The 123,572-nt window shown below is 43.6% G+C and overlaps 6 protein-coding genes across 9 annotated transcripts in view; 2 read left to right on the forward strand and 4 right to left on the reverse strand.

Moving 5' to 3' along the window:
* Positions 1-7,182, forward strand: part of kmt2d (lysine (K)-specific methyltransferase 2D) — a 26,816-nt gene extending 19,634 nt beyond the window's left edge. Inside the window, 9 exon segments of the mRNA XM_053424150.1 lie at positions 574-703; positions 949-1,067; positions 1,183-2,563; positions 2,664-2,800; positions 2,947-3,077; positions 3,403-3,688; positions 3,806-3,879; positions 3,984-4,092; positions 4,202-7,182. Of these exon segments, the coding sequence (XP_053280125.1) occupies positions 574-703; positions 949-1,067; positions 1,183-2,563; positions 2,664-2,800; positions 2,947-3,077; positions 3,403-3,688; positions 3,806-3,879; positions 3,984-4,092; positions 4,202-4,294 (2,460 nt within the window). The 3' untranslated portion in view covers positions 4,295-7,182.
* Positions 7,183-12,970: 5,788 nt separating this feature from the next.
* acvr1ba (activin A receptor type 1Ba) lies at positions 12,971-28,505 on the reverse strand. Its single transcript, XM_053425151.1, has 9 exons — positions 28,327-28,505; positions 18,936-19,172; positions 18,576-18,827; positions 18,060-18,290; positions 17,643-17,810; positions 17,319-17,475; positions 16,447-16,571; positions 16,208-16,338; positions 12,971-15,410 (listed from the first exon to the last, which is right to left on the reverse strand). Exons 1-9 carry the CDS (start codon positions 28,388-28,390, stop codon positions 15,285-15,287), a joined length of 1,491 nt encoding a protein of 496 aa, XP_053281126.1. The 5' UTR covers positions 28,391-28,505; the 3' UTR covers positions 12,971-15,284.
* Positions 28,506-32,611: 4,106 nt separating this feature from the next.
* acvrl1 (activin A receptor like type 1) lies at positions 32,612-43,603 on the reverse strand. The gene is made up of 10 exons (XM_053424188.1): positions 42,925-43,603; positions 38,198-38,269; positions 36,623-36,859; positions 36,094-36,302; positions 35,899-35,998; positions 35,672-35,818; positions 35,288-35,563; positions 34,905-35,102; positions 33,939-34,069; positions 32,612-33,646 (listed from the first exon to the last, which is right to left on the reverse strand). The coding sequence occupies exons 2-10, from the start codon at positions 38,265-38,267 to the stop codon at positions 33,500-33,502; spliced, it is 1,515 nt and encodes a 504-aa protein (XP_053280163.1). The 5' UTR covers positions 38,268-38,269; positions 42,925-43,603; the 3' UTR covers positions 32,612-33,499.
* A 4,355-nt stretch (positions 43,604-47,958) lies between these two features.
* ankrd33aa (ankyrin repeat domain 33Aa) lies at positions 47,959-50,324 on the reverse strand. Its single transcript, XM_053424193.1, has 4 exons — positions 50,046-50,324; positions 49,801-49,930; positions 49,566-49,706; positions 47,959-49,154 (listed from the first exon to the last, which is right to left on the reverse strand). The coding sequence occupies exons 1-4, from the start codon at positions 50,301-50,303 to the stop codon at positions 48,337-48,339; spliced, it is 1,347 nt and encodes a 448-aa protein (XP_053280168.1). The 5' UTR covers positions 50,304-50,324; the 3' UTR covers positions 47,959-48,336.
* Positions 50,325-58,428: 8,104 nt separating this feature from the next.
* Positions 58,429-103,826, forward strand: arhgef25a (Rho guanine nucleotide exchange factor (GEF) 25a). 4 transcript variants are annotated; one of them, XM_053424189.1, is made up of 17 exons: positions 58,429-59,257; positions 60,287-60,434; positions 89,453-89,757; positions 90,062-90,172; positions 93,461-93,585; positions 94,814-94,880; positions 95,327-95,430; positions 95,689-95,758; positions 97,245-97,334; positions 98,101-98,193; positions 98,617-98,667; positions 98,766-98,843; positions 98,965-99,156; positions 99,424-99,604; positions 100,333-100,562; positions 100,753-100,887; positions 101,818-103,826. In XM_053424189.1, the coding sequence occupies exons 1-17, from the start codon at positions 59,150-59,152 to the stop codon at positions 101,941-101,943; spliced, it is 2,214 nt and encodes a 737-aa protein (XP_053280164.1). In that variant the 5' UTR covers positions 58,429-59,149; the 3' UTR covers positions 101,944-103,826. The 4 variants fall into 4 exon arrangements, with proteins under 4 accessions (XP_053280164.1, XP_053280165.1, XP_053280166.1 ...); XM_053424190.1 differs by having other exon boundaries at positions 58,430-59,257; positions 101,821-103,826; XM_053424191.1 differs by lacking the exon at positions 58,429-59,257 and adding an exon at positions 60,037-60,197.
* A 1,700-nt stretch (positions 103,827-105,526) lies between these two features.
* Positions 105,527-106,978, reverse strand: sp5l (Sp5 transcription factor-like). The gene is made up of 2 exons (XM_053425409.1): positions 106,925-106,978; positions 105,527-106,570 (listed from the first exon to the last, which is right to left on the reverse strand). Exons 1-2 carry the CDS (start codon positions 106,976-106,978, stop codon positions 105,527-105,529), a joined length of 1,098 nt encoding a protein of 365 aa, XP_053281384.1.
* Positions 106,979-123,572: the final 16,594 nt, after the last annotated feature.

Here is a 123,572-nt window from a genome sequence, read left to right on the forward strand (position 1 = left end):
AATATTACAAATTAAGCTACACACACACACACACTCCCCCTCTCTCTCTCTGTCTCTCTCTTACTCACTTACACACACATACACACACATACACACACACACACACCTGGTGTGGAAATAAATTAAAAAAAATTCAAAGTTAAAAAAGAAAGTTATGTTGAGTATGAAAACACTTGTTATTACATTTCACTTCATAATTGCAACAGCATGTGTTGTATTCATTGTTACAAAACTTGTTCTGTAAATAGTTCGTTTGCTATTGTGATCAAAATCATTGATCTGAAGCTCAATGCTGATGCTGTCCTGTAATAGTTTTCTAATCAGCAATAAATATAACAATTTCTGATCAACCCATATCAATTGCATGCTTAAAATAACATACTGGTTAAAGCCCCGCCCATTTCAAGACAACCCGGCCCACTTCCGGGTTAAATCACACCCACTTCCGGGTTAGGCCCCGCCCACTCAGAGTACGGATACGGATACAGATAATTGATATGGTTAACAGATACAGATACAGATACAGATAATGCTGTACTCGCTCATCCCTACTTGGAACTGCTCTCCCTCCAGAAACTGAACCACGTGATGATGGCCATGGCCCAGTTGCTCAACATCCGGATGCCAGGTTCCTATGAGTTAACTTCACAAAACCCTGACATGCCTGAAGTGGATGGGTCAGGGAAAGGACCCGGTCAGTCAGGTATGAGACCATTTTGTGGATCTGGATTGTCCTGAAGTTTGTCATACAGGTCGGACCATCAGGTGTGAACCTGTGAACAATCTTTTGCTTGTGAGCTGATCAGAAAGGATGTTCAAACATGTTGGCACTGTAGTTGATGGCTCTGCTCTGGACACACTCACAAACTTGCATTTGTCACTGAGAGCAGAGTTTAAGTGTAATAATTGGTAAATTAAGATGGATTTTAAGATTGTGTTGTTTTCCAGGAGCTTTGTGTACAAAGGACAGTTCATCCAGTCAGGATGAGTGGCTCAGGCAATTTGACGTGTCTCTACCAGGCTGCACATTGAAGAAACAAGTGGACATTCTTGCACTTATTAAACAGGTCAGTCACTACAAGTTTTTTAAGAACTCTGAGATTTATTTCTTAATTTAGTCATAGTTTCGTGTTAAGTATTTATTGAAAGTCGTAGATTTAATGATTACAATTTTTCTCCCAGGAATTCTTAGAAAATGACGACAAACCACCCCAGCACTGTTACACAACCAAAGTGAATGATTTGGATGTGCGCCACCTTCCTATTATACCAGTGGAGGAGTCTCCACCCCCTTCACCATCTCCGCCACAACCTCCATCTGTCTCAGCTCCATCTACTGAAGCTGAACCTTCGAAAAAATCTGCTTGTCCCTCCCCTGCTCCTTTCAGTCCCTCCAGTGTAAAGATCAAGATCGAGCCTGACCTGGATGATGTTCCTCCAATCGATGCTGCTCAACCATCTGATGACACAAAGTCTCAACTTGCTGCTCCAGAGTCAATTAATGATGAAGCAGCTGCCTCTGAAGTTTCTGATCCCACTGCTCTTACTGAAGAGAAGCAAGATCTGAGTCTTACTACCAAGGAGGAGGAGGAGGACGCGACTGCCGATCCAGTTCATCCTCCTAAAGATTCTCCCAATGCCATGGAGTTTTCCCCTAAGGCTCTTAAGCAGCGCAGGCCTCTGTCCCCTGATGAGGAGGTGGTACATCCCAAATTAAAAAAATGGAAGGGGATTCGCTGGAAGCGTCTTCAGATTGTCATCACAATACGTAAGGGCGGGTCTAAGAAAGAGAGCAGCCGTGAGGTGTCTGAGCTGATGGAGCGCCTGCGCATCACTCTCCGACCGGACAAGCTGCCTCGGGATAAACGTAAATGCTGTTTCTGCCACGACGAAGGAGATGGATACACGGATGGACCGGCCCGTTTGCTTAACATCGATGTGGACCTGTGGGTGCACCTTAACTGCGCCCTGTGGTCCACAGAGGTGTATGAAACACAGGGTGGCGCCCTCATCAATGTGGAGGTGGCCTTGCGTCGTGGATTAGGGACTCTCTGCGCGTACTGCCAGAAAACGGGTGCCACCAACAGCTGCAACCGACTGCGCTGCCCGAACGTCTACCACTTCGCCTGCGCCACCAGGGCTCGCTGCATGTTCTTCAAGGACAAGACCATGTTGTGCACCCAGCACAAGCTGAAGGGCCCCAGTGAGGATGAACTAAGCACATTCGCCGTCTTGCGGCGGGTCTACATCGAGCGTGATGAGGTGAAGCAGATCGCAAGCATCTTACAGCGAGGCGACCGTATCCACCTGTTCCGTGTCGGCGGCCTCATCTTTCATGCTGTTGGCCAGCTGCTCCCCTCCCAAATGACCAACTTCCACTCGCCCACTGCGATCTTCCCGGTCGGCTATGAGGCAACACGCATCTACTGGAGCACACGTGTGCCCAACAAGCGCTGTCGATACCGCTGCCGCATCAGCGAGGACGAGGGTCAGCCTCTGTTCGAGGTGAGGGTTCTGGAGCACGGCATGGAGGATTTGCAGTACCGGGATTCTACTCCAGAAGGTTAGAGCGTAAACTGCTCCCAGCTTTATTATTATTATATGATATGATATCTCTGTGTTATACTTAACACCATTAACTGAATCTAATTCATTGTCCTCAGGGATCTGGGACCTAGTTGTTCAGCAGGTGGCTAAACTCCGAGATGAATCTTCCATGTTGAAGCTGTTCACCGAACATGTCAAAGGAGAGGAGATGTATGGCCTCACCGTTCACGCTGTCATGCGAATCACTGAGTCGGTAAGAAAATTCAGCAGGAGAGAATATCACTGTGTCCCGTTTATAAACACTTTCAACCCTTTTACTACAAGTCATGCTGTCCCCTAACGAGTCTACTGCACAGGAAAGCTCATTGGTCTTCTTGAATCTTGAATCCTGTGTTTAAGTTGCCTGGAGTGGAGAACTGCCAGAACTATCAGTTCCGATATGGTCGTCATCCTCTGATGGAGCTTCCCCTGATGATCAATCCCAGCGGCTCTGCTCGCTCTGAGGCCAAAGTCCCCACGCACTGCAAGAGGTGAGGCATCGTTACAGAACCAGACTCTGGACTTCACAGAGGGAAAACCAGTGTTGTTGCTCTCAAATCATTGCAGCACTTGTTGAAGAGCCTTGTCGACTTAAATATTCATCGATTTTGTGCTCCTACATTAGCAAACAATTATTGTATTTTGTTATCCTACACCAGACAACATATTCTGTTACATTAGAAAAAAGTGAGTTCCTTAGTAGAAACAATGACACAGCCTTAATGTTGAGGACCGAAGCTTTTTAAACTCATTATGGGATTTTTCTAGTTATTTTTTTGTCAAAGTTCATCACCCCTGTTTTCCTCCTGCTTGCAGGCCTCACACTCTGAACAGCACCAGCGTGTCAAAGGCCTACCAGAGCACGTTCACTGGGGAGCTCAACACACCATACAGCAAGCAGTTCGTCCACTCCAAGTCCTCCCAGTACCGACGCCTGAAGACCGAGTGGAAGAACAACGTGTATCTGGCTCGATCCCGCATCCAGGGCCTGGGCCTGTACGCTGCCAAGGATCTGGACCGGCACACCATGGTCATCGAGTACATCGGCACTGTCATACGCAACGAGGTGGCAAATAGCCGTGAGAAGATCTATGAGTCACAGGTACAATGATCCCAACGATTTCTCTGTTTCTTTAGTTGAGTGGAGGGCCCACATGTATTTTTTAACTGGACAACAAAGTCAACCTTTTAAAACGTCTTATTTTTTTCTCTTATTTAGAACCGTGGGATCTACATGTTCCGCATCAACAACGATCAGGTGATTGATGCCACTCTGACCGGCGGCCCGGCTCGGTAAGTGTCCGTCTGTTATTGTTTGTTTCGTTGTAATCCTTTGAGTCGGGTATGTTTTAAACTGACCCTTCTTTTTTTCTTCTCCTTTTCTTCTCCTTTTCCAGCTACGCCAACCATTCCTGTGCCCCCAACTGTGTTGCGGAAGTTGTAACCTTTGACAAAGAGGACAAGATTATTATCATCTCCAGCCGCCGGATCCCCAAGGGAGAGGAGGTGCAGTGCATTTAGAGAACTCCCCACCACTCAGTCGTAGTCTTACTGTCTTTTCTATGTGCTTTTGAAGCCTCAGCCGCTGTTAACCGTTTCCGTTTCTTCATTCCAGCTGACGTACGACTACCAGTTTGACTTTGAGGACGACCAGAACAAGATCCCTTGCCATTGTGGAGCCTGGAATTGCCGCAAGTGGATGAACTAACAGGAAGGACGGGAAAAAGTGGAGCGCTCCCGTCTCGCTGGCGCCAGAACACTCCTGCGCCAAAGCCTTTGAATCCTACATAGCCAGTGCATAAGCTGTTGTGAAAGACGTGGACGGAGGGAGGAGGTCTGGCCTCCGTCATTTGACAGATTTAAAATGGTGACACCTGTAGCCAAAGGTTTGAAGAGCATTAATCAATAAAAGCAAGCGGGCACCTTCGTCGGCAGCAGCTCGACCGTGGGACTGACTTTCATGTTTGGACTAGTGTGAAACCCCCTCTCCTCAGCCAAATCCCCCTCTCCCTTCTTCGACTGTTCTCTCAAGAAGCTCCCAGTGGCTGGAAAACAATCCTCAACGTCTACCAAATGATTCTGACCCTCTGATATCAATACTCGCAGTGCAGAGCTCGGCCGGAGCTCCGACAAAAAGCCATTTTTAAAGTACTAAGAATGAACTAATGATGCATTTTTTATGTTTTAAGTCGGACCTATTCCCTGTCCCACCTAACCACGACCCCCCCTTCCCTTCGATACCTCCCAGAAAAGGCACTTTCCCATCAAGTCATCAATGAAGACAACACAGATATTGGCTAGCTAGACAATCCTCATGTGGCTCTGTGTAAAGAACTACATATGATCGATGGAGAAGGAGAAGAAAGTTTAAAAAAAAAAAAAAAAGAAGATGTAAGTTAATATAAAATTTGAGATGCTATAGCTCTGTGGCTCCCGAGGCACCAGATGTCGTGGCTGTGCAGAGCCCCACGGTGGGTTAGTTGGACCCAGTCTACCTCATTGATTTTAGCGGGAAGTGACTGCTTTGTATGAAAACTGTTAACTGCTACTGTGGAACCGGGGGGGAAAGGGGGGAATGTTTTTATGGGCTTAGCCTTCTCGGACAAGCAGGGAATCTTAAGCAGCAGGTTTGCTCTCAATCTACTCTATGCTGATGGTAATTTACACACACAAAAGAAAATGAGCCAACCTAATTATTATTCATGAATTATTTATACAGAGGAACTATATGACAGTTTTGATAAGACATTGCATTAAAATCACAATCATGATAAATGCCACCAAATCATCCTGGACATTGATGTAGCTCTATTCCTCTTTTTCTGTCTTTTTTTTTTTTTTTTTTGTACTCTTATTTAATGCGTCTGAAAACCATGCGATCAGCTGTGTGAAAGCACAATGACATCCACCTTCTTCAGCCGCTCCAGACAGCGACGCCTCCAGGATCCAAACATTAAACCACATTTGCCCGTCGCTCCGTACGCTGAAGGTGCGCTTGTTGGACACCAGCCGGTGGATGCATGACTACTGTCCCATGTAATGCTTTTTTATTCCTTGAATCATGCCTCTTCCTCTCTTCGATTCTTTAGTGGACTGTTGTTAAACTTTACTGTAGTAAGTCTTCCTCTGCCTGAGTACAGCCTGCAGTGTTTCTACTTCCCCTGTAGTGTGCTTTTTTTTTTTTTCTTCTTCGAGTGCTGGTACTGTCCTCTCGAGGCTGAACCGATGGCAGGGAAAGACTTGTTGGAAAAAAGGGCATTTGTTTTCATTTCTATGTAAGATGAATGAAAAAGTCTTTAAAGGGAGCTTTACTGAAACTCCACCTTCCCGTACTACTTTGTTTCCTCCTTCCCCCGAACCTAAGACCTCACATGATTTTAAAAATGCAAAAGTTGTACAAACTGTATATATAGTATATGCATTAGGGGACAGCAACTCTTTATCCAGCCCCTTTGTAATCAATAAAGTCAAAAAGTGTAGAGAAATAAAATTGAAAAAAAACAAACATCAACCACTGGATATCATTTTAACAAAGATAAAGCTGTATATAAATATAAATATATGTAAAATGGCAAACTAATATCTTTATGTATATGAACCAGAGTGTTTTGCATTTACCTGTTTTTTCTATTAGTGTTTTTTGCTATAAGCTCTCAGAGACAAGTTTGTTAAAAATAGGTGTGAGGCCGTGTCTGGTCTTCTCCAATCAGTGATGACGAGAAGCCCAGGTCATCAGCGAGCCGCTCGGGTTCCCGCGGAGAGTCGCTAGTCGAGACATGAAAATCACTTCTTGCATAAAAGCAGTACAATGGTGCATAGCATTTGTATTTATGTAATATTGTCCGTGTTTATTTTTCCAATTTATTTATGCTACTGCTTGTTGATTACCAAAACCTCTCCCTCAATCGGTCACAATTGGATTCGTATACCCTTGAATGGAAAATCTTGAAGTCCAGAGAATATTGTTGTGTTTTGCTTTTTTATATCTTCCCTATAGAAGTGAATGTGTTGGTAAACCTTGTGAAATGTTTACTTGGCCTCATGTATGTTATGATGTAATACTCAAAAGTTAATCCCATACTTAACCTGGTAATGAATTGCACTCTCATAGTATAACGGAGAACTTCTCTAAAGTGGTAGATATTGATCGAGTATCCGAAGCAGTGATATATATATTTTTTGGTATGTTTCTATTTCAAGGGAAGACAATGATGAGACATTATGCCGCTCACTGGATTTTAGAATGAATAATTTTTAACATCTCTGAATCTTAATTTAAGTTCTCTGCATATCTTATAATTTAATAAAGTTTGCTCAAATTGAAGGTTTTTTTTAACCTCACCTACTTTTTAAAAAGAAAAGACGTCGCATCTGTACAGCAGAGATACTTTTAGGGAATATGAATAAATATAATGATCATTTTTATTGTATGTGGCATGTTTTGTATGGATATTATTTTGAATTGTACATATTTTTTTCAGGACGCCAGAGGTTGCATCTCTTTATATACAGCTTTCCCACGCCCTCTCCCCTCCATCTTATTTCTTTGTCTGCTTTTGTTTCTTGTAAAGGAAAATAAAATGCATTTTAAATATGTGCTCATTTCTCAGGTTATTTTGACCTCTTGAAAAATATATTACCAAAACATTATCCTCTACATTGAGTTAAGAATTCTCTTGAAAAGCTTTAACATCTTTCCTCCTGATTAAGATGACTGATGTCTAATTTCACTATCTTGGATCATAAATCAGGCGTTGACCCTCAGCAGGTGGACAAAATAATAACCCATGAAAACATACAATTTAAGACCAAACACTACAGCCTCATAAATACAACAAATAATTCAACAAATCGACTTGTGCTTTATGATGGGATGTCTTAAACAAAGAAAAGGTATTAATGGTGCTGAGGGGGAGATGTACAGGTTTAAAACTTTTGAAAAACGAAAATTTGGTGGTGCGGAGTTAGAAAGAAGTGATCGTACCAGATGTGTCTCAGTCAGTGTTGTGCAAGTTCACTACTCTCATGAACTAGTTCAAAGTTCAGTTCATACAAGTAAACATGAATAGTTCACGTTCATAGTTCACCATTTAAATTCTGAACTAGTTCATATTTCAGTTCATTTCATAGTTTTAAGGTGGAAAGTGAGAATGAAAGACTTAACTTGTTAAAGAAAACCTTATCCATCACTACCCCTTGCCTTCACTGTCGGAATGTTTATCAGACAGTGTGTAAAAATCCCTCAGATAATAATAAGGTGCATCGGATCTCGGATGTAGTTGCTGAGTCTGCGTCTCTGTTTTCTCTTGCCATCTGTATATGAGACCGAGAGCTGTTGTGTTGCAGGTATGGCCTGCCCCTTTAAGAAAGTTTGTAGTGTGTGACGTAGTGCACCTGGGTATTGTGGGAAAAGACGCTAAAAGTGTGTTTATAAGGAGAAGTGACGGAGCACCTAGAGGTGATGCGAGTGTCGCTCCTGCTGTATATCAGAGAAATAAAGTGGCCGCATTCCAAGTAAAGAAACATCTCCTCCTCCTTCTTCACGGAGCGGTACGGACGGCTGGTTACCGGCCAGACAGCGAGCCAAGATAACCAGTGACAGGGGCGGCTCCTGGTACAGGCGACATAGGAGACTGATTTATCATGACGTGACACAATGTAAAACAATACATTAACGTCACACCATCATCCTCTAACCCCGGGACGCACCGGAGGTAGAAGCGCTGGGAAAAGCGCTCCGCCTCCTTTCCTCGCCCATGTTAAATACTTGGGCTGTTCGCACCGGCAGCGTAGTGCCGGGAAGAACCAGGAAGCGCCGCGGCCACACACACGTATGGAGGACCATACATGACTTAAGTAAAATAAATAAATAAATAAATGTATACATAAATACATAAATAAATAAATAAAAAAGGAAATTAATTAATTAATACAGAAATAAATTAAAAAAAATACCTTAATAACAACAGAAATGTAAAAATAAATGACTTAAATATATTTGCACATTTATTTATTCCCTGATACATTTCCTTTTCATTTGCAGTGTCCTTATGCTAATGAGAAAGGCGGGCCTAACCGCAGTCTCATGCAGGATTGGTCACAGGAGTGTAATGATCCAGCCCTACTGCCTCTCAATGCTGACTGGTGTTCCAAACTCAGTCTCGAGCAGGATTGGTCAACTGAGCTACACACACACAGCCCCTGCGCTCCGTCACACACTCGCTCAGAGACACGGGCAGTGACTGAGACTTGAGCTTTTCACCGTGAAACAGCCGCTCAGTGACTTTGTAGAACAGTGGAAACACAGAGCTTCTCTGGTCACATCTGCTCAGAGATCAGCGGCTTCATGATCAGAGCAGAAGCTGCAGGTGGTTTGTACCGAGCTGGAGTTTCTGTTTCCTCCTTCTCCTCTCGGCTCGCTCCTTGTGCTCAGTAGAACACGTGACGCTCACAGTCAGGACTACCGCCACCTAAATCATCCCAATAAAAAATAACCTTAACTAACCCTCTGAACTTGAACTAGTTCATTTTAAGTGTGAACTGGCTCAACGCTGCAAACAGCTACTGGACACCAGTCAGCATTGAGAGGCAGAAGTAGTAGGGCTGGATCATTACACTCCTGTGACCAATCCTGCATGAGACTGCGGTTAGGCCCGCCTTTCTCATTAGCATAAGGACACTGCAAATGAAAAGGAAATGTATTAGGGAATAAATAAATGTGCAAATATATTTAAGACATTTATTTTGACATTTCTGTTATTAACGTATTTATTTATTTATTTCTGTATTAATTAATTAATTTCCTTTTTTATTTATTTATTTCTGTATTTATTTATACATTTATTTATTTTTACTAGGGATGCACCGATATGGAAATTCTTGGCCAATACCGATACCGATATTTAAAATAACAATCTGGCTGATAGCCGATACCGATATTTGTTTATTTTCTTTTTGTTGTTATTCATTCACCCTTTTGTGCCAAAAAAAGTATTAAATAATTATTTAAAAAGCACTATTTAAAAAAATGTCATCCCTTTTATCTTTTAATGAGCACAAATTGATCAGATTTATTCATCATAACTTTATTTAACAGAGACATATTAGGCCCATTTTACCGCAAGTTGAAATGGTTCCTTGGGATCTTAATGAAATGTCTGTAACATATTTTGGTCAAAATACCACAAGGATAATTTAAAACAGCACCTTTTTACCCTGTCTAAAACAGCCCTGTTAAAGTATCATTATAGAAAACGCTCTTCTCATTGATTTACGGTAGCAGTATTGCCCGTTTATTAGATGTGTTACGGCTTCTGTGCGTATGACGTATGTTGTCAATTCCCTTGTTACCTGTGCATGAGACGGATGAATAGAGCCGGTGCACATGAGAATAAAGTACTTAAACAGACGCTACGTTCATACTTTTTACGCCAAGTTACACTGCGTGAGTCAAGATAACTTAACAAGCCCTCCTCAGTTTGACCTGTTTTGAGTGTCGGGCAGAAATCACATCGCGTCAACACCCACCGTGGCCCTTCGCGATGCTTGTTTTAATTAAACAGTCGGATTCCCCTGGTCCGCACCAGTTCTCAGTCAGCTGCTAGGCGCCAGCCGCGCGAACAGAGGGTTCCCCCAGCGGTCGCCGTAGCTGAGGTGATCCGCGAGAAGGGCCCGACACGCGTCCAGAGTGGCCGCCGCTGACCGCGTACCCGGTCCCCTCCAACGGCCCGCCTTCCGCGCCGGCGATGGACACCGCCCCGCGTACCAAGAGAAAGAAAGCCCCCCCCACCAGTGACGCCGTGAGGTGCCACCGGATGAGGACCTCCCGGTGCCGCACACTGAGAGGAGGGCGACGGAGCGACTGCTCCCCCAGCCGCGGCACGTGCCCAGCGGTTTTACCACAAATATGAACATCGGCCAATGATATCGGTGAAAGTCAAGTTTATTACCGATAAGCCGATATCAGTAAACGAGGCGAATATCGGCTGCTACCGATGTTCGGCCGATAAATCGTTGCATCCCTAATTTTTACTTAAGTCATGTTTGGTCCTCCATACACACGCACATCCTGCGCAGAAGCCCATTGCGCACATCCTGCGCAGAACCGAACTGCGCACATCCTGTGCAGAAGCCCAATGCGGCACGCAGTTTTTTTTATTTACATTTTTCTTGTTTTTATATTTAATTAAATTAAATTTACAGAGTGTAACATATTTTGCAATTGATAGGAGAAATCTTGCCTATTTTAAGAATTCGGTTACTTGCAAGTTTAAAGATAGGAAAGAGTGGGGTTCTTACCCGGGTCTTCCGTGTTGGAGACCAAACAATTTACCGTATAGGCCACCGCGGCTGATGACTGACGTAAGGAACTAAGCACATTACGAAGATGGACAAATTATCGTGTGGTTGTGTCCTGTCATTTTATGCTGTATTTGATAAACACTTCAGAGAAAATATTTTCTACTGTACTACATATATTTGACAGCCTTACTTAAAAGTTACTTCTATATTTTTGGCTTTTAGATACTTGATGATTTAACATACTTTAAAAACCTACTGTTAGAGAATAACCCAGTACTTTACAACCTTGTCTTCGGACGCCTTACAAGAATCACAGTCTGCTGTGATGTCCCGAGGCTGCCCCCTGCTGGCTGCTGGGTTCCTCTGCTGCTCTAACTTGGTTTGTGCAGCTTGTGATTAACTAAAGTTGTCCATAAAAGCAAATCTTTAATATCCTTCAAGAGCAATTTGATGTACAACCAGCAATCAGTGCACCACAAAAATAAACCAATATATACAATGTGAATAAAACACAATATAAAAACCCTATAGACTAAGTAGCAGGGGGAAATTAGCTTTTAATAAATGAATTGATAAGTTGACCAACAGAAAATAGGGTTAGGGTCAACTATTTAGAAATCTCTAAACATTTCATTCTACTTTTAATTTCCTGTTGTGTTTCTAATAATTATTAATGTTGGTGATATTTCCTTGTTAAATGGGTGGAGGTTTTATTACCTCTGCTAAGGAGGTTATGTTTTCATGATTTGTCAGTCAACAGGTTTATGTAATAAACTACTGGACCAATAACCACACAACTTGGTAGAAGGAAGCTGCATGGATCAGAGATGAACCTATACGGCTCTGTTGAGCTCTACTGAGTGCCAGTCTAGTGAATGAATCTGGAATCTTCTCTCAAAAAACATTTCCCCCCCCCATAGGGTTTGTAGTGTGAAGCTAATGAGGTGTTTTATAAAGAAGTGATCGAAAACGTCAAACCAAGTGAATCCACTTTATTTCGGCATGAACAGAAAGAAAAAGAAGGGAGTTTCATTTCACTTCACAACAGTTCCTCATAGCAGCATGATGCATATAAAGAGATGTATAAAAACCTACTCATTTTGGCAGCATAGTAGGGACATTTGCTGATGTCACCACCCGTGGCTCTGTGGACAGGCAAGCCAGCATCTAAAACATCCTCCTGGATGGCTCCCTGTGGGAACAGTCAGGCGCACAGAATTTGCACTTCCGCCTCAGGTGTGTCCCTGAAGTACACGCTGTGGTGATAGACTGCGGTTGGAGTCAAAGATGAATCAACAAAGGATTAAATTATCAGGTGCACAATTCAGAAAGCACCGCAAAGTAGAGGAGGAGAAGAAATAACAATATAGAGGTAAGAATCATTCCGATTGTGGACATTAATGTTTGTTTGTGTTGACATGATATGCTGTCAGTACAGGATTCTTGATATATTTTATTATATATTTTTATAGCTTACAAATTTGTCTGCCTGTGTGTGCATCTGTTTACAGTCCAAGAGTTCTTGGGGATGCATGACAGTTTGCGTGTGTATGTTGGGGAGCGCTAATTTGAAATCTCGCCTAGGGCTCCAACATTGCCAGGGCCGGCCCTGACCAGTGAGCTGGGCTCCCAACTACAGTACGGAGCCGAGACACTGGCCAGAGAAGAAAACACTTTAATAAAGTTACACATAAAGAGAGTAGTGTCCTGTCGTCTATACGCGAGGACGCTACAATATGAACGTGTTCACCGTTCATATTCATTATTTGTCATTGAGTTGCGTTCAGTTCATCGTTCTCATAAAAGTGAACGTGTTCAATGAACGTGTTCTTTTGCGTTCGTTCATGCACAACACTGCTCTGCTTGAGGTTAACTGTGACTGACATGACACACCCCAATCTGACTTAACTGTTGAGATGCATTGTGGGAGAAGTTGGTGGTTGAGTTTTGAAGAAGTTTAAAAAGAGCCATCTCATTAAGCTTCATCTTTTTTTAAACTGTATTAAATCTTGAGGATGTAACATCTGTATTCACGTGACAGCTGCTGACAAAGAGCCTCTGCAATGACGAGCACAGTCCCAGGTAAGAAAAAGAGGAATTTATTGTATCTCATCTATTTACACTGTTGAACTCATTCTGAAAAGATTTTTGCACAACATGATTTTCGAATCTTGAAGAATCACACAATGAACAGGATGTCGGATGAACACATACCCATGGCAACAAACCAAACATGGACTGGAGTGTTTTTGACTGTTTTGGTTCAAGTGACGGAAGTCTCCCATTTCCCCCCCCCACCCTCCCCAGCTCTTCTCCTCCCCCTGCTACACTCTGCCTGCCGCACCTCTCCCCAGTTAACAGTAGCAGCAACATGTCGGGGTAAGAGCCAACAGCCTGAACACCATGAGGTCTTCATAAAGAAATAAACAACAGGCAGGAAGAGGGAAAGACTTCAAGAATTCATCCACCTTAGTGCAGAGGAGCCAGTGTTTGAGACAGCATGCAAAATGGATAACAACATGACACGGATTCTTGATCAAGAGATGACGTAATGAACATTAACTAAAGTCCATGTGGACGTAACAGTGCAGAGCCTGATGGTGACAGAACGTCAGTGTAATACTTTGATAGTCTCGCCTGCAGCCACTCGCAGCTGCAGGCGACAAGAGGACAATGAAAACGTGCGGTTTCACTTTACAGCAAGTCCGTCTTCCAAGTAAAACCTCTGAGCTGCTTTTCACATGTAACTGCGTGATCCCTGCGTGTGATCGGAAACCACCGGTGGCTAAAATCCCCGTTCAGGTTTTTTTTTTTTTTTTTTTTACACGATGCGCCGTAATATTCCAGTGTCAATGAGAAAGAGGTCTTATGTAGGAGCGGATCGGCATTACTGAGCTCTGACAAGAACTCGTAAAGTGATTCCAACAAATATACATTTGAAAACAAAAACAGAAGATGCAAGGAAAAACAAAGAAAAGAATCAACTGGGATCAGTAGTACCACCGAATTGCCATGAGAGGAGCAAGTGAAAAAATAACAAATTCCAGCAAATGACACAGGCTACTTCCTGGCACGGTTGGACACCATGCGGACAGATCACATACCAGACTTCTCAAAAGTACCATTCAAGCAAAAACATATCACACTGGTGCTTGTGGTATAAAAAGGAACAAATGCATGTTTTATATACAAATCATATGTACCCATCAGTAGTGTCAATGTCAAAAGAAAAAAAAACAAATAAAACCCCATCATGATATCTTGATATAAAACACAATATAATTTGAGGAAAAAAACCCAATAAACTGTAATTTCATACGCTTCTTATTCGCTCAGTGTGCACGATGTCATTGCCTTTTCTCTAAAGGGCGTCACAGCTACATCCAGATCTGAACCGAGTGTTTTATTAAAAGAATGCAACAACCCCTTCATCTTCTTCATCCTCCATCGTCTGGAAAATGGCGGTGAAAGCTCGACCTCAACGGCAGCGTTACATTTCACATCACGACTCTGGCTTGTCACATCTCAATCTCACAGTGTTCATCAAAATATGAAATAAAAAATATCAACAAATAAATTAAAAATTGAAACCCTCCCAAACATTATCCCTGCCACGTTTCACACTTAAACACCAGGACTGATTACGGGTTATACCTGAAGGTCTCACACATGATGAGGAAGCTACAGTTGAGTGCAACTAATTTCTGTCTGTAGGATTTAAAAAAAAAGAAGAAGAAAATACACATTCCAGCTGTTCATGCTAAAAATCAACAGAACGAATGGCCGACAACTGCTTCTGTCTAATGAGCTACAGCCGAGACCAGAGGACGCCCGAGTGTCTCGTGGTCCAGACGCACGGGACGCAGCTCTTCAGCCTCTTTGCTCACACAGCAGAGTGGGACGCTCCGACAGAACGGGGGGGGGGTGTTATAAAGGGTTATTTCTCTAAAACATCAAACCCACAACATGCTCGACTCGTCTGGACAAGGTTAGTCCGTCACGGGGAAGTTTCAGAGGTAAAAAAAGATGAAAGACAAAAACAAATCCCGTCGCTGTACAATAGTAATAATTCCTGCCATGGGAAATGAAAACAGAAAGGTTGAGTGGGATGGTATTAACAGTGGTAGTGTTGTGGCCCATGGAGAAGGGAGAGGGAGACGGGGGGGGGGGGGAGACACGAGGATGGAAGGGGAGATAAAAGTTAAGGACAAGGGAGAGAGGGGGGTTTCTCAGTAGTTTTGGCTAAAAAGGTGAGGTAGGCCTTGTCACAACTTGGAGTGTGGCTTTAAAACTGGCAGGGTTTTCATTTGCAGACTGTCTTTAGTGTTTCTTTCCTATTGGAGTGTTGTCTGGCTGCGTGGCTCCACGGCGTCAACTGTTCTGACGGCGCCTGATTCTCACATCTTGATGTCCTCCTCCACGCTGAGCTGGGACAGAGTCTTCTTGATGCGCAGGGCCGTCAGTCTGGCCGCGCCGTTGGCGTACCAGCACTCCCTCATGATCTTCCCCATGACGCGCAGTGACTGCACAGGAAAGAAAGGACACACGGGTTCAACTGACAGAAAACACGTCTAAGGCCTCGCCCGCGATACTGTTGATATTGTTTTAACAGATATTTGACCTTCGTATTACAAGATCACTTTATACAAACACTCAAACAAGAAGGCAGGGTGATAAAATCTACATCAACAATCCATCAATCCCAACGTAGACGGTTGTGTTCCAGGTAATATTGGGTGAGGTCGATGCTTGTGAATGCCAGTAATGTAATGTCAATTTAGCTGCCATGGTAAACCGAAGGTAAACAAACCGGTACATAACCGCCATTGTTGCGTTTGTCGTTTCTGTCTCATGCTCATAACTCCAATCAACATTGAGGATACGTGAGAAAGCAGCAACTAAGTTTAAGTTTCTTAACGTGTAGACGAGAGGCCCAGATGCAGGGGGAGAAGTTTGTTATGAAATATATCCTATTGGTGTGGACAGGAGGTTCGTGTAAAACATGTTTGAAGCACTGAACCCAATTTTGCTCCTAGTTTGGAAATGCAGATCAGCAAAAGAACATTATAAATGTATCATTATAAAAACACCAGCAAAGTTCTAAAGGGTCGGCTCTAAGAGAAAACTTTACAGCTTTCATTAAAGATTTGAGTAAATAAAAGAAGCTGTTTGGTCTTTTACAGGACACAAGTTCATCCAACATCACGGAAAAGCTAATTCCCTGAGCGGTCCGACTCCAAAAAACAGCCAGTAAATCTAATTTTAGAGACGCAGACCCAGTGCAGCTGCTGGTTTTCAGAGTATAAATAGTGTGAAATACCTCGTAGCTCTGCCACCAGTTGGGCACATTGGGCCTGAGCTTCTGGTCACACACCAGCTTCCTCATCTCCTCTATGGAGGGGTCAGAGGGGACGAGGTCGTAGTAGGGCAGCTGGTACTCCTCATGGATACCTGCAGGACACAATAGAAAGGACCAGTAAGTCTCAGGCTCCTGCTCCTCACATTGACTTGTTCCCAGTGAGAACCTTGAGGGTTCCTTCTTTCTCTAAAGAGTCTCACCTCCTGTGTTGCAGCGACGCGCAACTTCCCAGTACACCAGTCCCAGTGCATAGATGTCGGCACACTTGAAGGAATCAAAGTGTTTCATGTTGATGGTTTCGTCCAGAACCTCTGGAGCCATATACCTGGAGAGGACACACAGGGTACAAGTGAGTCACAGCCACAACGGAGGAGTTTAATCTGACTGAGTTTAACTTTTCAATGATGATATTTAGTATAGTTCAAGGTTCAAGGATAAAACATGTTTAATGTTTAGGGATAATGCATGTCACTGGTAAAAAGGTCCCATTTTTCATACAACAAAAACATCCATCAATGGGTTTTTGTGAAAGAGTCTAACTAAAATATATAAAAAAAGAAAAGCCAAAAATGTTTAAGCTATTTACATATTTCTGAGATTTGTTTATATTATTATTTCAAACTTTTCTGGCTTTTGGTAATACTCAAAAGAAAATGGAAACGAAAATAAAATAAAAATACACACAGATAAACACTCTATTTGTTTATTAATAGGGTTATATATTATTTACCAGAACAGCTGGGTGCTGCAATTTTTAACACACTCTTCTCAAACAGAACAAAGCAGTTTCTGGGTGTAACCTTAAACTGATGGACTTTAGAGTGTGTGGGATTTACTACAGTGACCATGTTCGTTGGACGTAAGCAACACGTCAGTTCACTGCTGTGGCTCATTGAAGTGTTTTTCATTTTCATGCAGGACTATGGCAGAGAGTAATTATCAGGATAATATTGGTTTTCACTGCTGCTTTGCTCCCACGTGTTTTGCTGACTCTATGAGAAGACCTGTAAAAATCCCTGATGCAAAACTACATTTGTGTCGTTAGGAATTAATGGAGGATGGAAACATTTACCTCTTGGTGCCCACGCGCTGGTTCGGTGCTATATCGATTGTGTCTGTGATGGACTCGTGGCGGACTGCCAGGCCGAGGTCAGCTATAGCACACATGCCGTTCTTCTTAACCAGGATATTTTTAGACTTGAGGTCACGGTGAGCAATACCAGGCTTACCTGCAGCGGAACAGATAACACATCATTACATATGCCTCGAGGGCTCAGCAGAAACAGCACACTCCAGCAGGATGTAAATAACTCATACGTGTGCTTTCATGTTCCCGCTGTGTTCCACTGTTCAAGCATCGTATTCGCTGCATTTTAACACGAGAGGTTTGTCTCACCCTGAGTGCCGAGGATCTCCATGTGGAGGTGAGCCAGGCCGCTGGCAGCGGACAGGGCGAGTTTGATCATGCCTTCGATGGTGACGGAGTAGCGGTTCAGGTAGTCGAACAGAGAGCCGTGCTCGTGATAGTCTGACACCAGCCAGAGCTGAGTCCAAGTGCCATTATCTGACAGAGAGCAAAACAACAACAGGGGTCAGAGATCACGTAATTCACTCGTAGTGAAACAACAAGTAGGACATTTCCTCAATTTGTAGGAATTGGGTTTAATCTGAAAAATGGCATTGATAAGATTAGGCTCTTTTTAATTTGATGAAAAGGACTTTCTCACAGTGTTGGTGTAGCTGGGAAATTATTAATTCTAAGTTTTGGATAAGTGTCTGAAATGTTCATGTGAACTCTCCACGTCTTCCTCACCTTTATTGTCAGCTGCAATGAATCCGAGGATGTTCTCGTGTCGCAGCATGATTGTTTGGTAGATCTCGGCTTCTCTGAACCAGGAGCGCTCCTCTCTGGATGAGAAGATCTTCACCGCCACATCTCCTCCTCGCCACTTGCCCCTCCACACTTCACCAAAACGACCCTTTCCTATTATCTCCTGCAGCACGATGGTCCTGGCCACCGTCCGCTGCACAAACAGGGGCAAACCTGAAGGGGGCAGCAGAGACAAACAGAAAATGAGCCATTGTTCCCTGTGGACTGGTTTTGTAGATGTGGGGTGGTGGAAATACCCTCAGCAGATTCTAGGTCAGGATCCTATTCGCTAGTGTTGCAGTTGAGTAACGGCTCATTTGTATATTTATAGAACGACACGAAATACTTTTCTGCAACTGCTTTAGCTGACAATACATTACACCTACTTATTAAAGACAGCATATTCTCCATAGCCAAACACATTGATTTCATTACATCAGATGCTCAGCAAGTACTGACCAGAGCCAGACCCGGAGGTGGACATGTCATAGATGAGGTCCTGCAGGGTCTTGTCCTTGGCCAAGTACAGATGGTCACAGGAGGGGTCCTCTACCTCCAGCCTCTGCCTGTGGCTGTAGGCTCTCTGGTGATACTGGAACAGGAACACTCCGACCATCAGCAGCACACATAGCAGAAACACCGGGCCTGCGATGACCGCCACCAACTCCACCGGCCCCCAGGGACCTCCTAATACCGACCTCGTTGTTGGGACTACGATGGCAAACAAACAAAGACAGATGAGCAGAGGCGATCAGTTCAAAATCCAATCGTTCCTGTTAAACTGAAAGAAATCTGATTATAATGATGATGGAGCCTCACCTGGAACTTTCAGGTCAATACTGTTGCAGTAATCTTCATAGCAGCAATGTGTGTTGAGCAGCCCTTCGGCACTCAGACAGTAGAAGGGCTGTCCAGGGGGGACCAGGTTGTCCCGGTTTATACAGATGCGTACATGTTGCTCGTTCCCCTCGATGTTGTATGTGGAGGCCATGCAGGCGCCATCTGTCTCACACTCGAAGCCCGTCTTCTCACAGTTGGTGCAGTTACAACGCAGAGCTGCGGAAAAGGACAGAGACACAGATAAGTAAATAACAGTTCATCAGATTGAGGCCACGACAAATCTATATCACTGCTCCATGTTGTCCAGCAGGAGGCGAGCTAACCCCGCAGATTCAACACAGGATGTAAAGCGTGTAGTGTCCCACTGAGCTGCAGGCATTTAGACTCCAGCAGACACAGAGCTGGGGGTTCAGCGGCAGCAGCCAGACAGCCTTGATGGCCCTGAAACCAGATCCTTCACTGCAGATGAACCCAAACACGCAGGGTGGAGATGGACCTGCCCAGTGGGACAGACAAAGTGAAACCCAACAAGGGGAGAGGTTTTTCTGCCAAATCCCCAATGCAGCATTCTGCTCCATGCCTCTCCCCTGCCTTGCTCACACCGACACAGAGAGCTGCCACTGTTTGAGCTAATGAGACAGGAGTTTTATTAAACACAGCACACTCCTGCGTGGGGACCTATTAAAGCTGACAGAATGGAACTCCAGCCGCCGCTGTAATAAAACTACGAAGGTCCACCCACACAGTCAATTGAGGGCAGTGCCAGAAAGTCCACAAAAAATCTGTCACTTCTAAAACAAAAACAGCAATCGTTGGGCGACCTGGAGAGAAACTGCAAACTGATTCGATTTGGAGTGAAATGTGATTTTCAGTCGCAGCACACATGCTTCTCATTTGGGATAAGGTCAGCACAAAAGGGCTTCTCCCAAGGTGTTCTTCTTCCAAACAGTCCAGGCAAGGTTACATGGTCGCTGGGTCTAGTTTTCACATGGGGAAAAAAGCATAGGGAAGCAGCTAAGCTCAACTGAAGCCCAGTAAGTGGTAAATGACATACTGTCTGACTGACAACGGCACCGTGAGTGAGGCGTGACAGGCCCAGAGCTGATCCTGGGTCAAAACAAAAGCTGGACCACTCAAGACTAATCGCTGTGGACTTAGCGAAGACAAGACCACCGCACCAACAACAACAGAGGAAAGGACACAATGCAGAGAGGAATTTCCATCCAAATTCCCCAACAAAAAAAGAGCCTCAGCATTGGTTGGACCATTGACAATGTCTGGCCCGGAGGAAAGAAAGGGTTTTAAGAGTGGCAAGCTTCCACTAATCCCCTGTGTCTTATCCTGAGGGTTTCTTTGAACAGGGGAGCTCACTGATCTTCCCTCAAAGTACCAAGGCTCTGTCAAAGAGGTGTCAGCAGATTTTAACACATTGTTGAACCAGAGTTGTCACATGATAAGGCTTTTATCCGGTATGGTTAACTTAAAAAAAAAATTCAAAAAAAAAAATCTAAGTGAGTAATGCAAAGATTGCACAATCAACATGTAACAAACCAAGTGGACAAAACCACAAAACCTGGTGTCATAGGAGTAGTTCTCCTCTGAACTCTGGGAGGTTGTATTCTGTGTGGGAGCATTTTTTGCATGTGGCGTGTATTCTGATGTGTCTATGCTTGTCCACTGATTGGTAACTGGAAATGTGGAACACACAGGGTTTCAGAAATATTTCTCATCTGTTTGGTGTTTGCGTGAGAGTGTGTGTTGCTCCACAGGAGGCGAGCGGGAAAGTGGCAGGAACTCCTGGCAGTGACTCTCCAAATTCGGTAAAAGTTCGCATGCAGATGGAATTTCCTGCAGATTACACAGAGGTGAAGCCGGCTGGGGTTGATAAAGACTGAAAAACAAGCCCTGTGTTGTGCCACATCACGCTAATCTGCAGCACCGATGGAGCAAATAGTTTAGATGAATTTAACAGATGATATAAGTAACACTGTTGTAGGTTGAAAGGCAAGACAACACTCAGTAACCATCTAATTCAGATGACTTGAAACCCCCCTTCAAACTGCTTTCTCTTTTGTAGGGCTGCTGTTCACTGGCGGTTGTTGAGCAAGCGTTTCTTCACAGCAAACATACATTACAGTCCTTATCTTTTCTCCCAAGAAGCAAAGTGAAGACTATATAAGAGTTAAAAGGAAACATACTGCATCAATTCGAGGCAATACATTATCATCAGTGAGCCGATTACAAAAGCAAGATGTGAAATGAACAGGCACATTCATCATGGAGACGCTGTGTGCGGTAAGACAGATGGTACACAGACATACAGACAGAAGCTCAGGAAGGAAACCAAACATGGCTGGAAACAAACACGTTCCCTTTTCGAGGCTGCCATGGCTGGTTTGTGGTCTACCGAGAGTTTGGTTTGTGCTAAGTCTTCTGAGACAGATTGATCCGGCAGAACTTTCCAGTTTTTCTCTCGCCCGCAATGAAACAGACATAACACGCATCACACGACTTGCCTTTTCTGTGTGGGACCACAGCGGAGTTTAAAAAAGGACGGGATTGCAGTCTTTTGCCAGCTGTATATGCTGTGGTAAGTGAAATTTGAGAGGGGGTAATATTGGTACCTTTCACACTTGGCATTAATCATCAATCTCAGGTGAGTCGATCACAAGTGTAAAGCTCCACATACAGGTTTGAATGCATTTGAGATTTAATACCCTATCACTCAGCCCATATCCTGAGGTGTTCTGGGCCACATATACCCACTTCCACAGATCGGATCACCCGAAACACATGTTAAAGACACATGTTCATGTCTGATATGAACAGGGCGGCTGTGTGTGTTCACCCCTGCTCTGGAAGAACCAAAACCTGCTATGATATCTCAATAGGCAGCTGACATCTTACAACTTACACCATCAAAACCTAGAACATGAAGCTGCCAACTTATGACAAGCCCAACCACGTCTCTGCCAGATTTCCATATGCTGTACATCCTGATCATTTTGCCCATTCTGAGGAGTCATGCACTGTTGGGGACGACCTACTGCTACGAAGAGTGCTTATCAAAACTGACTCAGTCTTTGCAAAGACTTTTGAGACATGAGCAAAACATCCGGAAATTAGGTCCAGACATTTTCCAGAGTTTGTCCAAGTCAGACGCATTCACAATAGAAAATGAATTCTGCTGCAGGAAGCAGAGTGTTTTTGCTTAGAGTGCTTCGTCACCACGTTGGCCTTTGTCACCAAAAACTTTCAAATGGACATTTACGTCGGCCTCTTCCATGTGTATGGCTCCTCTTTTTCATCAGAGACATTTCTGTTCTCCCAGGTTAGTGTCCGCCACGTATTAATCTGGATCAACACTCCCACCCACTTGGTATGAATTATTTGGATATTTTTCTGATGCATTTTCACATGGGCTCAACTCTGACACTTTCCTGATACTTTACGGAGGGGCTGGCAGGAAAAATTAGTCAAGAGGAATTGACTTGGACATTTGCATTCTCCCATACAGCCCCTCCGGAAAATGTCCAGACTTCAGTTCATGTCTGAAAGCAGCTTAACTAACCAAACCCAGAAAAAAGGCCGCTAATAGCATTAGCAGCGCAATGATCGGACTGTTGAGGTCTCTCTGAGGTTAAGCACTTTCAGCCACTGCATTAAACAGGTTAGTGTGACATATGTGTTCAATAATTTAGTCGGGACCAGACTATGTTATAAAGAATTGGATATAGTCAGTGATAGGAAAAAAGGCTCCCGACCCATGTGTTAAGGGCTTCCATGTGATTATACTGCATGTCAGCTGCCTCCATACAAGACAAGACGCCTCTGGGTGACCGATATGGAAAGTCCACAACAAAATATGTTATTATATATACTGAAACCCTGTAAACCCTCACAAGGAGCGGTACTAAAGGGATATCTCCAGAAAAATACACAAACATATACACACATACATAGTGTGAAATCGTGACCTCAAAAATAAAAAAGCTATATAACCACATCAGAAGAATCTGTGGCCCACTGGCATTTACCCAAGCACCATGTTGTTTGCTCTGCGTATCTCACTGGATTCAGAGCAGAAGTGTTACAAAGCTACACTGGGAATAATATCAAGTCTAAATATACAAGGATCTGAGTGCAGGCTGGGTGTACGGGGTTTTTGAGTGAACTCTGCTCTTGTATCCACATAATTGGTGGTCTTCACACTGGTCCTTTGTGTGGAGATTAAGACGACATGAGGAGGGATTGGACTGGCCCTGCGCGAACAAAGAGCAGAGTGGAGTGGGGGAGCACACTTCGGCGTGGAGCAATGAGGGGGATGGGTGGCGCGCAGGGGACAGACCAGGGTTAGCAGTAACAACCGCAATGTTTGGGGGGCTGCATTGGGCCAGACAGGAAGGGGGCTGGTCCCGTATTGAGCAGGACAATACAGAGAGGAGGGGGCAGGGAGGGTAACGAGGGGGACTTACAGAGCCCCCCAGCTGTGATTGAGGTCTACCCAAGTGACCAGCTGCGACCATCATTAAAACCCAGTCTAGACTTTGACTTGCGGAAGGGGGTAAATAGCAGGAAAAGGGAATCAGCAGAGGAGAAACAGGGAGAGCGCACCAAAAAAAAAAAAAAGTTACTCATTTGAGCTAGTGTGTGAAGTTCCTATCATTCCGTTCATGTTGAGACAGGAAATAGAAGACACACTGAGGAGAGGATTAATAGAACATTGTTGCCATAACCAGCATTGTCTTAACTTGGACGCAGCTGAAAACCACAGCATAGTCCCATTCCAAACAGCTTTACACATTCAACACGATGACTGTGTTTTGGTGCCAGCGTGGGTGTTGTTCAGACTTACTCGTGCGGAGCAGCCCTATCAAAACAGAGGTGAACTTTTGAGGGTGGCTCGATTCTGAAGACTGTGGTAAACACTTTAAGAGGGCTAAGCGCAGGGCGGTGGGGCTACATGAACACAGTGGGTTTCTGGGGGCTAAGTGACGCATGCAGGGATCGTCTGTGCGTGTGTACGGGGAGCAGAGCACCATTACCAAAATGCACCGGCTGAAATTAGATCCATACAGATACCAGACAGAGAGCTGATCAAGACAGGCAGACGCCACCAGACAGTGTGAGTGCAACATACACATACAGGCGCACACACACGCACGAGCCACAACTGTGTCCTAATCAATGCTAGGGGAAGGAGGAAAGTCATTACCTTTGTCTGCATCTCAGGGTCAGATTACTGATCTGATTCTAAAGTGGGGTCTCTGGGGCTATGGCCGCGTCTACTATCTCTACCGACCACTACCCTCTAGGCTACAGCGCATCCTGTCTGCTCATCTGTCTGTCTGCCCATCAGTCTAATGAGATCGAAAGGCACACAACTGTGAGCACAGACTCACTTCAGACCTGCTGCTGATGCTGGTGGTCAAATCCCTTAACTGGTCGATGCTGCCTCTTTAATGACCCAGTGTGTTGCAGCACTGTGAGCAAATGTATCAACCATGTGATTTCAGCTTAAAAACCTCTCAGTATTAGCCGACCAGAGACTTAATTTCTTTTTTTCCCTGCCACACTACGACTGTTGTTTAAGTTCTGTTCTGGCTCCAGATTGTTGGCTTGGTTGGGAGGCAAACAACAATGTCGACAGTGTTCTGGTGCTGACAACATCAACAACATTAAAAGAGCAAAAAAATACTAGTAATCTCACAGTAACTGAATTCATGTATTGCATTGGCATTAGTGTAAAAGTATTTGACCCTAATCAGCTCTTTACTTAGTTTTATATTTGACATCTTCCTTGCATAAATTGTATATTATACAACTGTATTATATAAGCAAAATAAACGGAATGGAAGTATTTCATAGAAAACAGAACTGACCAGAGATATGTGCGGTACACAGTGGAAAAAATGATGATGATATCTAATGATATTTTGTATACAATGGATTATCTGGTAATGTTATGACACCAAACCTTTTTTCCCTATCATCATCAAATAGCCAAGCCCCAACTCTGCAGAAGATACAAAAGGGATGGTCAAAGTCTTCTGCCAACTTATAACATCAGAAGAATATTACATTACTAACAAAAAAAGACCAACTTTTCATATTCATTTTTAGATGGCTGCTTAAGTGAGTTAAACACAGCTAGGAAGTCAGGGCCTGACGAAGAAAAGATGGTAAAAGTAAATTGTGCTTTAACTAGTTTGCGATACAAACTGAAAAAAAAAACGTACAAAAGGCCACTGATCAAAGCAAATCGCTGTCAGGGAAGTTGACTGCACACCTTTCTGCAGGAAGCAGGTCTGATCTGCATTCCAACAGCAGCCAAAACAGCAAATCAAACACCTCTTCAGAGAGACATCTGGGGAGGATGGGTGTCAGGTTTATCCCTATAGACATGAACCTGCATAGCTACCGGGGCTGTCTGGGTGTACTGTGACAATAACAACTCTATCACCAAACAGTTAAGGAATGACACAAAAAGCTAATGTTCTACCACCAACACATAAACTACACAAACTCTGTCAACAGACACAAAGTGCTTGGAATGAAATTAAAGGCATGGAGATTTTTTGCAGCCGAGAAGCGGGCTGGCCCTGCGGTGGCAGTAATCCCTTGTGGTCCAACATTGGTAATGGCGGAGCTGGGTCAGTCGGGGGCTATCCTGTCTGCTGTAGCAATTAGGGCTCTGTGCCTCTGGGCCATCGGAGGTCATTACCAGCAGTGGTCATTATGGAGGGAAAACTAGACCACCCCAGACCGGCCCTGACCCTGCCAGACTCAGAGCCACATTATAGAAACTGTGGCTAGTTTTGAGTCCGAAAGTACGAGGAGACGCGGAGCTTTTTTTAAACGCGATTCAGCTGCAGGGATCCATGAGCATAAACATCCATCGATTGAGAACAGGCCTCAACAACTGCTAAACGCTAAGGAAAGAATTAAACCACTTTCTCCATTTAGACAGCTGGAAATATCACCACCACCCTCCCCCCCAACACACACACAGTCTCTTTATATGCACACACCTTTGAACCCAATAAGTCTCAGCCTTTCTTCGCACATTCCCTTGGCTCTGATCTAATGGGCAGGTGTACACATGCTCCGATTTTGACTAGCCCGCACTTCCTCCACCTGAACCCCTTCACCTCCAGTTTGACATTAAACAGCACCTGTACCAGAGGTTGTTCTGACAGCAAGCGTAAAAGACGGGACTTTCCCCAATTAGCCTGTCTTTAATTCACACAGTCACATCAGGGATTGACATGACTCTGGCAGGACTGGTGATACTGTAGTATGTGGAAGGGGGACTCAACGCGAGTTCAAAGAGTTCAGAGATGGCAAGAGCTATCAATGGCTAAACAACAAACAAACAAAACAGCCGAGGTTGAATTCTCTCCAGCGTTTCCCTGTGGTGGAAGTGAGTGAGAGAAAGCAGAAGTGGGACCAGAGATAACGAAGGACAGATAAATACTGATAAAGCACCAGGCCTTTTATGAGAGAGAGAGAGAATGGAGCGAGTGGGAAGAAAAGAGAAAGAAAGACAGGGACGCACCCTACCTCAGGGCAGTGTGGTTGACAGGGCCCATATCACATTGCTGCTGTGTTCAATGCACTCAGGCAGACTGCATTACGCAGGCTTCTAATGCCCATAACACCAGTGACTTCTAATCCTTAACAGTCGACAACAAGGGACGGATTCATCAAACCGGAGAGTAGAGCAAATTCCCACAAAAACCCACGACCCATTGGCCACAGCCCTGGAATCTGCTCGAGCACGGCTACTTTCAGGTTTGTCTGGTTTCAGCCCTTGCATGTTGTAATCCATTATATGGTGTGAAACCATGGCTCCAGACAGACTTGTGGGCCCCCTGCATGACAGACCCCGCCAGCTGGACAAACCCATCATCACCCCCTGTCTGCTCAGGACACAGACCCACCATTTCTCCCCCCCTCACACACCACTGTCGATGTTAGAATAACCCAGTCAAACAAACCTGCCACACAGGTGTGATCATTTTCCCCGTGTGTCTCGCATGAAAGCATCTTTGTTGGACTGCGCCCTTATCTAAACTCAGCTGAGGAGGCATCATTTTACGATTCTTTGGAAGGATGAGTCATTTAAAAAAAGCCGAAGATATACATTAATAGACCTCAATGGAGACAGGGTGTTTATTCTGGCGCGCGCAACTGAATTATGTCTTTTCATTACTCTGCTTGTGCAGCGTGGCAGGCTGTAACAAGGCAAAACGCAGACACCATCAGGGGGGCAATATAGAGTTTGTGTAACACAAGGCTTTAGTTTAGAAAAACCTTTTGAGGGAAAGTTGGGCACAAAGTCTGAGCTGAGCAGACGGGCCAAAGAGGCAAATACACACAAGTCCAGTTCAACGTCAGAGGTGTGGAGCTGGGTATCAGCTGCTCCGGCAGCAGGGTTCAGGCTGAAGCAGCCCCTCAACCCGGCGCCTCAAAAGACCCCACTTGCCACATTTCCATCACAATGAACCCAGACTTCAACTCTGACTTGTGTCTGGGACGGCTGAATGCACGGCAGTTGTCGCCCGATGCCAGCGTTCGCTTTCCGCTGGAGGCCCCCGAGGAGGCTTTTCTCTCCTTACAAATGTGCAGCGATGGAGGAGCTGCCAGTATTTACTCTCAAAAACACATTTCATGCACCCAGTCGGCGGAGGCCCTCCATTCACAAGACTCCCTCTCTCCCTGCCGCTCTGTGTGTGGACACCAGCACTTAGACGTGTGTCGGAACGGAAAGTGAGCACATTGCACACATTTCCTGTCCACACCTGAGTAACTCAAGGGACACATAGGCGCAGGTAAACAAGACACTGTTTGGGTGAATATATCGGATTAAGAGCCACTGGGATATTACAACTACAAACTGGAGATTACAACCCAACACCTAACGTGTCCACACCACATTGCACAATTATTTTATTTCAGTTTTTCTAACCCACAAATGAGGATTTTGAACTTTACTCAGTTTATTATCCTGGTGGCTAGCCGACGTTAGCCGCCGCCTCGGGAACAAGCAGCCCCACCATGTTGTTGTTGTGGTTGAGCTACTTGCTCCGTGTTTCATTAGCGACCATTATCAACACGTCGGGGATGTTTTTTTGTTTTTTTTTAAACCATTAAATTCCCGCTAAACAACACAACCAGCAGCGGGACTTATTGTTACTTTCGACCGAACGACGGCTGTGGGTGATTTGAGGTCGACGCTAGCTAGACGTCGGTTAGCCAAAATCCTCCGGCTCAGAGCGCCATGGCGAGGGGCGACAGCAGGCGATGCCCGGTCCGGGAAAACACAGCGGAGACAAAAGCAGGAGCGGGGCTCGGGAGGAGAACTTACCGCTACCGACGGTCGCCAGCCCGGACAGGGCTAGCAGCGTGAGGGCGAGTCGTCTTAGAGCCATCCCGTCTGCACTCCCATCTCCCGGCGATGAAACGCGTCCTCGGTGTGTCGCTATCAACACGAGCAGACCTGAGACACAACCACAGTCCGACCGCACACAACCACACCGCCAGATACTAGACAGGCAGCCAGGGAGTGACGCGTTTAAAGGGGCGTGTGTGTGTGTGTGTGTGTGTGTGTGTGTGTGTGTGTGTGTGTGTGTGTGTGTGTGTGTGTGTGTGTGTGTGTGTGTGTGTGTGTGTGTGTGTGTGTGTGTGTGTGTGTGTGTGTGTGTGTGCGTGCGTGCGTGCGCGCGTGCGTGCGTGTGTGTGTGTGTGTGTGTGTGTGTGTGTGTGTGTGTGTGTGCTGCTGCATGTCCCCGTCTGCCACCACCACCGAGGTCAGGAGGACTGAGACAAATATATAATAAAACCCGTGTCGCAAAATAATTAGTTGAACGTGATTACATAATTTAATTGATTGCTTTTATTTATTAGTTAACTTTTAATAATGTTCAGTAAATAAATAGAGCCAGTTCTCCTCTTTTCCCATTTTTCTGCAAAAGGTTTCTTCCAGTTAATGAGGGAGTTTTTTTTTCTCCATAATTCTTTTGGCTTTGACCTTGACTTTGGTGATTTATGCGTCGCTATACAAATCAAATTTAATTGAATTGAGCTCAATGTCAAGGGGCCCCCAGATTTACAGCATATATATTTTGTTTACATAAATCCAGCAATCATAAATCAGTCATTATGTTGCAACGCTGAAGCACAATATCAACGACAACATAACAGGTCGTCCATTCTCTGTATGCAACATCTTCTACAGTGAATTCTGTCAAAATAGTTTTGAGGAGACAAAATTCTTTGTCTCCTTCAAATTGTGATTCAAGTGATTCATTTTTGCCCCCCCAAAAAAGCCTGAATAATGGATTAGCTAAATTATTGAATCACTTTCTCTCAAACAAATCAATTGGCTAATCAACAAATTCTGGTTTCTTCATGACTGGAAATCAACTGGAGGTTAATTGGGAATCAACAACTATTTATTTGGCGAGGAGCCTGCTGGGAGGTAAATCAAATTTTGTAGGGTGTAAGTCGTATGAGAACTTGCTAGACTCCTCTCTGGATTTAAACTGTGTCGGTGTCCTCTGTCTTTTCATGTGGTCCCAGACTGACTTGATGATGTGGAGAGCCAGGCTCTGTATAGGGGCCTCACCATCTGTTTCAGGACCCCAGTTCTTTATGACTCTGGCTGTATGGGGTCATTGTCACGTTGCAGACAGACACCTCCCCCACAGTGAATAAAAATATATCACATAACAGTTTGACTGAAAATTCTCGTTTTTATTGATACCAAGGCATATAGAAAAGGGTTGAAGAGAACCAACAGAATAAATAAAACACAGTTGTATAAAATATACTCAATTAATGTCTCCTGATGTAACAGTGCATTTCCCCAGCTTGGGATCAATAATGTTTATCTTTTGTTCTCTTTAGAAAATACACCCAGTAAATGAATGATCTGAAGTCAATAATGATGATTTTTAGGAAAACCTACCAATTACGAATTAGCTCCCAAATTATCTATTTAGTGTTTATATGTAGTATTATGATCTATTATTTCACAAAGATTATACTGGTTTATAATACCAGATCCATTTTCGTCGGATGAGCTTTGTGACTCTACAACAGTGAATTTGGTATTTGAAACAAAAAAGTATTCAAAAATTATTTAAAATAAAAAGAGAGAGTGATCTAATGATATTTTTGTTGTTCCTTCAAAATCTATTAATTTTATGCTTTCCTTGTTAAGAAACACAGCGAAGTCTGAGGGATTTTACTATAATGGACATTCCCTACAGATTAGATCAGACTCAACGCGTTGGGCAAATTTTGTGCTCAAAATGTTTATTTATTTCATGACGTGCTACACACAGCAATAATACAAAGTGGCTACATCCATTTCAGCTGACAGATTCAACTCAGGTTTGATTAATTAATATGTCCTGATTGAATCTATTACTCATGGTTGTACTTTTGGTGACTCATCTGTTGGAGTCAATAACCAACCACCTTCCACTGGCATGAATACTGAACATGTACAAATGTCTTGTTCAAACTCGTGACTCTAATTTGAACTAAGCGGCACCTACATTCAAAGAGGAAGAACCCAGAGTGGCTATCATAGACTGTGATAGCACCAGTATTCAACCAGTCAGACTGTGAAAAAAGTGTGTGTGTGTGTGTGTGTGTGTGTGTGTGTGTGTGTATGTGTGTGTCTATCCATAATCAATGATCAATCATCAAACAAATCCTGTATTGAAATGAAAGCTCTCAAGTGGTCACCTTGAAAAAAATCTAAACTAACAAAACAAAAGACCAATTTAGTTGAAAGCCTTCTACATTTTATTACCCGTTCAGATAGGTAATGTTTTTACCCTTGTCTGGTTGTTTGTTTGTTTGTCAACAATAAACAACTGAGCTGATACGTGGTGTGAGGATGTGCTATGAGACAGGGAATGATCAGAGGTGTTTTCGTGTGGGCCCAGGAGCTGTTATGCACGTCAACATTACGAGAGAGGGCGTTGTTCAACAAAGTGGTATTCTAGTTTTTCTAGTTTTATCTCAGATCACATGGCTCATCATTTCAGACTATGGCTCTGGTGTTCAGGTTGGTGGTTTGCTTCCCGGCTCTTCCTGTCTGCATGCTGAAGTGTCCTGGGGCAAGTCACTGAGCCCCCGAATTGCCCTGATGGCTGTACTGGCAGTTTATGAATTCTGTGTATAGAAGCACTGCATGAATGTGTATATGTGCATTTGTATATATGACTTGATCTGTAAAGTGCTTTGATAAGAGTTAAAGAGCAATTTATATGTGTTTGCAGTGCATGTATAGCAGCCCTTGCATTTCATTTAAAAAAATCCCATTTTGGGTGAGAAGGTGTAAAATAACCATGAAGCAACCCAAAGTAACTAAAGGTCATATGGCCCGGCTTCATTCAGGATTCCTCTCAGCTTGGATATATCCAGCTCATCAACATATCCAGCTGTCATGTGTGGAGGACACAGCTCAGGAGGTAGTTAGGCTGCAACCGGGAACATTTGGGACTTTATTTGCAGCTGCTTTTATCACCTATCCTCTCACTGATCCCTCCGCGAGCCCAGTTGTGTCTGCACAGTCTCTTCTCCTCTATGGCTTAATATCTGTCCGTTATCGGCCCTGTCCGATTTACCTCCCACATGTCTTCAGTGCGCCTCGTCTGCTGCACAAATCCCCCTGTCTCACTCGAGCCATTGGGAATGATCCCCCTGTGAAAAAGAATACACAGAGGAGGGACACAGAGGGAGAAGTGAGATGGGCCTTAGCACTCACAGAGAGGGGAGGGGGGGGGGGACTCTCTGATACTTGAACACACCCCCCTGCAGTGGTAAAAATAACGGTGGGGCTTTGTGGGAGTATTATCTCTCTGGAGTTTGTTGAACAACCAGGCGGACAGATAAAACACACACACACACACACACACACACACACACAAAAACACAAACACAGATAAAGAAGGTACAAACAACTGATACTGAAAGAAAAAAAATCACATGAAGGCGAAAAGCTGATGCAGATAACAATTTGGATTTATGATCAATTTTTTTTTGTTTTAAGTCTCAGCACTTTACCCTTTTAGCTCTTCATTTCAGCCGCAATCTGATTTGTTTTTTTATACTGTGATTGGGTTGTTGCGTTGATTGTTTTTATTGTGTGTTCTGTGTCTGTTGGTAATAATAATAATAATACAACAATTCCACAGACTACTTTAAATGTCGATTCATGAAGTCCTCACTCAGTCAAGCTGGTCTTACATTGTTTTAGTTTCATTTTGTAGTTTAGTTTCTCATGGTGTGAAGTTAATGTGACTCAGAGAACATATGAACATTTTCTTATCTTAATGTCATTTCATGTATTTACAGGTGTGTCATGTGACTGAATCAGCCACTCACCTTTACGTGCTACTGGTGACTGTTGACTACTCTTCAATGTCGTGATTTCATACGTGTCGTAACTTGTTTGTTAATCATTTTACCATGATGCAATGTGGATAAAAACAGGATTGCAAAACTTATTACACCATCATTTCCCTGCAGTTACGGCTGCTTCCAGCCCACACTGTTTGTCTATTATCTGACGACCTCTACTGGCCAATGCAAGCATTGCACTGTTATAAAACAAAGGGTCTCTAGCGCAAACATTTAAAAATACAATCCTTTATTTAACATATACAGTATTACATGTGAATTCCTTTACCATAGTGAGAGTGATGGTACATGTAAAGCTACAGAAATGTAAAAAAATAATTTGAAAAACTGTGTTGTACAAAAGGATATAAAAAGTGTTTTCATTGTTGAGTATTGGACACTAATATCCCTTTAGAAATATATTTACAATAAACCCATATGAGATACACGACAACAGCTTCAATGCTGCTAATATGTACAACTATATAGATCAATGTGTCTGTGTGCAGATAACAAATGCTTATTTTATATTAAGTTAAATATACTCACAGAACAGGTCATGTGTTTGGTATAAGCATTGCTAGCTGATGCCTTCATCCTGTGGTTTTCTTTGGCTTTGGTCATGATGGGATATTTTTTGTAAGGATAAACCAGTAATACTCCTCTTTATAAGAGAATGAGTAATAGTGCTAACAAAGATTTTTCATTCTGTCATAACAATGGGGAATTTCGACAATAGTGAGCAAAACCCTGTGAGCATAAAACAAATTATTTGGGTACAATTATTATGCTATGGAAGTTTCTGATCCTGACATTTATAAGTGGAAAATAAGATGAAGAAAAAATGTACTTGGTCTTCCCCCTTAAAGGGCCCTCTTGGTTTGAAGCACCAGAAATCTGGCAGTAGAAAATTAGGCTACACAAAAAGAACATAGCCTCGGGTGTGAGACAGTCTAGACGCTACTGCTCCAAGTCATGTGGCTTTAATGTAGTTCACTGACTGTGTGAGTCATTAGCTCAAAATATGCTAATGATATGCACTCCGTGCTGCTCCGAATGTGATGCAAAATCCCTTCCGGCTTTTCAAATCCTTTGTCCCTCCTCCGTTCCCGTTCTCTCGTCTAGATGTCCCGCTTGAGCTTCTCGATGCTGAAGTCACTGTCATGGTCCAGTTTGGAGAGCGTCTTCCTCACCCGCAGCGCCGTGAGGCGAGCTGGAGGGCTCTGGTACCAACACTCCTTCATGATCTTCACAATGGCTGAGAGAATCTGGACACACAAAGATAAATGTAACATAAGACATGGGTGTGTGTACCGTGTTCATACTGCTGTTTAGGGACTGGAGTGTCATTATTATATGTTATTGAATGATCGATCTGTGTTTACACCTATGTGAGTTATGTTTTACTTTCTTTGACAGACATAACTGTGTAAATTTGAGAATGCATGGGTGCTAAAGGTCAAACGAGGTGATACACAAAGTCATATTTGCAAAGCCCTGACAAATATAGTTGCACATGTCCATGGGCAAGTATTTGTGTGTGTGTGTCAGATAACCTACTGGGTGGGAATGGAGCCTGTTGTGCAGACTGGGCTTCTGCTGGTCCACACAGACCACCTTCTTCATCTCCTCAAAGCTGGGATCTGTAGGCACCATGTCATAGAAGGGAGGACGATACTCTTCGACGATTCCTAAAGCAAGCCCCAAAAGAAAAAAAAAGACTTCTTATGATGCTCTCCAGTAACTATCGAAAACAATCTTGGTGATGGGGCTCAATGGGGTCGTCAGGTGCAGAAATGTGCAGACTGCAATGTTAAATATGGTTAAAGTGGCATTAAGTTTGAAGTCCTTGTGCATTTTTAGAACATACATTTCTCCTCATTCTGAAATAGCCCACATGGAAATGAAGATAGGCTGTAGTGAGAGTTTTGTGAAGTTGATTTTCCAAACACGAGAGCAGGGAAAGATATCAATTCCCAGGCGAATACACTGGGATGAAAACCTAACAGGCCTGCTGAGTGTGTGTGTGTGTGTGTGTGTGGTTGTCTTTGTGAAAACACACACATACACACATCCACAGAGAGTTATGAATGTCTGCCTATCTTGAGAAAGTGCATTTGTGCACGAGGCGCGTGCGTATGTGTGCGCTTGCATCTACAAATTGTGTGCATGGGCATCTGGACTATGTACAAGTGAGTGCTGACACCAGATAAGAGTGTTTATAATTACTGCGGAGCTAATCATGAGAGAGGATAGTAGAGACAGACACAGACTAGGAAAACACTGGAGTGCTGAGAGACATGGGACTAGCTGCCTCTTCTGTATTCACTATCTATGAGCCAGACAGACATGGCAGAGAAAACACATTTCCAGGATAATCTGTGGAAGACTAACACATCAAACTATAGAAGCTCCGTTGACATACACATTATGTGTGCACTACTTTCTTCCTGAAGTTTAATTTGGTAAAAACACCCAATGTTTCTGCTAATGGGAGAGCCTCCCGATAGGCTGTTGTTTTATTACCATTGACATTGGTCCGGCGGGAAATTTCCCAGAAGACCAGGCCCAGGGCCCAGATGTCAGTTTGCTTGTATGATTCAAATACGTCCATTCGAATAGTCTCGTCCAGAACCTCAGGGGCCATGTAGCGCTTGGTCCCAACACGAGGGTTGTTCCCCACATCGAGGTAATCATGGGACTGAGAGTGTATCACAGCCAGACCTGAGGAGAGAGCAAACCCAGAGCACAATATTAAAGTGTTTAATATAGAGTGCTTCAACAATTTTTAACATAACTTAAACTAACCACAAAAAAAAAACCATCGGGATCAGCATGAAACAGCTGCTATGTCTCAACACTTGGAAACAGATAGGAGTCTAGTGTTCTTGCTGCGACGCGGCTCTCACCGAGATCAGCAATGCAGCACTGGCCGTTCCGCTTCACCAGGATGTTTCTGCTCTTCAGGTCTCGGTGGGCGATGGCTGGCTTTTCCTGGGAGCTGACGATCTCCGTGTGGAGGTGGACCAGGCCACAGGCCACGGACAGGCACATCCTCAGGCAGCTCTCTGGCTCCAGGCTGCTGTACTGCAGGAAGTCGTAGAGTGAACCCAGCTCATGAAAGTGAGTGACGAGCCACAGCTGGGTGCTGGAATTTTTGGATGTCATGTCAGAGGCTATGAACCCTACAAGCCAGAAGAAAAGATGTCTATTTCAATATCTGCCTTTTGGCAGGAGCTTTTTGAAATGACTTCTCAGCAGACGGACGGCATCACAACAATCTGCGGCCGTACCCAGGATGTTGTCGTGTCGCAGCTGCACAGTGTTGTAAATCTCTGTCTCTCTGAACCAGGACTGCTCGTCTCTGGAGGAGAAGATCTTCACAGCCACACTCTCCCCCATCCAGGTTCCCCTCCACACCTCCCCATACCGGCCTTTACCTGGAGACAGAGAGCGACACAATCACACAACTGTAAAGTCATACAAACCGGGCAAAGCAGGGGTGAGAAAAAAGACTGACCGACACACTCAGCAAGTGAGATTTGTCTGGCCATGGTCCTTTGCACCAGATAAGGCAGCCCTGTCCCACTGCCTGATGTACAGAACTCATCGAATATATCCTGTAGAAAGAGAGATAGAGATAATCTACACGTGAGAACTCAAAAATCTTTCAATAGTTTTCATGTTTAATATCTTAACATCGAGCATCTCTTACGTTGTATGTGGGGTCGTCTCCATTAGGGACCTTGAGCATGGTGACGTCCTGGTCTTCAGCGTTTCTCAGTCGGCAGCGGGCATGTTGGAAGCGCAGGAACAGCACCAGGCCACACACGCCCGCAGCCACGATCAACAGCAGCACGGACACAGTGATCCACAGCTCTGGGCGAGCGAATTCTGGGGGCGTTGTTGTTGTCGTTTCTCCATCTGGATACACACAACACGCAGGAATTAGCTGGGGACATTTCAGTACATTGACGAGAAGTTATAACTCCACATTATTTTCGGTTAAATGAAAACCTGCTGTGCATCATCATTCCTATAGAAAGAAGGCCACACAGTTTTACAAGTGACCACAAGGGGGAGCCAGTTACTATTTCAGAGAGAAGCTTTGAATCCCATCAGAACAAAGTAACGTGGAATGAGCCCTGATAGGACTCAACAATTATGAGGCTCAGTGTCAGACTTCAGGCTTCACGATTGGGATGTTCAATTATTATAAAAAAAACAATGATCTGGGTACTGACTAATATCTGGAGGTGGTGTGGCCAAGGCGTTGCAGTGGTTCTCTTTGCAGCAGGAGACATAGAATCGTTCAAAGGAGCTGTAGCACTGCTCCCTGTAGTTCACTGCGGAGAAACAGCCTCTCTCCTCGTAGCCCCGCACCCAGGTGTAGAAACAGAAGTCTCCTCGGCAGGTTCCGTTCACGCATGTGCCTTTGTCGTTCTCACATGTACACAGCAGCTTCTCGTCGTCTTCGGCGCCTGGAGCACAAGGACAAACACGAACATTAAACATACAGACATGTTCAAAGGCTTAGTGATGAAGTGATAAACTACACATTTAAATAGTCTATAATTATTTATGGCTTTCTAGTCTTAATGACCACTCAAAGCATTGTCATTCACCCATTCAGGAACACGTTCATGCACTTTTTATCTACGAGAAGGGGGAATTTGAGTTTCTGTATCTAGCCCAGGGTGACTTCAGCATGCGGAAAGGGGAAGACTGGGATCAAACCGCCATTCCTTCTGGTGAGAGGACGAGCACTCCACCCCCTGGGCCACAGTTGCCCTTTTAAGGAGGACTTGACTTTCTCGCAATAATAGAAAATAAAAACTCTCCAGGCAGCCACATGACAAGACTTTGATGAGCAAGGCGGAGTGGTTAACCAGGAGAGGTATTTTAGGTTTGAAATGATAAAGTAACAGAAAAACCAAACAACAGAAAATGGGAAGTCTGAATTACCACTTTGCACGTCGAAGCATTACGGTGCTAAAGATTTTCTTTGACTTTGATCTGGTGTGGAATGTGTCTTATAGGAAGTTATGGCCATGTAAAACCTGAACGTATGTGGGCAATATAGTATCACGTGAAAAATGACCACAGATCAGGTTTGTAAATGAAAATGCACAAATAACTCTCTGAAACCAAACCAACAGGAAACATGTCGAATGAACAATTTATCCACAAATAAGTGATTTAAAAAATGCTTGAACAGAGGACTTGTTTGAAGAAGTTAAAGCTGCATTATTCAGTTTCTGACCACTAGGAGGCAGACACTCAAATGTAAGTCAGATATTTCTGAGCCTTTCAGCCTTGGCATGGTCCACAACATCTGAGTTAACGTCCCACTCTCTTCACCGGCCTCTTTTTCACTTTGACTCTGCCGTTCCGTGCCAGGCTCTTAGTGTGGAATCAGCGTGTTTGAACTTGTTTGCTGAAAACATGTCTCTATCATTTTATCCTGGAGGGTTTGTGGGAACCATGAAACTGAAGCTTGCGGTCTATGTTCAGGCTGGAAAACTAAACAAAGAATTAAAACCTGCATTGTCAGTGGATTCTACACTATTACTAACCCAGTGTCAACATCCGAGTATCCTTTAATGGAGCTAGAATATGTGACCTGATAGCCGAGTGGTTAGGATTCTATGAGCAATGACTGGACCATTTGGTGCATTTTTCCCATGTTACTTTTCTGTCTGTAGTCACTGTCCCCGACGAATAAAGGTATAAAATGCACCCACTTCTAACAAGGGAACTTTTGTCGAATAGAATAAAATAAATACTTTTTTACTCTCCAAATAAAACCATGAACTCACCTGCATGCGTGGTAGAGATCCACAGGAACGCTCCAACTACCACCACTGTGAGTAGAGCAGAGCTTCCCATCTCTGTGAAACAGGAAGAAAATAATTAATATAATAAAAACAAATTATAATACATTTAAGGATGTCTCTTGATTGGGAACTGTCGTGATGAGAAACCTGATATTTTATTTGGGTTATTCTAGAAAAATAAGTTCATTTCCCGGACATCTCTGCTGCTACACGACTGAATTGTTCAGACTGTAGATTAATCATGTTGTCCATGAGGAGCCGAGCAGTGGTTAAAGCCTGTTCTTTGGCAGAGGAAGCAATGAGGTCAAAAACAACAGTCCGAGGGCCCTGCCTGTCTGCCTGCGCTGTAATTGCATTGAGTTGGGAAAAGGGGGCTTAGGGGAAGGAGGCAGCACTCCAGAGTGTTTGTGTATGTGCGCTGAGACTGTGTGTGGCGCTGTGCTACCCAGGCTCCAGGCCTGTCGACTCCTCGACTACCCTGCTCGCAGAGTAAATATTGATGGCTGTGCTTCCTGCCATTGAGCAGCCCCACCCGGCTGGCTGGCGAGACTCAGGTCTGCTCATTGTTTAAGGCTGCAGCGCTGAGAGTCACGCAAGCAGGAGGGTCGTCACACGCTCTAGAGTCTGTAACTTGACACCCAGGTGAGCTCAGACACAGTTACATTTCATTTAAAAACAGAAGTGAGAAGACATCGTCACACCACAAAACACAGACAAATATCTACTGTACAGACACAGTGTTGTTCATTGTATTGCTATGTGCTCAGCTAAATATGAAGCCTCTTGAGTTTTTTTATATCTTCTTTACGCAGCATAGAGCCTATAGCTTTTTCTTATCATGCCATTGTCACCAAGATGAATTACATAATCTACAAATATAGTGATTTATTCACCATACCTTCAACTTTGCTTCGCAGAAAAGGGAACAAGCACACACTAACTTAAACTCCCCATCAACCCTGAGGTTTTTGAAGGCTCCTCTCCTTCATCATTTAACTGAATTTATTTGTGATGAGAATTCTTGTTCCACTTTTGACTTCACTGTTTAAGAGCCACAGTGCAGCACCCACAGGCTAACGACAGTTCCAAGGCCAATTTCTTCTTTGTCCTCAATGGCAGCGGTAATTATATCAGTCAACAAGCATGAATTCAGGAAATGCTTCTGTTATGGAGGGGTGGTTCAAAGGGTTGTTCCGCTGGGGCACCATTTGCTTTTAGCCAGGGCCAGCTGTCAACTTCGTTCATCATCAGAGTGCCAGGAGAAACATGTGCTGAGGTCTGACCTGATATTTTATTAAATTGTACTGAATCTAAAATGTTTGTAACTGGCTGAGCTGAGATAGATGGGACAGTTGCCACAGAGGCTGACTGATGTGATGTGGTTCACTGTCCACAGAACCACACAAGATAAAATGTTAGGCTACAAACTTTTACTCTAGTCTTGCCACAGTCACATTTCGGATGCAAGTCATGTCCCACTGAGTTTTCAGTGGAAGGTTTAGCTCAAGTAGAGCCGGCAAGCTTTACACAAGAAATACACCAGACAAAGAGTCTAGTTAACAAGTCATCTTCTTGTAATTAAACTTCCTGTTACTCACTCTGGTAAAACAGAAAAGTGATATGAATCACTCCAGCCTTTCACAACACGGTTATATACACCTTTCATTTGTTTGTAGCTGGGTGGTCAATGTGCTTAGTTGTTGCGCTTGTTTGTCTCCCTGAGAATAACACATTTGCACAGATAGTGAAGGCCAATAAGGCCGATAACGATTCGTTATATAATAAAGTTTGCTTTGTTTTGATTAATTAACCTATGTAATCAAAAATAAACCATAGGATACAATTGTCAAGTATTGAATTGTGAACTGAAATGAATCTTTGGTAAACCAGTGATTTACACCTCTAGAAAACTCGAAGGACACTAAGTCATAGTCCCTTCAAAAATATGTGGAAAGACTGAATCAAATTCAACGTGGAAAATAAAATGTTGAGTTCAAACTTGGCTCTTCTCACTTAGTTATATTAATCCTTAGTTATTCATTAATACATTCACAAGAATATACAGCAACATATCTTATGTAGTCTATATCGAAGCATCTTTGGATTAATCTGAGCTGGGCTGTGAGAAAAAAAATGAAAATATGTTCTCTAAAATGGTCCTATTTTCTACTTATATAGGGACTGTAACTAGCAGCAGTTAGTTACCATCAAATATTCTCATAAAGGAGATCTTACATCTCTCATAGACAGTAAAATGAACTGCACACATCTGGCAGCAGAACTTGCACCTGTCAGCAAAAACTGCGGATATCCTCCTTTAGTTTTGATGCATCACACCAGATATATTTAAGCACAAATGACAGGAAACCATCACATGATCTTTTTCTTTTCATTTAGTTGTGTTAAATGTTACTGGAGAGAAACCACGGGAGCGCAGCTGATAAATGTGTATACTTGTATATTTACTCATTTAATGCAAATTGTGTCTTTTTCCTTTTATATTGAACTTTAAACAAATTTATTGAATGCAAGAAAACGTATAAAGTACCTGGCTGTCTTAAAAAAAACATGTTCTGAGTTATCATTTCAAATTTACATGTGTGTCTCACAGAAACTGACTTCAGACTTCCCTATCTTGTGTTTAATCTGTGGGGCTCCAGCTCAACCGATGAGAAGGCTCACTAAAACCACAAGCCATACTTCACCAAACAGCAAAGAGCACTTCCTGTCTCACACAGGCTCCATGTCAGTGCTTTGAATCTGTGGGTGCAGTGGAAGAAATTCATAAACACAACTCCACCCACAGAAAGAACTCAATTCTACTGGGACGAGAAACAACTGTGTCTCATTTCTCTGGAAAGAGCAGTAATCACATCCTCCTTAATGGCAGGCTGTCTTCAGACTCCAGCACACTTCCTCCCTCAGCTCTCTCCTGTTTGTTGCTTTTCTGTTCAAACCCTAAACCCACACGGCCCAAGGGGAAAGATCCATTGTCATCTCTTCCTCTCATCTACAGAGCGTGGACTCAGGGAGGCAGATCTCTCATTCCATCTGGATGACGGTGTGGTTGCACTGGTGGATGGTGGGGAAGCTCTCCTGTTGAGTCCTCTCTTATGTCTCTTCTCTAGAAAATATCTAAAGTCACTGTGAAAGCTTCTATCATGTGGTTTACATGCTGACCCTCGTACTGACAGCATTTGAGGTGCATGTGTTTTAAGAAGAAAGGAGCTTAAACCTGTTTGTCAGTGAGTGTGACCGTCTGTGAGCTCCAGCGACAGACTGATGTATCTTCATTCTGCAGACACAACTAAACTTGGCATGCTTGACGACTCAGTCGCTGTCTGCCCTGCTCTCATAAACATAAACTGAAACGAATACGTGTCTGGAGAAGACGAGCTCGAACAATACCTCAGTGCAAAGAAAAAGAGACACATGCACAGAGGTGTGAGTTTTATGAGGTAATGATGTCATGGACCAGCTACAGCACCCAACTGGAAAGAGCCTATGCAACACTTCTATCGTGACCTATCGTCAGAAAGTCTGCTGCAGGTTTCGAAAGTTTTCTGCAGGTTTCGAAAGGTGTGAACTTTTCACCCCAACGTGATTTTCAGAGAAGGGATTTATCACATAGTACAGTCCACGTGTTGCATGAAGTATTCACATCCTTAAAAGTACAGGTCAGACATAAAAAATATTGCCCCTGTTCCTGTCATATTACCATGTATTTTGTCATTTGTTTAATATTGCTGATGCAATCACTTTTAAACAAAAGATTAAATGTTGAAGCTGGTCGACAAGGAGTTTTTTTCAACTACTGCAAAAACGAATTGGCTTTTTTACCCATAGGATTTCATATTAATACGATTTTATATGTATAATCTTAATCCGAAGAGGAACTTGTAAATATAACCAGACAACTATATTTTGAGGCGAAGACCAATAACAATATTTGGAAGTTAAAGAATGTGACAGCAATTTATCAGCTGATGCAGAACATGAACATTTTTGGCCTTATTTTGTTAGTAATATGTGTAATATTAACATTTTGAACTATGATTTCTAACTATAATCAGCAGTGATAAGCCAGTATCCACTAATTTGCAGACTTATCAGTTCATCTTTATAAAGTACTTCAAAATAGGGCCGGCCGATAAGACAATGTCAATAATTATCGCTATACATTTTCATTAACATTGCTTGTTCTATCAAGCGTTTGTCGTTCTGGGCGTATAAAGAAAAAACTGAAACCAATATGTTTCTGTAAACTTAAATATCAATATTGTGATATTATCGATATTAAATTTGATTTACCGTGATAACCTTCTTTGGCAATATCGCCATATGTGAGTGTAAAGCGGCTGAAATAGAAATGCTTTAACCTACTAGTGCCTCAAATGTGTGGGAATGAGAAAAACTTTGAATTTAAACAAAGGAGAAGGATACAGGAGAATGAACAGAAGGTAAAATATAAACAAATCATGGTTTTTAGAGAGATAATGTCATGTAAGAGGATAGTTTAGTGTCTGGATCAGGTACAGGTCACTCTATGACACCTGTTGGCTCACATCTGGAAACACGTGGACTTTGGTGTGAGGCGGTCAAAGGTGATAAAGTCCACTGTCAGACTATCTCATGTAAATCCACCACAGTAGCATCATGCAACACTTAGATAGAAATAAAGAGAATAACAGTGAGACACCACACATTACCTATTTTCTGCTCGCCTTTAACTCAACACGTGCAAACTCCGCAGATCTTCCATATCCCAGTGTCCCTCCTTCCTAACAAAACCAGTTTAAAACACCACTGGATCCATTTCCGTAGAGTTTCCCAGACTTTTTCTAAACAGCAGCAGATGTTTCATCCGCACAGAGCTCACATCCTCTCCTCAGCCTCGGTGACGACCAACCCGCCGAAATTACAATAATAATAAAAAAAAGCGTCGTCCGCTTCTTTTCCTCTCGTTTCTCCACAAACGCGGAGCTTCCTGGTTCAACACAATACAAACAGAGACATGGAAGTGTGGAGGAAGCGAAGAGGAACCGGGCAGCTGGGTCCGGGCGCAGCGAGGACGAGCTGTCCGCCTCCTATCTCATCTCATCTCCGGCGAATCTGAGCTGATGAACCCGCGACACGGAGCATGGTCGTGGGTCAAGGGGCGAGTGTCGGCTCCCCCCCTCCTCCAAGTCCCGGGGAGTAAGAAACGTCTCTTGTTGTCCTCCGTGTTCCTGATCTGAAGTCGAGATAACCGATTTTTCTTTTTTTTAAATAGTCTACAGTTGTGTCCCACCCCTTATTGTCCCGCACAGACTCGGCTCGGACTGGAATGTGTTCTCATAGCGGTTTTCCTGTTGCCTGCTCAAACCTCTCATTTTCCCTTTTCCCCTGTGGACTGGTGTCTGCGCTGCACGGACAGGAATGTGCTTCAAAGACCCCCCCTCCCCTGACTTACAACAACATGTCTTTGGCTGAACACGAAAGCCACTCAACATTTTTTATCAGTTATTAAACTATAATCCAGAGGCCGATGGAGGCTTTTGTCACGCGTCTTACAACAGAGATGTTTCAAAAGCTAAACCTGCTGCAACCAAATTCTGAACACAGCAATGACATATTAGACACTTTCAGGTTGATTTGGCTGATGTGTTAGAAAACAGTTGCTTATTTCCACATCTAACAGTTAACATTATCACTAGTTTGAGCGGCTTGCCAGACGTACAATGAACTCCGCATAATCTCCGGACATTATTCGGACGGGCTGTGTGTGAGAACGCTAAGCTGCGGACATTGTCCTGAGGGGCTGTACGTCAAAATGCAGATGTCCATATATGCAGAAGGCCTTTGGTGAGAACGCAAATCTCCTGAACTAACTCCGGGTAATCTCCTGACATTATGCGGAGGGGCTGTATGTGAGAACGCAAATCTTCGAGTGAGACATTCCTGACGTTTTCCGAAAGGGTTGTATGTGAGAACGCAAATGTCCTAATGAGACTTCCCTGGAGTTTCTCCTGCCAGGCCCCTAGTAAAAACTCCAGAGAATGTCCGCATGAGCCCAGGAGCGAAGGAGATCCTCCAGAGGCTTCACGGAAAGTGAACTGTGACTATGTGTCTATGTGAGTGGGTGTGTAGAAAAGCCCCAGAGTATACAAGTAGATGACACATTAAGATGTCTAGAGAACTTTTGTTGACAAGGGCCGACGCCAGGGTCAATGTGCTGTAAACAAAAACACGCGATCTCCGCATCAAAATAGATACGTTACGTCCGGCCTCTGCCTGCAGTGCCACCTCTCACCTGAACGCTCTGGAGATGTCTGTGTTGTTGTGAACGCGTCTCAGAATCCGTGGAGAATCTTCTGTTGCTTGTTCATGTGTGAAAGGCAACTCCACAGAAAGTTTGTGGGGACAATCTCCAGATTCTATGTCTGAAAATGGCTGAGGATTCTTGTTTTTGTCCACCTGGTGAATGTGAGTAAAACATTCAGTCTTTTTTTAGACTCTATCAACTACTGAGGGCAACTCTTTTTATTTCCACTATGCTCAACAGTCACTCACTGTGTCTATCAGCTGTGCCCAGCTGCTTTTAAAGAGCTTCTCTGCTTTAAACGTCCGCCTGCTCTGTCCAAAACATCACAATAAGAGCAGAGAGAAGAAACCTAGAACTGTAAGGTTGGACATACAGTAAACCAATGAGCTGAAATACAATACAAAGCAATGTGCTGTATGTAACATCAGATTCACGTGAGTATTCTCTGCTAGTTGCCTTTTGTTTCAGGTTCATGTTATTTTAAAGAAATATTGATCATAACAAACTGCCAAACATGTCCTCTACTTGACTCAAAAGTAAACTACTTGATACTTTTAATTCCCAGAATAAACAATGCACTAAAGGTGTGCATTTAGGTCTCACAATCCAACTTTTTATATTTGGTTGTATTTGTATCCTTTTTAATGTATTCTTATTCTTAATAAAGTTTAAACTGTATGAGTTTGATACCAACATATTAGGAATCATTCCTAAACATTTCCTTAAATATATGTACATCAATATCAGATTTGTTTTTACTATGTAATATCAACATTGGCCCATAAAGACCCATATCAACAAGATAAACACATTTCGAGTCTTTTATTCTGCTAATCTGTATTTTCAGTGTATTTGGTGAGAACCTTAAAGTTTGCAAACACAAATTTAGACACATAACGGTGCTACAGTAACTTTCTATCAGAGCAATAACTGCAAAGTGCGTCAAAGTGTCAAATGCAGAATTATCTCTTAGATGCCAGAGAGACTCAGCTCTGTGAGAACACTTTATTCAGCAGAGCCTGAGAGAGATGTCTTCATGTCTCTAATATAAATTAGCCTCCTTGTTCTCAGGCTCTGTAATCTCTCCATTTTTGGCGAACGGCTGCCGACGCAGCTGGGAGCTCTCACATCAGCTGTCATTTAGAAAACAGAGCAAATTGTTGTTCTTTTTTTTAGATTTTTTAAATCAGCCGTTATTTCTCTTTCCTGCTAATCTCTGCCACTCAGAAAACCAGACACTCCCATTGCACCCCCGAGGTTCCTCCAATAAGCCTCTATTTGTTGTTTAATCTACTAAAGTAGGGGAAATGTGATATTGCTTCAGCTGACGTGTTCTCAAAAGCATGAAATCCCTGATAAATAGACGAACAGTTTTACTTCTCTTCCGCTTTTATGGTCAAAATATAATGTTGACTTTACAGTGTGATTACCTAATTCCCAGAGGTCAGAATCTGTACAATCTGATCCAGTCTGTGTTACAACAAGAAGACATGTGTTTGATTTCTCACAGCCCTGGTTACAGTCTTATGTGTTGCTTCACTGAACTCATGAGAGATATTCATTTTAGAGCTGACCTCAGGTCACCACGTTCCTCCTCTGTTAAGAGAGAATGACCCAAACCTGAAAATATACTACATGAGAAAAATTTGCTTCTCTGTTTAAAGTTGGGTGCTATAGCTCTTTGCCAACACATCTAACATCACAATTTAGCATCAAACACGTGACCCCTGTCCCTTTTATATTTGCATTAATTTCATAATTTGGCTAATATGGCTGATACAATAATATTTAAGCAAAAGTTAAATGTTGAAGTTGGTCTTCAATGAGCTTTTTTCAACCACTTGAAAGTATTTTCTGTTTTTTTTAATCAAATTAATAACATAGTCAGATAGTTTATAATCTTAACGTGGAAAGCAATTTGTAAGTAAAGATAATATAGTAAAATACTGGATATTTGCGGCTAATAACGACATTTGGAGATTGCTACAACAATACATCATCTGTTGTATAGCTTATAAAAGCTAATTGTTGTGATATTGCATATTGGATTAAAATATTTCAGAGGGTCCAAAAGCAATCATTTGCCACTTCAGAAATATTAAAGGCTTCGTTAATTAGCTCAGAATAACTTTATTGTGAAAGATTCACCAAGGTCATGTGATAAACAAGCGGTTCATCATATTTATTCAATTTCTAGTGTGAAAATACAATAATTTGCATTTCAACTAAAAGAGCAGTGTTGAGAGGGTACCTTTAACATCTTTTTCTGTTTGCCATTACTGTTCATCACCAAATCTTAATCTAACATACTTATAAACAGTGTTTAGTAGAGTTTACTGTGTAGAAAGAAAATCAAACTCACTCACAAACATCAGTCATTTTATTCCAAGCTTGTAAACAAACATTTTCATCCATCTTACACTCAATAAAGATGTAGAAGACCTGAGCTTACCAGAATCTTACATTGACTTTAAAGTAATCCCTGAAACACTAATCTTTCAAAAGATTAGCATCTATTAATTCTCTTTGAGACAACCCATTGAAATCTATGGTGTTGTAGTTGTAGCAGGTGATGCAGTTACAAGTATGTGGGATTTCATTTTCCTTGGAGGAGTTACCATGTTGATCTATGAACAGAATATTTTGTAAAATGGACCGTTATATTTATTTCTTGCTTAATGAGCATCATAGTATAAACAAAGGATTTCCTGAGTAATATTATGTTCAAATATTTTTGGACTATGCAAAGGTACCTCTGCCATCAAACGCAGTACTTAGACCACTGACAGTTGTGTGTCAGTCATACAGACCTCTGGTAGATGTCACATGTTGCATATACTGAAGACTGAATTAGCCTTGTTCGATGATTCGATTTGGGGATTATGCCTTTGAGGCTCAGTAACACATAACTGTAAAATCTAAAGTGACTCTACCTTTGGCCTGGTAGTGGTGTTTAAGGAGCAGCAGGAAACAGCAGCACATTTTTTTTAGGGATTTGTCTTGTTTTCAGGACAATGAGCTTCGCAGCTACGATTCACTTCCTGTTTCTGAATCGTTGCTGACCTGTTTGAAGTATGGACACTCTGCTTAATAACATATTTACACAGATGCTGCATGTGATGAAACAGGAAGGGCAGATCAATTTCATAGATTGTGGGAAAATATGCTTTTGACAGAAGTTACATGTGTTCAGACTTCTGTTTGTTTAGGTGCCACTACATCCACTGCAGAGAGGAGGCATTAAAAACTACAAGAACTGTACAATAGCTGAAACTAGCTTCAGTGCTTTGCCTTATAGAATGCATATACAGTATAATACAACATATTATGAAATATCCCTTTTTGTAGAGGAGCAAAACACATAGTTTGAAGACCTCTCTGTGTTCAACATTGTAAACGGCCCATGACTAACTATTACATATATCAATTTGCTCACATACAGTATTTGTTATTGCTTTATTTGTACTGCATTAACACCATAATGGCACGCTACCTGGAAACCTTAACAATTCACAGATTGACAAAGTCCCAACAAATGTACAATGTTTTCAAAAATAAAATGATGAACGTTCCATCCCCGCGTGACTTTATTTACTAATCCAATCTTTCGCAGATGAAATAAGAAACAGTCACATGTCACTAAATATCTCTCAAATTCAAGTGGCTCCAGTTTTCTCCTGTTCATCCAAGGCCAAAGTTTAAATAGTTTTGAATCTTCCGTCTGTTAAATCAGTCTTTAGAGTCGCCACTACCGCATACCCGTTTCTCATGTTGGACATAGTCACAGTAAAATTCTCAGAGAAAAAAAAGAGCTGCCTCATTTTTGGCTTGATGAACGTTTGGACCCCTTGGTCTTTTTCTCTTGGTCTTTTTGCTTTTCCTGCTTCTTCGCTCTCTTTTTCTCTTCCTTGGCTTCCTTGTACTTCCAGACAGGAGGCTCCAGGTAGCCCTTCTCTCTCTTCTTCTTTTTCTCTTTCTTTGGTGTGGGCTCGCCAGATCTTGTCACTTCTATCCTAGGAATACAGCCCGAGGGGAAGACGCTGTTCCTGTGTGCCATGCTGCGGGGAACGAAGCTTTTCATGCCACCTGTGGCCAGGCTCTCCCTGCGGTTGGAGTCCTGGCAGCAGGTCAGAGATACGGAGGCGGCTGACACAGGAGGAGGAGAAGCTGAGGTGATGGAGCCGTTGCTGTGGGATACTGTGCCCTCCTCCAGCTCCTTGATGCTGTGCCTTTCGAGCAGTTCGGGCACGGCAAACCGTCGCTTGCCAATCTCTGGAGGGCTGGCGGGACAGAGAGGACGGCAGCCAGTGGCTATCAGGGGGCTGTGGATACTCGTGGTCATTCGCACCATATAGTCCATGACCCCATTGTCTTGTGGGTCTTGAGGGAAGCTGAAAGTGAGGCTGTCTTTAAGACGCTGCCTAAGTTTCTGACTGGTCGTTTTGGGGGCGGTGGCCTTGTCCACCAGTGGCTTCAGCTCAGGCCACTCGGGGATGAAGCTTTCACAGAAATGCTCAGCGACAGGATGAGCCTGCAGACGGCGTATTCTGTTCAAAGTTTCAAACCCTCCTGTCCTGATGACCCAATCCTTCAGGCCTCTCCCTTGGACCATGTCGATTGCATTCATATCAGCACCTGCTCATGAGAAAAAAGCAGAAAACAAGGAAACAAGTTATTGGATGACCTGAGAACTGAGGAAATCAAATACGGCCTAAACAGTCAAATGACCCCCCCATGTGGTTGCTTTTAGAGCCTGTATTAGAAATGCAAGCCCCTCGCCTGTAGACTTCCTGTTCAGCTGAAAACACTGCTGTGGCCACAGTAATGGTGTTGTTTCTGCTGTACCAATTTAAGCCAAACTAGTTAGTAGGGGACGTTACATGATACTTGGTGAGATTAGCCAGGAATGCAAAGAGGGTGTTTGGGATTCCTCAGGAGCAAAGGTACCCCCATCGACCACAGACTTTGGCTTTTGTAACTTAGCAGACCTTTCAATTGCACAGAAAGTGAAATGACAAACACATGTCTCTGGTGCCATAAACCCACCATGCATTAGCAGGGCAGACACACACTCCTCTCTGCCCTGCAGGCCTGCCTTGATGAGGGCAGTGAAGCCACGGGGATCCCTGACCTCCGTGTCCACGCCAGAGTAGAAGTTAAGGATATAGTTCAGAATGGTGATGAAGCCTGAATTGAAAAAAACAACCGTTATTTTTTTGGGGTGTTGAATTGAGACCTGATGTTGAGTTTATGTGCTAGTACGGTATAACTTCAATCCTACCTGCCTGGGCAGAAATCATGAGGGCAGTATTTCCATCATTATCTTGCTGGTTGATGTCTATAAATGGACATGTATGCAGCATGGTGACAATATCGACGAAACCCTTTGCCACAGCGCACATCAGTCCATTCTGATGAGGAACAAGGTAGAAATAAAGTGGCCTTCGTTAAAATGTAACTGTACTTATGTGTACATTTTATATGTTTAGATATTTCTATCTACATATACAAAAATAAACTCCTCACCCTGCCGTTGATATCCGTCTCATTGGCCTCTTCTTTAGTGACTCCTCTCTCCAGCATGCTGCACAGGGAGGCGGGGTTGTTCCTGGCACAGGCCTCATACAGTGTTTTGGCCGGCTCTCTGGGATCTTCCTCAAATTCATAATCGGGAAGCACCGAGTCATCAGAAAACAGACTGTCTGAGTCCGAATCATCCAGTAGGACGTCGCAGTCATCGGATGGGCCTTCGCCCAGGTGGGGGTCATCACATGCAGTGGCCATTGGACCCCGCACTCTGCCTTGGATCAGGCCTCGGTGTCAGGTATGTTCTCCACTATTCGCATCTTTAATAGAAATGTAAGAAAATGAACAAGATTTCTAGATTTTCTTTTTCCAAATTTTTTCGCTCAGCCACTTCAAACCTCTGAGTTCATAGAAGCCAAATCGAGGAGTTGTGTGGACGGGCATGACTTCTAACAAAAGTGAAATCATAACATTTGAACAGATTAACATATCAACTTTAAACACTGTGTGGCCCACTCACACAGCATGGAGACAGTGGAGTGCTCATTTTCAATAGTTGAAATTTCTTACTGCTACTGCTACAGGGGCTGAACAGCAGATTGAACAGACACTAAACAAATACTGTGTTCGGTGGTCACATGCTGCTGATTTCATTTAAAATTGTACTGCTTATTATATTGTGCTCATCCCAATAAGAAATGTGCTGATGACTGTGTCGAAATTTGTGGACAAATATACTTCACTACAACTACATTTTATCCTTTCGGCATTTAGTTTAGGAACATGCATGATTTATTCTCCATCCATCCATGAGGGGGCAGGGGGGGGGGTACACACCCTGGACAGGTTGTCAGCGTATCATAGGACCAGCAGACAGAGACAAGCAACCGTTCACACTCACATTCACACCTACGCTCAGTCTAGAGTCCCCAATTAACCTCACCCCCAATCTGCATGTGTTTGGACTGCGGGAGGAAAACCCAAAACCTCCACAGGAAGACTGAACCGCGATTCAGACCGGGAACCTTCAATGACTTCTTCACCTCACAAACAAAAGTCTCAGTAGATGTTTGACAGCGAAACTACAGCAAAAACAATGGCGACCTCTAAGGTTAGCATGCTAAATAGATCTGTTGACCTGAGAGCCATGATGCCTAAAGTGGATGAGGAGCTTCATCTCTGCTCAGCCCCTCTGCTGGGATGTAAGTCATTTACAAGACATCCGTATCATTGCCTGAACAACCTGCTCTGTTTACTCGTGTTTGGAATAGAGCAGGAGAAAAGTTATTATTACTGAGAATGCACAAGTAATATCCACATATGTAAGCTCATTAAAACTCAAATATATAAAATGGTGCAAGCCATATTTACAAATTTTACAAACAGGTGGAGTAAATTTGATTTCAGCAGGAGCCCAGTCTGTGACAGTGATGGGAGTGAAGGCAGAGCAGGAGGACCTTACTGGGTTGAGGAAGGCCATATGGTGCCTGAAGCGACGGGAGGCCAGTGTAGTGACAGCATCTGTCATGGTGTCTTAAGCGTGTGTCACACTGCTCTGCACTTCAAGTACACTCCGGTTCTCCAGTTGTTTACAGTTTGTGTTTGCATGTATGTAAATCAATAACCTCCAAACACACTCATACAATGTGTTGTGATCTGTTGGGATTTGACTTATTACTAAGGAGCGGATGATGAAAGAGAGAGAAAGAACTTGGCTGCTTGAATGTGCGCCAATGAGGGATTTCATTTCTCAGGATGTCTGTACCCTGCATACATCATTAAACCAAATCACACAGGTAATTGTTCGCACAGAATTAGTTTTGCACCTGGTGACAATTATATGCTAATGCTAAGTTATTAGCCTAATAGCGTTGTTTGGATAATCTGTCGTTAGATGTCAGATAGAACTGCTCAACTCCTCTAATCCCGCAGACATATGTTTCTGTTTCATCTCTCGCAAGAAATAAATGAGGATTATTACCACAAACATTTTCTCTCTCTTTTCTGACTCCTTCTTCACAAACATGGAAAGCTCTCACTTTACTCTGCCACAGCGGCCTAAACGTCTGCTGCAGTCCAGTAGAGTTGTTGCCTCTGAACCCTGTCTCTGTTGCATGTTGAAGAACTACAACCATTTGTGCCCAAGCAGAGAAAAGTCTCCGAAAGAAAATAGTAATAGTGGAAAGTCTCACCCTAAAACAATCCAGGGATTGTTGGTCCTCTTCAGTCTTTGTTCTCTCTTTGTTCAAATTTGCTCTTGTTGCTTAAACCATCCTCATGTCTTTGACCTCCACTCTTCCGGATGTTCCTTGGTGGAAACTGGTTTATGTTTAAGTTTCCCAAACTGACTCCATATCGAGCCGCCCCCCCCCCCCCTCCCTGCATGTATCCCACTGGCCAGTTAGCTTTCCTCATCAGCCAGCAATCCGTCCAGGTCCCAACTTAGACTCCGCTGTCCTAAGTCAGGCAACATGCTCTGTCCCTCTCATCCTGATTACAGAAGATTTACGGATTAAGAGAAAGAAACAGACAGAAGCCATCCTTGCTCCCCTTACTGTCTGTTGCGTTCAGTCTGCTCTCCCTCCTGCTCCTCTCACGCGCTCGTCTCCACTGCTCTTTCACAATCTGTCCATTCACAGCTCTCTTCTGCCCGTCTGTTGTGTCAGCGCAAACCTGTATGACTGTCCAAATAAGAGCTTTGACGGAATCATGGAAGTTATGGTTTCTAAATCTGCTCGGCTGCCGAGGACCCCCTTGTCTGAGTAATTTCACTCTTTGCAATGGGAGACAACGCCTTGGGCCGGTTTTTTTCTCCATTTGCTGGGACAACAATCTAACTCTGCTCTTATTCTAAGCCAGGGGGCCTTGGCAGTAATTATTCCCATGACAGGAATGACACGCATACATGCACAAACACATGGCACGCACAAGCACAACTTGAAGTACACCCACATAGGCGTTGTAAAATGTGATGAAACATCTTAGAAAATGTTTGGGTAAAACTTGCACATACGAGTTCAATAATACAGTCAGAAGGGCCTGCATGTTCTATGTTACAGTTCTTCTATTATTGACTTTCGTTAATCTGGTGACATAGTTTTTTCTTAACTCTTAAATAATGTTGTATTCAAGTTGTAAGAAACCTGGCTCTCTGAAAACAACCTCTTAGTTTGAGGTCCGAATCCCTTATGTGAACAGGAATAGGCGAATCGTGTCAACAGGTTTATTCATAGCACCGCAGGGACTCAAGCACGTGGTGTTAAAGGTGCATGTAAACAGATTAACCCTCATATTGAAGTGGAGTGAGGCCAATCAGTGACTTTGTACATGTGAATGCAGCCCGGATTATGCAACAGCTCATCTCTGTTGTAGAAAGGTCGACTGCCCCCTTGTGAAACTACCGGGACGTGCAGTACCGGGATGTGAGGTTAGAGTTACTGTGTTGTAGGTGAGCAAGATATTTAGACAGCTCACGTTTAAAATAGCCCCACCATTAATCCTCACTGTATCTTTCAGCTGCTCTCGACATCGCCTACAAATATATCTGACAGGACGCAGCTAGTCTGCACAGAACTCTTCATTTGACATGATTGGAACGATTTGTCTTCAAATTCTGTGGCGTTATAAATATTGTGAGATCAGTTTGTCTGCAGAGCCCCGTCCTTGCCGTGTAAAGCCAATGTGTCAAGATCGGGCTCCCTTTGAAACCACTTTTTGAGAATTAAAGCTGCTGCCCTGTCTGAAGAGTTAACCAGAGATGTCACTGACGCTTGAACACCTCCAACGACGTCATCTCTGCTGGATCCCGTCAAATGCCATTTCCTTATTAGAGGCTGCCCCCTGTGGCAATAAACCATTAGATCGGACACAGAGCATCACTCTAACTTCAACTACAGCTCGGAAGGTGCTATGTTTAGACACAAGGGCCTTAGTTGTGTCTTGACTCTGTACTGATATGAAACACAGGAAGAGGAAAAACGGGGGACCTGCTTAGGGGCAAAGATTTATCGCTTGGGAAGCCAAAACAGCAAAGGAGCTGATAGGGAAAGGGAAGTGTGTTTGGCACAACAGGGCAGAGTGTAGTGGTGTGCGTGCGTTTGTAATTTTCCTTTATCCTATTAGCAACACAAGAATGACCTCTCTGTGGCACCAGATGGGGGCAGTGTAGCACACAATGCATGCTCCAACATGAGGTTGTAGTTTCCCCCCACCCTGAACTTAAAGCTTTTGATTTTTACAAATGATCATCAAACTTGTGGTGTATGAGTAAAGGAACAATTTGTCCTGATTCCCACCTCCCGATAGCACTCACACTTTCCTTATAGGGTCAGAGTTATTTTCCTCCCGATTGTGCAAATTCCTCAAGGAGTCACTCACTCATCGCTGCAAATGGCAGCTCAGCTTCTCCCCAGACACCACGGTACCCACCAGAGGTCAGTGGCAGAGCAGGAGAACTTGGAAAGAGGCTTGGGAAGCAGTGAACTAAGTTTAGCCGGCTAAGTGACTGATTCTAAAGTCAGTGCTCAGCTAATTTTAGATTGTTGGCACCACCGCTCTTACCAGCACCTTCTCTGCCCAGTATCTGTAAGCAGTTTCTATATGCATTATTTTTAGTAAAGACAGACTCCTTTCAATGCTAATTTGAAAGCATTTGAAACCCCACGGGCAATCAGGTCAATGAGAGGAAGCAGGGAGGAAGCAGCTAAATGTGTTGTGCAAGGCAAGAGGGGGATTTTTGGATGATTTAGGAAAGGTTATTACGAAGTGAAGTTGAAGTTTGGGTGTTTTTCTTTTTACTCAAGCTCAAAAAGTGCATTCTGCGTAGATGTATTGTTCAGTGCCAGAGAACACACACAAAAAACATAAAAGGAAAAGGGAATTATTGGAAATGTGAGCACCACATCTCAGTGTGTAACTCTCTGCAAACAGATCATGAGTTTATAAAGTTTATTTAATATAATCCGTTTCACAGAGCAAGTCACTGCTGTAAACTGTTGAAATTAAGCAATAAGAGACAGAGAATGCGTTTGCTCAATTAAAAAAGTAGGAAAAGTAGAAAGAAGGCAGATTGAATTAATTTGTTTTTATGTGATGCGAGCTTATGTCAATGGGAAAGACAGTCCATAGTGTCTTGCCATGGCTTTGGATGTCCATTTACCTTTTAATCATGTGCGAGGGACAACTAGTAGACTCTGCTCAGAGGACTTGAGTGACCTACTGGTGATGTAAGGTAGCAACAGGTTGGAGATGCACATAGTTCCCTGGCCATGGTTCGATTAACTTAAAATGAGTTCAGAAGCCACAGTACAGAATATAGAATGGGTGTGATGTAAAACTATATTCCTATAAAACTATAAAATGCCTCAGGGTTTATTTGCCATTTTACTGCATTAACAAGTCATCACTGTCTCATAGAATCCTCTTTTGGCAGCTCTGGTTGTGATAAAGCGATTCTGATGTCCACACAGTCCTGACCTTGTTCTAATGGCTGGGGTTAGTTATGTGGAAACTTTAAACGAACACAAAATAGTTAATGAAAGCAATCTCCGCTCAACTCAAATCTTCACATCTCCCTTTGCACTTTTTCGTTCTTTCACTGCTCTTTCTTTGTGGAATCTAGACGTCTGCCTTCGCTCAATGAAAAGTCAAAAGCTTAGAGGCTAATTTGAAAAGGGGATTTAGAGCTGAGGTGGTGGAAAGTAAAAGTTTCAACACAGTTACGAACAGGGCTTAATTTGTCTTTGTTGTGTTTCCCTGGTGTTTTAAAAGTTTATTAAAGGTGCTTTGTTTTCTGACTGCCGACATTCCTTCTGTGTCTGCTAAGTCTCTGTGTGACTGAAAGCTCAAAGGAACTAGGTGAATTCAGTGGAACAAAATTAGCCTTACTAGGACTTGGCTAATTTAAATCTTTAAATATTTCATAAAAATGGCAGAAGTGCAGAGACAATTTAAATGAGAATAAAATGCAGAATCTAATGTGGCAACCTTATACTGGTGGGCACGTCTTATAGGCCCCATACACACATGGTATTAACATGTGGTTTATGTGATCCAATCACAAGCGGACAGCTCTGAGTCCATGCATTAAGAGCTTCTCAGCACTATATGCAAATAAACACGTACATCATTTTCGCTTGCAAAGATGTAATGCATGGTGAGAAGCAGCAAGGACAAGAAGAAGTCAAAAGAAGTCAAAAGACACCGTTGACGTATTCAAAGCCAATCGCTTCTCTTGTTGTCTCTTGAGTGGGCGCTCCTCCAATGTGGCCAGGACAACATTCACGTTCCCACTGCTAATACAATGTGGACACGTTCGTCCCAGACCACCTCTGAATGTGGTTTGGCCTGATAGGATAGACATCTGATCTGAGTGCGTTCACACCTGTACTTAGAGCTGACCACTGGTGATCGGATCACAGAAAACCACATGTTAATACCAGATGTGCGCGGGGTCACAGAGACTCTCATGGAAGAAGCTCGATCACCCCCGGCCTCGTCTGCATATGACCAAAACAGGAGAGCGAGTGGATCTCTGGCTGCACTTTGGCTCAGTGGAGGTTAAAAACTCCCAGACACAACTGGAACATTTTCCAGAAACTGACAGAAATTTAATATCATAAGAAAACAAATCCTCGGTTGTGCAACTCTATTTTCTCCGAGAGTTATATATAAGATATAAGATCTAGATAAAGGTAAAAAACATGGAGCATAGTTTCCAGGTGATAAAGAGGCAAATACTCTGTATGTTTCTACAACTTATCTTGGTGTCAAAGCTGAACATAATTCCTCAGAGGAACAGCAGCTTTGTTCAGTCACTGACCAAAAAAAATCCAGTTTCAAAATGATAAAGTTCCTACCTTATAGACTTTTATTAAATCTTCAAGAAGTCTAGAAGAAACACAGTCACAACTCCCATGGCAGCATGAGTGAGTTCCAAATATGTTTTCAAAGACAAAAAGGTGAATGAAGATGTCAATGCTATGGAACCAATCCCTGCTGAGACTGGGGGTTAGGGGTTCACCCTGGACAGATCAGCAGCGTACTGCATGGCCTGTAAAGAAAATGTTAAATTTAATAACGGGGAAAATAATGATTACAGAAAAGACAAAAACTTTTAAACCCCTTATGAAGTTGAGCCCACTTTTTAGCTTTCGCGATTCTAGAGGGAGCCTACATGAGCAGCACTACTGGGGAGTCGTCCACCATTTTGTTTCAAACGTAAATATCTTCACAACTACTTAAAAAGGCATTCACACATTCATGTTGGCGTCTGGATGAATTGCGTCCCTTTGGGAATTCTCAAACGCCCGAGCTGTACTCTGTGTTTAGTGCTGTTAGCAGCTAATAGCATGTTAGCATTGGCACTGTGAGCGTGTTAGCATTCTGACATTTAACCTGCTATTAGTGGCAGAAAAGTATAGGCAGGGCATTTTTGAGTCGAATTACACCAAAGTCTTAGCAAATCCTGCAATATTAAGAACATTTCTGCAGTTTGGTGTTGAAGGAGTGATTATTCCAAGGAGTAATAATATGTATATACCACTGTGAAGCAGCTTCTACAGATAGAATTACATATTCAATAAAAACAAATGGTCCAGAATATATTTAAACTAAAACAGAAGAAATGAATCAACTGAGAAAGTATTTATGCACATTATAGATTTTGTTTCTGACTATGAAGTCTATTGAAAAATATCTTATCTATTAAATGACAAATTAAGACATGGTATGATGAATGTACAAGTGTGTTGTTCAGTTTTTCCCATGTTGTTCCCACTTGTAGATTTATGATAAGGGCTCATGTGCTTCTTCTTACTTCTTTGTTTTCTTTCTGCTGTTGTTCATAACTGTGCCGTTACAGTGTGGATATAAATATCACAAATTACCACATTACAGACACATCTGAGTCGTATTTGGGAATTTATTCAAGCAGTTATACTTGCCTAGTGATATAAATAGGTCCAGATTGTTACTCTATATTCTCGATTAAAGAAACAGAGTTTAAAAAAAATAATCTAAATCTAGCACTGCAGGAAGTGTGATCGATGTGTTTTTCTTGAAGGATTACACACACACACAGACACACACACACACGGTACAATCTTTCCATGTGGCCTGCCGCGTTAATCTGTCAGTGAGCAAATAAGCAAACCTTTTAATCAAATCATTTTAAAAGCAGGCAATCATTCAAGGGGGCCACAAACAAACAACACCGCTCTGATCAATCAGTAGAGTTAAAGAAGTTGTGGAAGTTGTGTGCACGATCGATGACAGTTGCTTGAATAGTTGAGCTTCGTGGACTGTGTGTTCATGCCTTATTTGGGGTTGTCCATTTCACACAATCTGTGTGTCACTGTGTGAGACTTGGGCAAAGATGAAGAGAGACTGTCGGGTGCCAGGACGGGTCAAAGCAACACCGGAGGAGATAAAGAAAAAGATTGAGATAGTTTGAGATTTCGGGGGAAAGAGAAAATCCAGGTGGTCAAGACAGAGCAAGAAAAGGAAAGGAGAGAGAGAATGATGGAAGGAGGAGAGGTTTTGGGCAGGGGGTGGTGATCCTCTGGAGCCAATGGAGAACAAGAAAGGAGGATTTCAGGGAGGGTAAAGCCCTGAAGGGACAACTCACCGTTCAGCGCTCAGAGAGGACAGGGGAGGACTCACCTCACAGAGAGACACACGGAGGATGATAAGGAAGAATGACAAGGAAGAGGACAGATGACTCAAGGAGGCCCAAGAAAACCTTCTATCTGTATTTCCAGGAAACACTTGTATTGAGGACACAAGGTGGACGTATTTACTGGACTTAGAGACACTTGCAGCCAACTGTTGTGTGTGCACTGGGAGAGAGAGGAGCTGTGAAGTTCCTGTCCACAAGCAGGAGTCTTGCCCCCCCGCGTCCAGGATCAGTTCTACATATGCGTGAGGTTTCCTGTGTACCGGGGTATAGAACAAGGTGGGCTACGGTGGCTCGAGCTCCAAACTGTTGCTCTGTGTGAAGGAGCTAAACACACAACGCAGGACGGACAGGTTGGGAGAGGTTGTGTCAGAATTGGACATCGAAGGCCACAACAGCAGGAGAAGGACAACTTGAGGTTGTTGTTTTGATGTTGTGGACAATGAAGGCTCTGCAGAAGAATCAGGGACGCACTGACCAGATGTTGGGAGCCATGGCTGACGTGCTGACGTCTGTGGCCATGCCCAATCAACAGTGGGTGAGTTGTGAAGCCGTGTTTGTGCGGTCACATGAAAGATAAACGTCACAAACAAAAGGAAAGCAACAGATGCATGTGGAAGCATTTTCCGAGCTCGCAGAGCGTAACGCAACATCATAACACTCGGGCTGAGTTTATTTTAGGTCACAAGTATAACTTGGTCGTAAACCTAAAATGGTCAAGCAGGAGAAGCAGAGAGAGAGAGGGAGAGTGAAGAGAGAAAGAGAGGATGGAGGGGTTGCCAGTCTCCGTTCAGTGCGCAGCTGGAATCTTGGATGTTTCCGTAGAGGAAGCAGAGTAGTGGTGATTAAACCATCTGACCATAAATAAAGTCATGCTGGACTGACGCCCCGCTTCAGCCCTTCAAATTATCCTCCTTCTTCCTTCCTTTCTGTTCCTTTCTTCTTTTTCTTTATATTCACAGATTTCTGCATTGAAACTGTTACAGGTGATCTGGTTTCTATTTCTATTTCATCAGCAATTTTAAAGGCTTATCTACAAAATCAACATAAAGTCTAGCATATAATTATATTTAATGAACTTGACTGAATTACAGCACGCACGTTTTTGACACAACAAATGGAAAAATTGAAAGAGTCAAGGGTCAGAGTGAGTTGAAAGGCCCAAATGTCTGTCTCTTTGAAAATGTTAATCTTGATGAATCATTTCCTCCCTGCCAAATGGTGGTATAAACCATCAGAGTGATTATAATCTCCCTCCATCTTTGCAGAGGAGCGATAACTCCTTTATAAACCTCTGCCCTGCTGCTGCTGCCAGGCTTTAAATACAGATTGAAACTGCCGTCTGAGAGGCAGCTTCTATTCAAGCTCTGTGGCAGAAGTTTAACCTCAGTGATTTCCACTGCATTCCTGTTCAGTCTGTAATGGAGGAAAAGGGTAAAGAAAGATGCCGGGAATCGTGGAAACAAAAGCAGCCGCTGGTATGTTATGTGGTAACGTGACCAAAGGTAAACTCTCTGCAATATACCATCACTTCCTCCCCCGCTGACAAGGGCATCTCTGTGTGCAGCTCTCCGAGGGGGGTGAGGTGGACCTCCCATCAAGCGAGGATGAAAAGGGGCCTGTCCAGGGCCTGTGGGAGCCGGAGGGGCTGGAGTGGGAGCAGCAGGCCGCCGCCACCACCAACACAGAAAACCCAGAGCGGAGAGAAAAAACAGGTAAGACCTGAAAGGGCCGCACCGAGCGTGACAGACCATTTTGTTCAATAAGACTCACAATGCTAGTCCAAACACTGGCCCTGACCAAACCAGTCAGAGCTTAGACACTAACCGAAACACAAACTTTCCGACTCGGCTTTGATTCTTTGTGTGAGACGTCTCAGGTTTCAGCGCAAGTGACATGTAAAACAGCCTGCTCGGCCACTCCATCACGCTGGTGAAAAACAAAAACCCCAGAGTAAACAGGGATGATTTCTTGATTCAAGATTCACGATATAAACAAAAAGCATCTTGAATCTATTACCTGCTATCGGAGCTACTGCCCGGGCCTTTCCAGCATAGTTTCAGCTAAGCCTGCTCTTGCATGTTAGCCACATGTGAGTCAAAACAGGCCTGAGTCCCATCTGCCATATCTGATGGTGGTCATTAGGCAGTAATAACTTCAGGGGAAATAATCTGATGGGAGTCACCTGGGTGTTTACTCACATTATACTCCACCCTCCGTATCCTCTATTAGCACTGATGAGTTGGATTGCTTTGCTGTAATGTAGCATACATAAGTACGTGAGAGAGACTGAGAGCTCTTGTGTGTGTGTGCCTCTTTGCTCCAACACTTTCCAGATGGGGCAAGTAAACATGTTCAGCTGCCGGCCTTCCCCTTCTGACCCAGCACTGTTGCACTTTCTGATTTCTGTTGTGAGAGGGTTGCGTGCGTTGCCATTTTTTCCTTCAGTGGAATAGAACAAAAGGAGCTTTGTAGCTGGCTCAGGGTTTGGGTGAGGGAAAGTGTCTGTGTATACATGAGGGGTTTGCTGTTGTTGCACCGTGTGGCCGGACCACGGACTGTTGTGCAGACAGGTACATGGCGTACAGGAGGCGTGTGAGTGAGGCCAGAGGAAGCTGTCAGCGATGCTTATCTGTAATGGTCTTACTAGGATCGGGTGTGCTGTGGAGGTTAATGCTGCCAAATATTATTTCAGCTCACAGCTCAGGGCTCTGAAAAGCAAGAAGAATTCAGGACCATAAGGATGTGAGGGACGATGACCACAAGGGAGATTGTTTATTTCAATCCCAGACGAGCTCTTCTGTTCAAATGTTTTTGCGTAGCCGAATTTCCTCCGGATGGGAAATTGGATGGAAAAATCAATGAAAAACAAGAAAACATCTGAACCACGACAACAAGATACAGATGATGTTGAAGCCTAAAGTAGAGCTCCACTGTAAGTGTTTGAATTTGTTTCCTCTCCATTCAATATTCACATAATCGAATACTGGATCAGGGTTCATGGTTTTAATGAGCGAATGAGCTTATTAGATTCATGAGTGTCAAATACATGAGTAGTAGATACTAGATTTGCTCAATATTGGCCAATAAATAGTTATTCCATTGTCATTTTCTCAATGAAGAACTAAATCTCAAACTTTGAGACAACTTTATATGTTCTTTTAAAGAATATATTTATACAAAAAAATTACAGAATTTACATAAAAATATATGCAAATTTACATTGTACCACTTAGAACAGGTTATGTGACACGAAATGAGGAAAATTATCTTTTAATTCAAGGAAAAACAACGACAAATATAAACAAACGTAAAAAAAGTGGTAAATCTGGAGAGCTCGGAGTTTAATCACAGACACTTAAGTACAGGTCAACAGACCCATTACAAAAATTACATAGAGTTCAGGGCCCCATACTTAATAGTTTTAACAATTTAGGACAGAAGATGACCTGTTCATGGTGGCACAAGGCAGTTTAAAGGATGGAATTGATCGCTGGTTATGTCCAGAGCTTTCATTTGGTATTCACAACTGCTGCATCTTTTTTTCCCCTATGATTTCCCTGTAGAACCAAAGGTTAATCACTAAAAACACAAATACAAATTGCTGCCTGGTTTGATTGGCAGAGGACATTTAATGAGAGACGGGGCTCACAGGACTGTAAGTGCTGTCTGATATCTGGTAGTGGCGTCACACAGGCAACTTCTCGTCTTCACAAAGATCAATTCTCTTTATTTCCTTATCCCACTTACGTTTAACTCCCCCTCTTACGCAGCAATGAACTTTATCACAGTTGGACTTTCTCTTCCCCTCGAGTCATTTTCTCTGCCCTCTTTCCACCCTTGTTCATAGTACCTATGTATCTCCTCTCTCCTCAACGCAATGTCCTCAGCAGTGTTATGTTAAACCAGGCCTCCTCCGAGTACACAGAGCTGCTGATCGTATTTCTCTCAAATCTCATCTGTTTCCCCCCCCTCTCTCTCTTCCCTCCGCTCCTCTCCTCAGACCCCCCCCCCCCCCCCCCCTCCGTCTATACTGTTCGCACTCTCGCTCTCCCCAGACAAAATGTGTGTCTGTTGTGTAACACAGATCAGTGATGGATGGCCACGTGTGCATGAGCACTCTGTGTTTACTATGCTGTCTCTTCCTATATAGGTAAAATGCATGAGGCCACAGGAAAAAACGGAAACTGGATTGAAGCAGTAACAATAACAGTGCTGTAATCGACACACAACTGCATTAGTACACTGATACAAACCCACATACACTGTTTGTGTCTCTATTTCAATAGACACATTCTCACATCCAAGAATATTTGTGAAATATTCTCACTTTTCAATAACCTCACAAAAATGGTGAAGAATTTCAATTTTATGTAATTCTCTTCCTGAATCGTCAAATATTTAAAGGATTTTAAATATGAAATATGAGAGAACTGAGCTAACCTATAGCGTGAAAACATTGATATTTGCAGAAGGACTATATGAACCCAGTTTGCTGGAGGGCATATTTCATCACGTTGACCTTATTTATGAGTAGTTGTTCTGTAAACTATGCAGAAAATGCATGCCCTTGTCCATATTGGGGTGTGTGAGAGGCTGAGACTGTGCCATCCAAGGAGAAGTGCTGATCTCTGAGGACCCTGCGACTGAACTGTACGTGTGTGACCTTAAATGGGCAGAGATCCCCCTGAAGTTGCATCAAATTGTATAGTAAGGGCCAGAGAATACAGCCTTACCTCACACAGGTAGATAGTGTATTCTTTTAAGTTATAATAGCGTCTACTGAAATGCATTTCAGATGACTCCTTACATCCTGAACTGGAAAATATAACTAGTACCACCTACACAAACTGCACATGTCTCTTTAATGTATATAGACCCACAGAATACAGTAACAGGACCATGTGGTTATAGTGTTGTCATAAATATCACAAGGTTCAAAGTTTGATCTATTACATCAGTTTTTTTCTGACTCTCCTGATGTTTTCGTACACAATGTAACGGACGGATCAGTGTATGTTTTGAATCTGTTGTCTGCACCTGTGACCCATCGATCAGGACCTTTACGAGGAGCATTCCAATGAAATAGTGGAGAATTTTTAAATAATATGTAGAAATAAGGAAATAATATGTAGAAATTCTTCAGTAAAAATGACTAAATCCTTGACATATATTTTCTTGACTTGTGCACCTATATTTGCCAATAATGTTCAAACTCAGAGAAACCTGAGCATTTTTGTGGTCACCTTTAAACTACGTCATATCCACTTTACTTACGGCTTTGTCCGACTCATAACTTCCTCAAAGGATGTCTGACAAAGGAAAAACATTTACTCCTCCCTTCAAGGTTTCTCTGTTCTCTCCCCCTGTTAAAGGAGATGTTTTTGTAATTGCTCCTCACTCTATGAGGGTTCAGGGAGGTAGACATCCCCTCTTGTTAGACCCTGGTGTGATTTGTACAAACAGAATTAGATTTTTGTTGAAATTCATTTTTTTCCTTCCACTGTTTGCATTGGTCTGTCATAAGACAACAAGATCATTCATTGCCGTTAGTTGCGTAAGGTGAATACAATTTGAATACATTTCCTATCCGTAAACATGATCTGTGTCTGACTCGCCTCAGGTAGAACAACTCCCATGATCCCACACTTCTTAACACCATCCTCAAACTGGGTCTTTTGGTATTGCTTTGACTAATAGACCAGTCACCTCTGTGGTTTTAAGCTCGCTGTTAAACCTGTGATATCTTATTCTCTTCTTAGCCACAAGGGAACAACCGTTGTTTACACAAAATCAACTTTTATACAAAAAGTTGCTTATTTCCCATCTAGCACTCACAGAGTCACTGAGTCGTTTCTCTGTCTTCCAGGAAAATAAAAAGTCTGATATTTACTTTCTTATTTTCTCTAGTTTTGGTCGCTATTAACTCATGCCTAAGATATGTTGTTCTTTAGCTCCATTGTTCTAGTTGCTAACTCTGTCTGTCTGCTGTTTGGTGATCACACATTAACCCATTTGATTAGCTGCTGCTCACAGATCTATCGTAAATTAAAAGATCACAGCATCACTGAGTACACATCTTGTCAATGCGATCAAAAGCTTAAAAATACGAAGTGTGTCCATTTAATACAATCTTGTTTTTATCTAAGGCCTGAGTTAAAGGAAGCCAGCTGATTTTGAAAAGAAACGTTTGATTAATTAAACTATGATCTGTTTCCTATTTAAGAGCCAAAAGTCAGTACACCCCTCTTCCTGCACGAGATTGCCTCTCTTTGTTTTTTATGTATATTTTGTCCTGGTTTATTTTGGATGACAGCTTTAATCCTCTCGGCCGTAGAGGATACCAGTCTGGAGACGTTCTGCTGTTCTTCACAGATGATTCTTCTCAGCTGCTCTTTGCTGGAGGCTGTTGTTGCTTTCTCTTCCTTTTTAAATTACTCCAAATGTGTTTTATTGGATTCCAGTCAGGAGACATATTTGGTCAGGTCATATTTTTCCTAACCTTTTTTTGATTTTCCAGTGAGTTATAAACTTGCATATAGTTCCATCTAGAAATGTCGTCTTTGCATTCAGACAGTCCCATATCATTACGCTCCCATGTCCATGTTTCACAGTCAATGCTGGGATGTCTTTGCCAAGTCTATGCCAGATGTGCTGCACCTCGTCTGATCCAAACTAATTTGTTTTGACTTCATTTGAAGAAGGTTGTGCCAAAAGCTCATCAGGCTTCCTTTTATGGTTCTTTGGCAAAGTATCGTCATGAAGTTTTTGTTGTGTTGCTGCAGTGGTCACAGGTGCATTCACTCTGAGGTTGTAACTTTGGGGCCAGTATTTGCTTTGTTGTCTATCTATGCAGTCTAGTAATTGTGTGTTCAGTGTGTGTGTTTTTCTTTGCTTCTGTGCAGGTGATGGCCAGCGGCTGGAGGCATTATGATTTTGTGTGTCTGTTCCATCCTTGTGAACACGATATCTCAGGAACAACTTAAGGGAGTTTCTTCCAATTTGGTATCAAGCTGTCACTTGAACTCACAGATGAACTGGTTAGATTTGGTCGGTTAAAGGTCAAAGTCACAATGGCCTCAGAAAACATGTCCTCATGTTTTTGTCCTCCTGAACATACTGTCTCAAGTCTACTTCGACGGAATATTGTTACATTCTTCCAGGTGTCACTTGGAATCAATATGAATTGATAAGATTTCAGCAATTAAAGGTCAAAGGTCACATGGACCTCATATGAATCTGGAAGAAATTGCATTGATTGGCAGAGGCAATTCTCTTTTCAAATATACATAAGACCAAATACCCTTTATTCCAACTTGAAAATACATGGACACAGTTTTGAATCCTGTAAATGCTTAGAGCAAATTTGATTACATCTGTGGCATCACACCACGTGTTGGCCATAACTCAAGAATATGTGGGCTTATTAAACAAAATACACATAACAACTTGTATTCAATTCTTTAAAGGTCATCACTTATTATATGAGCCAGGACGGACACGGGTGTGAAATTGAACTTGGTTGGTGCAGGCAGAGAAGCGTGAGGAGATAATTTTTGTAGAGTTAAATTGCAGAGGCTCGTGTTGTGCTTTGAGAGAAATGGGTCAGGCAGGGCCGGCTGGAAGGTGCACATCAGCGAGGTCAGACACCTCACAGGTCACTGCTCCACAGCACAGCTGGCATTTAGTCTGCAGACTGACCTGGAAGGGAGGTCGCAGATTATAGAGACAGCAAAACACGTGAGTGCACAGCCAGCAGCACTCACAGCAAAAATCAGGAATAGAGATTTATATTTCCATCAGTTTGTTTGTACGGATTTGCAGCGTGATTCAAGCTAATTTAGGGATAAAGCAGAAACAAATCTCTCTTTCTGACGTTTCCCTCAACAGCAAAACCGCTGCTTTCACAAATGATTAATTAAAGATAACTCTGCAGTGCGTCTCCATGTGTGGTCCCTAGGTTTGCTTTTGTTTAATTAACGTCTTCCCCTTTGGGTGGCGTTTTAGCTCAGGATTACGCCTTGCACAAAGTCAGCAGGCCCTGAGTCCCGCTGCTCGCATGCTGCTTCTAGAGCAAGGTTCACAGACCAGGTCCAGAGAGAGAAGGCAACGGAGCGAGGCTGCGGGTCAAGAAGAGGAGGAAAACTCTGACAGCCTCCAGTTATCTCCCCAAAGTGAGAGGACATAGTGTGTGATTGTTTGAACGGAGAGTGTGTGTGTAAAGTGTGTATGCTTGTAATTGTGGGCGGTACATGAGTATTGTGGATGTTTTGAGAAACGCTTCTCTGTGGGTGGTGCACCTCCCCTCTGTGTGGTGCAGAGCTCCTGCTGCATCGTGAGGTACAGCAGTGGGAGGTATGCACTGGTACCGACACACACACACACATGCACACACACACACGCACGCACGTACACACACTGGTGTAAGTACCATTACCAGCACTGTAGTTTAGTCTAATTGGAGAAAAACAGCAGCTCTCAGCAGACCAGCGGGACACAAGAGACGAGAACAGGACAGTTTCCCTGTGACTTCTGCTCCGTGATGGGACACCGGCCAAAAAACACCTCCCCCTCTCATTGGCTTGTCCAGAATGCCAGTTTTCCTTAATTGGCATTCAGCTTGGAGATGAGGGGAGGGTGAGAGACAGAAAGAGAGGGACCGGGGGAGAAGAAGTAAGGAACATGAAATCTAAGTGAGCATTTCTTGGCAGGATTTCAGCTGGCTGATGAAGTGAGGAGAGGCTAATGTCAGTGGAGGGGGGCTGGGGAACACACTGCGAATAAGCAACTGCATATCTGCTGATGTGAGAGTTGCTCTAGCTACAGTATTACTGTGCATTTTTATGTCACGTGTATCTATTTCCTCGCTCATCCTATAGTTTAAGTTTAATCGAGCAGTGGACAATGTGTTTACAGTAACTTTATTCCACTCTTTTGAATGAGCCGCTTTACATCATAGATCATCCTCGAGATTCCGCTCTGAACACGCTTCCTAAATGTGACTGAGTGTCTCTGGTGGAAAGATGCATTCTCCCTATTTGGCTCGTTGGCCTCAAATGAAAAACGCAGCCATATATCTGCAAGTGTGCGGATCTGCAGACAAGCCTCTAGATCCATCCCAGTGTGAATGTTCTTATATAGATTTTTATTTAGCTGTCTGGGTCGCTTTGGACACACCTGCACAAGCATGCGTGTGCAGATGAATCATCCTTAGTGGGACTATGTGTCTCGTCCGGGGGATGTAGAGAGGAGGAAGGAGTGAGGGGGAGAGATAAAAGGAGAGAGATGAATGGGTGTTAATGCATGCCTCACCTCACATCCCCTGCTCCTCCCTGTGAGCCAGGGGAGAAAAATGTTTTCCATATTTCTGCAAGCATCCAGGGCTTTGTGCAAGAAGCCTGCGTCGATGGCAATTATTCAGGTTGGTTTCATTACACATAAGATACTGATGGTGTTGAATACAGAGGTTAGCTTGTATCCGTTGTATGTCAGTATGCTCCACTGTGTAATACTATGTATCCCAAAATTAAACAGTTCATTGAATGTTTACATTTGAAACAGCACCTCTGACCGAGTGAACCAACCTTATGCAACAAGTGCAAATGCCCCCTACTGGGTGTCTCGCGGTAAAACACTTTCCTCTCTCGCGTCCAGTTGGTGTTTTGAGCAGGCATGTGTTCATTCAGTTGGTAATGCTTTGCCCCCTGGGTTCTCCTCTGCGTGTCTTTGTTTTGCCTCGTTCCGTCTGTTCTGCTGTCAACTTCCCCGTCTCTCAACCCCACTTTGAATCGAGCTCCCGTGCTTCGACAGTGCTCGTCAGCCATATCAGCATCAGACAAGTGGAGCCGTTCCAGCAGCGCAACTCAATATTCCTCTGCTGAATCGCCCCTTCAATCACAGTCGCTTGAGGCATCCATTATGAGAAAAGAAATGGAGAGAGGGAGGGAGGGAGGGAGGCCAGGAGAGAGAGAGAGAGGGGGGTGGGGGATTGTGATCTATCTGTGTAAGTGCTGCATGTGGCAAATCAGTGTGCGGCCTCCACCTGAGAATAGATGATGTATCTGTGACTGTGGGGTTTCTCTCTCTCTGCTGCAGAGCTTTCTTCCATTACATGTCACTTTTTTCCGAATATTTTTGAGTGAGGGTAAAGAGACAGATACGAGGAGAGAGAGGAGTCGAAAGCAACTGTCTGTGTGTGTGTTTGTGTGTGTGTTCTTGTGTTTGTGTGTGTGAGTGTGCTGTCCTTGTGTGGCTAATGGCTGAGGCACTCCGGCTCGTGTTCGCTCTGACAGTCTCCTGTAGACGACAGAAACATCCTCGACAGCCGTCTGCCACCGCCACTTCACCGTGGAGAGATGGATGCTGAAGAGACAGTCCAGCAAATTATTGCAGCTCTTGACAGTGCACCTGAGCCTGTGGTGAATCCAGCGGGAAATCCCCCTGCTCTGTTATCACATCGGCTTCTTCTCGGTCTCACTCGGACATTTGCGTTCACAAGTGGAGAAAATCCAGAGAAACTGCGGAGCCCAGTGCATGTTTGAAGGCAGCTTATGCCGTGTTCACGTTGTGAGATGAGATCACTCACTGAGTCATGAGCTCAGCTGCCTCAGGCCTAAGAAATGCTGTTTGTTGGTCAGAAACTAATTGGTCAGGTTTCAGACGGAGTGGCGTCTCATAATAGAGTTCTCTGCAACCAATTTCGGATTCCCTCCTGTTGTAGCTCCATGCTTAGTTGTTTCCTTGGATAAGTCATCTCGCTGACATTTCAACACTCTGATTTCAACAGCCGATGACTCATAGTCTAGTGTTAATCTAGTTTAATATGCTCTGATGCAAAGCACACATCTTAATATAGTAATGCTATGTTGGTCATTACACATCATCTCCAACTTCTGGGTTCACCACACTGACTTGGCACAGTGACATTATAATGATTATGAAAAGATTATCACTGGCAGATTGTGTATTTTGTGTGTGTGTGTGTGTTTTATCTCAGTGTAAAAAGTACTCAACCGATCTCCATGTTAGGGTGGGGTATGACCAGGGTAGATACCCATTCAATTTTGTTGCGAAAATTGATCAGGGGGCCGACCCAGGATTTTTTTGTTTCACTGATATTGGGAAATAGGTTTTTCAACATTTAGCACAATTTAGAGAATAAATCATGGATGATCTAATGAATTAAAATGTGGTCTCTTCAGGGGACTGTTAGGCCTTGGTGGAAGTATGGGCTCTACATAGGGCCATTCTAGTTTCAGTGATGAATGTACATATTTTTAATCAACATGACCCACAATATAAATCATATTTTTGGATGATTATTTAAATTTTGCGATTAGTTTCAGCCAAGCTTGTGAACTGTTCTTTAGCCTATATGTTAGGCTACACACACACACACACACACACACACACACATACACACACACACACACACACACAAAATGCCTACATTATGAAACGTAAGAACTCCATCTCACTCCCTGGAAAACACTAAGAAATAAAATCAACACTCACCCCCCCCTCCCCCCCCCAGGATGATAAATGAACACAGACGTCAGTATTGGAGCAGCCCCAGCCAGGAAAGCCCAATACGATCCATTAAGTGAACATATGTACACACACACGCACACATTCTTCAGAAAGTGTGTAACACGCTGACAGACCGTGGCTCTGACGCTGTGGCTGCCTTACTGGAAAGTGCATGACACCTCCAGCCCAACATGGCCTCCCCTCTGCAAATAGCCTTATGCATCATTACAGACGTTACTATTAGCAGGGTCAGCTCTGAGTGGAGAGCATAGCATTCAATCGGCTTTCTGTGCTGGCTACCTGAAGAGCATGCATGAAGAAGAAAAAAGAACAGAAGACGTGGGACAAGAGAGAGAGAGAGAGGAAATAAAAGGGAGGAGGGGGGGGGAGAGAAAACAGCTGAGAAGAGGGGAGAGAAACAGAGGAGAGGAAGAGAGGAAATTGGGGGAGTGGGAACCTTATCCTAGAATAGCCAGCAACTAGAGCTGCAGACTCCACCCTCCTCACCCCTCCCCTTACTATCTCTCTTTCTCTCACTCTCTCCCCCCTCTCCCTCTCTCTCTCTCTCTGAAGCAGTCTCCCAGTCTGTCATTTGACCAGGCAGTTCACAGAGGCAAGAGCTCAGCACCAAAAAGAAAACAGAGGGACGGGGGCTCATTCAATATCACAATAAGCTCGCTGGAATGTTTCCCTGGCTGTGTATCACCAGCTGAAGAAAAGAAACAGCCCTCTGAGTCTGGATTTTCCTTTTGGCTGCTGCTTTTTTCTTTGCGGACTCTTCCTCTTCTTCTCTATGTGGATGTGGGCTTTAACTCGGTCTGCAGTCCACTGAGGAGCAGGATACTGCACCTTCACCCATTTGGGGGGGGATTTACACTTTGAGGAGTGGTACCTCTACTTGGGAGAGTGTGAGCGAGGGAGTCTGAGAGACAGAGAGAGAGAGAGAAAGGGGGAGAGAGGGGGAGTGGGAGAAAGAGAGAGTGCCGGGCCATGCCCACCTCTGCTCATGGTTCACCAGCATGAAAGGGGGCCACCATCACCATCGCCACCACCGAGGCTGTGGCTGCCAACACTTGTTCCGTAAAGTCCTCGCCAAGTGTGGCTGCTGCTATGCCCGAGTCAGAGGTCAGTCTCACACACACACACACACACACACACACACACACACACACACACACACACACACACACACACACACACACACACACACACACAGTTTGTCATGTCATTCTGAAGTTCAGCTGACATTGAGGTTGGACAAATGCTCTGTGGGGGGTGTTGTGAGTATTGTGTACTCTTATCTGTTGTCAATACTGAACTAAAGCAAGAAGTGAGTCCTCTCCTTCTCCTCCACATTTCCTCAGATGTCCACCCACCTCTCCCTTATCTCTCTTTCCATTCCTTCTGAGCGTGTGCTAATGGTTTAAGTGTAAACCTCGATCCTCTCGCTTGGTCTGTCCGCCTCCAGCTACAGCAACAGATGTGTCTCACACAAACATCCGAGCAAGCATATGAAAAAGAAGAAGAAGAAGACGTCCTTCCTTCAGTGTGGAACAGGAAAGAGGACATGAATTACACATTCCTCGCTTTAAGATAGAGAAGGAAAAGTGAGGGAGAGGAAGTGTGTGTGGGTTAGTATGCGTGTGTGTGTGTGTGGGATTTGGAGATTGACCATCCTCATCATGATGAGTCTGTGTCAGTTGGGTATGTGCAGCACGTGGATGGATGGAACACAGGGGGAGAAACATTCCTCTACCCCAAACAGTGTTTTCAGATAACAAAAACAGCAGTAATCCTCCTTCTCTCTCTCTCTCTCTCTCTCTCTCTCTCTCTCTCTCTCTCTCTCTCTCTCTCTCTCTCTCTCTCTCTCTCTGTTATGAAGTGCAGAAGGAATAGAAGCCGTCCATTAGTATAGTGTGTTCGAGTAAAAGCAGCGGGTGGCATATGTAATAACAACGCGCAGTCGTCCACTGCAGGCCGTGTTGCTTGTTTAGAGTTTATACAAAGCTCTGGGCTCAGTGTAACACCAAGCTGAGAGCAGGGCGAATCAGAAATCAGATCTCTCTCCGGATACTTCCTGTCTGTCTGTCACTTCTCCCCCTGTCGCTGTCTCGTGCACACACATGACCCCTGTCACTGTGGCGTGTGGTCTAATGGCAGTGTAGGAGTTTGCACTGTGGTGCCACGCTATGTGTTTGTTCCCTTTTACAAGCCTACATCAAAGGGATAAAGTGTGGCCCACCCGCTGAGGCTCTGTACATAGGGGGGGCTCATGAAGTAAGCTTTCATATTATTGGCATGCATTGCTGGATACATACCTCAGATTCCTCCAGCTTAATCTGTTATGTAATGGATATTCTCCTTTTCCATCACCCGCAGCTCCCCGCTGCACCTCCGCCATGTTATCATAGAAAATACACGCACACTTAGATCATGATATATAAACATGTGGGAGATTGGAAGAATGAAACATTTCAGGCTATTTAGAGAAATCTCTTTAAACTTATGATAAGAGCGTTTTTTCCAAATGGATTTCTTTACAAGAAAACGTTTGGTGTCTGCATGAGGCTGGTTTTGGTGGAGTATCACAGGCCGGAGTGTCTTGATCTTGCTTTACGATGTTGAGCAGGAGAAATATGAGTGCTCTGTATCCTCTGGAGACGCCACATTATAAAACTACAGTAGTCTCTTAGAGTAACTTAACTCTTAAAGTGAAGATGTGTTGTCTATAAAGTCTCCTCATACAGCATATAAAGTATGTTCTTATGTTGCTATCACTACTATGCCATGGAGCTCCCATACAGTGATTTTTTAATTATCCGTAAAGCAGCTTCTATAATTAACCTGACGTCTGGGGGAGGAGGGGCGGCTGGTGGACTCTTTCTTTAATAACACTTCCTCTTTCTCTCTTTTTTATCTAATCTCTTTAAAGCTCTGTCTCTTCACTTAGAGACACGTCACATCATTGTTGTCGGTCTGTGTTGGGAAACTTCCAGTGGGAGCACAACCTGCTCTGACACTCGGCACCCGGCTGTTTCTGTTGTGGTGTTGACAGGAAAAACACTGAACACTGAACAATGAAGGTCTGACTCCTCTAGATCAACTCCTCAGCACCTCCTCCAAAAGTCCCATTATATTAAATCAAGCTGTACCAGATTTCACACACTCACAGATATAAGTTCAGTAAACATGCCAGGTTTTTTTCATCAAGAGCCACAAGTTATTCCGTTGGAAATCTGTGAAAATGTCCCAAAATCTTACAATGTTCGAGAAAGTGAAAACAAGTTCTTGGATCTGCCCCCTGATGTGGATTCGCACCAACATTTTATGGGTTCTTCCCTGATCCATAACAAATCCTTCGAACCAAGTTTCCTGGTAATCCGTCCAGCAGACGCAGATAAAAACAAAACCTTGAAGCTAAAATGTTTTGAATATGCAACCCCAGCGAAAGCAGTGCCTGGATTGAATGACATTAGACAATCAAGATCAAAATAAAAAAATGATGGGATAATTGCGTGAGCTGGCAGATTTCTAATGTGACACCGATATCCGCAGCAAACAAAAAAATTCCCAGGCTGCCTTGCTCTATTTTCTCGGACGTGACTGTTTACGATGCATCCACACCATTCATTGATTCTAAAAGAAGCCACTCCACTCACACCAGAGGAAATGATAGTGTTCTGTGTGATTCATGCCCTACTCAGGAATAATAACCCTTACTTGTATGCGGCCCGGTGACACACAGTGCAGTGTGCCACTACGTGACTCTTTGCCTGCACGTGGCTTCATTCACACGCACACTCAGATCCAAACAGGCACATGTAGCTTTAGGTAAATAAATAGCTGAACTCCATCACTCCCGCTGCGGTCGGTCAGACTAAATGATGATCATCAGTTCAGGGACTGCAGTGCGCCAGAGAAACAGGTGAATCAGTGATCTGCAGTGGCACTGCACTGACTCTGCTGCCACACATTTGTTTTTACACTTCTTAATCAACGTGTAGTGAAAGAGGAACCCATAGACATTAGCTGGATGTGTGTGTGGGGGGGCTCTGTTTGCTGGGTGTGTGTATGTTTCAGGTTCATTACTTGACAATTGCATGAAAAAAAAGAGGAGATACGACGATATATAAACATGAATGCGGGGGGGAGGGGAGGAGTTATTGATCCGAACATGACGGAGGAGACCGGAGCGATGGACAGGTGGACAGATGGACAGATGGGTGTAATGAAAGAGAAGAGCATGTATCATTTAGCTCTGACGTAAGAACCCGGTCACATCAGCAGATTGGCTGCGTAAGGGCCATTAGTGAGGGCAGTTTCCCAGTAAAAGACTGTTGGCGAACCACATACAAATAGATGGTGTGCCAGTGTTTGGTGTCATCCACAGGGATTATCATGGTCCAGAGGGAGGAAATGAAACCTGTGGATTCACCAAATCACATCTAATGGGAGGGTTGCACGTGGGTTCAACTTCTTTTTGAGGAGCAAACACCGATTTTTAAAGAGTTCACATAAAAAGAGCCATTTGCAGACTCTCATTATTGACACTGGCAGTGTTTTCCTTATGCATACAGTACATAAGCATAATATATACCCCTGCACTAGAAGCCAACTCAATCATTTTCTAAATCACATCTTTACTGCGGAACAGCCTCCCACACAACTTATGGTATTTGGGGTGCACACTGAAGGGAAAGCTGTGAATGCAGGCTGCCAGAGAAACAGATAAAACAAAGAAGAATCAGGATAGAGTGTTCGATCTGGCTCAAACAAGGTTGTCAACCCATAGAGATAAAAATATATTTTGAATATTTGTCTCTTCGCTGCAGATGCTGGTCTGAATTCACTTTTCAGGAGATAAAGGTTTAGCCTTGTATTTCTTCCACGAAAACATGTCTCATGAAATGAATGGTGATGAATAGAAAAACTGCTTTTGAAATCGGTTTAGATACAAAATATACCTTCAATCAAAATTTGCTTCACCGGCATAAAACGAGTTTGAATAAATGTCTGAAAGAGCGAAGAACATCCATCAATATCAAAATCAAACTAACTCACTTTGGGTCAAGGAATCCATCTTTCTCAAAAATTTTGTGTGAACTTTTAAATACAAACTCTGCTGCCTTTCATCAGAAGGCTTTTCAATATAAGTCAGCAAAGAGAGATTTAGGTTTTAACTTAACAAGAAAGGCTCTATCTGAGCTTCCTCTTCGCTCTCACTCTGTCTCTCTTCTCTAAACATGCACTTACAGATGTCTCCAGTTTTCTGGGTTGTGAGATTTTCTGAATATATTCCTGGCCCACTCTGTTCCACCGTGTGACAGTAAGCAGCTTTACCTGTGTCTGAGATGACTTGGGAGCAGCTGTAACAGCAGCGTAGCAACAAGAACAACTTTTCTATCTATAGATTTAGAATATCCATCTTTTCCCATAATAAGTATCTCAACCTTTCTGTTGAAGATGTCTTCCTCTCTTCCTCTGTGTTCTTCTCCAGCCGCCCTGTACATGCAGTTTGCATTTATACTTGCTCCCTGTGCATCTGTGAGTGTGTTTATTTGTGGGCATCGGGGGCTGGTGTTGACTCATGCATGCAACGAGTTAGGACAAGGATCCCCCCCAGCAATGACATACACACACACACACACACACCCACATGCGCATTTATTTACATGGTTGAATGACAAAGACAGAGAGAACAGACAAAATCAGGGAAAAGATTAAAAAGACTCAATTCAAAGAACGTTAAATGGAACCATAAGCGCTGCACACTCTGTTCCCTCTCCATGTGTGACCATTGGGCCTACACACGTTTTTGTTTTTGTATCGAGCATGGTGTGTTGTGTAATTTTTTAACATAGCAAAAAAGCAAATTTTTGTCTACACTTATATTATGAAGTTGCTGCAATGGATTAGGGCAATGGAACCTTATGTTTATCAACTAAAATTACACTCGGGCATATACTTCTGCAAAAAGTCCCCTAAACCACATTTACATTTTTTGATTTTGAATGGGTACAGCATCTTAGAAATGACAAACGATCAGATATAATATCTCGCAATGTTAATGGAAGTGAAAATAATTCCCTGTTCCTGTGGTCATACCAAATTTCTAAAATTTTCATGGAACTTGTTTCAGTTGATTTTGCATCATCCAGCTAATACACAAACCTACAAACAAATGGAAAGGGCTGGGTTAGGGTTAGGGCAAATAGAAAGGGGTGAAAACACACAACTCTGATGCAGATAATTATTCCCATCATTGTTTAATCTACCAAAACCAGAAATCAATTTATTGTTTGGTCATACAATATATACAAATAATGAAAAATGACATCTTATAGATTTTTTAGACAGACCCACAGTCCAGAACCTTCAAGATTTCAAGTATCACATTAAAAGCAGAAACTTCTCAGAACCAAAACCCACTAATTGATCAATCGGCCGATCGTTCCACCCTTTAACTGAACTGTGTGAATTTGTAAAGTACTTTTTGTACCCGCTTCTCATACGTGTTAGCTGGTTCACTGCGTTCAGCAGAAGACACGGCTCATTTGCAGTTTCCAGCCAATTTAGAAGAAAATACTTCACCATAGAGAAATTATTTTTGTCCACTTGCCCTCCATTTCAGACTCTAAGGGCTGGATGAGTTACAGCCCCTTCACATGGGAGGGTTCAGCGTCCCTCTTGCTCGAGGGCACTTTAGCCGTGTGGTTGTCGTTGAGATATTTTTTAGACACATAGGAACATGATCCTCAAGGGTTTCCTCAGCTAACCTGTGACCCTTTGACCTCAATACATTTTGATTACAACTGGAGTTCACTCTTGACAGAGAGCAGCGCTCTTGGCAAATGCTGGGGGAAAATTGCCTTGACCAGTTTGTCTTTTTATGTCTCAGTGGGAGCAACCTTCTTTGTCATCAGCTTATAAGGCAGAACTCACATTATGGAAAAAGCAACAAAAATAGCCGAAATTGAAGGTATGCTGCTGCACTGCTGCGGGCCCGGCCTTGTGCTCGGCAGTCTGAGATATTTATAAACGTTGCACCCCGGCCCACCCTGCACCTCGTCATCTCCTTTTGACCCCCCCCCGTCTCCTCTCTGCCGGGCAACCGATCCCCTCTGCATTGTTTCTCCCTCACTCATACACGGGAGAGAAGGACGCAGATAAATGGAGCGAGAGAGATAGAGAGAGAAGAGGAGTGCGCTCACACAGCGACCCAGTGCTCCCAGTCTCCCGGCTGGATGAGGAAATCAGCCGGTCTGAATTTCGGGTTGAATGTTGCATGATTTGCTGGCTTTGGAATGTGAACACCAAGTGGAGCATTAAGATCATTCCTGGGGCATTCTCATTTTCTCTCTCTCACCTCCTCTTCCCTGAGTTCGTCTCCAACTCCTCTCTCTCTCTCTCTCTCTCTCTCTCTCACTCCGTCTCTCTGTCTCAGACTGGTCGGCATACAGCCAGTCAGCCGATCATTAATTATATCTTCTCCCCTTTTCACTATTTTCACCATCTCCCTTTCCTCACAGTTCATTCTCCTTTCCTTTTTGCTCCAGTAGCACGGCCTTGCCCTGACATATTTCCAGGGCTCCAGTGCACTTCTCTTCCTCGCTCTTTTTTCTTTCTCTTCCTTAGGCCTCTGTTTGTAAATGTGCAGAGGAGAAGAATGAGGGAACAAATTATGAAACACAGGAGTGCATTCCATACCTTGTTTAGAAAGAATTCTCCAACAGCGCAGAGGGGGAGAGGAGCCACTTCCCCCTGCGAGTCTACCCCCACTTTCAGGCCATATGGGTCTTTTTTACGTCGGTGGTCTTTAGGAGTATCTGTTACATTTGTTCTGACCACACTGAAGCTTGGATATTAGTCTTAGTGTCCCACTCACTCCTCAATCCAAAAGCTCTAATGCTGCTGTAATGAGGTGTGATTGAGCGCAGAGCTAAACTTGTTGTCTGTGGGGGAGGAAACTTAAAACCACTAGACAAAAATGTAAGTAAATGTAAAAGTACCACATTAACTTTTCTACTTGAGTAAAAGTAAGTGAGTACTTGCTTTTTAAATACTTAATGCATTAAAATCATTTGCCAGATGTAGCTTATTCATTTCACTTTATCGTTATGAGGGAGTGCTGCTGCTGCAGGAGGCGGAGTCCAATATTACCTGCCCACCCTGATTCGACAGTCATAATTCAACTTTATCTTATGGGATTTACCTACATTTATATCTCTGCCTTGTTGTTTATTCAGTTTGGATGTTTTACTTTTTCAATTATATAATATAGGTCATTTTGTTTTAGGTTTAGGAACAACAGATGAAAATAAGATTATTTATTTAGCTCGTGTAACACAATGCATTATGAAAATCTATACAAATCTATAAAAGTAAAGATATTTGCTGAATGTTGTAGTGGAGTGAAGTAGCAGAATATATATATATCTACTTAAGTACAGACACGTGAAAAATGTGCTCAATGTACTTTGTTATATTCCCTCACTGCTTTTTACTCAGAACATCTCTTTTCATCCAGTCGGTCTGGAGCATGCTCACTGCAGGTCTCAGCAACAGGTTTACTACAGCGTCAACGTCCTTCAGACCAGACACTGATTCTGGATCGTCTCCTCAGCGATCCTCCTCAGAGAATTCTTGATAAAGGCCTTTGCTGAGAAACTTTCCATAACAGTGCTCTAAGCAAAGCAAACAATGGAAAGTGACAATATTGAGGTCAATGCGGAGTTGTGCTGGTGAAGTGAGGTTTCTGCTTCTCTGCAAGTCGACCCTGAGGAAAGGTTTCCTCGTTCTTAATCAAATCTTCAGATCACACAGTGGAAACATGAGGCCTCTACCAGTTTGTTAGTGGTGCAGTATATGTTAAAGGCAGCTCGAAAGGCTTCGGTTCCACTCTCTAATAATAGAACATGAGTATAGAGTGTTGTTACCCTGGTGACTTCTGACCTAAATTGCGTCTCTTGTTCATCTCTGTGATCAGACGACAGTTGAACAAGTTCATGGTTCATCAGCTGCACAGTATCTTAAGTGTTAGTAAGTCAGAGTGACTTCTGGGTGTGAAACACAACTATTTTCCACACTAACAAACCCTGTTGACCTGTAGCTTCTTGGCTCTGTTCACTCCAAAAAAACTTGTGTTGTGTTGTGTGATGAAGAATGGACCTGTTTCCCCTTAATCGTCATCAGACGGCATTGATTTGCAGCTATCAGTAGCAGATTGTTACCACACACAGCTCAGAGGGTGGAGCTTAGTATTACAGCAAATGTCTTCTTGACTAAGTTACTGCATTTTCAAAAAATACAGTAAGTTATATTAAATGATCATGCACTATACCCAAATAATCCTTAAAGGAAGACATGATACCAAATATCACTGTAATCTTCAAATAATTTGTTTACCATCACCCCCCCACCTGTTCTTAAGTGTTTGTTGAAACACAATCTCATTGGCCGGTGCCTCCGTTGCCACATGCAAAGTTGAACTCTGCCCAGCTTCCGGCGTACGTAGCGTGAGAAACATGATGCGACGGAACCACAATGCAGTTCGGCGATGCATCACCACGTTCACATGAGTAGAATTCGTCGTGGTGTGCAGTGTTAACGACACATACCAATGTCCCTGGTTTGATTCTGTGTGGGAACCTGCCTTGTGCTGCATATTCTCTCTCACTACATGTTCAGCATCTTCCCTGTTCAAATATGCAAACAACATCTTTGTAATCAATTTTATTTTATTTTTGTTTATCTTTATATAGCAGGAAAAAAACATTACCACAGATGTGGTCATTTTAAAAGATCTCATTCAGCAGCATTGCCCCAAGGCTAACTCAGAATATAGAGATGTGCTTCTGCTCTGAATGACAGCGGCTGACAACTGACAGAAAGAGAACAACTCAGACTGCAACATTTATACTTTCTCTGTTGCTTTGCGTCAGTATCATCATTTAATTTGGACCTCTCTAGATCTGCTGCATCGTTGGCCCTGTTCAATCTGTGGAGGGATCACAGGTGGACCAGCCCCAGGACTCTCTGTAACACGAATGGATTCTTTACGTTTTAGCATTCATTAGTAAGCCACCGAATTAATGACCGTACGGAGAGGGTCTGGCTCCGAATGCAGGATTTGATCTGAAATAGACAAAAGCTGACAGGTGCAGAGGCTTTTCTTGAATTTGTATTTAGCTTTTTCAAAAGCACCATTTGTGTTCACATCATGGTTTTACAAATAACCAGAAGGCATGACACACACTTAGTGGAGTGTTACTGTACACACAGAAATATTCATGCAAATCTATGCAAATTATTACTGTGTGTATATGTGTGTGTGTGTGTGTGTGTGTGTGTTTGCCCCAGAACATATGTGCCTGTGCGTGTCCCTATGTGCAACGTGGGTTAATGCGTGTGCGCCCACATGTGTAGGTTGATTTCATGTCTTGCTGATATCTTTTGTTTGGCCGTCCCTCATTCTCTCTCCTTGTGGGTTTAGTTGCTATGGCGATGAGAGTGGGGAGAAGTGGAAAGGATTGAGAATCTGTGTCTGGAAAGTCCATCAAGTCGGACTGAGAATCACTGTGCTAACACATCTTTACATGCCCAGGTCAACACAGTGTGCCACATCGGAATGAGAAATTGCGCTTCACTTTTTGTTTACTTCTGAGGTTTTGACATGTGAAACTCCTTTGCTCAACTCAAATACACGACACATCAGGATGTGTTGAAAGCCGGGATGAGCGAGACATGTATATCGCGGCCCCGTGTTTGAGCGATTTGCGTGCCAGAGGCTTCAAACGAATCCTGCCCGCAGTTCACATCCGAGTTGTGTCGTTGTGTACAGTAGTCCTGGCTACGTGCGGTTCAGAGAAGTGACCTTGTGCACCAGCCAGCGTGAAAAAAACAGCTTGAGCACAGAACCCAGAGCTAAAAGCACCAGAGCTGTCAGGCAGACTGGGGCCAGGAGGAGAGGCTCCATGTCCCCACGGCCCAGCAGGCACCACAGCTCTGTCTCCAGCTCTCCTCGCAGGCCCCCTCACTGGCACGGCCACAGCTGCCATATGGAATCACAATCGCTTTGAATTTGCTCCGTGTTCTCAGCCAACTCTGGCTTAATGGCAGCTTTGTTTACCCTCCGTCACAAGTGTTAGTCTCTCTCTCACTCTCTCTCTCTCACTCTCTCTCTCTCTCTCTCTCTCTCCTTTAGAGAGAGCGAGAGTATGTGTGCATATGTGTGTGCCAAGATAATCACACAGTGCTTGCTGCTGCCTGCTGCTAAAGAGGCTGAAAATGTAGTGTTGATCATCACTATAATGAGCTGGACCCCCCCCCCCCCCACACACACACACACGCACACACCAGTTCTATTTAGTTGCTGCAAGGTCATGCAAGTGCGCCGCCAACATACTTTTTCTCAGCATATCTCATAATACAAGGTAAATATTTATTTTTTTAACCGTGGCAACATAAACTTTTGAGGACATCAGTATTTCTACACATTTCAACCTTCATGTGAAATGATCTTATGTGAGTATGGTTCTATCTGTTGTGCAGTGTACCTCACAGAATGGGGCTCGATCTTGGTTTTCCACCGACCAGAGGGTCTCTGGTTCCTCTAGTCTCCATGCCGAAGTGTCCTTGGGCAAGACACTGAACCCTTAATGTGCCGACAGTGTGTGTCGGATAGAAAAGCTTTTTGTAAAGAAGCGCTGTATGTGTGTGTGTGAATGAGATCATATTGTAAAGTGCTTTCAGTGGTGATAAGACTGGAAAAGCACTATACAAACACAGTAACTGAGTAAAATCCAGTCCAGCACCATTACCGGATTAACTTCCATCATCCACATCTTTATCATATCAAGAGAAGCAAAGTAAATATTATTTTCTGGACTAATTCAAGCTGAAATATCAGTGTTAAGCTCATCCCCTGATTCTGAGAGTTGCTTTTACAAAGGAATGAACTTGTGTGTGATACTCAGCACTGCATAGTTTGGCACTCAAAATCACATTCTGACCAGATTTAAATATTAATGAATTTATAACATTGAGATATTGTACTTCTATCAAAATATATGTGGTCTGAATTCTTTTCCTTGATATTTTCCCAATGCAGTAATTTCTTTCTTCCATAGTTTTTTCAGTAGTGACCAAAGTTTAATAAAGTTCTTGATTGGGCTTGAGATTTTAAGCTTAAATTACAAATTTGAGACTTGGATTTTGGGGTAATTACCAGACAGGGACCTTCTAATGACAGACACTTAAAATGACATTATGAAACACATTGTAGGATGTGGTTTTCTAAGGTATCTATAGGATACCCAAGTGTCTGCTGCTTTGAGATTGACCACTATTACTGGCTATAGAACTTTCCATTCTCCTCTTGATCCCGTTAATATCTCGGTGTGAGTGTAAAATGGTCCAAGCTGGAACCTTAATCCCCTGAAAATGAAACAGTAATTGAGGCAGGGAATTTGACTCCATCCTAGGACACTCTATTCACGCAAACCAGCAGACCTCTTACTTTGCAGGCTAACCCTGCGTGATGTTGCAATAGGAACCGGACTACTCATATACATTTGGCCAGTGTGTTCGTCTGGTAGGAAAGTTATCCATATTACAATATGCAAACATTGTTAGAGGTTTAATTACTTTAATTGTTTAGCCTGAAACCGAATGAGGGACAGAGGTATGTTCAAATGATCCAATCAAGCATCAGGGATATTAAAATTATGAAAGAAATGTCCCTCAAACCTTCACTGAAACTGAACATGAGCTACAACAAAGTAACTCATGTTTTGACTGAACCTGGTACTGATGAACCTGACACTTTATTATTTGTGCTTTTACTTAAGTAAAATATTTTTGAGTACTTCCTCCACCTCTGCTAAGCTTCTTGCTACACTCTCCCTGGTCAGGTTGACTGTTTACCACATGGCCAAAACAAACCTCAGGCCAACAGGAAAAAATTCTGCTGCACCCAACTTGCTCTCCATCAGCGTGTGTGTTTGTGTGTGTATATTTCTTTATATGTGTGCATTTGGATCCCGGGAGCTTTCACTAAGGGGAATAACTGCTGATGGTTCTAGGAACTTAGCTGATTTCTCTCTCTCTCTGAATGGTTCTGGAGGAATGTCTGGAGTTTTCAGACCCACTAACCACTCACATGGTCTGGCACTGTCAAGAGGCGGCAGCAGCAGCAGCAGCAGCAGCAGCAGCTGGAGGAAAAGGCAGGGTTGTGGGTGAGATTGCAGTCGCCCACTCATGCGGATGGACTGCTTTAGATGATTCAGATGCACAGTCGATGCTGGAGGAATGAATGAAACCTCCTTTTGGATGATGGGAACAAAGTCTATCAACAGGGAGGCAGCGAGTGTGATGTAAACGCACAACCTTCACCACTTGAAATGCAAATGTCCACACATGTTGACCTGATTTTACCTTCTGTCTGCAGGTTTTACATCTATCACTTAGGACTGTTCCATAAGCCTTCATCGGGAGAAATGTGGGAATTAAATCTTTCACATCGTTCTACAGACAATAGGATTAATGGCAGCATCGTCTATTCCGGTTTTTTGTGTGCGTGACATCGCTTCGATGCTTTAATCTGATGAAAAAAGTGCCACAGAGTCGGGCAGTGAGGGCTGAAGGCGGGAGACCCCCCCCCCCCCCCCTGTTGACTTGTTTGTGTCACTTGATTCTCGTACTACGTATTGGAACCACGCCTGTGTGTGCCTGTGTGTCCGGGTCAGTAGGAGGACAGGAAATCTCTGTGTCACTGCAGTGTGTCGCTGCCAAAGTTATTGCACACTCTCACAGGACCAACACATATTAAAAGGATGAGAACAATTGTTGCTGTTGCATATGCCTTTGCATAAGATAAGAAATTAGCACAGTTCTGATTTGTATATCTTTATACTATATTTAAAGGGTAGTTGGTGTCTGATACGCCTTCCTTCCCTTCTTCTCCTTGGCTCTCGCTCTAGGTTTTAGCTTCCTTCTGGCTGCCATTTGGCTGCCTTCTTCCTGTTTCACCTTCATTTATTGCTCACTTTAAAATCAGGAATAATCCCCAGCTCTCAGGTCCATCTACCCATCTTGTATCCCTCTCCCTTATTATGCTGTTCATTAGAATACAAATTCCTATTCACTGGAAAGACCTGCAGCTCGATGATTGCTGAGGATTATTCAGGCAGTGGGTTCAGTTGCTTAAGCCGTGTACTGCCAAGAGGAGAGGAGAGGAGAGGAGAGATCTTCATATTACTTTTTTCTTATGCTAGATGTAAACTCATCAGGAGGTGAAAAAGGTGACAAATTTGCAAACTATAATTGAGACTATACTTTTTCAAATGCCACCTTTAAAGTGTGAAGTTAAAGTAAATTACATCATGACGTTATATCACCCTGTAAATAATGTAATCTTACCGCTACAAAAGCAATGTGAGTGGAATATATTTCAAACCTATTCTGACCTTTTCCAGCTTTTTTTTTAAAAACGGCAACCAATTTGCATCCCTGTGGTGTGCAGCAGTTTTCTTTGCCAGTTTGGTTTTGCATGTCAAGCTTGTGCTGATCTCAGCAACCCCGGGAGCAGAGCTGGGCACTGCATCGGGGCAGGGCACTGCGTCTCCCAGTCCCGGGGCAGGACCCAGTCAAAGTCTTCAAAACAAAGCTGCAGTGTAGAGAGCAAGGCAGAGGGAGAGAGGGGGTTAGAGTGCAAGAGAGGGAGGCAGAGGTTAAGAGGAAGAGTCGAGACGAAGCGGAGAGGAAGAGGGAAGACATGAGGATGAAGTTTAATGAGAGAAAATAGTGAGATATGAGACAAAAGGTCAGGAGTTTAAAAAGGTCTAAAGATTGTTTCTTCAGCTCAAAAGAATAAAAGAAAATTATTAAAGATTATATAGTAAAAGATTATCATAAAACATTCCTATAGAAGTTCATGGGAGGACAGTGAGAGGGTTTCCGGTCATATGTTTCAGGTACTAAGTGCCTCATTGTCTCCCAGGTCTTTCAGTCTGCACAACTGAGTGCCTGAGTGCAGCCCAGGTCCTGCTGGTTGATGGGAAGAGTGTCCATTTCCTCTGAGTGGGTGAAATGTAATATTCAAGTAGAGCTGGGCCTGAAGAGCATTTAAGGTAGAAGGGCAATGAACCAGCGACAGGATAGAGAAGGTAAGAGTTGTCAGCAGCGGTGCAGGTGGGCGTCTGGTGCCTGTAGGTCAACTGTCACCCTCTCCGACAACCCCACGGTTTTTACCTTCAAGGATGCCGGCATTGATGGGCAGCTCCAAGAGTCTCTCAGACTCAGCTGGACGTTTGACATGTTTGGCACTGCGGTGACCAGCATGCTGCGTGCTTCTGATGTGCTGTGCGCTGTTTGCTCTGATGGAAGGGTGACACTGGAGACCTGGATCACAGGTGAACAATCTGTGGCAACCCATCTGGACTGCCCTGGAGAAAATGTGCATGTGCCATTGCAAGTGTGTGTGTGTGTGCGTGTGTGTGTGTGTGTGTGTGTGTCCCGAGAGGCTGTGGGATTGACAGAGGGCTCCAGAGTGGAGCGGCTGTGAACAAGTTTGCTCCATTACAGCCAACGCTTTTAGCCTGATTTGTCAGCTCAGCAGCTCTCACTTATCCGCTGATCAATAAAAGGAAGCTGGACCAAACTTCTTCGTAAAGGCCAACCATTAAAACACATCCCTCCGCTCACAAAACTCCTGCTTCAGAGCCGAGAATCTCCCTTATATTCTCTCCAGTTTTCTGCTTCAAACACAACTGGTCAGGAAGTTGATTCAGTCACATCCAAATCGAGCCTCTGTGACCTTCGTGAGAACATCCCGACGTCCGTGTCCACATGACTGTGAGCTGTGTCTCAGATTATTGGATCATTCAATTTAGTTGCAGACAAATTCGAAACATTAGTAAACAGATAAGGTTCGTCAACTCCGTGAAAAACAGGGAAATCAGATGATGTGGAACCTGCAAATATCAAGTTGATGCATACATTTACAGAAAACAATTGTTTGTACAAGCAAAAACGTTTGATTTATTGCTTCCTGCGTCTCAGATGTGATGATCTTCTGCTTCTTACACAAGAAAATTGATTTATTTGGGACTTTTCGGGGCAAATTGCTTAATCAAGTTACTTGCCGCCCCTAATCTCATTCGATCGGACAAGGAGTCAAAAGCTTTATTTACTACAAAAGAAGTTGCTGATTATTAGTAAAACAACTGAAAGAAGAAAGATGATCCGATCGTGTGTTTTCTATTCACATCAGGAGCAGACAGAGAGCACATGTACCTCCGCCAAGGCCCGACGGTCCCCTTATGAAACCACGTTTAAACACGTCCGATTTTTAGTTATTCTCTGAGAAATCAACGGAAATGGCCTCACAGTGTTAACGGAGGAGGAAAAAAATCCTGGATGTGCCCACTTATCAAGATCTGCTCCAACATGTAAGGTTGATGTGAACAGCATCAAGACAAAGTCTGAAACATCTTTTCAGCAGAACCCACTCATCCACCCCAGCAGCCGTGAGTTTGTCACCGATCACCACTGATCCTGTTGCGGCAGCTTCAACTGTTAATGATCACGACCACACTAACCAATCACATTAGCTGAAACAGCCCAGGGAATCGTTTCTTCTCAGTGTCATTATGGAGACGGATGTCACTGGGCTCTAACAGCACACAGCGAGACGGGAGTTTCCGTGGTGTAGGTGGGGAATGGCATAAATTCCTCTCATCTTGTGGTGTGTGGGGGGGAGCGGAGCTGCTCTGAGGGTATGCTCATCATCTCCCCTTGTGCTTTACTCTCCCTCGCTGTCACTGGGAAAATACAGCTTTGTTATATATTTCGCTGTAATCACTTGCGTAAGGTTTTATAACAATTCAGACATTTAGGTTCTGTGGGTCAACAGGGAAACCGACCCTTAAATACACAGGGATCAGACGTGAGGGCGGCCGCGTTGCCATGGAGACAGATGATGATGTAACGGTCCTCATTATAAAGCCAGTAAATGATGTACACGCTGCGTGTTGTAAATCTGTACACTCGACAGAGCCACTGTGTCATTCTGTCACAGAGTTTTCAAATCCTGAAGCTGCACTGCCGTCTCTGCTCATATTTAATTGCTTCTAGGCACAGAGAGGGTGTCAGCCTCTCGGGGTTTTTTTTCGGGTTGATAAGCCGTCTCAGCTGATGTCTGGAGATGGTTAGGAGCAGTGTTGCTGGCTGTCTCTGCACTGTGACCTCCTTCAATCCTGGCCTGACTCAAACCTGAGCAGGGAACACTAAAGGGAACACAAACCCCTGGGTCTGGACCTTGTTAGAGGTCAGAGAAGCTGAGGAGGGGGGGGGGGTTGCACACGTATCACATGTGCTCAGAATCAGTTTTACATCCTCTCCCTTCTCTCTAACCGGGGAGCCCTCAGGACACTTTGCAGGCGCTGCCTCAGGCTTTTTTTCTTTTACATCGTGCGTCGTAAATACAATGACTTTCAGATGATTTCCAGTTGTGTTCTACAGCCACGACATTTCAAAAGAGCAAAGGGCTCGAGCTGAGACGGCTGTTTCCCTGCTACGTCGTCTCACGGTCTGTGGACCCATCCAGTGTTTGTTTAAATTTCCGTCTATTCCCCGCAGGGTTTAGCCGTCTCCCTTCTTTTTACCCCTCTCTGTTCCTCATCTCTGCTCTCTGCTCCCCCCCCCCCCCCCCAACTTGCCAGATCTCCTTACACTCTCCAGTCTTTCATGTGGATGGGGGTAGGTGGGCGGTGGAGAGGCGGATGGGGAAATTGGCCACCCTGGGATCAGACACATGCGTGCACGATGCCTGTAAAATGTACAACGCGACTAGCCGGAGAAAGATTAGAGAGGAAGCGTCTGTAATGGCGATGAACAGACAACTTACAGGGTTTCTGTTTGTACTTTGAATCCACAAAATACACATTTTATCCAAATCTGTGAGCAGTGGACTCATGAACGTGAGATGTATTGCTCTGAGGTTAACCCTCTCTCAAACAGTGCGGCTGAAGCTTGTGCAGGGGCCATTTTTACAGTTGATTTGCATTGATCAGTGCGTTGAAACAAATGAGTAAAGTGTGGAAAAGATCAATCTCTTAAGTATGAACACAAGAGGAGGATGTGAATGAAGTCGGGACACAAAATGGGCTATGCTGTGTGAGCGTGCCTCCTGCAGTCTGGGCATTACTGTGATAAGATCTTCCTCGATGGCTCACATAAGGAGCCCAGAAATGAGGTCAGTGTTGTCTTCTTATAAACAAATTCAGAGACTTAATAAAATCTTTCTGGAAAGTGCATTTTTGGAAAACTAAAGGCGAGTTATTTTGTTTTTGATCTTTGATCTTTGAGAACTCAGAGAATTGCTGGGAAAGATCCACCGCGGCAGTGAGTCTTAGCAGAGGAGAGTGTTTTTCCATCTGTAGGTGACTGGAGATCAGGGGTCAGAGGTCGGATCTAGGGCAAGAAGATGGAGGGGAGGCATGACTGACCTGCTCTCCAGACACACAGCTCAGAGGAAGCGTTATCTCGGGCCTGAAGGAGGCAGGAGGAAGGGCGGCCGGCAGGATGGGAATGGAGGACAAGACAGAAAAAACAAACAGTCCCAAGCGAAGACCTTCCCTACACAGGATTAAAGTGGATGTCCGGTCCCAGTACCCCCCTCAGCTCACTTCCCATGTCCTCCTGACATCACAGCGTAGCAGCAGCAGTCGATCTGCAACGGGTGTGGAGTATTCTTCACATCCTGACCTCAGCTGTCTGCCTCGCATCGGAGCGCTCACCGGTCATGTGATTGGATGCACGGCTCAAATATGAAAGAAAAAAAAATATGGTCTGTCTGACATAAACAGAACAGTGTGTCTTCTAGAGGGGCTCACAGCTGCACAGCTGTGTTTGAGGAGGAAGGCTATTTATATATCCACACTTTGTTTGGATTTCTCTCATTACTTCTTCTCTCCTGGTTGGTCGACACGTCTTGTGCCGCCAGTGCTCCATCACCTCTCACTGACCAACACTGAGCATTGAATATTTCCTTTTAGCTTTATTGTTTTCGTCCAAAGATTATTAGATTCATCAACTGTAGTTTGAATTTAAAGAATGTGCACTTTGACCCATAAGCCCCTTATTTTTTAGGATCTCCTTCTTCTACCAATAATCCTCTCTTTCTCTCCCTTTCTCTTCCCTCCAGACTCGTACTCAGCAGCGGGCAGCGAGGGCAGCATCTCCACTTCTGTGGCGTCCCTGCCCCCCCAGGCTTCGGGCAGCTCGGCCCCCAGCTCTCCGGGCTCCAGACGCTCTGTGAGCACCCTGAAGAAGTGGCTCACGAACCCCGTCCGCAAACTCAGCGCCGGGGCCACCGCCAAAGGAGAGCGCCAGGTCCGCAAACTAGAAGGAAAATCTCCGTCTCTTCCATCCCAGAGCCACAGCCAGGACCTTGGCCCCCCGAGGCCTGATGAGACCCTCACCATCCTGCCTGTCACCCACAGAGAACTGGTGCGAACTGAAGTTATAATGAGGATGCATTCTTTTTTATTTTGTTCTTGGTCACATGAACTTTGTGCTGTATGGTTCTGAAGTAAACAGTCTATTAATTATATGCTATAAAATAACAGCAGCATTACTGGCTCAGCCTGCAGGAACCCATGTTCTGTGACTCACATGCTCTCTTTTCCTGTTCTGCAGCTTCCAGATAGAGTGTGTTTCTGTTTGCCCGAATGCATGAATGTGCTCCACATATTTTGCGTCATGATGATTTTGTGTTTTTCTGACGCTGTGGATGTATATGTGTGTGTTGCAGGGGTGGAAAGATGGCCTGGCCAGCCCGGAGGACCTGTCTCCCGCTACACTGCAGTCCCCCAGCTACATTACTGACTCACTCATTGGCTGCACATCCCTGCCAAACACTCAGGTCTGTTCACGTGATCTACTGTAAAACAACCACCATCCAACCTGTTGTGTCAGTCACCACCTGATGTTATAATCCCAAATTATAGAAATTGCTCGATTGAAGCACTGTGTTAATGGAGATTTCTTGATGCCACAAGATGTGAGTGTACCGACTGTTTTTTATGAATCAAATTTGGCTGTAATGATTTTTTTAATCCGCTGCTGATTCATTCTAGTGAACAGTTTACTGTCTGCGAGAGGAGTAAAGCAGTTTTCTCTTTGAGGACCCGGCCTGGCAGGGCAATTACATCAGTTCTCCTTGTATCCATGGTCCCCCAGCCAGATCTGGAGATGACTAACCGTTCTGCTGCTGGCTGAGCTCAACTAACAACTCAAACAAGCACACAGATGCTCACAGGAGATCTCCGTTCTGTTGCCACACACACACACACACACACACACACACACACACACACACACACACACACACAGACACACACACACACACACACACAACAAGGCATGCAAAGATATGCCCACAATGGATGTACTGTAGCACAGACATGTAACAGAGTCCAAATTAATCCAAGGCGCTCTGGGAGCAGATCAATGCAGCCGAGGAACCAGGGGGTATAGTTTGACAGTGGCCCGTTTGATGCATGACACATATTCAGCATGTTACAAAAGGACACGCCCGGAGATAAATAGGAAATAGCGCGAAATGGCAGAGAAGATGACAGATGACTCCGCTTCTGTGAAGGGAAAACCAATACTGTGTGCGTACATACGCTTTCATTTTTCCATCAAACACTCTGAGTCAGTCGCTCATGGCAAAGACGGGTCTCCAGTCAGAGGGTTCCTTTTTGTTTGTGAGGTGAAAGCGGGGCAGAGATTCAAGTCCTTCCAATATGAAACAATTTTGATATCTGAGCCTTTGAGCGCTTTGGAGTGTCTCCTGTTAGACACCAGTGCACTTAAATCCTAATTTCAATCTCAACAACACATCAAAAGCCATTATTCGATTACACCATGGGGGGGGGGGGGGGTCAGCGCTGTTGTGCTTTTACTGCCAATCTCTTGCAGTGAGAGAGAGAGAGAGAGAGAGAGGAGAGAGAGAGAGAGAGAGAGAGAGAGAGAGAGAGAGAGAGAGAGAGAGAGAGAGAGAGAGAGAGAGAGTGAGATTAAATTATGTAGGTCAGTCACCTCCAAGATGTGGTTTCTGTCTCTCTCTGCTCCACATCCGTCACCGGCCACATGTCCAGTGTAATGCTCGTTGTTGTTTTTCATCTTGTCTTGTTGTCTCTAAAGTCGACCACAGAGGAGCTCAGTAAGTTTGGATTCAAGGTTTATTATTTCATGGTCAGTGGAATGTTCTTGTGATTGTGGGTCAGCAGTCAACTGAGCTGTGGTGTCAAAAGGAAATCCAGAACCACAGATCATAGTATGATCAGTTTGTGCAGTCTGTCATCTTGACCACCGGTAAGCAAATAACTAAGGAACAACGCAATAAACTAAATTTGTGTAAACAACACATTTGGTCTAAATGTAAAATGCACATGAATTTACATGTCCAACATGTAAATGTGCCAGATTTAGCCCTACACGCTATTTTGCATTTGCAGTCCTTGACAAGAAGAAAAACTTACAAATTACATATAGACATTAAATATATATTTATATATTTTTGTTTTTAAAACATAAGGACATACTAAACACTTAGCATAAACAATGAATAAATTAATAACTGTATTACATATAACAAGATGGGTTCAGGCACATAACACATCAACCCCATAAAAGATTTCCTGGTTTATTTAGATTTTTAAGAAATTTAACTTCAAATTCCTCTCATCTAAAATATCATATTTTGAGAATAGCTGAATTGTTGTTAGATTCTAGTAATGATTTAAAAAAAAAAACTACTGTCAGCTTTTGATGAAGCTGTTTTCATTTTTTTTTCTTTTGTGAGCTTCTGGGTACAAAAACAAAACTTTGAGAAGAGGGGGGGGGGGAGGGGGGGGGGGGGGGGGAGTTTTCCTGTGGGCTTTGCCACTGCACATCTGGAAGTGATCAGGGAGCCAGGGAGACCTGTCAGCCAGGCTGGAGCACTCCGAGCAGGACAAGACGAGCAGGGGGAGCGAGGGTCTTTCTGGAGCCTCTCTGTCTCCCCCCCCCCCACGCCCCTGTGTCTCCACTCAGCTTTGTCTCTTTCATTCTTGTCTCTCTCTCTCACGCACACATCACTGTGACAGTAAGCTCACAACTCGAAGACCCCGACACGTTTATCAGGGAAATGGCAAAAGAAAGTTCTGTCTATTTTTCAGAAAATAGACAATTTGCCTAAATGTCTATCTCTCTATCCGTCCATCTATCTATTTCTCCATCGGGTGGCCGCCTGCCAGGGTAGTCTGGGGGATTAGGTGAATGTCTGTGGTGGGTAAGCAGGTTTGTGTATGTGTTTAAGGGAGGGTCTGCTTGACTGGGACAATTGGACGTGGGGATTTAGGTGAAGACAGACGGCTGCTCCTATAAGTTTACACGGTCAGGAGAGTGAAAGGCTAAAAAATAAACTGCTCGAGGAATATGGTGAGAAACAGAGACTTCCAACTTAAGGGTCGTGAGCAGATGTATCCATTGAGTTTGTGATGGTGTCGGTCTGTGAGGGCTTTGTTGCGGCGTGCACAATGGCTATATTTGTGCCAGGATCCCCACAGGAAATGATATCAATTCCAGGAAAAAGCGTGAAAAGGAGGTCATGTTTATAACACATGAACACAATCGATTGGATCAGAGTAACCTTGGCTTTATCCTGCGTGCATTTCTATTTGCAGACATAAGGCAGTAACCCACTGGGGATTTATGACATAGATGCTGCTATCGTAGATGATGTGTAATGTGTTTACATACAGGTTTAAATCCTCAGGGGGCAAAACAAGGGAATATAGTTCATGAATTCACTTATAAATCTGAAATGTAATGTAATATCCACTGGGCATTCTGTAATTTTATTCTTCTTAACTCCATCAGGAGGTTGATCCTTTTCACTCTTTGTTTTTTATTTATCTTTCAATCTCTCTTTCTCCATCCGTCTGTGGCTGATGTGCACAGCACGGACCATTAACGGTGACAATCTGAATCGGATCTTCTTATCATTCAATCTCTGCTCCTCCATGTCTCGCTCTCTGCTCTCCCTGGTCACCTTGGAAACCTGCATCACTATCATCTCTCTCCCTGAGCTTTACCCCCCCCCCCCCCCCTTGCTTTCTTCTTCTGATGTGATCCACAACACTGTCCGTCTCTGTCTCCTCAGGACACGCAGTCCACCAACGTTTTGCCGGACGACAGCGGCTCCGTGTTGATGGACGACACGTGCAGCCAGTGGTCGGCTGCGGCGGACACTGAGGAGGAGAGGGGAAGTGCCTTGGAGAAAAGCTTGTACGTGATTCATCAACGCAAACATCATCTTAATTCAAGAGGCTCGTGTTAGCGCATTCTTGCGTTGCTGCTGTATGGAAACGTGTTAGTTGTCATGTCATCTTATAACTAAGTCCTAAAAAAATGTACAGCTTAATGACATGCTTAATGACAACCTCGACTGCAGTCTACTGAAGGCTTACAGGAAAAAAAAAGATCTGAGACTATAGGTTGCTTTTCAATAAGAATGGAACTTACAGAGCATCATGAAAATAATAATTCACTAGATACATATTTTATTTTGATCTGCAGCTAATTATACAAACTCACCAAACACGGCAGATTTTTTTTAGTCAAGATCAATAAATTGTTCGCTGAGAAAATCAAGAAAAGTGTTAGAAATTGCTCACAATGTTAGAGAAGGTGAGAATATGCGCCCCCTGATCCGGATCCAAGATTCATTGGCTTCTTTCTTGGGTCATGCCCGACCGCTCCACAAAATTTTCCTGGAAATCGGTTGAGTAGTTTTTTTACATAATCTTGCTAATTATTAAACAAAGAAACAAACAAAGCATAATCCCCTTGTTGAAGGCAATTCTACTCATATACCCAGGTTTTAAGAACAAGGACATTATTAAAAGTTAATATAGTAGTATAGAGGGTAGTTGCTGCTGTTTCCTGAAAGAGCTGTTAAAATCTTTATGACCGAAAATACTGTCAGATATGCATTTTACTGAAAAGAATATGAATTTATTATTTATTCTGCATATTTGCTGAATTGTTTGCTTGTCCAAACTAATTTGATGTTAACTCAGGGGTTGATTGACCTCCTGTAACTTTCAACATCATCTGATGGTCTTCATCAGCTGAAGTTTCATACCGACTTCATGTACAGACAACTGAGAGCCACTTCCATTACAAATATAAACTGCATTTGTTGATGAGGACTGTGAGATGCTCTCCTATGTTACACTAGACATGTTTGTTTGTTCAGCTCACCTCTTGTTTACTGAGAGGCTGCAGTGAACTGGAGTTAGTTAGCTTGAAGTGTGCACTTAAAACCTGGCTGCAGTTTCTCTGTAACTGTTACCAGATCGCACTCACTCCTTTCCAGGATCTACAAATTTACAGCTCTGTATCGGTGCCTTTCTGGAAAATTACTCGGAAACCGTGACTCGTAAAATGAAGTGCTGCTGATTTTTGCTAAATAAACTCTAACACCGATCCTCCCTCATTTGTGACTCTACAGGTATGTACTGAAGGAGCTTGTGGAGACAGAGAACCATTACGTGGGAGACCTGGGATTCATAGTGGAGGTAAACCTCACAGTCTGCCAGCTAGAGCACACAATCCAACAGAAGAAGAAGAAGAGACTTAGTAATCGAGCTTACAATAATAATCATCATCATCATCATAATAACAATAATAACAATGGTAATAATAATATAATGACAAGTTAAAAAGTGTAACAGTAACAGAAGAAACAAGACGGATATAGAATAAATAGAATAAATAGAATAAATAATTAGATAGTGTATTAGGTTTTATTTATTTATTTAAATTTTTAATAAAATACATAAGACATTTACAAAACAATACAAGGAGGACTAGAACAGTGAATACAAACCAGTTACAACAATGTCATCATCATCATCATCATCATCATCATCATCATCATCATCATTATCATGGAGTATATTTTCTGTATCCTATTCCATCTCTCATTAAACGCTTTTGTGTGTGTGTGTGTTTTCCCCTGCAGGGTTACATGGCCACAATGAGCTCCAAAGGAATACCGGAGGACATGAAGGGAAAAGACAAGATTGTTTTCGGAAACATCCACCAAATATTTGACTGGCACAAAGAGTAAGTCTGTGATATAAAGAAATCTATATTTCCTCATTGGGAAAAGATGAATTCAGTCTCAAAGACAAACAGGCATTTGCAGACAATTGTGTTTGTGACTAAATGGGGGACAAAGGAACAATAGGTCGGGAGACAAATCTAACCTTTCGTTTTGGGGCTGATGTGTGATGTGTGTGTGTGCGCCTGTGTGTGTGTGTGTGTGTGTGTGCGTGTGTGTGTGTGTGTCTGTGTGTGTGTGTGCATGCGTATTCTCTGCAGCTACTTCCTGGGAGAGCTGGAGAAGTGTTTGGCGGAGCCAGAGAGGCTGGCTCAGCTCTTCATTAAACATGTGAGTATGACTACTGCATAGACAGACACACACACACACACACACACAAGCACTCAGTCAGTAGAAGTGTCTGGGTCTGTTTGGAACGAGGGTAAATAGAGCTAAGAAAACACGCAGAGCTCCTGTTTATCCTTTACCATACGTCTCTCCTTCTCTCTCAAACTGCCAGCGTCTCTCCTTCCACTTCCCTGTTACTGATATGTCTCCGTCCAGGCTGTGTTTTTACAACAGTGCACACGGCAAAACACACACACACACACACACACATACACACACAAACGACACACTGGCCAATTTCCAGTCTGGGCTGGACTGGTCAGGAAACACCAGGGAAAAAACATCCAAAAGAGACATCATAAGAATAGGACAGGGAATAACAAACCCTCAGCTCACGCCCTTTGATTCAAAAGCTTTTTTTTCTTCAGCGTAAACAGCAGCAGAGCTTTTCTCTACATATCTGGAATCAAGGTTGAAGCATACAAGACAATTTTTATTTCTACTTTTGATTCCATCGATAGAGCCTGAGCCGGTATGGAGTCATGAGGCTGAAAGGGAGAAAAATTAGATTCATACATATTGGTTAAGTGGTGGCACTCTGGAAAAAACACAATTGGTAATTTGACCAACTTGCCTTTGCTTCTGAAAATGATCAAGTTTGATGCCTGTGTCGCTCTTTTGCTTTATTCACTCTTCACTACACAACCCAACCAAGCTCTGCTCACTGGATAATCAACTTTCCAAAAGAAGCCTGTGTGGGAATAAAGAAACCTTAAACTAAATCTAAGCACGGTGTCACGCTGTGAAAAAGCAGAGTGAGAACTTGGCTCGAATGAGAAGCAGAAACCCAATCTGCTTTTTACAAGAGCTTTGCCACCAGTACCGGACACGTGTGATCGCTGACACGTGCAAAATATTAGAACCCTGGAAACATGTGTCAACACAAGAGGCTGGTGGACGCACTCTCTCCTTTGTGTTTGACATGCAGCCGTCGTCTGCAGTGTTACACCATGTCCACATTCAGGTGGAGCGGCTTACCGGTCTCTAGGTTACAGAGCCCTGCAGCGTGTTGTTAGGTACAGCCTTATATCAGCAGGCTCTGGAAGGCTCCGGTTACACTGAGGGTAACCTGGGTGAATTATACATAACCTGGTGCTCATCTACATGTAACCTCCATTAGAGGCGCTGCAGGGCCGCCACATCTGCACCCCCATGGCAATCAGTCACAGCAGAGTAGGCACTAACCAGACAGAGGCAGCTTCAAAGGCCCTTCGCTCTGAGACCAATCCTCAGCTCCGCTCCCTCTCGTCCCAAACGGGGACCAGACGCTGCACATCCGCCGCTGATGTTTTTCCTGCTCACGCTCAGTAGCGTTTTTCATTTGTTTGTAACGCAATAAAAGACACATTTGTATCGAGTTGATGTGATCTCAGCCAATTTGTGTCAAAGGTCGAACTGAGTGATTGTAACGAGATGTTTGTTCATGCAGGAGAGGCGTCTGCACATGTACGTGGTGTACTGTCAGAACAAGCCCAAGTCGGAGCACATCGTCTCAGAGTACATCGAGACTTACTTTGAGGTGAGCACATGTTCGGACGTTTGACCACTGTTAACTGCAGGTTCTGTTCTGTTTGTATGTGTGTTGGTTTTTGCATGATTACGCAAAAACCACTGGATGGGTTAGGCTACTATGGAACTTGGTGGAGGGAGTCGGTGTGAATTACGGGAGAATCCATTCAATTTTAATGTGGGGATCACGGTGCGAATCCCGGATATTGTTTCCTTTTTTTTACATTCTGAGATTGTTTTTCAACATTTTTATTGATTTCTCAGTGAATAATTAATGGGTGAAAAAAATGACATGTGTGCATTGGGTGCAGATCCAGATCTAGTAAATGTAGATGGGTTTTCATAAGGGTACTGTATGCACCTTAATGAGTGTCATTCTAGTTCAGTATGTAATCTATGTAAAATCAATACATTGTCAAAAATGACAAAAATGAAAACTATAAAATTCCTATATATGAGAATCTGTAAATATCCACTCTCATACCCATCATGCACTGGTCACAGGCCACTCCGGCCGATAGTTAATAGCACATTTAGTATGCATGCCTGCCTGATTGCTCCTATATTATATATTATACATGGCCATGTGGAAGGCTTTTCAGCTGCCATTTATTATTCAGATCGGCTCCTTTTCCTTGTCAGTAAACTCAAGGTAAATGGACAGGATAATCCCTGTGATGTATTGTTAAAGACAGACGGCAGCGGCTGTCAGCTTCTGTGTTTTGTGCTGTGGCCGACCCCCCCCATGACTGGTGTTGTGTTGTTGTGTCTGTCAGGAGTTGCGGCAGCAGCTCGGCCACAGGCTGCAGCTCAATGACCTGCTCATCAAGCCCGTCCAGAGGATCATGAAGTACCAGCTGCTGCTCAAGGTGAAAGGCAGGACACCGCTGCGCTGTTGATCTCACACACCAACACCTATGCACACGCACACACTGAGCAGCTGCGTGGCACACAGCGGGGTCAGCCTCTGGGTTGTAAACAGACAAACACACACAATTGCACATGTACACGCTACGGCACACAGGGTGTATTGTCTGCTCTGACTACTTTCTAGTCGGAGAGGAAGAGGAACAATTACATCACGAGACTCCACTCGCACCACATGATTTAAATATGTCTTTGAAGATGATCATAAAATGACATCTCTGGTATAAGTCTTAAAAAACGTTGCCCTTTGGCATTCAAATGAAAGGTGGGTTCAACTCCCATAAATAGTCCTCCAGATGTCCTCACCTTACTCTGAGCAGTAAACCTGGAGTGCTCTGGTGACCATGCTGTGTTTATTTGAGCAGGATTTCCTGAAGTATTACACCAAAGCTGGGATGGACACGGAGGAGTTGGAGGTTGGTGTCCTCCTGCATCTGATTTGATATTTTTTTTATTTGCAAACTTGTTCTTTTTATTCATTTTCCTAACAACCGGAATATTGACTTTCCAACAGAAAGCCGTGGAGGTGATGTGCTTTGTGCCAAAACGTTGCAATGACATGATGAATGTGGGCAGACTTCAAGGCTTCGAGGTACGTCTCAGGGAATTTCAACCAATCCCTCAAAATCTGTCAAACGTTTTCTCATGTCAGCCCGTGAAAACTGCACTGTAACAAGTTTCTTCTGTTACGTTTATCTTCGCTGTGGTTCCAGGGTAAGATCACAGCTCAGGGCAAACTGCTCCAGCAAGACACCTTCACTGTTATGGAGCAGGACAGCAGCTTCCTCTCCCGGGCCAAGGAAAGACGGATCTTCCTGTTTGAGCAGCTGGTCATGTTCAGCGAGCCAATCGACAGGAAGAAAGGCTTCTCACTTCCTGCATACATCTTCAAGAACAGCATCAAGGTGAGCACCCGCCGTGAACTCAGATCAGCCACGTGGGATGTTTCAGCAAAATCAAATCCCCAAAAATAAGAAAGGCCCACTACCTCCTGCAGGTTCTGCGTTACACAACAGACTCACAACAGCATATTTTTGCCGAAATCAGCACACGTTGCATAATCCCACATGGCAGAGACCCTTTAGAGGCTTGCATGTGTTAGTGAAGTATTTAACAAGCAACTCAGCAGGACGGATTCCTCACAGACGCGAGTCAACTGTGATATGTTCCAGGTGAGCTGCCTAGGAGTGGAGCCCAGCGTGGACGGCGATGAAGCGCGCTTTGTGCTGACTTCACGCAACCCCGATGGGAGCGTGGTGCGCTTCCAGATGCAGGCCTCCTCCCCGGACATCTGCAGGGCCTGGGTCAATGATCTGGTGCAGATCTTGGATTCCCAGCGTAACTTTCTCAATGGTAACTACCAGCTGCTCTCTGAAGACTATAGGCCATATGCTCCCTGATCAATAAATCATGTTTCAGCTTGGCTTATTATCCATTTATTCACTTTGCTGTCCGGTCACATGTTGTCTGTCTCGCTGTGTGTTAGCCCATACCTGAACATAAACAAATATATATTCAGGGTCAAACTATAGTAAGCAAGTCTCAAAATGTTGACATTGGGTGTCATCATTTTTACCTGCTATGTTGTATATTACAAGAATTTGGACAACCTCTATTTTTATATATCATATTTACACAATAGCCTAATATTGTGTATAGTATTTATATTTTTAAATAGTTATGTAATAGTATATTATTATATGATAATGTTTTGTGAAAAATCTATATTTTCCCAAGGTATGTTATAAGTTTACTGTACAGTCACAGTTTTATTTAATTAGTAACTTCTAATCTAAAAAATAAAGTTTAAATATAGTGAATAAAACAGGTTAACAATATTTTATAACACACTATGATGATAAGTTGTCAGCAGCTTCAATGTATTATTTTACTGTTAGGTGTTTTTTGTATAAATATAACGCCCCCTGTGGACACACTGTGGAAGTAATAAAACTGTCTTCTTAGCCAAAGTTATAACTGTTTTCAAATCATGTATATTAAAAAAACATTCAGTAAATCTTTACACGATGGATCATATAAAGTCGAACGCATTAATAATATCTGCTGTCTGTGCCTTCCAGCCTTACAGTCGCCTATCGAGTACCAGCGGCGGGAGAGCAAGTCCAACAGCCTGGGCCGCTGCATGAGGCCTCCTCTGTCGGCGGCTAGCGCCCTGCGGCCCCACTCCTCCGCCTCCATCGACCGCCACAAGCTGCCGTCCCTTCACTCCCACAACACCTCCTTGCCCACCCTCTACCTGCCCAGCCAAGGCCCGGGCCAAGGATCCAACGACACGTACTCAGGCCGGGACGTAAGTTTCTCGAGCTGTCCTGCAGTCCCCCCCCCCCCCCCCCCCCCCCCCCCACACACTCAAACACAGTGTTTTTAGCAATGAGGCACATGCTTTCTTTTTTAGTGGCAGGACTAAATATCGCACGAAAGAAAAGATAGAAAAAATGGTGCTGTGTGTTGACTGCCTTCCCTCTTGTTTGCATCCGCAGCCCGCTGTGGTCCAGCCGTGCCCTGCTGATCCCCACAGCGTTTCTCTCTCACACGTCCAACTGGGCTTCACTGATCAGCCAAACTGTCAAACCGTGTCAAATGGGCTGTACACACCCACCACACAAAGTGCACAGGTAGTGTATAGTTATTCTTTTTAAATATATACATTAACATGCATTTCGAGACAAAGCTGTTTGAATGAGGGCCTCGGTGCTGCAGTTAATATGTAATTATTTTGCAAATAGTTAAACATGGTTCCCCTGGGTTGTCTAACAGTCATTATTCAACAGCAGCACTGGGGGAAATTAATAACAAAACAAACCACAGGAACCTAGCCACTGGGGGAGTAATGGGCCATTGAAAAACGTCTGACAATAATTCCAATACACTCATTAATTTGAGTTAAAAGATGAAAGACTTTAGCAAATGGTAACAATTTATTTAGATACACACAGGGTCGATTCATAAGAAGAGTTGTTTCTCCCCCTCTTGGAAAAAAAGGGAATTGATCAAATTCTATATATATTGAAAAGGAAATGTAGAATATTTTGTGCCTCCGATTATTTTGTTGAATGTAATCTTTTTTTATCATGGAATATTAGATCTTTTAAAAATGTTAATCCAATCCGTTGCTGCAGACGACATCGGGACGATCCTGTTGTCGGGCTCTGCATCACCATTAGTGTCGTGTCCCTCTGTCATCATGTCGGCACTGAGCTCTGAGGACAGTTGTTGTTCTCCACCTCTTGTCTATGTCTGCGCTGTTTGGATAGGCTCGGCAGATAACAAACAGGAAGCAGACTGGGTCAGAGGGAGATGCCTATCGGAGGCACAGAATTGTTTCCCGTGCTTGTGCTGGAGAGAATAGATGGAACTTAGGCCAATGTAGAGGCTATAAATAAAAAAATGTCTGATATGCAGCTTTTTGCACAATCCCTCGGACGGTGGGTTCCGAGCAGGAAAGGACTCTGCTATTGTAGATCTGTGTGAAAGGGGAAATAACTGGTGGAGTTGGATCTGAGAGTGTGGCTATTCCGTGTGATGATTGTTCCCTCTCTTCCCAGCAGAGAGCAGGAGAGGCCTGCCGCAGGGGTCAGCCTGTCGACGCTGGGATCCAGGGTCCGCTGTCGGGTTTCTCAGTCGGACGACGCCCCAGCAACCTGGCCCAGCTAGACGAGGACGACCTATGAACTCTCACGCTTACCCTGTCTCCTGGGTCGGGAGGAGAACAGCAGCTTAAGCTGCGGAGACAAGAGGACATGTCTACTGTCTGTCTAGGCCAGGCCGGGCCCTTACCTGGTTCGAACAATCATTTCTGGAGTATAACGGAGGGACCTGAAGGATCGAATGAAGGAATTATGAGCTGCATCTATAAAAATGACTTTGCTCCTGTTTTTAGAGAGCCACGTAAAGGGAGGGGACAACCCTCAGCCCCCTCCAGTGTACATATATGGCAGCCAGTGGGCTTACAATGGAAAGAGAAGCACTCAGTGGAAACTCAGTGTTATGACGATTTTTGCTTTTTACCTTTTCGAGAGTTTGCACGCTACAGTCTTCTCTCTCTTTCGAAGGGCGAGGGGGATCTGCTCGATGAAGAAATATCCATTCCTATTCGGGGCGGTCACTGGAGTTGCGTGTGCCTGAATGTATGTTTATGCAAAGCTGTGTGCGGATGTGATTGAGTGCATGAGTGTGTGCACGGAGCTCTGGTGGCTCCTCTCGTACTCTGGTCAATTTTCTTGGTTATGTTTGTTTTCTGACCCCCCCCATTGTGAAGTACAGCTACGTACATATACATTGTCATTCCCCTGCTGACAACTGCGTTTGCTGTTTATGTCGAGGAGAACGGTGAAAGGGCAGAACACTTGATGTGAACATGCCACGATGGAGTCTGCTCGCTCCAGCTTCTTCTGAGGGAACTTTCTTTCTCACCACAGCTCTGAGAGACCCTGTGCTCTCCTATTCTGTTTGACCGGGCCCTCCTTTTGATCTGGACAAAGAAGGCGCGAGGGAGCCCCCTGGAGGTTCTCCGTGGGTATGACGTCACTTCAGAATACTTTTTTGCACTTTGGGCAAATTCCACAGGAGTTGCTACATAGGTGCATTCAAAGGGGACTGCTGTGCTGACCCAACGTGTTGCAAGCTACATTTCCTTGTCGGGCACTATGCTACTTAACACGGATGTGTCTTTGCAGGCCGGAGTAGATTTGGGGACTCATCCTTAAAATTGCATTGGTTTAATACTGATTGTTTTATTAGTCCACTGTTGTCATGTCAAGGCTGTGCACCATTTATATAACCTCTGTTAACTTTTGCTCGCATGGGTTAAACACTGCGCAGTGCATATGATTACGGGAATCATACATTGCCACTTTTAAGGAGAAGAAGGACCCAGTTTATGCCAAGTAATGTTTCCGCTCCAGTTGGTTGAAATGAAGGATAATGTGTTTCTGGATGAACAGAGAGATGCTGACAAATCTGCATGCAACCTCTTCCTCAGACAACAGTGCCAAAAAATATATATGTTAAAAATAATGCAGCTCACGACTCAAATGTTTCGTGCTCATGCTCGATAGTTCAGTTTGCCATTACTCTGAAGAAATAATTATAGATATATGAGTTCCGATCTGGATTAAAGAGGAAAGCAGGGCAGATGAGGGGGATTTATTCTGTTTACATCAGGTCTGTTCTCCTTTGTGGCCAGCAGAGGTCCCCACAAGGCTTTCAAATCCAGCTCAGTTGGACCATACAGCTGCACCAAAGATCAGTAGGCCTCAAGTTTCAGTGCTAACATTGAAATCGCTTCATAATCAGTCTGAGAAATCCAAGTAAACTGAAAGGTGAAGATATTAGACTTTACAGACATCGCAGCTTTAGTCTGCAGTTGGTGTGAAACGCTGAGTTTTCATGGGAAATACCAATCAGGCAGCTTTGCATGTGACACAAAAGGAAAACCACTACAGAGAACCGAAAGCAAGGACGTATAAAACCAGGAGAGGGTCGATGAACGCCATGTTTGACTGAGTAGAAACTGTTGTATCATATCAAATAAAACGTGTCTTTTTGAAGTTGACTGCCGTCTTCGTGCTTCTCTACACAAGCTCTCCTCGACAATAACCATTGTTTCTCTTTTAAAGTCGACAGTCTGTTGCGGTGCTTTGTAACCACAAATGTTTGATCAATGCTTTCACCCGTACTTGTTCACACAGTGAAATTAAAGTATTATTTAGCCGTGGAGGTCCTTGGCCTCCGCTGTGGGACCTCTGACAAAGACAAAGTTTTCTGGTGTCCCCCCCTTTGGAGAAAGTTCAAACAGGATTAAAAACAAAGAGAAGAAACCCCTGGATGAGCAGACATCTGGTTGACTGGCCTCTTGAATAAAGCCCCATTCTGGGCAGTAAAGCAGGGCCGATCGTAACACGGCTGTGATATATGGAGGCTGTGGAAGGAGGGGGGCTGGAGGGGTATTAACTTTCACAAGGGTGCAAAATCAAAGGGAGTTCCTGTCACCACTGAGGGGGTCTCAGCAACAGGGGTCCCATTCACAGGGAATTCCTCTCCAGTGCCCTCTGTTGCATCTGTTGACTCAATCTTCTCCATTGAGAGAAAGAAAACACTCATTAAAAACCACACGACTGTGAACTTGATTGGAGCAGGCGAGACAAACAGGCCCGTCAATGGGATGAGTATTTGCTCTGAGGTGTGAAAACCTTTGAACAGCCTGTACCATGGTGGGGCTTCTTTCTTTGGGAGGCTTCTTCCTTCACACCAGCAGCACAATGAGCAGTGTTTGCAGCCTGAATGCACTCAGATCATCATTTAAATAAAATGTTAAATCTTTGAGGAGCTCCGGGGGGCATCCTTGAAATTTCACACATTTACTGGATCAGCTGGTATCAGAGGGTTAAAACATTGACACTCGCTGTCAGTCACAGATCTTTACTGATCAATCAGTCATCGAGATGAGAAGAACATCATTGGAAACAGTGGAGTTATTTAGGCAAGGACAGTGTTTATTAAAATTTACATGCGGCCATGACCCCGATAAAACCGTTAATGATATTTTTTTTACATATTTTACAAAGAACTTTTAAACGTTTGCTAATCTAGAGCATTGATATTTCACGCAGCTGAGAAGATCTGTAGATCAAACACTCGCATGTCATTTACCTTGAAGTAGAGAAATTAGGATTTTTCTTTTCTTTTGGAATAAAAATCTAATTACCAACAGCAACACAGTCAGTTTTTTCCCGCTCTGAGCAGAAGTTATATTGTTTTTACAGCAACCTTCCACTGTACTAAGGCAATCGTTTATTTTGAACATGGAAATATGGACAAAATATAATATTTTTGCTTAACATCCTTCACATAGATAAAATATATACAGCACGGATTTATCAACACCAGCAGAAATTGAAAGCAATTGTTAAAGGCATGAAGTCTGTCTTGTTCCAGTGAAATCTGTTTGTTTGGTCTCATGAAATGTCCAATGTACAATGAATGCACCGAAAAAAACACTCACAATGTCACTGAATAGAAGGGCTCGAGTTCTCTTTAAAGGTGGCTTGCCTCAAACAGCACACACGTTACTTTCTATGAATTAAAAATGGTCTTTACATATATTTGCTTGGTTCTACTGGGAGTCCAAAAAGGGGGGTTTGACAAGAGGAGGTGTACAGGGAGCTGGATGCTTACCCTCTATAGTGCAAACCTATGGCAGCAAGTGTCCAAATCACTGAGTGTTCATTGATGGTTCTCTTTGAATGGTGGAGGTCACTCTCTCTTGATGTTGGTGAGCAGGGGGTCCGTGCTCTGTGCGGGCTGCGCGGACCGGCTCTTCCTGGTCTGGTGCGTCTTCACGTGCTTGGAGAGGTGGTCGCTCCTCATGAACCTCTTGCCGCACTGCTGGCACCCGAAGCGCTTCTCCCCCGTGTGCGTGCGCAGGTGCCGCTGCAGCTCGTCGGACCGGGTGAAGCTCTTCCCGCAGAAGAGCCAGTTGCAGATGAAGGGCCTCTCCCCGGCGTGCCAGCGCAGGTGCGCCTTCAGGTGCGAGGTCTTCTTGTAGACCTTGCCACACTCCGGGATGTGGCAGATGTGCAGCCTCTTCTTGCCGAACTCCAGCCCCCCGCCGTTCGCCTGGCAGTTGGGGCATTTGCAGCGTCGGCAGCGGCGCGTCGAGCTCAGCAGCCCCTTGGAGGTGCCCTGGAGGAGAGCGGCGATCTGCGGCTGGTGGCCCAACACCAGCTGTCTGCCCAGGGAGAACGGGTGGTTGGAAGGGGTGGCGTTGGTTTGGGGCAGGCTCCACCACTGCTGCCCTTCCTCCACGTGTCCCCCAGGCAGGTGGTGCCTGGCGGCGGAGTTCTGGAGGAAGCTGGGGAAGTTTTGTGCCACAGTGTTGTGCTGAGGGTAATAGGGGCCGCTGGCCTGCTGCTGCGAGGACAGGACTTTCACCGGGGACAGTTCGAATGAGTACGATGAGGGAGGTTCAGCGGGAGGGGTGAGAGGCAGCTCATGGTGGTGGTGGTGATGGGGGTGATGATGATGATGGTGGTGGCCCAGGCCGGACTGCATGTGTCCGGGGAACTGCACCTTAGGAACCGTGAAGGTCATCTGGTGGGTGCTGAGGGCCGTGCTGGGCGTCATTTCGTTGCTCCAGAGCTGAAACATTCCCGATGCGGAACTGACGGTGCCCTCGTAAGGGAACTGGGAACCTTCTGAGCCCATGGAACCTCCCACCTGCCAAGCCTGGCTACAGGTGGTGGCCAGGAAGGAGAGGGCGTTAGGGGCTCCCTCTGGAGAGGAGCTGGGCGTCCGATCCTGTGTGGAGATTCAATAACAAATCAGATTACATACGCCACTGTTAGGACAAGAGGATTTAAATCTACATTTACTTTTACGCATCTTTAAAAAAATGTCTGTAAATTGACACTCCAAGCCAAATTAATCCTCGATTTAATAAGACTAATTCTAACATGAATTACCAAATTATGTTGAGATAGTTCATCACTAAAACAAGTTTAATCATCTCCACAGGCATCAAACATATTCATCCATTACGCACAAGTTGTGGAGACGTGCGCTTCCACCACAAACCAAAGCAGGTAAACAATCAACTATATATTGATCTGCTATATATATATAAAAAGAGAGACGGTGGACTGTAAAACAAACCTGTAAGAATGTGTGCAAAAAGTTGTCGGTCCTTTGTATCGTCAGCGCAGCCATCTGTCCTCGCGCTCCTGCTCGACGCACCTGCAACCCAAGCCGCTCCGCGCAAACTCTCAACTACAGATCACAGCGCACCACAGAGGAAAGATGCTCACATTCGGGTCTTCTGGCACTTTATTTTGCAGAGTAGATTGGAAAATCCAGTGTCCTTCAAACGCCCGTCGGTCCACTGTGGGTCATTTTCTTTTCTGTGCAGATCCAGAACAGTTGCTAAGTTAAGAGAGGAAGAAGCGGGCAATAAATCCTCGCGATCATCTCACAGGCGCCCGAGCTGCACCTTGTCTTTATAGAGAGGAAAGATCCTCTCAACGGGGTCTCCAGTATGATGCAGGAGAGCCAGTCAATAGAGAGATGTGACGGTGGGAGGAGGGGGAGGAGGAGGAGGCGGAGGAGGGGGAGGAGGAGGGGGATAGGTGAAGGGGTGGGCTACTCATAATTTCACTCAAATTCAACCAAATGCTGACCCCCCAAAACATGGCTCCTCCTCCTACTGTTCGGAAAAGAGACAAATTGAAAAGAGTCCTGTCAAATGTGGACTTTTCACTGTATCATGTCTATTTTCACATCTCTGGAGGTTGTTTTTTTGGGGTGTGCCACTTCTTTTATTTTTAAATAAGGTCACACACACACAACACACTCACACACGCACACACACACACGCACACACTTTGCATGGAGTTAACATTTAGTCTTTCAGCAACTTGCACAATAACAAAGTGCTTCGTCTGTTAAAATATCTAAGATTTTTATAGCCGGCTTAGTCAAAAATACTCTGAACACTCTGGGGCTATTTGCATACGGCTTCGACTCCACTGTGGGGATTCAAGTAAAGATAGTAGATAAATAGATTTTTTATTCGTGGCAACAAATAAACACAATCTGTGCCGTGTGTAACATGAAAAGACAGATAAAGTATGATCCCACACAAAAAAAAACACCATAGTGTTTCGATAAAATATTTCACAGGTTCATTTAAAAAAAATGTAACAAACATCAAAGCAACATGCTGAAAATTTACATCGAAGGAATCGACGACAGGACAAAGAGTAGAGTGTTAAGATTTTATTAAATTGCTGGAACCACTGAGCACAAAATTTAATTGTGAGTTTTATAATAATAAGATGCATTAACATGCTTAATTCTGCTTAATTGAGATAAGACTTTCAAACCTACCACCTTGTGCTTTTCGGTTGAGATGACACAGGAGGTGGTTTTGAGTTTATTTAATTTTCTGTTTGATGACATGATGACACACACACTCATTGAGTCTTGACGCAGCAGCAGGCAGCTCACTGGCCTCTCTGAAGACAGCCAGGGTATTTTCCCTCACAAAGCTAATTGATAAAACTCAATCAAAGCCGCGGACTTCTCACCAGTAGGTGACATGTCAAATAGGTCGCCCTGTGTGACACTCTCGCATTTCGGAGTTCAAGTAGAGGCCACCTCAGATGTGCTCCATTACATGCAGATTGAGGCTTAATCTCATTCTGGAAGTCTGTTCACCATTACAATGTTGGGAGTTTAAAGCCAGGCTGGGAACCTGTTTCTCATGTTAATTCCTGGTTCCTCACTTATCTGCTTCTCCTTGTTTCACAGACTGTGATCCTTAAATAAACACACTCCGAGGAGAAGCCGGCTATAATTGGAAATAACTGCACAAGATCTACACTTATACATTAATTGAATTGAATTGAAGACATGTAAAGTTCCCTTTATTCTACTGCAGGTATTGACAGCTTGTAAACACCAGTGAAAGACAATAAAGATAATCACTAACCTGTGCCATTTGGGTCGGGCCTTTTGGAAGTTATTGGTGCGACAGCCGAGCAGACAGAGTGCACCACCACGTTATGTCCTTGACAGAGAGACACCCCCGCCTGAAACAAAAGGTTTCTCAGACTCACGATGACTTACAGACTGCAGCTGCAGTGTGTTTTATCAATCACACAGATTGTGTTGATTTGAGGAGGGGGTAAACCATAAAACTCTGAAAATCTGTGTGTTTTAAATAATGATGCTATTCCTTTTATGAAACAATTCGCAGGATGTTAGACCAGATTAACATTTAACCAGGACAACCTGGCTGATAAATCATTTTAATGAAACACTCCAGATGTGTTTCATCTCCTCTGGCTAAAGAGGATTTCAGCAAGTTCTGCAGATCAATACTGCAGCGATGATATGAAAAGAAATGAGTGAAAACGCACTGATGCATTAATGATACAAATTTTCCCGAGCGGATCTCAACAAACACGGTGCAGCTCCTGCAGCTTCGACAAAACTGAAAACCCTAATTCCAAATTAAAGTGAACATGGGATGAGATAATAAGGAAACAGCAGTAAACGGCAAAGAGCAGGGAGGACATGGAACCGGTGAGTGCATCTTGCAGTGCAGAGTTATACCACGTCTCTGGTTTATTACGGAGCAGAAGTTGTTAATTACCCTGATTCTTATTTCCTGTCCCCCTCTCCCCCACACCACCCCACCCCCACTGTACTGCTTCCCAGATGAGTGGCTTTGAAGTGCAAAGTACCCTCTCCTCACTTTGAACTGTGAAAACAATGCTCATGTGGTGGTGCTTACCTTCCCCATGTTACCTCATTTAAATAGACCTGGATACGGCTTCCACAGTTTTCAAGGGAAAACTCGTTTCCAGAGAAAGAGGTCCCTGTGTTCATTAAACAGCTGGTGAGACTGCTGGTAATCAGGTCTGCTCCGTCATACACAGCATCGCCGCGCTACGACTTCAAAAACTGACACAGACTCTCAAAAAACCCTGAATACATCGGGTTCTTATGCATGTTTCCAAACAGACACAAAAGAAATCTGAGAAAAAAAGGATTTTAAAGGTCCACTGAGTTTAATTTGCAGATATTCCCCAATCAGGGACACTGTTTTAAGTTCCTTTAGTAGATTGTAGACAACAAAAGCCGTTGTTTTTGTTGCAGGCATAATCTTAAACCCGGTGCGTAGAATATGCAAGTGGCCATTCAAGCTGTGTTTTTTTTATCATGCCTGGGGGCCAGTTTAAAAGCCTCAGATCACTAAATTGTCCCAGCTGTCTTGACCATCTGCACTCGGAAAGGGCAGCCGTAAGTGGAGAGCGGCCTTTGTACTGGTGGCCATGTCAAAAAGCCAATTTTATAGCGCCGCGCCACCTCAATGGCCCTCATGTGACAAATGTGGCCCTAATGGATGAGAGCGGCAGCATGTAAAAGCCGGCTGCTAACTGTAGTGCTCCACTCTTTAACCATTCAGTGAGCCAAGACAGGACAAGATGGGCCGTAATTACCATGACACTCGGCTTCATTGGGATGAGCGGCGGCGGCAACAGCTGGACTTTTCAGGGCGACAATTTGATGTACCTCCATCGGGAGTCTCTTTCCTGTCTCCTATTGAGTGTTGACAGTGAGAGGGACGAGCAAAGATTGATGTTTTGTTTTTTTTACGTCAGTTAGGGGCATATTTCTGCCTCTCCTCTGCGGCCTGGAGGATTTCTTCTTCAGTTAATCAGTTGTGTCACTTGATCTCTGCAGGTTCATGTCCTCGTCCGACAGTTGAGACTTCGGAGCCTGAAAACTGAAAAGCTCTTTTTTTTTTGTCAGGCGGCTGCAAATGGTCCTTTTAATAAAACCCCTCTCTCGTCTGACCTCCCCCTCGATAATAATCTTCCTGCATAAATTGTCTCAAGACGATGATGGATAAATAATGGGGGGGAATTATTTAGCTGAAAATGAAAAGATAAATACATTCTGAATTAAGATAGATAGATAGATAGATAGATAGATAGATGGATACTTTATCAATCCCGTGGGAAATTCAGATCATCCAGTAGCTTATACACTTATACACCTCACCGATATATACATACATAAATCACATATACATAGGGAGAAAATATTACACATACAGGAATGGGTCAGACCACATGGCACAGAATGCAATGATGTGATTGTGTCAGTGTCCAGTAGGAAAGTGCTGCTTGAGTGGATAGTACAAAATATATTTATATATATATAAAAACAAAAACAAAAACAAAATATATATATATAAATAAATAAGAACATGTAAGTGGTAGAGACTGTGGGGCTAGTATAGCCAGTAATACCTCACACCTTTAAATAAGGTACTTAAAACTTCATTTTATATTTTAATTAAAATGTTACACTGCAGCTGTCATCACCTCATGGTATTTCCTTTAAGATTTTACCACTCAGGCGTCTTAATTTTCCCGTTTAGTTAAGTTGTAAAATCAAACACTCTAAATCAAATACAAATGAAAACATGAATCAGAGAATTGTGAGACTTTTGCGCCGCCACTCAAACTACCTTGCTTCCACAGCAGGATTCTGTGTTGTGAGTCCCACCCCTTTACCACAGTTTAAATCTCTGGGTGCGCGAGGAAGCAGTAAAACCATAATAATAACTCCCTCGTCTCTTGTCCATTAGCATGTACGAAAACCCCAAAATCTCCAGTCCTGGGCAGACGCAGGCAGACAGCACGCAGCTCCACTTGTCAAAGAAAACTTTTATCAATACCAAGAGCACTTGAAGTTTGTTTGCATTTTGTTTTCCAGCACTCTTAACAACTTCAGAAGTCAGATCACAGGAGTATCTGATCAAAGCGCTTCGTGGTTAGTTCTGGAAACACAGGAGTGCTACACCACGCTTTGATACTCCACATCAATATTTCAATTCAACAATCACTTGACATGCACCCATACTCCCGGAGACGAAAGACGAAAGGGGATCGAGAGAGAAAGAGAGAGATAGTAGAGAGAGAGAGAGGGAGAGGGATCCGGGGAAGATGGAGGGGGTTTGGGAAGTACATATAAAAGGAGTGGATTGAAGAAATCGCTGCCTTCCTCACCTTTGTGGCGACGTTATATAAAATGAACTGGATTGCCCTTTACACTACTGATGTAATCTGCTAAAATACAGCAGCACAAGTCGGCACGTTTCATCCTGCAGCACATTTTAGACAAAACGCAGCAAAATGCTAAGTTCCCAAGCAAATCCGTGTCACAAAAATGAAAATTAACCCCAAAATCTGACATTAACCTTTCTTCTTTAACAGACCCAAGATCTACAGTAAGTTCGGTAACTTCACTTCTGCACCGGCAACGACGCTGAAACACTTGTCACACAGACTGGAAATCTGAGCAGAGGATATGTTTCATGTCTTATCAAAGGAGAGTAGTACAGGAACTCTGCAGCGATAAAGATGAATACGGTCCATCTGCCAAATGTCACTTTCATGGTGCTTCATAATCATTTCATCATCTCGACAGGATACGACACGCTTTGAAGGTTTCGGCCTGTAAAATATTAGGCGTTTGATCTAGATCCAGAGACTGGAGTTATGCTTCTGTAAATGTGAGTCATTTGCACTGATGTAAAAGTGTAATTAAACATTTTGGAGAGAGTGAGATGAGATGATGGATACTGTAGGCTGGTGGTTGGAGCTGGTGAGCTTAGATGAGCATAGAGACCAGAGGCAGAGGGAAACAGCTTGGCTTCGTCCAGAGGAAACAAATTCTGCAATAAGATTTAGATTATTACCTCCGCCAAGGATTTTTTGTCTGTTAGGAGCAATATACAAAGTAAAATCTACTGGATGGATTACCAACCATGTGGTATGGATCAGAGAAGAGACCATAACATTTTGGTGAGGATCACAGATGAGGGATCCAGGATGTATTTTTCACTTTCTTTCACAATGTGAGATTGTTTCTTCTCAACCTTTTGCCAGATTTCCCTGGGAATAATTCACAGATCTTGATGTAAAGATACGATCAGGCCTACTCAGGGAAGTGATATCTATACAGCCTCTTTTGCACTGGTCAAAAAAACCCACTAACACCTGCTAACATCTGGCTTCTGGGTTCCTGGGTTCTTGACATCAGGTCGCACAGGGAAAAGAGGATATCTGCAAACTCCTCTGCTGGAAATGGGAAAGGAGGCAATTACCCATTATCTTAGTGGGATTAGACATGTGAAAAAAAAAAAGAACATGTGTACCGGCTAATTGTAATGTAAAATAGTTAAATAAATGTGTAAATTTTTTTATATCTTATGTGCACAGACATGAACGTGGTGACTCAGTGCATTTAGACTTAACCACAAAAACAGATATAGTCTAGTTTGTTATCATAAGGTAAACATCTGTGGTTGTACATACTGAATATATATATATGACCAAACAGACCTAAACCATTTATACATTTCTATTTCTTTTTTACTCATCCTGCATTTAGATCGTAAATATATTTAAAAATATTTTCATAATTATAAACATGACTTAATCGAAAACATTATTTATAAAACTGAGTTTTTTTAGTCAGTCAAAATCCTTCTATCTGTCATAGTAGCAGATGAAATTGATTATGATTTCTGTTTGATCAAATCCAGCGGCAGCGTGTTCGTCAACTGTCTGACATCCCGAGTTTCCTGTTGGTGCTCTAAGTATCCACTGTTGGACCCTTTCTGAGCACAGTACATTTATGTTGATTCAGTTTCAACCAACACAACATTTAAAATTAATGATAACTAATTTCACAGGAAAAGAATGGATTGTTTATTCATAGGGTTTGCTGTGTAAATTCCCTAAAACGATGAATTCCCCTACAAACGCCTGTCTGTGCGGCGCCACATAAAATGAATAATAAAAAAGTCAACGCAGAGACAAAAGGAAGAAACAGAAACAATGGGATTATCAATCATAAAGCGTCTCCAAACGTGTTTAGACAAAGATGAGCAAAGGTAAATAATTAGCTCCAACACTTGACAGGATCACTTGCAGCCATCAAGCTAATGGGTATTGCAGGCAGGGACCCGCGCCAAGTGATCTTATAGCTTTGTTCAGTGGCTGTGGGAGATGTGAGCACCTGTCACCGAGATGCTGGCGTCTGATCTAAAGCACTGTACTCAGGTGGGACTGACTCCAGTAGGAGATGGGAATAAAATAACACATTATTAAAAAAAATTATGCATAAAGCCCATGTTTTGATCGTATTTAACCTCCAATTTGAAAATTACCCAAATACTATTCTGCAGAGTGATTTTCTCTTGCAGGGGGCCCTACTGTAGCATCACACCTAAAATGTCATCCATCCCGTTTCATGAATATTACCCAAGAAGCTAAAATGTGCTATCTGGGAAGCGGGACTCACATCAGCACGGTAACCAGATCTTAAGGTGATGGGCTCAAGCTGGAACCTGACATGCTAACAGCAGCAGAGATACAAGGGCTACACGTGCAGAGGAGTGCCGCACAGCCAGAGCAGTAGATCTTTTTTGGGGGGGGTTGTTGTAAATGTACGCCTGTGATGCCACTATCTGTTAAGCCCCTCAGTCAGCTCAGCCGGCGTAATGTGAGGGGAAGTGTCACCCTGTCACCGCCGTGCCAGGGATCAGCCGGCTGTTTGTGTGTACCGCAAATCAGGCCCCGGCTTCGAGGAGGAGGGGAGAAAATGACACAGAGGCTCTTTCATCTAATCCTGGTTGGTGTAATTTGCACCTCAGTAAGTTTAATTGATGACTACTGATCAAATGCTTGCCTTTGAAAATAAAATCTTTGGGATTGTTATTTTCCCCTTCAACCTGCAAAAAGAATTCTTAATGCACCCGATGAGAGGTCTCTGAGTGACGTATACCTTTTTGAGAGGTTGAACCTTGGCACAGTGGTACAGTACACTGAACTCATGCCAATATTGTGTTTATTTCCTTTTATTCACTATATTAACTTTGCGACAAACTTCATTACGCAAACTTGGATGGAGTAGACTTTTCTTTCTCTCCATGGCGGAGCAGCAGCAGCAGTAGAAGCATATGCACCTGGGTTGTGTGTATGTGTGTGTGTGTTTCTACTTCCTCCAGAGATCCAACCTGAGCATCACTGTCATTCAGACAAATGGATAGTGACAGGCCAAGCTTATCAGTGTCAATGTTGGGCTCCTCTCCGGGACTTTGATTCCGCACTTTTCCCACAGCTGAACAGAAGGCTGTGCTTTGCAAAACAAACCAACAAACAGGGAACCTGAAGAGTGTGATGAAAGAGTAAACAACACGGCCCGGCATCATGCCCCACAACCATGACACTTCCTAAGTAGGTTACCACAGAGGGTAACCCAATTTAACACGTGTGCCTGAGCGCAGCACGCTGACAACTTCAGGAAGTTGAGGGCGCTCCGGCGTGGAGGGCCGATGAAGATTGATCCGGTTCAGGACTGTGGCCTTTACCAAAAAAAAAAAAATAATCAAGTGGCCCGGCCGCTAATACCCATGCACATGTACAAAGCAGTTCATTATCAAGAAAAATTATAGGCAGTCAATCTATTGATGTTGCCTGACTAATTGTAAGGCAGGGGGATTCAAAAGCAGATGTTGCATTTCAAAGCAGTTGTGAGCAAGGAGACAGGTTATGATTTATGCTAAAATGTGTGGCTTCAAAGCATCCAACGCGGCTTCTAAACAAATTGAACAAGTCAAGCGCTATTCACCCAGGACCAGGAGGGAGCCCGGCGCTTGTAGATCAGAGGCGCACGGCTGCCGCTTGTAATATCACTCAGTGGAGGAGGGGTCCCACGGGGGGGGGGGAGCCGCGCAGAGAGGCTAACGCCGAGCACCGCTCACACAGAAAGGAATTATGTACGAATGCAGCTGCAACACCTGTGCAGAGGCTGCCCCTCCCACCCCCGTCCCCATCCCTCCCTCTGCTACGCTCCTGGAGCGGCATCCATGCAGGGGGAGTGGAGAGGGGTGGGCAGCACCTTGAGACTTGACATCCTTCCCGTGGATGGCACTATTATTTGGGAGGAGATGGGAGAGATGGTGGGAGATTCTGGGCCGGTGTCAACACACTGATGCAATTTTAGTAAACAAGGATACTTGCACGGGCTGATTGGTGGATGGGAGGGAGGCTTTAAAATGTGTTCATCACTGTTGTCTTCTGAATGAGGGAGGCCACCTGAAATGTTTACTGATGGTTATTGACTTGACTGATGTGAGACCTTTCAGTAACATCACAGGCCCGACCTGCAGATTTGCAGAAATATAAATAAGGTGATTCAGGATGTGCGAATGAAGGGTTGTCTCCAAAAATATTAGCTGAAATAAAAACAGAAATATATAAACTACTTACTAATGTATTTCTTAATGATACACACTTCACAAAGAAAAGAAAAGATTGGCGTATTATCCTGAATTCCACATTGAAGAAGCCTCATAGCTCCTTGTGGACATTAGCATACATGTAAAAAGACAGACTACACAGACTTCTCTCACTTTTCCGTCTGTTTTCCTCTATTTGATGCAACCTAAATTGGGACAGGAGAAACGAATTGCTAAATTTTTAATTAACTTCATAACATCTGCACTTGTGCTTTGAGAGAGCAGCGAGATTTCCTTTTAACCTATTCCAGCACATTTGCACACCAAGGTAAATCTTGATGCTGGCACTCTTACAGAAAGGAAGAGGGGGAAAAAAAAAATCAAAAATGGAAATGAACTCTCACTTGTGTGTGCAGATCAAAGAGGTAGAATTATTCAACTTTTTTTGCCATTGCTTGATCTTCAAAAAAGACGAGAGGAAAAGTAGGGGATATAGATGGATGAATCCGTTGGGGTGTTCTTCGTTGTTTTTCTGTGGGCTTTCTTTATTTCTTATCCACTGTATTTACATCATGATTTTAATGTCTTCCTTCTGGGCAGCTCCACTTTGCAGGTAAAACAGATTCATGCTCAAGGGTTTTTTACTCCAAAGTATACGTAAAAAAAAAAAAAAAACTGCTACTTTTCCTCTTTCTCAATTAAAAGTGATTTAAATACCTGAAAACACACTTTAGGGTAAATTAATAAAAATAAAAATATCAGTGTAGGTTTTAATAACTGAAGCATATTGTTGTTGTTGCCCAGCTTACGGGAAACCAGAGCATTACATAAAGAGGACTTCTCTTTTTCCCCAGCATATCAGCATAGCTGGTAAAGTATAAATACAATAAATGCAGATGTTTTGCACATTTTAGTTGCTTCACAGCTGCATCCTGTATTCTCACTCAGTTCATAATCCCCAATGACAAATTCCTACATAATTTTTGTGAAATATCTGAATTTCCCTGCATGTCTCTCTCAATATGTCTGTAATCATATTTGAGCAAACATTTACACAAAGTTATGTCAAATAATATTTATTCAAAATGTGACCTTATGCAAATAGATTTTCCGTCAAATCTCTGCTGTGAAATTAAAGCTGTGCACATGTGCAACTTGTAACAGATTGAGAGAGAAACAATCCACTCGCTTCAACATTACCTTCCCACCAGTATTACAATTTCACCTGATCTTTTACCTTGTGCTCCTGTGAAGTACCTTACAGTTCATTACTGACCCACTAGAGAGGGCTGTAGTGGAGGCCACACAGTTCACTATAACACACACTGACTGACTGTTCCAGGACAGAGCAGGATCACAACTACAACACTTCACAGAATAGAACAACTATTTACAGGTTCACATGGAGATTGTTAGAGAAGAGGGGACTGATCCATTATTTTGCCTTATGTTGACTCTGTTATATGGCCTCAGCTCTACTGTTACAGTCTCTCCTGTCAGGTCGGAAGCCTATGAAATTGGAGCAGGGAGCGAGTCCACCAACTCCCCCCACCCTGGTTATAGGCACCTGCAGGGGCTGCCCTGACTGATGTGGGTGATATCACAGCACACACCAAAGCTCCTTCAACAAATCTCCCTTTGATACCGTGCACACAATGATGTCTCTATAGGACACCCCCTCACGTCTGTCTGTGTGTGTGTGTGTGTGTGTGTGTGTGTGTGTGTGTGTGTGTGTGTGTGTGTGTGTGAGTGTGTCAGCAGAAAAAGAAAAAGGCCGTTGGAAAAAAAATGTTTAATGAGACAAAGCTCATTCTGGATCAAAAGAAAAAAAAAAAAAACGTTGTTGCATTTGCTATACCATACCTCTCCACAAGAGGACGCTGCTCCCATATCGTATCTGCTCCATTTCTGTTACCTAGTCAATCGTCATGTGTCAAATGCCTGTTTTGCAAAACTGGTGAACTTTATTGTGCATAAATGATAACTTTGTGAAAAATGATGAAACAGTAAGAAGAGTTGAAACAGTTGGTCAAACTCTATTTCAAGGACATTACCTGGTTTGTGCCTCCTTAGCTCCTTATCTCATGTCATGATATAAACTGGCACATTAGGTGCAGATTTTTACCTTTTATGTGATAGATCTTGATTTTTCAAGATCTATCACATAAGTCATCAAACAAATAAACAAACAAACAACACAGAGGCTTAGTTTGTTATTTTTTTTTACCAAAACTGACACCTTTGGTTTACATGTGCTGTACACATTCTAAAACCTTTTATATGCAAATGTGATTTGTGAATTTGAGCTACACAAATTAAACGGATTTTTTAGGTTTGAACAAAAGGTTTTGAGTAACAAAGCTCCCATGACAAAATACTGCCCCTCTCTTCAAAAGCAATCTATAACATAGAAATAAAAGCATACGATATATAAAACAACTTTAACCAAACAGAAGAGAAGTGACATCGATGAAATTGAGTTAAGAAAACTGGGGGAATATACATTTGAAAACCAAACCAAAAATTTCCAAAATGTGTCTATTTCTAGAATAACACAACTAAAGCTATAAAAATGTTTGTCTTTTTTCAACACAAATTTTTTATTTCCTGTTTTGAGAACTTGAATATGGTCAGTTGGAACAAGCTCAACAAACTTGTGTCGTGTTGGACTGACCTGACACCCCATGACTTAAAGCTTATACTTTAATATCCAATAAATAAGGTACAAAAACTTATATGTATTTAACATCTGTCTGTTATACCCCTTTCCTTGTGTGATGTGACAGGTCTGGTTGCATAGATGGGAATTGTTACAATTTGCTGCTATTTAAATTCTGTTTGTGCAAAGTAATATCATTTTCTTGATTTACACAACTGTGTGTTGTCAAAGTCAACTTTATTAATAACATGTAAATAATACTTTGACCTCCACAGATTAACTTTTCTCAACAGGTCTGTGTGGTCCAGTTGTTATAATTTCTCTTTAAATGTCCAGAAAATGTGTGTTACTTTGATTCATCTATCGTTGTTTGCAGAACTCTTTTCTTCTATTGACATGTGTAACAAAAAAAGAAGAGAAAATAAATCAGGGAGAGTCTCATCCCAACCAGCGAGGTGGGGGGAGCCCCCAGGCCCTTGGCTTTGTCTGCCTGCTGAGTGGGGCCATCAGATAACAGTCAGGACAATGGCGCTCCATTCGGAGGGCTCTCTTAAATGAGCAGGAAGCGGCGGTGAGCGCCTAGTGGAGGCTTCTGGTGGACTCCCTGGGGTCCGCTCAGCCCTGACGGAGCACGCCACTACTGAATGGCTGGAGAGCATGAGAGGAAATGAGAAGCTGGTGGCCACCCAGCCGGAGCCACGGGTGGCCTTTGATGCTGAATAAGTCCGGGTGGGAGCAAGGGAAAGGTGATGGAGAGGCGAGCGGAGAGAGGGGAGAGGAGAGGAGAGGACAGAAGAGGAGAGGTGAGGACAGAAGAGGAGAGAAGAGGGGAGAAGGGTGAGGAAAGAGGGGAGAAAATAAAAAAAATGAAAGCGTCTAGAGATGACCTCATAATATACTGAAGCTGATCTGGGCCCAGCTCAGGTGTTTGCGTCTCAAAACAAAGGTGTACATAACAAAAACAAATCCACAACATCAGACACTCCTTTCTGAGGTGAATGATTGCTACATGGTTCACTGCCATGTAGATTGTGTGAGTATTGTTTTTAATTTGTTATTTACGTGACGGTCACATGACCACATTGTGATGATTCATCAGCTACAATATATAAAATAAACTCCACCAAACGATGCATCCATCTATAAACCTAAGAGATTTTTTTCCCCAGCACATTGTTTCTGTTGCTCTGTCTGCATGTAACACCAGAGTTCATCAGATGCTTGTTTTTTGCACTGGTTCTGACTTCTTGCCCAATGTGGAGTACTACAATAGCCCTCGCCCTTGTTTTAATTTTGCTCTCTGGCGTCAGATGTGTGTGCATGAGGGATGGCACATCGTGGCAGGAAGGCCGCCTGGCAGCGGCTGCCACTACAGCTCTGGGTCCACGTCTCCCTGCCCTCCACCCTGGTGCTCACAGCCGGGTACGTGCTGCAGAGGGCGTCTGGTGATGCAGCAGCTCTGTGAACACTTCCACAGAACTCGCAGGCTGACGTCAGGATGACTAACTGGCAGGGGTTACATAAGAAACTGTGAATGGATACAATCCCTACTGCAGCTGAGCACGCTCCCCTACTGTGATCAGCCTCTTCATCACTGCACTGGGAGACTATGTTAAAAGATTACAACTAGAAATGAATCATATTTTCCAATGTGTTTTCTATTTTGGACATCTCATTTCATGTTTCTCACATATTCGTTTAATTAAGGTGTTTACAAGTGTACTGCAGGAAAACTCTGGTTGAGTAACACATGCTCAAACAATTAGAGTCTCTTATGCACATCTTCTAAGCAGAGTAAGACGCTTTCAAATGGATATCAAGTTGTGTACAAGCAAACTATATCATTCGGGGAGAATTTCAAATTATTAGGATCCGTTCACCCGCACTCAGTGAGGCTAGTTAAACATGTTTTCAAACAAACAGCACAGGCAGATTTTTTTTTTTTGTGTGTGAGAACGGCGTTGGAATTTTCGTGTAATCCTTTCCCCCTAGCAAACTTAAAGAAACCATAACCTGTTTGAAGGAAATCTACAGTTTGCTTATTGAGTCCCATTGGGACAGGTGGTGCTGTAAGCAGCTGGAAGAACATGGTGCTTTTGCTGCACTGTGAGTTTTGTGCCAGGGACCGGTTGAGCTGAGCCTGATACACAGACACTCCAATTGTTTGGTGCACCATGTGGGCCTATCACTGCCTGTGGAGAAAATGTGGCTACTTTTTCATTATCGCATTCATAACCTGCTCATATTCAATCCTCCCTTTTTAAAAATCCTTTAGAGGTGACACAGATATTAACCATACTGTTGTTCATGGTGACCCCTACTGTCAGTATGTCAAGTTTCAACAGATTTTACGGTAGAATATCTGAGAAAATTGGCACTCATAACTTGCACATATGAGCTGGGTAACAGTTCTGATTGGACCAACACTTTTTAGGGGAGGGGTCCAGGGAACGATTGTCCTAAAAATAAAACATACAGTATGAGCAGTGATTGAGGATTGAGGAGTTCAGTGGATTGAGCACCACATTGAGCACCAGCACTGCTTTGAGCACTTCAAATTAAATTAGAGTAAAACCAGAATCATATCTTTTTCTTTTTGCTGTGGTGGACACAAATCAAACTGCTGAAAACTGTTGAGTCAACATTGAATGGGCAGTGAGCACAACCCGCCTGCTGTGAACCAAGAGTGAGGTGAGCCTCGCTGCACCGCTGACTCTCGAGGACCCACTTCACCAAGTGTCACGCACAAGGCAAAGTCTCCTAGAGTCACCACGGTGGATCAGCGCAGAATCTCACATTGCTTCAACCCCCAGTGCTGCGGCTGAATATCTGGTTGTCCGAGAGTAGTTTTAGGTCACATGCACTAATTCTCTCTCTCAATGTCAGCAAGGATTGGCTCCGTCTCCCCTTGTGACCTTCAAAAGCATCAGCGGTATAGATGATGGATGGATGGATGGATGGATGGATGCATGGATGGAAGGATGGAAGGATGGAAAGATGGATGGATGGAAGGATGGAAGGATGGCTGAATGAATAAAGTCAGACATTTTCAACCCTCCATTTTCAAATGGAGATCTTTCTCTATTTTCAAGCCTATTGTTTAATGTGTACTGAATAGGGAGCTACTTGTTATTCTCTAGCCTACATAGAGCAGTTATAAAACTAATCAAAGTATAAGGGTGTTGCCTGAAGGCTTTGGATGATGAACCAGGGAAATGTTTCACCGTTTGGGTTAAACTCTACAGCTGAAAGTGAATCTAGTGTTGACAGAAGTATTGAGGTGAAGCAGACAATGTGAATGTGAATGCTTACAATGTGGCTCAAGGCTGTGTCGCCGCCGTGTACTTGAGCTGGACAATGCCTTGGCGCGGGCTAGGAAGGGACACATGACTAGACTCTCCAGTCAACACAGGGGCCTCTATAGGTCAAACATAACTTATTTATTATCAGTTGTAATAATATAGTAAATAATGCTAGAATGACTCTGAATGTGCTATAGAGCTTGAAGGCAGATTTTAAGTTAAGTGTGAGTCCCACAATCCAGCACTTATTGTGAGAGGGGAGGGGGCATGTGATAGTAGTCTGACGAATCAGCATAGGCCACGACCAAAAATAACCAATCGGCCGGCGGTAGTAAGTCTCTACGTTATTGTTTCTAAACATCTTTGTTTCTGCCCATCCAAACAAAAACGCTGTGCCTGAGTTTTCCAACTAAAACGGGGTTTCCAAACTTTCACCGTTTCAGCGGCTCTACTTTGGAGTAGTGTGGATACCCGGCATATCCATTGCAGAGTAATCCAACATCATAGGTCCCTCACCAGTAACCAGTAACACGTCCACACCTCTTTTAAATGGAAACAGCATCATCTTTGTTGGAACCTCAATGAGAACATAAAACTTGATTGTGGAGGAATTGTGAGAGGACGCGTCAGCACAGTCCCTCGGGAGCCTGATGGTGCAGGCGTGTGCTGCCTCACCCGCCCAGGAGATGCATGACCCAGATGGTTGATAAATGGCCATGACCAGTATAGGTGTGGTGGAGGTCAGGAGACGTTCATCAGGAATGAGAGGGACAATCCACGGCTCACTCATACTGGACTAACGCACAGCTGGAGAATATGAGAGAATTGAGAAACTGTGACACTTAACAAATGTAGGAGAATTAAGAATATGAACATAATGGGAGGGAGATTCTCCACAGAGCTTTGACTAAAACGATTTAGATCATAGTGGGTTGTTATTTCAGGTACAGTCAAGAAGAGAAGAGTTAGCAGAGGAATAAAAAGTTAAAGAATGCAAGTATTGTGTGATCATTGTTTTGCCTAAATAATGGCGCTTGAAAGGCCACTGTAAAAAATGTACCTTTCCGTGCACATCAAAGGTCCGAATGACAAATTCCTGGGTTGTGCTCGGCTCTTAACCCCAGCAGAAACTTTGTATGGTGTGAGTGACAAATCACAACGACTTCTCGAACCGACAGGAAGAATTCCGCACCCAGGCACGAATCATGAAGTCAAACAATGTAAACTGGTCTGGACAGGCTCTAATGGATGGAGACGAGCACCGGGCGGAAAGGGATGGGTGAGGTAAGGAGACAGGGATACAAGGAGAGGCTGCCAGTAGTCAGCTTCATAGACAAGGTCATTTCCAAAGCAGCGTGCCGTGGGGGGTCGGGACAAGCATCCCATAAAGCAGATAAAGAACAATAGCAGGAACTATAGGCCACAAAAATGACTGGAGCCTCTCCCTTGTCCAGAGCAAAACAAAGACCCTGTAAGATCCTGACACACACTCAGCATGAAGGAGAACAGGGCGGGCGA

Source organism: Pleuronectes platessa, chromosome 6 (genome assembly GCF_947347685.1).
Source record: "Pleuronectes platessa chromosome 6, fPlePla1.1, whole genome shotgun sequence".
In the NCBI taxonomy this organism is placed as follows: Eukaryota; Metazoa; Chordata; class Actinopteri; order Pleuronectiformes; family Pleuronectidae; genus Pleuronectes; species Pleuronectes platessa.

Bases quoted from the DNA above. Each gene is read 5' to 3' on its own strand.
- ankrd33aa (XM_053424193.1), bottom strand. From the start codon at position 50,303: ATGGCCACTGCATGTGATGACCCCCACCTGGGCGAAGGCCCATCCGAT. The intron at 49,931-50,045 runs GTGAGGAGTTTA...GTTCCTCATCAG, and splicing joins AGACGGATATCAACGGCAGG to AATGGACTGATGTGCGCTGT. The intron at 49,155-49,565 runs GTGGGTTTATGG...TCTCATGAGCAG, and splicing joins GTCTGCCCTGCTAATGCATG to GTGCTGATATGAATGCAATC.
- arhgef25a (XM_053424189.1), top strand. From the start codon at position 59,150: ATGTTGTGGACAATGAAGGCTCTGCAGAAGAATCAGGGACGCACTGAC. The intron at 98,668-98,765 runs GTTGGTGTCCTC...ACTTTCCAACAG, and splicing joins TGGACACGGAGGAGTTGGAG to AAAGCCGTGGAGGTGATGTG. The intron at 99,157-99,423 runs GTGAGCACCCGC...GATATGTTCCAG, and splicing joins TCTTCAAGAACAGCATCAAG to GTGAGCTGCCTAGGAGTGGA.
- acvr1ba (XM_053425151.1), bottom strand. From the start codon at position 28,390: ATGGCTCTAAGACGACTCGCCCTCACGCTGCTAGCCCTGTCCGGGCTG. The intron at 18,828-18,935 runs GTGAGGCTCCAT...TTGCCATCGTAG, and splicing joins TATTGACCTGAAAGTTCCAG to TCCCAACAACGAGGTCGGTA. The intron at 17,811-18,059 runs GTGAGGAAGACG...GCTCTCTGTCAG, and splicing joins CATTGCAGCTGACAATAAAG to ATAATGGCACTTGGACTCAG.
- sp5l (XM_053425409.1), bottom strand. From the start codon at position 106,978: ATGGCTGCGCTGACGATACAAAGGACCGACAACTTTTTGCACACATTC. The intron at 106,571-106,924 runs GTTTGTTTTACA...ATCTCCACACAG, and splicing joins TTTTGCACACATTCTTACAG to GATCGGACGCCCAGCTCCTC.
- acvrl1 (XM_053424188.1), bottom strand. From the start codon at position 38,267: ATGGGAAGCTCTGCTCTACTCACAGTGGTGGTAGTTGGAGCGTTCCTG. The intron at 36,303-36,622 runs GTCAGTACCCAG...GTGTGTATCCAG, and splicing joins CACACCACCTCCAGATATTA to ATGGAGAAACGACAACAACA. The intron at 35,819-35,898 runs GTCAGTCTTTTT...CTCTGTCTCCAG, and splicing joins CTCACTTGCTGAGTGTGTCG to GTAAAGGCCGGTATGGGGAG.